Here is a 137,225-nt window from a genome sequence, read left to right on the forward strand (position 1 = left end):
AATTTATGATAAACCGTTTTCAATTGTAGAATGCCTGATGCATTGTTAATTGTTTTGAACTTAATCAATCCATTGACATTGAAAGCATATCTTTTATTTCATATCAATTTTATATATGAAATTTTAAACTCGTTTTTTCATTTATGATTTAAAATTAATCAAAACGTGCACAAATACTAATTAATTCTATTTTTTTTAAATTATTTTTAAATAAATAATGATTAAATAGGTAATAGTTGATATAGTTGATACCATTTTAATCTGTTTATAAAATCATAAAATTTGTAATGCATTAGTATCAATAACAAGTTGATCAAGTTCAAATTTATTTTTAGATTTTATCTATCCATCTCCGTCTTCCAAAATCTATAGACTGTAACTAAAATATTAAATTTTCAAATGTTTTTTCTTAGAAAATTTATAAATTTTAAAAATTTCTTTTTACTACTGTATCAATGCCAATGGATCAATGATTTATTTTTAAAAAAAATTTCATCTTATTCAAGAAATATTTATATTATAATCGGGAAAAATATTCTCAGACATTATAAATGACTGGAAAGGAGTTAACTTTCTGAGGAGAGACTAACTAATACTGTTCTATAGCACCAATTTCAGTGTTGATTTGTTCGTTTGTATTGAAAGCTCAATTTACACACCACAGATAATATGTACAGTATGTAAAACTTAAATCTCTAAATATACTAAATTTTGACTATATATATGTATATATATTATTTTAAAATCATAATTTATATTTATAATCTTGTAATTGAAACGGGCAGATATAAAGAGCAATTCTACAATAATAATTTGTTTATTAGTAAAATTTGTGATTCTAGAAAGAAAGTAGAAAAGGATCTGTTATGAATTATTTAGAAAAGCACTGTCCAAGATTCTTGTGGAAAAATTCCTGTTAAGTTAATACAGTTGCTTTTTAATGCTAGTTTGAAGGTAAGGAATTACACGCTTTATTTATTTTTAATTATAGTATATGAATATAGATGAGGTATGTAGATGATAATATTACATATTAAAGGAACGATTGAATAATTCATTTTTATAATTTGAAGAAATTTAAAAAAAATTACATGTGCTAAAAATATCTTTTAGTTTTTGATTTGCAATATTTCAAATTAAAATATTTTGACTAGAAATGAATACCAAAAATAGTTATAATAGTTTGAGCAAATATATGAGAAACTATGAAATTGGCAATTGAAAGAACACCTTTATGAAAGCAAATAAAAATCTGTTCCTTGGTCCGCATGAAAGACGTAATCATTGACTTCTTGAATTTCCTCATATATGACGAGTGATTTTAAATATTGTACAGTTTATTGATATTGATGGGATAATCAATGGCTTAAACGTTATCACCCAAATTATCTAGCATTATTCGATGTGTAAGATGACTATCAGCTTGACGAGAAGTGAAACTGAATTGAACACCGAAATCTATGTACAGAACTGATATGCAAAGTAGAAAGAAAGAACAAATATGTTAGAAATGAAAAAATGCACTCAGATCACGTACTGTTTTCTGGGCTTGAGTACAATATGTTTTTGTTTATTTGGACGAATCCATAAAGTCGGTTTCTTTGAGTCATTTGCTTATCGCTGTATATATCCTAAAAGGAATATACGGTATACAATTAAACACTGAAACACATTTAAAAATACGAATATCAATAGTGGTTGTCCTATTATATATTTTAGAATGAACAAACCTGAATAATAATAATTCATCTAAGATTTTTTGAAAAAGAAAGAAGGAAATTTCGATTTTCTTGTTGGAGGTGGAGCCATCAGCATCGGCATCTGGTTATTGTTTGTTATATGGATCTAGAAAGATAATATCATTAAGAAGACAATTAAGTTTTTTATGTCAAAACAAGTAATTTAGAAAAATCTTTAATAGAAGATAATTTAGATAAAAAAATAGAGAAAAAATAGTTTTTCATACTGTGCAAGCAGGCTGCATCCATGGCTCACCATCTATTTGCATTGGAAATCTTTTTTTCGTCCTTAAAATAATTTTTTATTTAAAAATTTGCAAATAACTATATTTTAATACTTATACTATTTCTTACCTAATAACTACAGAAGAACATTGGGCTAGACGACGTCCCGATGCCCTTAAACCAGCTTTTACTTGACCAACATGCATACAGTTTTCTAATCCAATCACCTCTATAAGTTTATCTCCTATGTCTACATACATGGAATAAAATAAATATGAGATAAAGTTTTAGATAAATTATTTAATTTTCTATACATGTGTGGTCATACCTTGTACAGCTGCACTCAAGTCTACAGTATTATATCTGTTGTTTGAACTATTTCTATCCTTCTTTTTCCTTTTAGATTTCGATCTTTTTCTGTGACTTGCACTGTCTCCCCATAGATTGGAACCACCGTAAATACTTGGAATGTTTAGAACAGCAATCCCTTGCAAAGAAGGTCCATTACCCAAATCTAATGAAACTCCGTCGCACTATATGAGAAAACGTAAATGAAAATAATTATCAATTGTATTTTGTAAGACAAATCATTTTTAGAAGATAGAACGTTAATTATCTTTGCGATTGCTCACGCCGATTCATTCTATAACTAATTTATTTAGTCTAAATTAAAAAGATTTCATCATTTGTTAATTATCACTTTTGTTCTTAACAGAAAATAATTAATTTATCTAATATACAGGTAATAAAATTATATAGGAAAAACCAAAAATAGAAAATTTATAGCATAGAATAAACAAAAATAAATAGAATTCATAAATAAATCCGAAGTGAAATATAGCATAGAAAAGTGCATTTTTTGTTTGTATTCACTTCCAACTTTAATAGAAAACTTGTAAGATTATCAATCATCATCCTGTTGTAAAGAAAAATATTTTGATTTATTACAGAATTAATAGAGAAATATTTATGATGCACTTTAACAATATACTACCGGAATACATCAGAATAAATAATTAAAATTTCTGGTGATGTGTCTAATTATATTCCATATATTAAATTGAAAACTAAATATAAAAAATATGACTCACTGAAAAAAATATATATTTACATTTCAACACTTATTGATTTTTAATTATATTTAAATTAGATTCTGAAGAAATATTATTTATAAAATAATTATTATTAAATATATCAACAAATTAGTTTGAATTTTTTTTTATTTAAAAGAATTTTTCTAAAGTGAAATCGAATTAAAATTTTAAATTATTGAACCGAAATAATAAAATAAATATTAAAATACCATAAGGTCGACATCTTCGTGTAAATTTTTGCACGTCGCAAAAAATGTTTCTGACGTTGCAAATTCAAAATACCACATTTTATTCTTCATCCTTAAATAAAAATTTTTGAAATACTTTTGTTTAAATGAGTTTTGAAAATATAATTTTAAAATAATTGCGTTAATTGAAATTTTTATCTTTTCAACTGCAATTTTAAAACAATATTGTAAAACCTTAATTTAAAAATTTTTTAATCATATCAAAATTTAATAAAAATGAAAATGACATAATCTTAATAAAATAAAAAAAAAATTTATTTAAAATTATATTTATATTTTATATAAACTTACATACAATACTCAAAGCATTTGTATATTAATTTTAATCGATTTTTACTATCTAAACTATCAAATAGTTAGCATGTATACCATCGCTAAATATTTATCTAAGACCATAAGACCATTGATGACTTTAGTGCATTATATTTGCCCTTTTCTTTTTCTTTCTTGTCTAAGCATATGAAAATATTTACAGTACGTTTTTCTCAATAAATTTGATGTGACATATATCATATTGTTTTCTTATCTTCACAATAAAATAAAAATCTTTACAACTGTTTTATATATGTATAACTAGTAATTACAAGCATATAAATATATTTATTATTTTCTAAACTTTTACAGATGCTGTTTTAGCATAAATAAATTATTTTACAGTATCAAAACGTTTAATTATTTAATAAACAGGAAATCATATAAATCACATTTATAACATCAGTTTACCATTATTTACAAACATTATAAAATCTATTATATAAAAGCTACAAAATTCCTGTAAAAGAAATTGCAAGATTTGACATAAAAATTTCTTACGTTAAATTTGAATTTACTTTTGTCAATAATTTATAATTTTGTAATAATATTATATCTTAAACTCTAATTTTGAGTCGAGGAATACATCAAATCATTGCAGTAACTTTGTAAACTATATAAAATTTAACAGGGATAATTAATAGAGAGATATTTATGATGCACTTTAACAAATAGTAAAAAGTAAAAACAAAATGTAAATTTTTTTAGATAAGTATAACATTTGCATTATTGCATTTAAGATGGTCTTGATGGCTTTGGTTCATTCAACTTACATTTTTGCTTTTTTACCAATATATGTATTCATGTATTAACTTTAAGCAAAATTCTTATGTGTGTTACATAATATATAAGATTTACACCTTACAAACCGTGTAAATTTTTCAATTGCTTTTCTATGATAACATTATAACGGACAAATTATAACCTATCTTCCGTTTAAATTAAAATTATTATTTATAAACAGTGGATTAAAGTTTTCCAATGACATAATTACGAAACGTAACACCTATATTTCCGCCTACATACATTTCGAATTTCTATTTTAAATTTGAAAATAGTGATTCAAAATAAATTTACAGTATATTAATTTTGAAAATAAATTTATTTTAATTTATGATTATAAAAATTTATTTTGAGAATTTTAGTTTTATATTCAAATCTCTTTTTAAAAAATTCCATAAATTTAATAGTTACGACTGAAAGTCTTCTTATACAGAATCATTAAAAAATAACAAGCGTGTATAACTTTATATATAGCAGCATTTAATATTTTAATAAAGGTGTATCTGCATAAAATTTATGAAGCAAGTTGAACAGATTTTTGGATATTCATCGGACGGATACAGAACATCAGCTCGTTCTTTCTCCATGTATTTTCTTGAATGGAAATTCAGGGAATGCCCTGAATTTCCATGAAGACAACAACCATCTATTGCTTTGAAATTTCTGTGATCCAACATTACAGCTAACTCCTCTGATTAAATTTACATTAATTTACCACTAACACACACTCCTCGTTCAATTAAGATAGAGAATCGTTGATTGAGGGATTCCTCAATGTCTGTATCTTGCTCAACGCTTTCGTTTTTGGATGTTTCTTATTGTCATTTCTGCATTGTAAGCAGACTATACTGCTTACTTGACTGTGTGTGTGTTTACTGATTGAATTGCAAATGACTTTACTCAGTAGTAAACTCTATGTCATACGTCATAAGCATTCTCGATTAAACGGTATGATGTCTCAAATAACTGAAACGAATTCTGCCATTTTCTTGAGATGTTTTTTTTTTTTACTTTGTGTCAAAAATAAACAGTTTCGTCGATTTACCGGTGGCCGTATTAACCGGAATTCACTGTATATTAAGGTTATTTTCATTAAATATTTTTAAAAAAGGATGATAAAACAACGTTATGTTGTAAATCGAAATTTATAGATGTATACTAGTTGAAGTTTAGCTTTCATTATTTTTCAGTATTTTATGAACAAACATGCCCTGCAACAAAATAATGCAATATTGCAACAAAATAAATAATTCATTTTTTGTAAGTATTTTATGTAGAAAATAAAATAAACAAATTTTTAATTTCGTAACAAGAAAAAAGCAGCATATTCTATTTTTAAAACTGCATTTAAAAAATATAATTTGGAAATAGTTGTAATCCACATAAAATAATTTTCCATAAATTCGAACTTATTTATAAAACATGTTAAAATTTATGCAGCATTTGGAAATGAATGATTTTGAGATGATTTGGATAGAATTTAGAATGATTTGAATGAAAAAATGTATATTTTATTAATTCTAAATGCTGTAAGAATAATTTTTAACTATAAATACTCCAACCCATTAATTTCACATTTATAGCGAAGGATTTCGATCTCACAAATGGTATATTTTATTACTTTTTAACACACATCTCAATGCAAATGAAAGCTTTTAATAGAAAAGTAGATAATAAAGATGATAAATGTTATAGCTGAATTATTTATTTTTTCCCAAGTAATCCAAATAAATATTATAACCTCTATTAGCATATTTATACTCGTATTTGCTATCACTCTAATTATTAACAGTATCACTTTGCATTTTTTAATATAACAAATATTGAATTTCAAAACTTTATATTTAACACAAAATAAGTCTGATAGCATTGTTCGTAGGTGCAAATAGACAATCGGAAATTAAACGGCTGAATAAAGAAGAAATACCAGAGAGTGTTGATTACATCCGGGGAAAATGGATTGTGGTCGTTTTCTTTTCGTTCAAAATGACTTATGATTGTTCTTTGTCATTACAGTAATAATTCTGGGTTTAATAAATAATGAAATGTGGCTATTTTTCTCACGTATGAGATATTTATACGTAATCTCATAGACCACACAAGAATCCCATAAATTCAAAATCAGCTAAACTTATACTGTGGTCATTTTTCCCTATTTCTGTCAAGAATTTACAAAGTCCCTACGAATCAGTTAATTTCATATATCATAAATTGTATTTTAAAAATAGCTCATTTCCAGCCAAATCGTAAATATTTTACAAAATATAAAATTCTATTATTGTTTAGTTCTTACGGTTGAAGATAAACATCAATATTTCTTATTGTAAAGAATAACTTTTGAATACTTGCAAAATTGTAAATGTAAGATATATATTTTTATTTTAATTAATTTCGATTTCTCACACTTTATAAAATCTCAGAATATCGTTTATAATTAAATATTTTAATTAAACATTTAACTGTCATGAATAAACTAAGAAAAACGCTCATATCAAATGGCTAAATGTAATGTTATTTTTTATGCTGTGTACACATTGTCTAAAATTATTTTTTAATTTTCTTGCTTGCATCTCATGATCAATTTTTAATCTGAAATTTTTATTTTACTTTCCCGGAATTTTTATAAAGCAAAACCATTTTTCAACTGACAAATTCACTATTTTGTTCAAACGACGTTCAGCATAAAAAAACGTGTTTTGTCAGTATTTTATGATGTATGGATTTTGCAAGTCTGGGAATTCCCCGAGTGGACATCCATTACGCAAACAAAAATTTTTCTCTTCAATTTCCAATTCACTAAATCCAGTAATAATGAAAACATAAATATTCTTTTTCTGTAATCAGTTTATCAATAAGACGATCACGTTATTTGCAATGTAAGTAATATTTTTAAATTCAATAATGTCAAAGCGTGAGATGCATTATATTTTTCATATATACTTGCATCTCACTTTAAAAAAAGTTAATAATATAAAATGAATTTAGATTATGTTATTAATAAAATTGATAACCGTGATCTTCTTACTGATAAACTGATTCCAGAATAAGAATATTTATATTTTCATTATTACTGGATTTAGTCAATTGGAAATTGAAGAGAAAAATGCACACAAAATTACATTTATTGTTTTAGATTAAATATTACGCATCTAAATAATTGCATTATAAAACAACACACCAAAAAAGTTCTAAATTAAATGAATGTGACCTGAAAAAGTAATAAATAACAAATGTGATAGATTTGCGATTTTTATTAAGCATTTTACATTATTAACAATTATAATATATATTATTTATATAAAAGCCTATACCTTATATATCTTGAATAATTTTCTAATATATTTTAAATTTATATGTATCGTAATATTTTTTTTAACATTTTAAGTTCAATTTCTTCTTGCTACATTAATTTCATTATTTATAAGAATTATCTATTAAGTTCTTGAATAAGATAACATTAAATTGTTTAAATTGCTTTAAAATAAGTACATTTATTTTCGAAAATAGTTTGATTTATTAAATAAGAAACTACGACTACATTAATTATAAATCCTGTAAACAATATTTGCCCATCAAAATCAGAGATGCATAAACATTTATGCTTGAAGTGAGATTTGAATTCGTAAACATAATTTAACTGTTTAAATACCAAATAAACGATTATATATGGTATATATTAAATATCCATCAAATCATTGTATCAGATTATAAAATTTAATATAATATTTTTCGAAATATATATAATATTTTACTTGAAATTCCTAAACGTTAACGAAAAGGTGGTGTAAATAGGAGAAATTCTACAAAAAAAAAGATAAAATCTTTGTATAAATTAAAAACTTTTTTACAGGTTAAAGCTTTGTAAATATCGTTTAACAATGTCGACAGTGCCAGCAATTAAGTTGAGTGGGAAGAATATATTGAGAAGATAATCATTTATCTTGTACTAAAGATACGATTAACATGGCATCGGGTAATTTGGACAATATTAATAAATATTTAATTTGAAAGTAGAGTCTAATATTGTTAATGCAACTGTATTTTCCTTAACTACAAACAGTAAAGCTACAAAATGGGCGTATTAAACATCCAATTTCTTATAGCTTGCAAAGAAACCCTGATATTTCTATTTTCTGAAATCTCAATAGAATGTGTTTAACAATATATTTAAAAAGAATGTGTTGAAGCAGTGAAAATAATATTTTGGGTATCTGGGAAAAGCAAACAATGGTTTTAGTACAAGAAACATAAAGTCGTTTTACATTACATTTACGTTTATCAACTATTAGGCTTATTAGTTTTTTTCTAATTGGATGTAATTAGTTTTTCTTTCAGAATCTACAAAATACAAAGATAAGTGGCAGACTATCTTTATTGTAGTCCGTAACAAGTTTTTGATATCGATTCGAGTTCATTTTCATATCCTGCTCTAAATTTGTGTTAGAATTTTACTGTATTCCATTACAGTGTATATTAAATAAAGTAACAATACATATGCAGGGTGATTCTAAATATGTGTGAAAAAATTATAGGGATGATTCTTCGAATAATTTCAACCGTAAATGTGCATATGAACATATGTTCACAACGGCATGAAAATGACTACCGCAGCTATAATACAGGATTTTATCCTCCACCGCATTGATTGATTTGCGCGTTCACAAATACCAGAGGTGTGTGTCAAATTATTTCCAGGATGTGACGATGCTATTTTGTAATTCGTCAACATTTTCAATGGGGCCACATATTAAACATCTCGTAGCTATGAAACTATGCCGTTTTTAAAATATGCATTTTTATAGTTGAAATTATTCGAAGAATCAGCCCCCTTAAATTTTTCACATGCATTTAGAATTACCCTGTATATATGATACAGATTTTACAATTTGTAGTTTTTTCTTTCTATATTTAAACTGGACCCAAATTTTGAATGAATAGTAAAAATCACTCTATTACTTAATTATAGGTATTAAGAAAAAAAAAAAAAAACTATCTTCCTGTAAGCATCTGTATAATTTCACGTTATTACATATTTTTCATTATAGATATTTGCAATTAATATCATAGTATTGGTAAGTTAATAAATCAGTTAATAACATTGAAATATTCTATCATAATATCAAATTGTATTTTTCTTTGTTTTTATTTCATTTTTTATTTGTCAATAGTTCTGATGAAAGTCATATTTGATTTATTTCTTTATTTGTTTAAAATAGTAACTCAAAAATTTTTCTGATTGTTTTATATAATCACTAGATAACTGCAACTTATAATTATTATAAATATAACTGATTATAGATTTTAAAAAGATACATTAAACAGTTCAATTCAATTACATTCTCAAACATATTCTTTTTAACATCTGTGTTAAAAAGAAATGATTTCGTTTTAGTGTTGTATGCAGTAAATATTCTCTAATTACAAATTGTTTGCATTATTCTAATAAAACGCTTGCGGCAATTCCAACAATAAATGAGGATATTAACTAAATATGTGTCATTTTTGCAGAGTTTATTAATATATATGACATATCATATAAATACAGAAGTGTGTATTTATGGAAGATTAAACCGATTTGATAAGAAAATTAATAAATGTATTTAAATGTAAAATACTATAAAATATAACTTTGTAAACAGATTCTCAATTATATATTAAAAAGCTTCGCTTCTTGCCTCTATTACTAATTTAAAAAAAAAAAAGTTAATTATGAACCAGGCTTATTATACTCCTAACGATTTAATTAACTCTTTCCAAAATGAATTGTTGAATAATTTTGCTCTTGATAGTATACCAAGACCAAAAACATTCATAATTGCGATTGAAAAAGTGAAAAGAATTGATACAAAAGGTTTTAAAACAATCCAAAATGATAACAAAAATTAAGAAATGGAAATTATGCTAGCATAGCGTACAGATGTGGTAGAGACAGAAGAAAATAAAATAACCACAACCATAAAGAAGTCAAAAAGGACTATTCCCAAGGGTTTTTCCTGGACTTGTATAATAGTATTGTAGTGTTTCAGACCTAGACATAACTTATAATTCTAATAATAATTTGTAATTACTATACTTCTAAGGTAAATAGTAATGTCATATGTTTTTGTGTAGGCCTATATACTGTCTATTTGGACCTCGTTCATTAATAAGACTTATAGTTTCTGATTAGTAGAAAGAGATTTTAGTCAAAACAAAATATCTTTATTTTCACCACGTAGACCGTATATACACAGAAAAGTGCAACAACAAGGACATAGAGGAAAAAAGAAATATAATGTCATATGTAAAGATGTTTTTTTTTTTTTTTTTTTTTTAAACTCTTTCCGCCCTGTGGGCACTAAGAGGGCCTCTTTTAGTAGGCCCATTATGGGTTCGGCCAGGCCCACAATGGGGCGACCGGGTGGTGAGGGACGGGGCCCGACATATCCGAACGGACCACCCCCCGAAAAATTCCTGGGGATTTTCGACCCGTTCGGATTCGATCCCGGGTCCCCCAGAGCGGTAGGCTGCCACCTTGACCGCTCGGCCATCCGGCCGCTAATATGTAAGATGTTGGCGATAGTCAGCATAGGCTCTGTTTTTGATGTTATCTAATTGAAAAGGCCTAGTAAGGCCGAAATGCATTTTGAAAAAGTTAATTAAATACTCTAAGAGTATAATAAGCGTGGTTCATTAGTTATAATTAACTACAGTAAAGCATCGATTATCCGACCCCCGATCAACCGTCACATCGGTTAACCGACTGCATTCTAGTCGGCAAATTCAAATGTCCGCTAGTGATGTGCGCTACAATATTTGGCTATGTCTTGGCTACTTTAATATTATTTTTGTTAAATTTTTGCGTGTTTTAGCTGGCAACACTGGCTCGACCATGAAAGGTTGCCAGTATTTAAACGAGGCTGAATTTTTCTATTTTCTTTATTTTTGTATTTATTTTGTGCAAACTAAAGAAATAATTTTTAACGATGCAATAGCGACGATTATTATTTTAAAAAAAATTTGTTAGGCTTAACATCGATGAAAGTTCAACGCGAAGAAGGTTAATAGAGATATACCAGTAGAGCGTCGTTTATCCGAATCAATTGGGGACTGGGGTTGTTTGGATAACTGGCTTTTCGGATAACCGATTATGTACGAAAAAATATATTAACCTATCTGATGTTGAAATATTTCTCCGTTGCGTGTCGCTTCGTGTTGAATTTTCGTCGATTTTAAGCCTAACGAAAATTTTTATAATAATAATCGACGCTATTGTATCGTTAAAAAATATTTCTTTATTTTGTACAAATGAAATAAATACATTGAAAAATATAAAAACAAAAAATTATACTTTAGAAGTAAATCTAGTATCAAAAACGTTCGATTCAGCACGACACAGTCCGACTGGAACTCTTTCGGATAACCGGTTTTCGGATAAACGAGGTTCTACTGTACTAATATACTATACTAATAATGTATTTTTTCATACTTATTCGTTATCCGTTTTTTCAGTTATCCGACCAACCCCAGTTCCCAATTGAGTCGAATAATCGATGCTCTACTGTATGTTTTTTGTAAACGCTTCAATTATATTGGAAAAAAATTAAATATTCCATATTTTCGATTATTGAATATAAGAGGTGTTCAATAAATAACCAGCCAACATAACAGCTGAAATAGAAACAATTTATTTCAACAATAATTACCCTGATTGTTAAGACACTAATCTCATTGTGATACCAGCCGAGTTATGCCCCGTTCGAAGAAGGTAACAGGACACTAGCGGAGCCAATGTCGGAGAGCACCTTGCACTTCAGTGTCCGAGAAAAATCGTCTGCCTTTAAGTGTCCTTTGAGTTCCCTAAAAACATGGAAGTCGCAGGGTGACAGGTCAGGACTATAGGGAGGGTGCTTGAGTACCTCTCAACAAAACTGCTGTATCAGGTCCTTTGTCGTGTTGCTGTGTGAAGACGCGCATTGTCATGCCCCATTCTTGAGTTTTCCTGGACGCCTGCGTTGAATTTGTCTGCGCAATGCGAGCAAGGTGTTGCAGTATGATGTTACATTGATAGTGCATACACTGAACAAGCAGAGGCTCTGGTGGTCAAAAAACAGAATGAGCATCACCTTCCCTGCCGATGGCTACACGCTCTTTCTCTTTTTGGGTAGAGGTTTCCACTGCATGCTGGCATGCAAGGCTCCGGATCGTAACGGAAACATCATGTCTCATCTCCCGTCACAATAAGATGAAGAAAACCATTACCATGCAAAGCGAAACGCGTCAGATGCTGTAATGACAAGCTCATCTGGTTACTGGTCTGTTCTTCAATGAGTGAGTGTGACACCCACTGTGCACGCACCTTCCTAAAATGCAACGTTTTGTTCACAACACTATGCACAGTACCGACGCTCAGGTGCAATGTCACGGACCATTATCTGTCTGTTCGCTAGCATCAAGCCTTCCACCATTTGCACATTTTGCGATGTGGCTGCATGCTCCGGACGCCCCGGTTGTTGGTCATCCTTCACGCTTGAATGTCCTTTCCGAAATTTTTTTGGCCCAGACCTGGGTAAGACTTAGGGTGTATGGACCATGCGCCTGATGCATTCGCTGATGAATTGCAGTGGGTCCGCAACTTTCCGCAACAAGGAACCTAATTACTCCACTTTGAAGGCTTCCATTGTCCAACAAAATTACTCGAACAAATGACTGAGGCTACGGATGTTCGCCTTATATATGGGTGTCACTTTGGTGTATTGCGCATTCGCATGCAAATTTTCTACTTAGAGCTGTGCTCATCGACTGGTTATTTATTGAATACACCTTATAATATAATGATACCACAACGAAAGCTGAATTATCAAGAAATGAATCATTTACGCACACGAAATTATTTGAATTTGCTATATACTGGAACAGGTGAATAAATTTCAATACTTAGGAACTCAGCTAACAGAAAAAATGAAATCGATGAAGAAATTAAGGCAAGAGTGACAGCAGGAAATAGAAGCTATTTTACTTTAAGACGAATTCTAACATCTAAAGAAATATCAAGATGCAGTAAGATTAGAATTTATAAAACTATTATAAGACCGGTAATCATGTATGGCTCCGCGGCCTGGACACTGACAAGCAAGCAGGAAGAGCAGTTGAGACGATTTGAGAGGAAGATTTTGAGAAGAATATATGGGCCAGTACAAGAGAGAGGAGAGTGGAGAATAAGAGGTAATAAAGAACTTGAAGATTTATATGAAAATTCTGATATTGTGACAGAAATCAAAAGAGGGAGATTTCGATGGATTGGGCATTTGGAAAGAATGGACTCGGAGAGAAATGTGTCTCAAGTGTATAGAGAAAGACCAGAGGGAGAAGGGGGAGAGGGAGACCACGAAAAAGGTGGGATGAGGATGTAGAAGATGATTTGAGAAGGATGGGTGTGAGCTGCTGGAGAAGGAAGGCTCAAAATAGAGCGGAATGGGTGAAAATCCTGGATGAAGCCAAGGTCCCACAAGGATTATGAGGGCCGGAGAGAAGAAGAAGAAGAAGAATATTGTAGTTATTTTTCTTTCAAGAAGTTAGCAAATACCAATACTTGAAAACTAATTTAAATATTTATTCGAAAAAAGAAGTACTATCACTAAACTAATATTAATTAATTTTTAAATATACAAGATGTAATTCAACTCAGAGTCAATATTTTAGGCAACTAGGTTCAAAACTAAGTCTGAAATCTTCTATAAAAACTGATTTTGAGATGTGGCCTGCCTGTGCCATTTTCAAATTTCCCGCCAAAGTACTAACACTAGAGTTGGCAACTTCTTACTTCTGTCAAGTGATTGAGTTAAATAAATGTTTTCGAAATAGGCTCTACTGTAATAAATGTAAACAAAGTCTTATACACTTTAAGATTTTGCATTATCCATCCGTTTTAGAGTTAAAACAATAGTTGCAACTCAAGTTTTCCAATGTAAATTTATATTGAATAACATTTCGATTTTTTACAAACTTAAACTGAATAATTTACAAGAACTGCTCAAAATGTCTTATTCGGATGAGGACGCATAATCGAATACAATGACCAGCGACTCGCAGACATCGATTAGCACGTATTCAGAGAAATAATTTTCAATATTTAAAATAAAAAGCTTTAGTTTGTACGTATTGGTAACATAGGAATAGAAAACAAACGGCGGTATCTTTTTGACGGGAAGTTTAAAATTGGTTATCGATATGACTTTTTGGCAGGCACATCTCAAAAACGGATCGGATTTTGAAAAAAGCTTTATATGGGATTTTAAGCTTACTTTTCACCTAGAATCAATCTCTAAAATATTGGCATCGAGTTCAGTTACACTTTGTATTGCATTACGAAGAAAATAGATAGGCTATTAGGCCTACTCTACTTTATTTTAACAAATTTTAGAAGGCTATTCTATTTGTTAAAACAAATTAACCTTATACATGTACAGTCAAACCTGTTTTTGTGCGGTCTTTTTCTGCGCGATTTTTATTTGTGCGATTTGTTTTGTGCGATTTTTTTTGTGCGGTATATGAAAATTTTCAAATTGGAACATAATTGACTCCTGTAAAATTTTTTAAAACTCTATTGGATGTTTTCTATGACATCAGCAGGTTTTTTCATTTTTTATTCAGTAAAATTTTTTTCTCATACGTTTATTTCGGTCCCCTCTTATTTTAATAGCATAAAAACCATAAATATTATGTTATATTTGAACAGATGCGGTAAGTTAGCTCCCCTCCAGCTTTAGACTGCAGGTGTGAAATTTCACGCCTTGTTAAATGAAATAACACTTCCTGCAGCTATATTTATCAAATAAAATCATTATTTAACGATTATTTTTAACTTTTTAATGCTAGATTCGTATTTAAGTGGAAATAATTAATTAATATAAAAATTAAAATTCTTAGAGAATTTTTTTCCCCATTAGGTGTTGCAGAAAAAGGCCCAAGGAGTTAAAAAAGCAATTCCTAGTTATTTCGTACGGTTTCGAGTTATTTTCTACGTGAGACTTTTTTATGCGGTCCCTATTCACCGCATAAAAAATATTTTTTTAATTGTGTTGCGAAAACTATTTTTTATAGCCACTCGTGAAGTTTCGCGCGATTTTTTTTAATGCATTTTCTTTTATGCGGTCCCTATCCCCCGCATAAAAACAGGTTTGACTGTATATTTGATAGTGATTAATTAATAATCCATCATGTTTTATAGGTTACCAATGTTTGAGAAACACTCCATTCACACATATTCTCTCAATCAAATTCAATGAAAGTCTTTTATTTATTCAAGAATTTAAAAAAAACTTTAGCTTATTTAAAGCAATTTTTATGATCTTTGTCATTTATATAAGTAAACAAATGAATAAAGAGCTATTATTTAAATTTTTCTATTTGTTTATGCATTGTACTGATGCTAAGAATGTAATATTTAAAAAAAATTATTATATTTTATTGACTTATTTGAGGAATGCTATTATTTATATTTGCAGCGTGTATTTTGCTTAATTTGTGGCCATTTTTATTTATTTAACTTTCATTTATAGCTGCATTCATTATTAAAATTGCTAATTGCATTATTTAAATTCATTGCATCCTTCAATGATACAATCAATTAAATAAAAGTATGCACAACAAAAGAAAATAGTTGCCCAGTTTTATAAATTGTTTAATTTATTTTAAAAAAATCTATTATTCTTTTGTAATGTTTTCAATTTATTTAATGTTTCCATCAATTTCATTCAAGAACCTAAAACGAACTTAATAAAATACAATTTACGTATTATTTCATTATAATTAAACTTTAAAATTGCAAAATATTTCATCTTTCACCGTCAAAATAATATAATAGAATTTAAATAATCTTTTGATGAAGAAGATAATAAAACACATAAAATTTAACTATGGATAAATCTAAAAATAAAAATTAATTCTTTTTACCTCTATGTCCTTACTCTTTATAAATTTCTGTTTGTATCCTTGTCTACTTGAACCTTGTTTAGTAATAAAGGTAATAATAAAGATATTTTATTTTGACTTTTTGACTAAGATCTCCTCTATTTGCGAATTGGAAACCACACCAGTATAATAAGTCCTATTACTAAACAAGGTCCAAGCAGACAAGGATATAAAACAGAAATCTATAAATAAGGATGTTATATAATGCCAAAATTGCATTGTTTCCTGATTGTATAACAATCAAAATATGAGATAACAAGAAATATAAATTATAGATAATAGCAAAATTTCATCATAAACAGGTTTCAAATATACAGAAATTTTTAGTTCAAGGTATTAAAATTTATAGGATTAAAAATGTATTAAAAAATCTATTAACTTAGAATTTTTCGAAACAATCTTCATATTATTTAAAGAATTTTTGAACGGTGTAGAGATTATAATAAAGAATATACAAGAACATCTGCTGCCGGATATTAATTGAACAACGAGTACTATAATTAACGACAGAAAAATAAGTTACTTCATGAATTTGAACAGATTAAATAGAATTTTGTAGATTATAAAACATTAACTTCTATTTCTGTTAGGTAAATATGAGTATAAAAAACAAAATAATAAATCTTAATGTGTTAATAAAATAATTTCTTTTATGATGATCTTAAACATTTTCATACTTTAATTTATTTCGAAAGGAAACTAAACTCGAATACTAACTCGATCTGCAAGTTTTGTGTTATATATATTTTATAATATGAATAAAACGAAAAGATTCCATAAACAGTCCGGCTATAAATAAATATACATTTAAATTAAAATATTAATATCGCCAATGGAATATACTATTTTAAAAATTTCAAAAAAATCCGTTCATTCAACTTTTCTATAATATAAATTTAAATTGTAAGCTTATTCATTAATATGAATTAGAAAACTTGTGAAAATTTTGATTTTAATGCAAACAAATTAAGAACGACATTGATTATATTTTATATTATACTCAGCTTAATATTTTTTTTCTATTCCATATTATGGAAAAGCTGAATTTAATGACTAATTATAATGTTTTTGACATACTGTACTGAATATTTGAAAAACGTTATTCTCAAGAAGTCGGCTTGAGGATAATGTTTTTCATTCGGCTTTTACAGAATCAGGATAATATTAAAGTAAATATAATTTTAATATCTGGTATTATAAACTAATAAATTATTTCCTTTATACTTAAAAATTTACACAAATATGATATATAGTTGATAACTCTAAGTGGAAGGAAAGGATAGAGAGGAATTTGCAAGTTAACGAAATTATCATTACTTTAATATTTTCAATGCTGTGATACAAACAATAAGTTAGATTTAAACTGCTATATTTTTTATTAGTTCATAGGTTTGTCCACATACAAAATAAAATATTAATTAATACTATTTATGAAAGAAGTTTGTCGTACGAGCATGACGTCAATGATTTACGATTTCCCACTTGACAATACCGAGGTTGAGACTGAAGTTTTAAACGCGAAAACGCGTACGTCGGACGTTTAGGGCCGCTTTTCTGTAAGACTAGAAGTTTGACAATGGTGTTTGGAAAGTCAGTGAAATCATGCTCAACATTCCAAACGCCATTGTCAAACTTCTAGGCTTGCAGGAAAGCGGCGCTGAACGTCCGACGTACAAGTTTTCGCGTTTAAAACTTCGGCCTCAATCTTGCTATTATCTTAGATATGCTTGGTCGATTCAAAAACATCTTGAGTGAATTACCTGGTAAAGCGGGTCTAATAAAAACCAATGATAGTTTGTTTGAAATGGAACGGCTGTGACATTTGTATAGCCTACTTATTCAGGAACAAGGGTGAAACAAGGGGCGCGTTACCAGGCATCGCGCTCCTTGTTTCACATTTGACTAACTTCTAGAAATCTCCTTTGAAAATTTAAAACAAGATAATTTGGTCTGTTAATTCACGTTTAGAAACAAATATGTTACTTCAAGCGTGAAATGCCCTTAAAATTTTTTTTAACATTTTTGTCGTGACTTTGTAAGCACTAACATCCCAATTAAATTTGTATATTTTTTCAAGTATAGGGCTATTTAATTAAATGTTTGATTTGAAGATTGTCTTAATGTGGGTTTAATGAGACCACTTGAAAATGTAACAAAAGAGACATGAAGTAAATTCATTAGAATCCTATAGTTCGAGTTATCAAATATTCTTTCGTAACAGTTTTGTTTTAGAAACACAAAATGCATTAATTTAAATTGAAGCTAAAATAAAATTCGATCTAGGGAGAATCAACCATACAATGTAAATGACTACAAGAAAGAATATTGTATCAATACAAAATGACAAAAATTCATTAAAAAGTTTGTATTTACCACAGGATGGATACAAGTTAGGATGCACCTATCCGTCTATTTATTGTAAATATACACGGATATTTTGAGTGATAGAAACGATTCTTATTCAGCACTGTGCTTTTAAATAAATACGAAGTATATATACAACATTTCTTATTTTAAAGATGTTAATTGAACTTGTGTAAACTAACTCTTGTAATAATTTTATTCATTTAAACTGCAGTACTTGTTAAGTTTTTAAAATTAAGGCATCGAATGAAACTAATACCAGTACATAGTAGAACATACTTACACAAGAAAAATTTGTTTTAATTTATCTGAATAAGATGCATTTACATATATAGGCATATTAATTTATAAAATATGTAACAATTTAATAAAGTAAAATACCTGCTATTAAACTTTTCAGGATGTTTTTCTCTTTCTAAATGAAACTTGATAGCAATAGAAGCATCCTGCAATAAACAATTCCTAATCAGAGATAAAAATAATTGAAGATAATTAAATTTTATTCTGTTATTTAATTTTAATTAAGAAGTTGAACTTTCTATACTGTTAAAAATTTATTTTATTTACAGATTTAAATAAAAATACAACTATTGATAATTAAAATGTTTACGATTTCTTCAAATCAATGTTAGAAATTTGATCATTTGTAAAAAAAAAAAAAAAATGTAATTAATATTTAATTCGCAAAATTTTAATTTTGAACATGATTTTCATTGACAGGCTGAAAATAATTTTAAAAAACGAATAAATTAAACCAAATTAAATTTATACATTTAGACTTCGATTTAGCGCTAGCATTTGTTTTCCCTGGAATTGGCATTAAATCGAGTGTGGCACTAAGATGGAAAAACTTCAAACAATACAAATTATATATAAAGTAATGAAGTCTTTCAGTTTAAGAGTTTAAAAATCGTCGAATTTGATGAGAACAATGACATTTAAAAAAATGCAAACTCGTAAAGTACTGTACATGTTATTAATTCACAATACTGACTGAAGGGTTAATATATGTGGGAAAGATAATTTCACGAGTATTCTTTAGCGCTTTACGAGGGTGTCACTATTTATGAAAGCGCTATTTCGAAGTTTGACAGTATTTATTTATTTTATCAATATTGTTTAATTGAAATATTTTATTGCAAAATGTCAAAACTAACCACTCCAACAGAGAAATAATTATTGAAAATGGTACAAGGAATAGGGTCTCCTCTAACATCGATATTGTTAACAGTATTAATATCTATTTTCCATCTATCTAACATGGCAGGCACTGACTTTTCTACTTGTTTTAGGATTTTGTGAAGGCTTTCATTTTCGTATCCTAAAAATAATGATATAAATTAAAAGAAATTAATATCTATGCTTTTAAAAATATATAACAAAAATTATCGTCTTTAGTATATTTTTTGCTTATCAACTTAATGTATTTTAATTTAAACTTAATATTATTCATTTCTGACCTGGTCCCCATCGCAAGCATCTGGCAAGATCATTTCCTGTACCGAGAGGCAAAATGGCGACTGGAGGTGGAGCAGCAAAATTCATTTTATCTACAAAAATGTTTTAATTTGATCAATTTTTTTTCATAAATGTTAATTTTACATATCAAATATTCCTTACCAATAGTATCTAAAACCCAACCTACAGTACCATCTCCTCCACAGCAAAGGACGCGAAAATTTGAAATATCTTTATAAAACTGCAACCTAAATATATATATAAAGATATATAATATAAATATAAAATAAATATCAAAATAATTAAATGTTTAAGAGAATTTTAAAAAAAGCCATAATCACCCCTGCATGGGGCCACCTTTGGTCACATTATATACTTGTCGGGGATTGAGGAGATATTGTAATTTTCTAAATATCCTGCAATAAAATTAATAATAATATGAACTTACACAAAATACAATAATTTTTAACTTATATTGGTTTACGTAATTTCTAAACAAATTAGAAAGAATAATACGAATAATTATAAAAATAATCACGACAAAATTTCTGCATTTTTATCGGATAGAAAACAGGTTAAAATAATTATTATGTTAATAATAATGTTTAATTAGCATATTAATAACAAACACGAAAAAATATCTAACTAAACAAGTTAGATTTGAATAGATTAACAATACGATAGTGAAGTTTGACAAGAATTTTATTAAAATTTTCATACAAAATATTGTCACGCCTCATCAAAGTTTCTTAATTTTAATTTTTAAATACTTTTAAAAGGAATAATTCATGAAGTAATTGTAGTAATTTAAATTTTAATCGTTCTTCCAATTTTATATAGTTTCTTTTTTATTTATAAAATTCATAACTTTACATACCAAATTTTTATCTTAATTATTATTCATTACAATATTCCAAATAATATTTCGTTTACTTATTCTCAAGGAATATTTGTTTAATATTCCTGTATTTTGGAAGTTACAACAATCCATTAACATAATTTCCTACAACTATTTGTTATGAATGTTGTTTACTGTGATAAGCAATTGTACGATAATGTTGTTTATAACAGAGAAGAATGTATCGAGTTAGAAAGTATGCTCATATTAACTGTCAACATGAATATAACTCATGTTTAACGTGTTCATCTGCCTATCAGATATATTTTATACAGTAATAAATAACATAAATCATCAAATAAGTTTTATGAAGAAATTTATAGCATTAAAATTTTACTTTTAAACATTTTTTTAAACATTAAATGTAAATATTTTCAGCATTTCTTTTGTTTTTATTTTTGTTTCTCTGAAATAGAAACTATTTTTATTTATCCCATTTAAAATATAGGAATTTTTAGTGAATAAGTTAGGCTGAAGTTTCGTTTATAATTTTTACAAAATGAAATTATTTATGAATTTTTATAAAATATTCATGTCGACTTCTTATAATATATATGTGAGATTATTTAATTTTACACAGTAAATTTACTTTTGATATTAATAAATAAATAGATTTATATAAAATATTCATCAAAAAATATTTTTATTTGAAAAATTATATAAATAAATAAATAAATTTTTTCTTTTCTTACTCAAACTTAAATTATTTATTAATATCTTACTATTGAAATTTAAATATTTTAATTTAAAATTTCTAATACATAATTAATATCTTTGAAATTTCAATATTAAGCAACCTGTGTAGATGAAAACATTAATATTTGCTCGTAAATATATTATATTACTGAAAAGCATCATATTATTATTTGTTTAAAAAGATGCAAAGAAATTAGAAAAAAAAATTCGAATTACTTATTATTTCCTTTTATCGATAAAAGGAAATAATAAATATAATAATGGCAATTTTTTGTTAATAAGTCATTTAAAAAAAATTGTTTTAAATATATATTTATTTTAAATTTTCTTTTCAAAACATAAAAATTTAATATTATTTTAATTCAATAATCAGGAAAAATATTATATTCTTTCATTGCTTATTTTATGCTATTTTTCATATAATAAACATTTATTAAATGGTAATATATAATATTCTTATAAAAAAATTATATAAGCTAATACATGATAGATAATGTTTAATGTTAGAACAGAAATTTAAACCAATTTACAGAATATTAATAGATTAACATATTAAACACAGTTTTAACTACAAATATGCAATTTTATGTTTTTTTTTAATTAATTTAAATCTAATTAATAAATATTATGAAGGTTTATATACTTTTTAATATTAAAAAAAATTACTGAAAGTGGAATTTTATAAATCTAAAAGTTCCAATTAATATTTTTATTGAAAGTAAAAATGTAATCAAAGAAAAATTTTAGGTTTTTATATTTATTTTTAAAATATGAACTATTTAAACTTGAATTTTAAAGTTTAGAAAACATAGCATAATCAATTTAATCTTTACAATTTCTTATAATATTAATATAATAGTTGAAGCTAGAAATAAGATAACGTTCATAAATAAATTAAATTTATTAGTTTATGCAAATTTTAGAAATTTCTAATCATTGTAAATTATTTTCAAGATATGAAACAAAAGTTTACAAGTTATTAGTTTATTTCTAAAACAAATTTGAAGTGATTATATGCACTGAATGATCGCCATTAATTAAAATAATGGCACAGTTGTGAAATTCATATATAATCTGCATTAAGTAAAATAAAGGAATAAGTAGTAATATATATACATTGTATTCTCATAATAAAGCACAAAATAACTTGATAAAAATTCTTATATGTATAAAATTAAATAGAACGAAATACAGTATGTGTATATATAAATTTTAATACAAATTAATGAAAACTTTTAAAAAAAACGAAGTTTTATACCTGAATATTTTAAATTTTTTAGAAAATTTTCACAAAATCGGTATGTATTTATTAGAATTTTACAATTTGAAACTTTTTAATAAATATATAAATTGAATTTTTCCATCATATTTCATTAAAGTTAATTTTTATCAAAATTTTTGACAAGTTTCGATGAAGTTATATCCCGAAGCGATACATGATAAAATGAGTATTTAAAATTGGAAAATAATAAACTTTTAATTAATAAACCACACATTATACAGTATTTTAAAAATTGATATCAACAAAATTTAGGACGAGCTTGCATTAGTATGAATGGATTAAAAAAAAAAAAAAAACTAGAAATCCGACTTTAAATTAGAACTTCTAATATCATTACTTTTTATAAATTTTAAATATCATTAAGATAAATGACAATGTGTTGAACATTATAACTGAGCTTCATTTTTCTTTCTGTTTTATATGAGCGTGATTCGGTCAACATTAGTGAGGGATTCAAACTCAATGTTGCCGTTTCCAAATTACGTAAATATATACATAGATCTGCATACAAATGTACATGTGCGCAGATCTATATGTATAATTACTGATATAAACTGAAATAACACAAACCCCATCTCAAGGCTTAGATGTTCCTCAGATATTTTTGTATTATGCAAGAAGTTCCAAAATAGCAAATTTTTGTTAATCAACTGTCGTAAAGTCCGTTAAGTGAAGTTCCTCTAGATATTTCGTCAGCCAAGGGATATGGCACTCAAATTCGTACAACTTTTTTGCTTTTGTTTCACAGTCGTGTTATCTCAATTGTTAAATCTCAGTATTTATTCAGTTTTTCTTGCTCTTTTTCAACATTTCTTCAATATCCTAGGATGACAAAGTCATTTAAATAAATCTTTTCTTTTTTAGCTTCTGTGAGGTCAGGTGTATTGTGATCCACGCGTTTCTCAGTTTGTAGTTTAAAAAAGCGAATGATCTTGTTTCAATCACATTATGTTCATACCAATATCTTGCTACTTTGATGCTGTACTTTTTGTACAGAAACCAGTGTATCATTTGGGCAATCTTATTTTGCCTCTTTTAGTATTTATATAAATATATAGTAAGCAGATTTATGTATATATTTACGTAATTTAAAAATGTCAACATTTAACTACAAATACTGTTATTACGGTTTAGTTTAATAGAATTATACTGTTATTATAATATAGCCTAAATATATGATTAAATTTTTATTAATATTTATTTCATAAATTCACACTAAAATTTTATTACAATGATGATTTTTAAATCTAGTAACAAATGAATCATATCAAGATTGGGAGTTTTTAAATATATTTTTAAAAAATTAAGAAATTCTCTTCAGAATTTAGAATTTTTATGTTCACACTGTATAATTTATGTAGGGAAAATATTATTTTCAAATAATGGGAATAGAAAACGGTCCTAAAGTATATTATGTTAATCAAAGTATTTAATAATTAGTTTAATTAGTGTGCATTTATCAATTGTGAAATTAAGTGAGAATTTCAGATGTGTTTTGCAAATTCATAAACTTTAAACATTACAAAGTTATGTAACCTTTTATACGTACTAAATATTCTGAAAGAGTGTTTCTCCGCTAATTCTTTGCAGATATTGCAGATATAATTATCCAGACTCGTAATTTATTTGAAGAAATAAATGGAAAATTTATCTGAGCATCATATTTTCATAAAATGATTATATTTTTAATATTATTAAAATATTAATACGATATATATTAAATATATATTATATTATTATATATAATACAGTAAACCTCCGCTAACTCGGACTTTCGTAAATCGGACAACATTCACCCCCAGTCAGTTCGAGTAAAAATTTTTAATACAGTTTCCAGTGAAAATATTGTAAATAACATATTTTGCCGCCATTTGGCATCATCTACAATGTAGTCCAGTTATATCGTTGTGGATTTATTGTATTTACAATATTAATATATGTAACATCTGTTTGAAATCTTATTAAGATATAGTAAATATATTTATTACGAAACATAAATGTGAATTTTATAAGGAAAATCCATAAAAATTGTTGACAGAATCTTTCGTGGCATCTGTTTTGGGTTACTCATTCCTTTTAAAAATTGTTCCGATGCTTGAAAATGCCCTTCAGCAAAATTTATGCTTATCACTAAAGAATCCAGCAGGAGAAGGAGTAATAATTAAACAACAACAATAATTAAACAAATCTTGACTTCATAATCATTTCAAAATATAGACGTTTAATAAAAATAATTTAATAAATAGAATATATGTATAAGATTCTCTTGTTCTCAATGGTTTTATCATATGATAAGTCATGCATTTCTCTTCTGTTCCATTTAATTTATTGAATACTTAATGAATTTGAAATAATTAATAATCTGCATAATTTTTAATAAAATAATATCAAGTATCATTAAAAGCTACTATAATTAAAACTTTAAATATAATTTCGAATTAATTCGATAATTATTATAAAGTGATTTAATATACGTTATATTCGTATTGGATAATATGCGGAAATACAATATGTGACATTACAAATCATAATAATTATTATAATAAATATAATTATTTATATAATTATATTTATTTATTAATAAATAAAACCTAAATTCAAAAAGTCATATATATTCTATTAAAATTAAATATGATTAGTATAAAAATTTTTAAGGTTCTTTTTTCTTAAAAACTGTGTTAAAACCATGCTTTTCGGTAACTTTTAAAAATATTTTTATGAAAAGGCCATTAAAAATATAAATTTCAATAAATTAATTTTTAAAAAATTTACAGCATAAATAAAAATTGCAATTTGTTAACGTCTCACAATAAGTGCTAAAATTCTTTTTAATATTCCATTGGAATAGCTATTAAAAAAGTTTCTATCTAAAAACACGTTATTATTTTTAAAAATTTATTTACTAAAATTAGACTGTTTCTTGGCAATAAAATATTTTATAATTTGTGTCTAGTTTTTATTGATATTTTTATTATTTTATTTTATATTAATATCATTATAAAATAGTGTTACAACATATAAAATGATCATTATCCTTAACTTTTTCTATTTTATTGTCAGCTTGAGTTATTTTATAATTTATGTTTTATATAATAAATGCAAAAGAAATTCTTACTCTTACGGAAATCTTTCCAACAAATTAAATTGTTAAAAAATTCTATCTATTAAAATGTTTCAAACTGTTTTTCAGATCGTAAATTTTTCGGGAAGTTATAGATGATGAAATGAAACTACAACCGAAACATTGTAATAAAGTTCTCAAATTATTATAAAAATAAGATTTTTTATTAAAGATAAAAGTCGACGAATATAAAAATTTTGAAATAAATAATTCAAAAACCACTATTACAACTAGAAAAGTCGATTTTGTAATATTTTATATTTTAAGTCTTAATTAATGCAAACAAATATATGTACGTAAATATTGTAAAAAAAAAGAATTATTTTATTTAAAATTTCTTATTGAAATATCAATAAAAATATAAAAATTATATATACAGTAAATTTCATTTTTTTATAAATAAAAATTTAAAAGTTTAATTTCTTAATAGTAAATGATAATTTTAAATCTTAGGAAAAAAATCCAGCAACGAGTTGCGTAACTTTCCCGACAAAAAAATTTAAAATTGTAGTAGCGCCATCTGTTATGATATTTTATTAACAACTTATTACAGTTGAACCTATTTATTTCGAATCTCACGGGAAAGAGGAAATAATTCGAGATAGACAGGTTTCGAGATATAGACGTAAACAGTAATAGCTTTAACTGGAAGTATGGTATTTTATTAATACAATAGTATAACAGGTGTATACTGTACTTAGTATACACCTGTATTAGGTATAAATAAAATTCGTTTTTGACAAACCTAAAAAAAAAAATAGTTCGTCAACAGTTTTGATGCCAAACTTTCTTCAACCAATAAGATGCAAATTAAATTCGTAGCCAGAGAAAAACAGCATTAATTGCAACTATGTACCATAATGCTAGAGGTTTTATCAACTGCAATTTATGCTATTAAAATGTAGTCGCTGAGCTTTGAATTTGTAATTGACACTTTAGTCCATAATTTGGGATATAGAGGTTTTGAGAGAAAATTATTCGAGATAAACATGGAAAAAATATATGAATTAAGACTGAAAATGCAGAGGAAAAAATAAATTTCGAGATAAAAAGATTTTCCAGATAAACATATTTGATATAGATAGGTTCAATTGTATTATAATATATGAAAAAGCTTAATTTTTAAGCTAGAGATGAGTTTTATATTAAAAAAAATTATAAATGCTAACGAGCAATTATTTATTGTGACGTCGTCACACTGCCGGACTGCAATATTTAATCATATTATTTTTTTAAATTTAATTTAAAATATATGCTCTCCACCTCAAATTAGTAGTGTCTTGTCCCAGTACATCATACTTATCCGTTATCAATGGAATCGTGCCGGTCATCTACATAACTCCTTACAGGGGAAAATATTTGAATTGAAATAACGTGACTTTCGCTTCGATTCGTATCGAACGTCATATACAGTTGATCGGGACCTCCTGCCCTACGCTTTCTAAAATTCGTCTCGGATTTCATCTATCTAATTCTGTTCTCGAGGTTAAGGAAAGACAGCAACGGACAAACGGACGACAGTGGGAATTTATACGTCTACAGTTTTTTTCAAATTGCAGCCCAATAACGAGTAAAATCTTCATTAAGCCCGACCCCACTCGAGGTACGACACACGACTCCCTCTATCTCCCCATCTTCTCAACCTTCATCAAAATTTAATAGCATCAATCCCCCTAATACATAAACCTCTGCAAATTTAGAAATAAAAATCCTGGTTTTTTTGCATTTCTCGTCCTTTCAAGGTTCCTTCAGTCCAAAAATTTAAAAATCTTGGATGCTCATTTCTTTGACCGATCGCCATACTTGACCTCTGTTATATACAGCAGCCGGGAAAGTAAAAATTAATAGAGAGGTTGCGCCGAAGTTTTCAACGCGAAAACGTGTACGCTGGACGTTCAATGTCGCCTTCCTGTAAGCCTAGAAGTTTGACAATGGCGTTTGCAACGCGGAGCATGATTCCGCTGACGTTCCAAACGTTATTGTCAAACTTCTAGGCTTACAGGAAGGCGACGTTGAACGTCCGACGTACACGTTTTCGCGATGAAAACGTCGGCCGCAACATCTCTAATCTATATCAAATTCTGCAAGAACGATGAAATAAAATATTAAAAAATTCGCTATTTTCTATTCATAATGGAATTTTTCGTATGAAATAAAATAAAGAAAATAATTATTATAAAAGAGAATTTATATAAGTAATGTGTTATTTGCAATAGAATTTTGTTCTAGATAAATATCTGAAAGGTTAAACGATTCCTTTAAAGAATATAAATAAATAAAAAGTAGGGCGTAATAATGAAACGAATTAAAATAACATTCGTATGACTAGTGGATGATAATGTGTTGATAGATAAATAAATTTATTTAAATTTTAATATAATTTTATAAATTTTATTCAAATGTTTTTTAATAACAGATTAATTATAATTTCAATATCTAATTTTAATTTTAATATTTATTTAAAAATTAAAAGACTCTATATATGAAACACTCCAGTTTATAAAATTACAGATTATTACAGATTCGTAACTTATTGCAAAGTTAGCATCTTAAGATAAAATAAATTATATGTAACTTCTCAACTGAAATTACAAAATATTTAAAAAGAAAGAGCTTTTTAAGAAATATGAATTTAATTTATTTAACATTTTTGAAGCGTTTTAGTTTTATCTTCAGAATATATTTTGAATTTATTCCAAAAATTCGGCAATTTTCTTTAAAGAAAACATTAAAATTCCTATTTTAAAAATTATTTCTTTTTAAAATTTATTTAATTAAAGACCGAATAGCGCCGAGGCGATTAAGCCTTAGACTATCGCTCTGACGTTATCCGGGATTAAATTTCTGCTAGCAATCGCAGAATTTTTTTATGGGCGGTCAGTTGAACCCCGCTCCTCAGCTGCCTGATTAGACCCTCTTTGGTCGTAGAAAGGGCACTGCAGTACCCACAGGGAACACAACCATAAATGAATGGAAAAAAATAGTTCTGAGCCGAATAGGTTAAAAATATAAAATACTATTAGCTGTGTTATCTTTATTTTGAAGTAAATCTCAGCTAATAAAATTCATATAAAATATATAATTTTTTTGCTGTTTGAAAGATATCAAAGTGCAATAAACTAATTACATTAGTACGCGAAGAAGTAAAAGTTAGAGTATTTGAAAAAAGTAAACTATAATAGTTTTCTGAAAGGGATACTAAGCTACAGAAGTCGTACATAAAGTTAAAAAATAACTATGCTCCTGCAGAATTTCCACAAAATTGTAAGCTTAAATAATAAAACACATCTATATTATTTTATACACATTATCTATAGAAATTGTCAGATGTTCTATAGAAATTAATTCGGAATTTTATATATTAAACAAAATAAATAAGTCGTTTCTCGTTTGATTTTTTTAAAAATATTGTTTATTAAACAAATGTTAAAAAGTTTTGCAACTTTTCCAATTTTTAAGTCAATATATAGTTTTGAATTTTTTATATTCATTGTTATTCTGTAAAGGAATCTATTTAAAATATTCTGAAAGGAGTATTTTGATTATATATACTACTTTCAAAGACTTTTGTTGTAAGAAAATCGATTATATATTTTTTTTTTGTTTCTTTTGTTGGATTGAAAATCACTTGCCGCGTTATTTTTCTTCTCTTTTAATTCCCCCTGTAAAATTTGATGCTACTTATTGAATTTGACAATAAATTGCTAAAATAAAATGATTTGTAGTAAACGAATAATCGAAGATTTATGAGAAATGTATTTTTAATAACATTAATTTATATAGATCTATAAAAATAAGATAAAAGTCTTGAAATGCAATAAAAATTATATAACGTAATTGATCCTCTTATACAACTTAAGTTTTTTTAATCACACAATGTTTATTATCGTAATTAATCTATTAATATCTTATAATCACAAGCCTTGCGTACATTATTAAAACATTATATATTTAATTAACTACAAAAGGTTTTACCTCATCCCTTGTCTTCCTCCACTCTTCGGATTGATTAGCACGAGAAGAGGATGTGTTCCAGGTAAAGGAGTGATTTGGAATGATACCGGTGATACCTACATGTATAAGAATTTGAACAAATTAATATATAAAATATAGATATTATTACATTTAATTTAAAATCAAAAAGACGTATATAAAAAATTTTGTCACGTATAAATCATATCCAAGAGGAAAACGTGCTTTTCTTAACCGAATTCCTATTATATTCTAGTCAGATCTATATTTTTGATTTTATAAATTCGATACAATGTTAAAATCAGCACATTCTATAACTTTTCTATTGATTTTTTTTCCTAAACAGAAAATATTTATAACCGAAAATTTTTTTTAAAAACAGAAAAAATTATATAATTACACCTGACGTTTACTAATCGAATTAGATTTTTTAGAAATAAAGAAAATTATATTTATACATTTTTCGATATTTGATTAATATTAAATTTAATTATAACTTATAATTTAAAATTGAAATAATAGTAATAATAATAATTACAAACCACGTTATGTCCTCCTTCATTTGGAGCAACAGAATCAGTTCGAGATAAATTCTTTTTCTGCCCTGCAGATACACTTCTTTGACGTTCCTGAATTTTTATTATGAGAAAACAAAAGTAAAATTTTATAAGAGTAAAACTCGTGCAGAATATTTATAGAAATAAACTCACTAAAACAGTTGGGCAAATTGATATAGGAGGAAGAATGTGGTCTCTGTGCTCTCCTAAAGTACATTCGGGCTTGACTTGTGAGGCACAATGATTGTGAAGCTGAAAGTATGTTGACAGTTTTCAAATATAAATTTTTAATACAGTTTTCAGTGAAAATATTGTAAACAACAATATTTTACCGTCATTTGGCACCATCTACAATGTAGTCCAGTTATACCGTTGTAGGATTTAATCGGTTTCTTGCATTTACTACATTTACCAGTGCAATTACCTTCTGTCCAATGATGTGACATCGTCTATGTTAGAAGTAAAAATAAAAAAACATTTATTAGTTATTTAATAATTATATCCGTATTATATATATATATATAAGTATTAGGTATTTACTTGTGATGTTTTCTTAGATTTAACATAAGTAGCTATACAAGAAGCGGGTGCTCTTTGAACACATCTTTCGTGAACCGTATATTTGCAAACTATTAAAAAAAAATAAATGCGTGCAATATTAATCTTTAAATAGTATAAAATTATTTTTGCTTTATTTAAATTATTATATAATCATAATTAAACATTAGAAAATAAATATTTTATACTTACATACACAACAAAGTCCTTTTTTTCCTAAACCGACTAGCATATTGAGACATAAATTACAGTAAGCAGGCCTATTGAAATGCTTCAATCTCCAAACATGATTACCGTCGTCTTTCACATTCTAGTTAAATTTTAATATAATGTTGATCATATAAAATATTTTTGTAGTACAATAACAATTACATAATTTTATCTTTCTAATTACACTATATTGATATTAAATTTTTCCCCGGGAGATTTCTGGAAAAGATCTTTTGGTCATATAGTCCCTTTTGGTATATAATTGTATAACATATAATTAATGTCAATATAGCCATATCTACATCTATAATTATATGTGCAAATGAATCTTATAGTTATACTTAATAAGATTTATTATCGATTTCCTCATAATTCGCCTAAAAAGATTCTTGAATTTAGATTATTTATCTATTAGTTTTAACAAAAACAACATAAGACTTACAGCATCTAATCCCAGGAGAACAAGAAGAGGTATAGTCGTTAATCCTCCTCTTTTCCATTCGTCCATAGAAACTGTTCCGTCAGCATCGTAGTCTATCTCGACCATCATATCTTGTAAGATCTAAATCAATTTATCATAATTACTTAACAGAACAAATAAGTCAGATATAAAATAACTCTTAAGCGATTAAAATAGTTCAAATATATATCTTACTGGTTTTAACTCGGTGACGTCCCACCCAAGATATTCAGCCACACTCATCATTTGATTAACAATGCAATCCATCTCCTACAAGAAAAATGTTTCTGGTAAGATCTTATAAAAATAAATTAGCTTTATTAGAGATAACATTAACGTTCCAAAGTTAAATTTAACATTTTGTTGTAATAACCGTGGGTCGTTGTTTACATTACATTTATCTTAATTTAAGTAATAATGAAACCTGAAATATATTGCTTTTTCTATTAAATGGAATTTCTTGCTTTAAAAGTTTTGTAATTAAATTTTCCCCATTACAATAACTCTCTTAAATTCTTTTATGCAGTTTCTGAAACTCGATTTTTGTAGAAGAAAATTGCTCTTAAGAAAAACTTTACTTAATAGGAATGATCTCAAATGGAAAATGCATCTTCTTAATGTCAATCGTTAAAGTAATATAATGATTGAAGAGCTCTTTTTGTAATAATATAAATATATTAAATAAAATCTGCATTAAAGTATATTTTTCTTTCGTATTTTTATGTAATAAGTTAATATATTTTTATTTATTTATTGGATGGTTTAACCTGTAATTTAAAACTTAATTTTCATAATTAACGAAGTAACTTGAAACTTATTTAAAGATAAATTCAATAAACTTCATTATTTAAATATAATTAAAATAACATCAACAACATTTTTCTAATATTTAATTTATATAATTTATTTTTCGTTGGATTTAATTTTAATTGCTTATATCTTATCTTACAATAAATAAATACGTTTTACCCAAAATAAATACGTTTTATGTTAATTTTTTTATAAATTAAATTTTTAAGGTTTATTGAAAAATAACAATTAAAATGATTTCTTTTTTACATCAATAATTGATTATTATTTAAGTTTGAAACACTATCGGAAACCTTTCACGTCGTCAATGTCTAAGACGATCTCTTATGATACACGGATGCCATCGAAGATCATCAAAGAATTAGATATTATTTTGAAGGTAAAATATGAGCAAAGTAACAAAATATACGGATATAACTTCTAAAACAATTGAAAGAAAAAATAAGAAGAGAAGTTTTAAAAGTTTTGTGAAAAATTTATGGAAGAATTATACTAAAGGTGCAATCGATTATTCTAATTCTTCTCATTCCATAAAGACAAATAAGAGAAAATATAGCATTTCCAGTAATAGTTCCTACGAAAGTTTTAACTATAATAAAAACAATTATATTTATGAAAATATAAATCTCCAGAGACTGCAAAATTTAAACAAAGGTAAACTTATATACAAAATTATTTTAAATAGCATGACCTTGCTTATATGAGATATTTTCGATGTTTTTTGTTATTGTGATTTTCAAATATAATCCTTAATGATTTCCTTTATTGGAGTCTTCGATTAAAAAATTAAACTTTATATGACTTTAATTATTATTTAATTATATTTCTGGCATTAAAAATCATCTAATTAATTATTGTTTTTTTTAAATAACTTTATCATAAATAGCAATAAACTAGAATTTTTTTTTACTTTTTAAACATTTTAATAAATAAAAATATTATTAAGCATCTAACTTGATATTCTACAAATTTATATGATAAAATATTAATAGATATTAATTAAAATTCCCTAAAACAAATTTAAGTATAATATAATCTGGATCATGTTATTTAAAATATGTTTTAAATATTTGAAACTGAAATAAACTGGATAATTTATAATTGTTTAGATAATTATGGAAGAAAAAAACATTTTACAGAACAATTAAGTTCAATATCTGTCCAAAGCATAAATAAAATAAGTTTAGATAAAGAGTATATAATGCAAAAATTTCTAAAAAATCATTCAAATATCTATTCAGAGTTAAACACTTTTTCAATCTCCAATAAAATCAATAATAAAGAAATCAATGAATTATTTTACTTTAAAAATTATCAAAATACCATTCCTAGTTTTGGTCAGAAAAGAGATGTGAAGCAAGCCTTACAAGAAATATTACAACATGAATCTATACAGTTAGCCTCTAAAAATCAAATACGTCGAAAATTAATTAACGACTTAATAGAAATTTTGACAAAACTTTTCTTGAAGACAAACAGAAGTTATAATGAAAAAGATAAAATCGAAGAAGGCATATTATTTACAAACATTGAAGATTATGACGGAGATGCTACAACATCAAAATGTATAGAAACAAATAAGACACGCAACTTATCTCGAATAAGTTATACGTGTTCAGAAACTTCGGAACAGACTAAAGAGAGTGAAGAAATAAACTATGAAAATTTTATTAAATTTTTAAAATATTCGAAAAGTTCCGATAAGTTATCTATAACTAATTCATCGAAAAAAAGTTCAGGAAAATCAGTAAAAGAATTGTATTGTCGAAATATAGAACAGAACAAATTCACGAAGTTTGATGAAAGTAGCAATGAATCAGAAAAACATGAAGTAAAAATAAGCAATAATTTTATTAACAGTGAAGAATTATTAAATGTGAATAATTATCATTCAAACAACAGAAAAATTTCAATTGAGAAACATGCAGCCTCTATAATATCTAAACCAGAAATTGAATCAGTTCTTTCTATTTCCTCATCTTTTCAACCACATGAGATAATAACATTGGATAATCAGATTTTAATAATTCAGCCTTATACAGGCAATATCATAAAAGAAGTAAATAAAACTATTTCAGCAACGGATGCGCCTTCAATAAGAAGAACAAATAAAAATAAATTGAACAAATCTTCGTTTAATAATAAACTAATCGAGAATCAAACAAATAAATTTCAGTTAATATCAGAAACCGGATTTTATCATCATATTACAGATTTAAAAGACTCAGAAACAGAAAATTTAGAAATGGCTCTAAAAGTGACAGAGTATTCACCAAAAGTGAAAGAAGAGTCATTGGTGATTTCAAATCCTCCCGAATTGATGCAATCAAATACAAAAATTTTGGAAGAGCCATTGAGAATAATATTAAAATCGATTATTTTTGTACCTCCCGTATCGCGTCATCCGTATCAAAATTTTTTTATTGAAGAAATTACCCAACACCTTCTTCCTATAGTCAAAGTGAATTCTTCAATTGTAATAGAGCCTTCAGCGCATAATCATATGATCATAGTTTCATCGGAGTGCTCTCCTGCATCTATAACTATATCTTTGGTTTGTTGTATAAGACCGAAAGAGATCATTCATATATTTTCACAAGCTAGACAGAAGTTCGAGACATCTCAAAATTATAGAAATTTATTTTTGTTTCGCCACAGTTCTAGAACTCTTCCTCCGTTGATACATTTTTCGACTTTAGTTCGAACTGATCCAAACAGTATTAGAGTACTTTCGTCAACGTCTAATAATCAACTTTTATCGAGCTGTAAATCTAGCCCCTCAATAAATAAACAATCGCCAAAAGAAAAGGTTCACGAAGAAAAAACTTCTGAATTAAAAATCGATGTAATTTCGTTTTACGATCAGACAGAAGAAAGATTCGTGAAGGATTCTTCCATCTTTAACGAAAAAAAGAAAAGAGAAAATAAAAACCAGGATTCGAGAGAGCCTAATCGACATAAACGAGCGTATCTGATTTTAGAGAAGCCAAAGAAACACATTAGAAAATCTTCTCAAGTTATTTCTGAAATTCTTACAAAAAATTCAATCCAGGAAATCCCAAGAGAAGAAACTTCAAGGATTTCTATTTCAATAGATGAAATGAACAATTATTCATCAAAATCTATCGAAATTTATAAAAAATCATCTAAAGAAAGTAGCAAATGGAATAAAATAAAAGCTAAGTATCAAAGATATAAAAAAGTATTTGAAGAACGAAAGAAACACAAAAATGTGCAAAAAAGAATATCAAAGAATAAAATATCTTCCGAAAGCATTTCGAAAATCTTCCATAAACCCATTTTTGAACATCTACTATTCAAAATTTTTTAATTACATCAAGATTTACTCTTAAATAAACATTTTAAAAAATCAGGTTTAAGTTAAGTAAATCTGTAATATTTAAACATGACAAATGTTAAAATTTATGCTTATCGTAAAGCAAACTTACACAATTTAAAATATAACAAAAAATTATTATACGTTATTTACAATAAACAGCTTTAGAATTTAATTCATACGAAATATTATTAATGCAATTTTACTATTTTAAAATTACAATGTATATCAAATTATAAGAATGAAAACAATGTATAAGCCTATGGATTTAATGGTCCGAATAGTTTCCGTGCCATTGATTTTCGTATCAATGTGTCTATTCACTTTGTGTATAGACACATTGTTTCGTGTTATTCTTATTGAAAACTGCATGAACGAGATAACAAGTAAAAAAAATTTTAATATTTAAATGGAGGTCGATTATCTACGATATTTTATTTTTTCGTTGCTCTTCATTTTTGGAGTTTCGCCCAATTCTTTACCAGTTATTAAAGTTGAAAATAAAGTTATTTCTTCAAATAATATTTATAAACTAACACATTTAGAGTTGAAATTATTTACGAAAACACACTTTAATATACTGTATATTTACAGAAAAACAATAAAGAAAACGAAAATGAAGCGGTAATCTATAAGTTCTCTATTTGTTGCTTTTTTTAATTTTATAAAAGGAAATTTTAATATATAGAATGGGAGAAATTAATGAGACGTAATAGAAAATGAAAGAAGATATGCCGACGTTAAGAAAAAAGAAAAACTTACGTTACTGTCGAGGTAGCCATTTCCATCGGTATCATATAGACGAAACATAACTGAAATTTATATTGGAATTCATCAAAAATAAAACATGTAATTCTATTTAATAAATATATACAGTTAAGCAAATAGTTGGAAAAAATACGTGTAAAAAAACTGTTAAAATTCTCCTGCTTGCGACTTTTTTTTCGTATGAATGCATTTAATGGCAGTTGGAATAAGACGTGACTTTTAACGAAATTCTATTCACGACTTGGAATATCTTTTGAACAATTAGAAAGATCAGCAACTTACATTCCAACTTATCTTCGGGCCTCCCTCCTTCCAGCAATGATAAGTAGCAGACGATATCCTTGAGAGGAACGCGAAGGGAGAGAACATCGATGTGGCTGCTGGCCTTCCTTGGAGGCTTCAGATCAACTGAAACGTAAAGTTTCGAAGTCGTAAATATCATTTTGTTTTATGATTAGTTTTTATATTCAATTTCTTTTAATTAATTACGAGTTGTGGCCGAAAAATCACAATAGGATTTTTGGTTAATGTTACCTATGGTAGCGAACATGGCGGCTCGTCTCTGAAACAGTGGGGACGCACGTTCTAACCTAACCTAACCTATTCTAATAAATTACCATAATTATTGCCAACCAAATTATTAGAATAGGTTAGGTTAGGTTAAAACGTGCGTCCCCACTGTTTCAGAGACGAGCCGCCATGTTCGCTACCATAGGTAACATTAACCGGATTGGTTATCCCTTTATTTTTTTTTTTTTCTGAATAATTTAAATTCTTGTTTCCACCTCAAAAAATAAGCCAAATTCTCTTACATGCATTTTTCACTTTTGTTTTCAATTGTTAGAATATAAATTAAATATTAAATTATCAAGATCAAGTAATTTATTCGAAACACCTATTTTTATATGCTTAAAATTAATCTGCTAAATTATAAAATTCAGTATAAGAAAATTTATATGTATTCAAAACACAAAAATTCCAAAATCTAAGGTTAAATTCAATTGATATTTTCGCTTTTTTAAAACATAAGAATTTTTTTTATGAAATTAAAAACTCGCGAAATTACAAACATCGTACAAGATTTCTGCGACAAAAATTCATCTTTGACGTAAAGTTAAATCAAAGCAGACTGAAAAATCGATTTTTGTAAATATATATTTTAAAAATAAACACGTTACTTGGGCTATATTAATGACTATTATCAGTACGAGTATATACCGCAATATATTACATCTAAGGTAATGCTTTCTATAAATTTCCATAATTAGAAACTTATAATTTCTATTAAAAGAATAAACAATTATTTAAGTTTATTTTAGTGATGTTTTTCTCGCTAAATAAATTCAAAATACCAATGAGAAAGCAAAAGAAAAAAAAAAAAAAAAACATAATCGAGTTAACGAAGAAATATTATAAAACAATCGAATTTACAATTAGATTATTAATCTTTTCTCTGTTTTATTTTATTTTGTCAAAATTTTTTTCTTGAAAATAATAGTTAAAGCATAAGTTTTAAAGTAAATTTCTAAAAAAAAATAAAATAAAACAAAGCTGTTTTTCTATTCCTAAACAATCAATATAAGGATGAAGAGACATCTCTAGAGGCGATAAACTGACATTAGCCTTAACAGTATTTATCTGTATTAGTTAGTTGTCAGAGCAACGTTTGTCATTATCACGTCAGAAGCGAAAGCAATGCAGAAGAGGCATTAACTTAGAGTTGCAAAGTCATTTATTCGGTAAATGTCGAACATGTGTTTTTCTTCGCTTCTATTTTCGACGTTATTTACATTTGATAGAATGAGAAGTGATTTGCGGCGTTGTTTCTGATACTAGTAAATTATTTTATGGAATTAGACGAGGTGCATTACGTTATGCTTTAAAATGTTTACATTTTATGAACAGTTTTAAGTTGTTTTTTTTTTAATCGATAAATAATTAATTTTTATCTTAAATTAAATTCTTTCTTTGTTGATTTTCTAGTTCATCGAAACGGAAAGTTAAATATAAATTTGATGATAAAACAAAATGATAACCGTGTTAATTAATTTAGAACTTCTTAGTATTAAAGTACAAGTGAATAATTTTAAACTTTACGTATTGAAAGTCAGTTTTTGAATCTGATTGATTCATATAACCTGCAAGGAATCAAATAATATTTAAGAAATTAATGATTACATTAAATAAAATTATATTTTAATTATGTTAAAACTGTTAAATTAAACTGTTAAAACAAATTTAAAAAATTAGAATAAAATCAATTTTTGTTGTTATAAAATGAAGATTTGATGATTTATTTTGATCATGAGATTATACAAGTTTGACAAATGAGATCTAAGAGATGCAGGATTACACTTGTTTTTTGTCTTTATAATAGGATTAATAGATTTCTCATAGGTTCTAATGAGGACAGATTTCTTTTGAACCAGCGCAACAATAAATTTTATTCTATTTCAATGTAAGTTGTGTTTATTTTCGTTTTAATTTATTTTGAAAGGAATCGAAACCTTCCTTTCTCTTTTTATATTGCAATCGAGAGCTTAATCAAAAAGTTTCTATTTAATAAATAAAATTTTAGATTAAAAAGAAAACAATTTTATATTTTCATAGGCATTTAATTCTATATTACCAAAAATAAAAACCTAAATAAACGGTTCGATGTCCAAACCGGTTGGACAACGTCCTACCGATCAGAGGGAGCCGGAATCGAATCTAGTCGGTCAGAAAAAACCCTTGCAATTTTTCTGGGGTATACATAACATTTTAACGCCCCTTAAATTGCTTTTCATATAATAAATTTGGACTTTCATACATCTTCAGACGATAGAAAAAAAAATTAAAATTATCGCGTGTGGCACTTTTGGCCAGTTTTTGGTTTCTGTAACATTAAAATCATGTGTGAAAATTAATTTTTATTGTTTGTTTTCTGTTTAACTTATGGCTTTAATGTATTAAATAATGTTTTATCCATTGTAATGCATCCATGTAAAAAATTGAAACGTCTCTACTCAATAAGATATATTTAAAAATGTTTCTTTTTTTAGCTCTCTAGAAACGGAACTTCCATTACTCCCTTTATATAATATTTCAATTTTTAAAATTCATACGATTTCTCTAATCAATTTTAAATACAAATTCTGAACACATTCAATAATTTGTATATAATTATTTTTCGTTTTAAAGCAAAATGATCTCTGTTTATATCTTCGTAACTCTGAATAAAATAAATGAAATTAGACAAAACTCAAAATTATGTACAATCAAACTTCGGTAACGCCACCATTTGTTCATCTCTGAAATTGGCATTAAATCTAGTGTGGATCAAGACTGAACTATTGATACATCATTATACTAGTATATTGTAATAAAGTTTGTAAAGATGTTTGAAACTCAAACTCCTTTACATACTTCAAACTTCTACTATATGATTTGGTAATAATAATGTTTGGAAATGCAAAATCGTGCTGCATTTACTAATTGTTTAATATTTGTGGAGAAGATCCATTTACCAGAATTCATTGGCGCTTTACCAGGATGGCTCTGTGTAGAAGGATGCTACATCGATATTTGACTGAAATTTGACACGTTCTTTCTGATAATGAACTTTACAAATTAGACAAGTTTCAGTTTATTTTTGATGCTTAATTTCGCTTGTTCATGAATAATTCTTAAAACGGAAACAATAAATTTTCATTTTTTAAAAAGAAATAATTAAAATTCTATATTTCATTTTTAAAAAGATCTACTAGAGCAGTGGTCCCCAACCCTATGCCCGCGGGCACCATGGCGCCCGCCAATCGTTTCACGTGTGCCCGCCACTGTGCGACCACGATAAAAATAAAAATATTTCGGTTTTCAATAAAATGCTATGTAAAAGTTTTTTCACTTTGAATGATTAACCATTCAAAAGTAGAAATGGCGTCCAACACAGATGAAAGCACAAAGCGAAATGCGACTGATCTGTTTTTCCCCTCCGCCAAACCTGCACCAATTCAACTTCCCATAGTTGAAATGAAGTAAAACGGTCCGTTCTGAATACCGTAAAATCAAAGTAGGGAAACGTGTAGGGCCCGTAAGTTGGAGTTACCTAGAAATCTCTGCAGTCGTTAACTAAAAAAAAAAAAGAAAAAAAGAAAAGGTCAACAGCCACCCGTGTGTCAGAAGTAATCTCCGCCACGATATCTCTCGTACCATGTAGAAATATTCCTCGGTGACACCACGATATCCGCACCGGGTGTCACCCATGCTAATGTCACATAATATAAGATTTGTTTACTAGCAACTTATTTAAACGGGGCCCCAATTTAAATTTTGTCTAGGGCCCGCTAGAGGCTTAATCCAGCGCTGTTAACTATGTGCAAATATAAATACCTTGAAAAAATAAATGGTGCCCGTCGTCCAGCCGGTATTCTAGAATGTGCTCTTAGGTACAAAAAGGTTGGTGACCCCTGTACTAGAGAATACATTTTTATTTATTTTATATTATTTTTGTTTCATTTTTTATGAATTCCATGATTTTTGACAATAAACTTATTATTTTTTTGACACCAAATTTAATCAAATATTTTGATCATTATGATATAAATAAAAGTTTGAGTATTTTTCTTTTAAATATACCCTCTCAATGTTATTCAAACGATCGTTTTAATCAAACTTAACAATAAAATTAGTGAATCCATTGTTGTTCAATATTAATTTCAATGAAAATTATATATAACATTGAATAAATCAGAATCAATAATATTTATGTATTTATTGATAGTTTATCATAATTTTAATATTAAATTTAGTAGGACGAGGGGTTGAGGCGTTAGCAAATCGCTCTGGAGGCACCCGGGATCTAAACCAGGCGGTCAAAAAACAGGAATTTTTGGGAACTCTATCAGGCCTCATCATTCGGTCGTCACACCGTGGGCCTGCAAAAAAGCCCTCTTAGTGCACACAGGACAGAAAAAACAAACATATGTAAAATACGTATTTTAACTGAAAGATTTTACTATTTACAACTAATTATTAATTACAAGAACAATTAAGCTATTCAGTTTTTTTTATTTTTACATTTTAAAAATTAGCATTAGACTTACAACTTAGAATAATAATTAATTACACATACATACTCAAAACTATTGATACAAACTGTAAATTTAAAAAAAAGCGTAACAAAATATATTTTTGAGTAAATCTTGTTACATTTATCATTCATTTTTTTAAAGTAAATCAACAAGTCGTTTGTCTTCATAAATAGATAATTTAATATATTTTTTTTTATGTGATGACACAACTGATATTTCAGAACAAGAAAATTGGCGAATACAAATTAAGAAATCTTAGACGTCTTTTATCATCTCTATATCATGAATATTTTCATGCAGCTTAAATATCTTAAGTCCATTTGTTCTTTTAAAAGCCGCAAAGATTTTAAGTTGTTAAACACAGTTAGAGAATGACAGCTTTGACACTTCTAGATTTTAATGGCAATTACAGTTAATACCCGAGCATAAATGATGCTGTGAAATATTGAGAGATTTAAATTTGAAATTACAAAATGTCAGAAAGACGAAATGGATACGTCAGCAAAAATTATCGATGAATAATACTTGATTTCCATTCATGAAGAAATTTTCAAAGTTAAAAATTTGCTAGATTTTTAAAACTTATATTCAAGTTTTTAAGTAAAAATATTCAAACAAAACATGGTTAATTTGTTAATTTTCTATTATATATACACACACACACACACATATATATATATATATATATTTGATATAAATAATTTTTATAGCCTACTATATTTATAAGGTTGGACGCATCAATAAAAATAATAATAATAACCATATTAAGGATTACTTGGTATACAGAAATGTGAAAAAAAACATGTGCAATGATAGATTATGTATTTTTATTAGTACTAATGTAATAACTAAGTACGTAAGTCTACTTTATTGATGTTTTTGAGCTTATAGAGCAAAAGTTAGCGAAACTGTGAGACGAAACCCAAAGAAGGTTTCTCAAAAAAAAAAAAAAAAAAAAAAATATATATATATATATATAATATATATATAATATATAATATATATATATATATATATATAAATAAATGCGTATATATATATATATATATATATATATATATATACGCATTTATTTATTTTGAATACCGATTATTTAAAGAAAATAAAGTGATACACGAAGTTTCATGTTATTGCGAAAGTGAACGAACGAAATACAAAATACACGAAATACAACGAAATACATATAACTTTTCCAATTAATAATACTGTAATCGCACTCAGCTGTAGTGTTCAGTAATTAACAATACGGTGTGTTTCGAACGCTGTCAACGAGCATAGGTAGCCAGATTGGACGATAAGTGTTTGGTTGGTGTGATTAAAGTCGAAAATTACCAATTAGCGACTTAGTTTATTTACAGAAAAAATAATTGTTCATATTGCTTTATTTCTGCTAACATACGAGTAGAAACAGTTTTTTATTTATTCGTGAGTCGAGAAGGGACCGTGAATTTTGAAATTGTTCTGAAGGAGAGGCGATTTACAGTTTGCATATCTCTGATATAGCTACACAATAATCCTTGCCTTTACTATGTTTATAAATAAAAAAGATATAAAGATACATTCATCAACAATTTCGTTAGTAAATATAAACATGATCATGCAAAATTGAATTAAAACGTTATTTGGAGCTTACCACTGTGTATTAGAGTAGAACTATTCGATTTTCTTGATGAATTTCGAGATACTTGACTGTTATTTGGAGAGGAATCCAAAGATTTATCTCCATAATTATGAGTAACGGTGACAATCGGATGAATAGTAGCACTTCCTGTGAAAATATAATTACTTCGAACTTAATTAAATGTAACGTAATGATTAAATTACGTAGATTATTTATTATTTGATATATTCATAAATATTTTAAGATAGAATTGAGGGATTTATAATAATTAATAACTGTTTATTGATTATTGATCTGCGAATTTTAAAATAACGCGGATAGCTTCTATTCATTGTTAAAGATTACAATAACATTAGTAAACAAGATGTTTGAAAGAGATAAAAGACGAATTTCAATGCTATTGAACTTCATCCTTTTGTTGCTGAATTTCAATCAAATTATTAAGTTTCGGTTGTTGTTGAAATGATTAGTTTAATTCATCAATGTTAATTATTAATTTATAATCGAATTCATGCTGTTAAAAATTGGATTTATAAATATTTTTCTTTGTTAATTTAGAAAATCAATATATCGAGTACGAATTTTAAGAAAGTTTTTAAATTTAATTATAAAAATATTAATTAAAATTAAAGTTTAGAACAATAAATTAAACTTTTTTAAAATTTATATTTCTTTAAGCGAAAAGTATAAGGTTGATAGAAGTTTTGCGACTTCAATCTTTAGAATTTTATTCAGATATAATATATAAATTTGGTTACTTGCTATGAATAAAAGAAGTTTTAAACACAAATAACATGCTTTTTTAATGTTAAATTATGTAATTTATTCGAACTGATTATTTAACATTTTAATAATTTAATTAATTTTTCATTATTTGAAGTCCAATATTTAAATATATTTATAAAATGCAAAATTTTCAAGTATTTGTTTGTTTATTTTATCATTAACATTGAAATAATTACGTACCAGCTCTCCCTCTAGAGGTGCTATCACTATCGCTTCTGTGATGACCTAAATTCTGGAATTTCTCCGTCAAACCATGTAACTTTTCTGCTAAACTATAATGTTTTTCTTCTTTTGTCTCTAAATGTATTTCTTTAGCTAGATCGGGCATTGATCCTGTGTGAGGAGTAAGTGGAGCACACGCAGTCGTTGATGTTACAGCTGCTATCTGTTAACAGAAGTATAATTTTCTAAAATGTACCAAACAAAAATCTATTTTTATAAATTATAATTACTCTGTAGAATTAATTTTCAAAAGACTAAATATTGATATTGATGCTTATGCATGAAGTGTTCACAGAAGTTTACAAATGTCTTAATGAATCATGAGATCAGTACATTTATAATCCTACTCGTAAATTATAGTTTAATTACATAACAAATTGTGTTATTATTAAAATATAAAGAATGAAATTTGAAGATATATCTTCGCATATTTTGCTTTATCAATAGTAGATTTTTGAAAGGAAAAAACATTCCAGGAAAACTTAACTATGCCATAATAGCAAGTAAGTGGCTGCAATATGGCATGTTCGGATCTTCTAGATACATTAAGATGTAATCATTACTAGGAGAGAACAGAGAATATAATCAAATACCACTTAGTTGAGTGAGAAGCTTTTTGGGATGAAGTCTTATTGGATTCATAATACTTGAACTTTTCTATATTAATGAAATTCTGAAGTATTTTGGGAATTATTTTTAAAAAAAAGTTAATCAAATAATATTTAACTTCAGAAATATTCACTGTATTTTATTAATAAATTAACTAAATTTTAAATATGGGTGGTTGGTTATATAATTTTTGGACACAGAAGCTACAAAAGCAATGTTTTGACATAGCAAAACATTGCTTTTGTAGCTTCAAACATAGTACTTTTGTAGTCAAAACATAGTAATGTTAAAGTAATGATTTATTCATTTATATCTACCAAGTAAAAAGTTACAAACTATTTTCTTAAGAAAATTGAAAAACCACTTTTCATGATTATGCCAGAAGATTTTTATTGATTTATACGAGTTAAGAATTCCATCCTCAGTTTTCAAATGTCAAAGTTTCTTTAAAATAATTTAGAAAAATGCATAACAATGTGACACTAATAATTGACGATGACAGATAAATTAAAAGTCAAAGAAAATTTAATGCTATTCTTTAAAACTATTTAAAATGTTTCAAATCTATCGATAGCTTAATTTATGAAATGCGAAGATATTTTAGTTACTTTTAATAAAGTGAAAATATTTTTAAAAATTGATTTACTTTTAACATTCGACCATCAACTACTGTCGTCTGTTGCACTGGTTTCTTGACAAATGACAGGAAAAGACGTTTCACAAGCTCTCTGGGTGTCTCCATCTCCAGATAAGTATCCATAAATACCTGAAATCCCTCGTAATCGATATCCTATCAAGAGATTGAGAAACTACTTTAAATTTGATCTAAAAATACACTGTTTATATAATTATTTAAAAGATTGAATTTTCGTGATCATAATAAAAAAAAATATTTTAAAAAATACAACTTGCCCCTTCTGGATTGTATTTAGATAGAACTCCATGTTCTTTGAATTCGTTTAAAACATCACTCAATTTCTTTGAAGAGTCTAAAATGATAAAAATAAAAAAAGTGACGAGGAAGAATTGGAATGGAAAAAACGCGTTACTATAGCAACTGGATGTTACCTAAGATTACGTGTTACTATATTGGACCCTAGAGAACAAGTCGATAAGATACGTGGTCACTACGGTTACAGTTATTGTCCCAGGATACCAAAGATTTAGGTATGTTAGACACGATAAAAATAAATATTTAGAAGTGATTTCTGTCTAAATGAAAGAAATCACAATTTTCTACATACTGACGCATCAAGTTTTCTACATTATTTTCATTTACATAGTTAAAAAGATCTAACGAGCTACACGTGTTTAATATTTAAAACTCGCTTAATTTAAAAGAAAATTTTCTTGAATTAACTCATATTTGATGATATTGTATACTAATTTTTAACAAAATATAACATTAACATAAACTATTATAATATATTTTAATTTATATAAAAATCGCTTTAATTTTTAATTGGACTTATTTGAGTTAAAAATTCAGTTTTTATTGTTCATTAAGTCTTAATTATTATTATAATATTTAGTGAGTACAAATATAAATTTAATATTATGTAAAGTATACGAGACAGATAGGTACAGTAAAATGTGTACAACTGTATTAAAGCCTACTTTTAATTAAATCAGTTTTTAATAAGTAAACACGTATTAATTTTAATTAAGGTACGAAATTAGAAATTAAATTTTTGAATAAGAAAAAAATCATTTAAAAAACCTGAATGATATTTAACTACATTAATAAACATATATTTAAAAAATTATGAGCTGATATAAAGTTTCAAAATTACAATAAAATCCATCACGCCAATAAAAAAAAATTTTAGCAGTTGGTAAATAATTTTTTTCTCTCCTATCTTAAATTCTCTAAAAATGCGATAAGTGTACGGCTTTTTTATTTATTTATTTATTTTTTCTAAGACATCGTAACGCGTTCTGGCCAATTTAAGATGCCGATTTAAGAAAATTTTGTGGTTTATCTTGAATTTTTATTATCGCCTCCCTACTGAGTTTATATTTTAGAAAATTTTATAGGCTGAACGCATGAAGAATAAAGGTAATTTCGACAATTTTGGATAAACAAATAAGTTCAGATTAAATATGAAATTTGGATATTAAAGATAGAGAACGTGACCGAAATTAAATGGCATTTTTGGAAAGAGAATAGAAATAAAAAGGTATCTTAATTTAGTGAGATAAAAAATTTACTAAATTTTAGATTTTATTTCAGTAAAATTTTTAATAAAAATATTTTAAATAAAATTTTAATAAACTTAAAAATATTTCAACCATTAAATTAGTGAAAAACAGATTAAATTTTCAATTAATTTCTTTAGTAAAAAAGTTGAAAATTGTTAAACAAAAATATTTACATATTTTTACAGCGATATTAGAAACTTGCTGAACAAATATTTACAATGTTTTTAAATTAGTTTATTGTGTATAGTAGCTTGTATATATTCAATTATATATATACGTATATGTTTTATTTTAAATAGCTATATTCCTCTACTTAATTTAAATTGCTTTATTGTTAAAAATACGTGAACTCAGTTTAAATTTGCATAATCCATTACAATTGTTTTACAGCATTTGTTTCATTTTGAAAGCTTAATTGCGGTTATAAAAAAGTTTTATAAAAGTACAAAGTGAAGTGAAATTCGTATAAAACTGTTGTGTATTTTTGGAATTTTTATATTCATTACTAACTATAAAATTTTATATTTTTTAGGAAATTTTTTCTATTGTTATACATTATTTTTGGTCGATCTGACATAACAAGTTTACAAATTTCATTTTTATGCTGATTTTTAAATTACTCTTCAACATTTATGTTTTACTCTTTCAATGAAAATTTAAATTTACATGTTTACTATCATTTTCTTAATAAATATTAATGTATTTTTTATTTTATCAATTTTTAACTTGCAGTAATTTTATTCATATTGATAATATGACCTATAACACCCAGTATTAAAAGCCAATAATTGTAAACATAATTATTCAGTCTTTATATGTTCAAAATAAATTCATATTTCATGGAATCCTAAAAAACATTATTTTTGCATTCGCCATGTTGTAAGACACGCGTTAAGATCAACAACAATACAATATAATTTACTAGTGACTATGTTATGCGTTACACATAAACTAGAAATGTTTTACACATTTACTAGCAAAATTTTTCATATTGTATTCTTGATTCAAAAAAAAAAAAAAAATTGATGTTAATTCGACCAAAAGTAGTGTTTGACCTACTCCTGAATGAGAGGATGGTAATCAGTATCATAGCATTTTCTCAAGCGTGTCGAAATAAATAAAGAACTAACTGTTAATGTTACCCTAGGTGCCAATATGGCGGCTCGTCTCTGATTCCAGCAAGGAAACAGTGTGACGCACGTTCTAACCTAACCTATTCTAATAATTTGGTTGCTAATAATTATGGTAATTTATTAGAATAGGTTAGGTTAGGTTAGGTTAGAACGTGCGTCACACTGTTTCCTTGCTGGAATCAGAGACAAGCCGCCATCTTGGCACCTAAGGTAACATTAACCGAACTAACTAACTAACTTTCTTCTTTATATGTTAGATTATTAGCATTGTAAACAATAAATATTACTTATTAGATTATTAAACGTACAGAAATTAATTACATAACAATCTTTACACAAAAAAATTAACATTACACATCTTAATGTATAACGTATATATCGTGTTACTCATTAAAATCAATTAGAAAAAATAAATTACTAATTTCATGGTTTTTAAAGTCAAAAAGTATATAGCTTTTAATAATAGACATCAAATTTGAATAAATTTACATTAATTTATATATCATAACTATGTTTTACTATTAATATGTTTTCATAATAATTCTCAAGTAATAATTATTTAAATGATAGCCCTAATTATATATAATTAAATACAAACATAATTGAATGTATAATTTTTCAGTTTTTTAACGATTATTTATTAATTTAGAATTAATTTTAAAAATATTTAGTTAAAGTAATCACAATTAAAATAATTAGATTATTTTAAAATATTTAAATATATATTTTTTCTAATAAGAAAAACGAAAAAAAATTCTAAAAATGAAAACTTGGATTAATTACCTATTTGTTTTGTCAATTATTTTATAAACATTTTGTTTTTATGGCAAAGAAACAAATTTTTTTTTTATTTCTAAAATTATGTTAAGCCGAAAATTCTTTTTGTGTAATTTTTATTCTGTTTATCAGATTTTATTTTATTTTGCTTATTATTAAAGTTTTCTAATTATTTACGAGACAATTCGTGTTTATTAAATAACGTACTACAGGTCAATGCCAATTTTATCTTGTAAATAAATTGCAGCAACACCATAGGACACTGAACACCGTGCCATTTTCTTTACACGCTGTTCAAAGGATTAGTTTACATATTACTGAAAAGAAATTTTGCTCTGCTTAATATCTCAAGATAATAAACTCGACAAATTTGATAGCCCACATATGATAGATTAAATTCTCAATTAACCGTGCTTTGATTATATGATTTTATCAAGCAAAAAATTGTATTTTTAATTGAATTTTTAAATGAATTTTCGTACTACATGATGATATTTTTTTTTTTTTCTAGTTTGAAATCTGTAAAATTCAGTTTTATTATAATATTTAGTAAGTTTATAATTTGAAGTTTTTGAAAGACTTCTTATATTATTATTATTTTTTAAATGGTTTACTTTCTATAAACAAAGAAGTCCGTTTCTCTGCTCTTGATATCTCGGAACAAGCTTTCTGAGGACCGAAAACAGAAATTGGTTGAACTTCTTTAAGAAAAAAAAGTTGTTTAATATTTAATTTTTAAATAATATTTATGAAATATTCAGCGAATAAAAAACAATAAATTATAAAATAACACGTTTAATTGACTAATATAATAGCTAAAAATTTGCAATAATAAGTAATTAAGTGTCGCGATTTATTTTTTAAATAGTAAAAACAATTTTATAATAAAATTTTTAATTAAATTTGATATAATATTTACTTTACTTTATAACTCGTAGAATTAATTATAAAAATGTCATTTTATACAAAAATAAAAATTATATAGCCTATTAATTATGCATTTAAGACAAAAATAAAGTTAAAGTACAGTACATTTTTAAAAGTGGACTGAACAATGTTGGAAACAATACAGAAATAGAAACAGAAATATTTTGAAGTATTCTGAAGGTCTGTTGTAACGTTTTTGTATTGTCTCCAATATTGTACATTTCAGCCGGATGGCCGAATAGTTAAGGATTTGATCTTGGTTCTCCAGAGCTCTGGTTGATCCGAGATTAAATCCCGACGGAACAAAAAACCCCAGGAAATTTTCAGGGATAGTCCGTCCGGATATATTGAGCTCCCTCCCTCGCACATTGTGGGCCTGGCCGAACCCATAATGGGCTTTCTAAAAAAGATCCGTTTATTGCCTACAGGGCGGAGAGTTAAAAATATGTATATATTTTAACACTTTCCATTCTGATATAGCCACAGATAAGCTATATATTGTACAGTTTAAATATATTTCGTTCTGATTTTTTATTCTTATTTTACAAATTAAATTTTATTTTTGAGTTAAGTTTTATTATAATTGGATTAAATTTCTATTCCGAAATCTCTCGTTTCCTATTACGAAAGACTCATTAAAAACTCTACTTTTACGTTATAAATATGCCAAACTCAATGAATCGAAGATCAGAGGAAGACCCAACTGGATTTATAAACGTAAATAATTAATAAAGAAATACAATAAAAATTAACTATTTACGTAAATGTAAGCGTATAATTGAAATACTTAAGAAATCGTACAACATGATTAAAAAATAGAGAAACTCAAATTACCGTGAATGTACTGTACAATAAGAGTAGAATATGAATGATCAACCTTTTAGGTATATCAAGTTAAATTATATTTTTAAAGAAAGAAAAGACCGTTTAAGAAAACTACACTTGCAAATTGAAAATGTAAAAATATATTTTTTAAAAGGTATATTTCATATAAAAAATACAATGTTTTCATCAGATCATGCACCAGCAGAACGAGTTTTCATCATTATTTTGAAAATATCTACTCAGAAACAAACAGAAAATTATTAAATTGAAGGGAAAACTATAAATTTCGTTTAAGTTTATATAAAATTTATATTAGTTTTATCATTTTTTTTTATTATTTTTAAATCATTTATTCAATTTTTTTCCTCAATGTTTTATATGAATTTTTGCTTAATTTTAAATTCATACGTCATTTTTATAAATTTAAAACTTTTCTTTTTGGTTTCTTGGTTTTTTTCATGTATTATTGATGTAATTGAGCTTTTTTCTGTTTACTTTCAGTAATGTTTTTAATTATTTCGAGTGATAGCATTAGAAGTAGTCAGTGGAATAATGCCAACTATAAATAGTAATTGAAAGTAATGTAACAATAAAAGTTATTTACGGGAGAGATATTTTTAGCGTAATAAAATTAAAAACGTTATAAATAGAAAGCAAGAAATAAATATTTCAACAATGACTTTTTTCTAACATTTTCTACGTTAAGTTATTCATAGTAAATTTAATTAAATTTACTGTGAATTATTTTAATAAATTTCAAAAGAACTTCTTTTAACACCGATAAAATCTTGGAATGATCTTAATCTTAGATGAAAAGGGAAAGAAATTATTAAGAATACAACAGTTTTTACAACAGTTTTCCACCAAATAAAAAAATATATATCGAAATTAAAACGAAAATGATAATTATAATGATGACTCGAGCAGCCGAGTGGATAAAAACCACCCGAATACTGATATGAATTCGCGAGTAACCAACGGGCTAGCCACGTGGAGATTTACTTCTTAACTAGGGGCCTATTTCCCATAGAAACTGGCCCCTGGTTAGTTGTTATACACGTTGATTCCTGGACGCACTCTCTGTGGCAAATGGCTCAAGTGTTGCCTTGCCTTATACCATCAATCCAATCCAATCATAAGGATGACTAGATGATGGAATCGAAATAGATGAAGATGGCAATATATCTCTTATCAATCATCGTTTAGACAACCGAAATATTTTCATTGCAATTTTGTTAATTTTTATATTCTATATTTGACGGAATATAATCTATGTGTAGACTTATAGGTTATAAAAATGAGGTAGGCGTATATCCGTAGCTTTTTAAAATTTAGTTTTGTGTATCCAAGTTTTAATGTTAGATATTTGTTTATGTTTCTTCTGTTTAGTAACATATTTTAAACCACTATCTATAAAATCACGTGATTAGCTTAGAAGTCCGCATGCTTATTTATCGAATAGGTCTTAAAAGAACAAAAATTTGTAAGCACAAATTCTATCACTCGACAAAAATTGTTAAGAAATATATTATTGAAAAATAAATAAATTTGAATTTTTAAATTATGTTATTGCTTTACTTTCTCTATAATAACGTGAGGTTGTACAAGAAAAATATAAAGTTTCTATAAAAATTTCGTGTCGATTTTTGACAGAAAAAATACATATTTTTTGAAATGCCTTAATACAATTTTTCTAGCTGTTGGGAATTGTTTATCTTTGTCCTTCTGGCAGTTAACGACACCTTATGACTCAAAAATAACTTAATATAAAGACTTTTATAACCGTATTGTAACTCTGTTTTCTCTTTAAATGATTCAAATCAGAAAACTCCATCGCAACGAATCATAAGTTGATATAAAAATTTTATGAGTAAAATTCGTTAGTTTCATACTATTAACATGTATAGATTTTTCAGAATAGACTAAAAACTACGAGCAAATATTTATTGTGACGTCGTCTCAATGCCGGGTTGCAATTTTTAATTTATTTAATTTAAAATATATGCTTTCTATCTCAAAATGGTAGTGGCTTGCCCCTGTACATCATACTTCTCCTCTTAGCAATAGAGTCGTGGCCTGTCATCTAGCTAACTCCTTTCAGGGAATAATTTTGAATTGAAATAACATGACTTTCAATTTTCACCGTAAGTTCATATATACTTAATCGGGCTTCTTGTTCCTAATCTTTTCATATCTGATCTAACCTTTCATCTATCTAACTCCGTTCTCGCGATTAAGGAAAGACAGACAAACTGACAGACGGACGACATTGAGAATCTATAGGTTTACAAGTTTTTAGGATTAAAGGAATAATGCATTAATTATTTTTATGATAATATAAAAAGAAACGTTGCTTTTTGCGGTGCATGGCATCGTTCAAGTTGGTTTACACAAAAAAAAACGATATTTTGAAACATTGGCATATTTGCTGTTGCATCGAGGTTCTGCACGATTGAGTTTCGATATATCGGTTAAACATCAATATATTTGTTCAATGTTAGTCTTTAATTGATATTTTAATTAATTGGCTTGATAAATCTACTTAATGATCTAACAATAGTATAATTGTTAACGATAACGATCTAATCTATTGATTAACTTAATTTAAGCATTTTTCTTATTCTGGAAATAAATTTGATCATAAATTAAAGTCTTGTAAGATAAGATTAAATAAGAAAACGTTCATAATTTTTTAATAATTTAAAAAATAAACAAAACTGTAACCCGTGTAAAGAAAACGGGAAGAGTTTAATTCTTTTTATTCGTGAGTTTCTTCAGAAGCAATTAAACAGCATTCTAAAATAATATAGAATATAATCTACACAGTATTTACATTCTCTTCTACGCTATTATTTTATCGGATATTTTATTTATGCTTTTTATGTTAATTGTTTAGTTACATAAACTTATAAAGAATTTTATATATTTTAAAAATACTGTATAACTATATTCGTTATTATTTTTGGCATTAAGCAAAGATGTGAAACATTACTTTTTAAATGGAAATTTTCATGCTAATCCTATCAAAGTTTTCAAATTTAAAAATATTTGAAAGTCTATAAAAATTAAAGATGTTTGAGATCCTATTTAAAACATTACAGCATGGATTTTTTTTTAATTGTAAACTTCTTGCTTCTTCTAAATTAGTGCTAAAAAGACACAATTTTTGATATGTTCGTAAAACATGGGAAGCAAACATCTTATTGGATTGTCTATTGACTTTTTGTTAACCTGTTATTTGAAAATTATAATGAAAATTTACAGGAAAACTTGATGCCATTAATGTTGTTTAGTATGCTCTTTGACTCTCTGTGAATTGTTTTATAATTTTTACACACTTCATTAGTATAAATTTTTATTTATATTAATGAAAGTTTTAGCCACATTTTATTAAAATGTTTAGAACCAAAAATAATCTTTTAGTTGATCAGAGAAGAATGGAAACCTCGATGTAACGAATTCTATCATCATAAAGGACTTGGATTCGAATCGATCCAGATTTACTACACTTCATGCATGCTTTGGATGGAAACATCATTTGTTCATTTATATTACTTGCTCACAGGCAGTCTTAAGCTAAATGATCAAAACATTAAAAGCAGTGACTATGATTATTAAGCAATTTGTGCTAATAAACTCTCGAAAGAACAAAAAGTTAGTTAATAAATAAGGTAAATATTGTGCGGATTAATTAAATAAAATTATGTTTGTATTAAAAACAGCAAAACTAAACGAAATAAATCGCGAATTTGATTATTCATTTTTAAGCATACTGTAAAAATTTTTGTTTTAAAATAATTAATCTTAAAGTAATTAATAAATAAGACTATTTTTATAATTTTATTTCCCATCGAAAAGAATGCTAAGATAAAGATGGGGAAAAATATTTAATTTTTATTTGTAGTTACAGTAATAATAAATTAATTTAATTTATAATACATTTAGTGGAGATAATTGAATTAAAGGTATAACTAATTACCAATTTAAAAAAAAAAGAATGAAATCTGTTTTCTTTCATATATACTTCGATTTAAAAGATGGCTCGTTTATTATTTACATCAGGAATTAGTTTGTTTAGAATGTCGTTTAAATATTAATAAGTAAACTCTAGAGAATTTTCAAAAAATTTAATTATAAATTTATGTATTTTCGATACTTAAAATTTATAGAAAAATGTTAAATATGAATATAAAATATTATATATTCTAAAATATATTTTTCTTTAATTTAAAAATGAAAGCACAGGACAAACATTTGTTAGTATTATTAACATAAAATATTCATAAAGAGAAATAAGTTCGAAAATGTTTTCTGATATTTCATAATCGTCTTCGGCGAAATAAAATAGAAAAATAAATGTTAAGTTATGAAAAATATTTAATGCATGAAGAAAAATTGACGTATAAAAATTTTAAGATATGTGAAGGAATTTTTTAAAAAAATTACTTCATGTCTTTCATATAGTTTTTATATTTTTATTATTATTTTAAAAAAAACTCTTAATTACTACTGATACAAAAAATGATCATTTCAAATTGTTTACACTTTTTATACGTATAAAACTGTATAAATGAAAATTATAAGAATATTTAGTAAACAATTTTTTATTTCGCAGAATCGTCAAAAACGAATTAAATTTCTTGGATCGAAATTAAAAACGAATAATTTTTTGTTTGTTAAAATATTAAAACCGTTCGCATTTTCCGCAAATTACAAGTTAATCAGCAACCCTTTAAACCGTCTAGACTAGTTTTTCATACTTAAATTAAATAATACATTCTTTGTTCTGTTTAAATATTAAAAATTTTCTATAAATGTGTCATTTCTACTTATTAATTCTATTTTTCTTCTATTCTTCTTTAAGACAAGGCTAACAACTAATTAATTATTAATTGTACTTTAATTCTTATTAACTATTTCGTTATAAATAAAGTCTAGCGATTGCAGAATTATTTATTTATTTATTAAAATTTTACTTACATAATTTAGTTTTTACTTTTAAATAAATTATATTTGTTTACAACATTTTAAAAATTGGGTTAGAAAAAGATATAAGAAGCTGAAAAATAGTACTGATGTGCAATTCGACGCATTAATCATACTGATATCAACATAATTCTAAAACTTAAGTTAGAATAAAATATCTTCGATTTCTTATCTTTTTTTAAAGAGAAAAATTGTCATGAATAATTCAAATTTATAATGCTTAAAATCTTATAGTGTCGATAATTTTAAAAAGATACTTGGAAATGTTTTATGCTTAAAGACTGAATTTTTTAAACGTTAAACAGTTAAAATTTACAAGTTTAAGAATTATTTAAAAGAATTTTTAACTATGTAATTTACATCTAAAATATATATATTTAAATTCTTTCATTCCTATTTTAGTTCGAAAATATGATATACAGCATCATGGAAAGGAGCAGTTTGTTTTACAAATACCTGTCACTTATATCAAGAAAAAATAAATACCGGTAAGAGAAGCATTTTAACATTCTTTCTTCTCAAAATAACCTCTTTTAGTATTTATAAATCTTAAAAAATAGTTTAGTTTTGGGATTTATGAAATCCCTTTATGGACGCCATTATGTATGACATGCATCTAAATTTAAAAATGTGACGTTTTAGAAACATTTTATACAAACATGTGTATATATATAGGCCTCTACTATTACTGTAATGGAAGATTTAGAAGAAAAATTACTAAAATTTTACAAAATTAGACTTGTTCTTCAAGTTTATATATATATCGGTTACTTAAACATGAAATCAACTGTTCATTATAATATATTCATCTAAAAGTCTTTTTCTTTTATTAAAAGTTTATTTCATAAATTGTTTTAAAATTTAACGTATTTAAATAAGAATATAAAATATTAATTTTTATCATAAATAATAATGTATATATTATCATGAAAAATTTTTAAGATATGGAAATATTCTTGTATAATACTTTTCAAGTAGAGAACGAGAAGACTTCGACCAGTTTCAAATTTTCATATGTTTAGAATTAAAGAGAAGCTTTTAATCTTTATAAATATTTAAAATATTAATCTAAACTTTTATAATTATATACGTATATAAATATCAGTTATACACTAGACAATTAATTATACAGTAATTATACAAGTGCTAATAGATATTATTATTTTCAAGTAACCAGATGCTAAGAATTCTGTCGCTAAAATATAAAAAGTATAAAACCGCAATTGAATTTTTTTATATGGTTAATAAAATTTGGTAACTTTTGAGTGAGTAGGTGTTGTTGAATAAATATTAAATTTAATTATTAAAGATGAGCAGCGCTAGTGGATGGCAAGATGATGAATTCCAGTTAAGATAGCTTTCTTGGGATTTTTTCCAGGAAATTATCCATTATCATTTCCAGTAAGATTCTAGGATGATGATGAAAATTGGAATGTAAATTAATTCGTCATCTATCTTACAAGTTTTTTTACTTTTATATTATATATTCGCTTAAATAAATCATCTTTAAAACAACAGATAGAAGCGGCTATGATGAAGCGAAATAATCTTGACTAAAGCTGGTAACAGTTATTAATATGATTGAGTTGATATCATCAATTATAGCGAATTGAACGATAACAAAACAAACAAGAATAACTTTTCTAATAATACAAATCAAACACATCTCTATGTGTGAAGTTGATTTTTCCTTCCCATGATTAAATCAAGAAATGTCAAAGGTTATGAAAAATAGGTCACAGAATTTTATTCTTATATTAGTTAGTAAATACTCGATAACTGATAGTAAAACGATGCAAATGAGTTTCACAACTAAAAGTTGTTTGCATTTCTTTATTTTCTTGCAATTTTAATGGGGTAAATTTTACAGATAGAATTATCACATCTGAAAATCGTTTACTTCAGACTAGAAATCAGCATTTAAGCCGAGCTCGTTAGTAACATTTAAAGATAAATCTAAATTGATCAAAATTTTTAAATTAAAAATAAATAAATAAAACATATACAAAAAATAATTATTTAAGCTATTTTAACTTAATTTTAGTGCTAATTAATAATAATTAATTTACTTATTATTACCAGCAAATGTTTTTCTCGTTACATTTGGTTCCAGACTTTCTTGTATCAAAAGCTATTTGGCCAAACATTTATAGAATAACGACGAGAAATACGTTATTTTTTAGGTATGTTTTCACCTTTTTAATAAATAATATTTGTTTATATTTTAAAATATCTGAAAATATATTTATTATAACCCAGTATAAAGTTGATTACATGCGTGTAATATGAAAACTATTTACTGTAAATTATTTTGATTATTTACAATTTTATGAAATGTATGTAATAAATAAACACAAATTTACCTTTATTAATTATAAATGTAATGAAGAAAATTACATTTATATAGTTATATTACATTAGTATGATTATCGCTTCTGCGATAACAATCTATTGATTATCCTAGAAATGAATCTACGCGATGCGCTGAATTGGAATATTTTGTAGCAATTTTTCAATTCTGTCCATCGATCATCATTCAAAAAAGGGAAAAGAAATCAATGCAAGACGAAAATAAAAGTTGCGGTTTCATTCATTTTCAATATTTTTTTTTTCTTTTTTTTTAAGAAAAGAATCTACTCTATATCGGATTTTAAAGTATCATAAGAAAGTTACGTTTTTATACAATTCTTAAAGATTGATAACTCTCAAGAATAACTAGAAACAATTCAAAACTTGTTTCATTATTTTCTTATTGATTCGCGAATAAAAGATTTCTTTCCGATTCATTAATATCCGGATTTTTATATCTGTATAATAAATACATAAAAATTAACTTTAATCAGTTAATTTAATATTGTTTATTATTATATCAAAATTAATACAGTCAAACCTGTGAACAACGGCCACCGTTGTTCACAGGTTGTTCGAAGGCGATTGTTGTTTGGAAGTTATTTTGTATGAATTTTTTTGAAAGTTCCTAAAAAAATGGCCACTATTCGGAGGAAGCCGTTGTTGGGAGATTGTTGTTGTTTGAGGTTCGACTGTATTAATTATTTTTTATTTAAAGTAACCGGTTTAATTGTTCATTACAACAATACAAAGATTTCGTTTCTGTTTATTTCTGAACTATAAATTTTATGCTTTCGAATAGAATTAACAAGAAACGAATAAGTTATTAGAAAAAACAATTTAAATATTTAATTAGAATATCTGCTTTAAGGAAATAATCGCCGGGTAAAAATAATAAAATTTCATTAATTATTCACTAATCTGATTAAATATTTTTAAAACGAGAATATATTATTATTATTTCTTTACTAAAATTGTTGATTTGATAAAATAGCATTTTTCGGCATTTTTAGCTAATAATTGGTATGCGGAACGTGTCTGAAAGGGGACGATTATTTAGTTGGAAACTATTAGTTAAATAATCTTTAAAGTACAAAAATAATTTAAATTTTAAGATATTTAATTTCATACTCACATTGGATGTAATCTTGAAGTTGCTCAAATTCTGCTGGAGAAAGTTTTTCCCATTTAAGGGTCATGACGAAAGTCAAGATCAAGGGTCACACATTGGTCTTCGTTCCGAAAAGAGGTCACCGAAAAATTGCCTCCAAACGGTGGCATCCGGACCGAAGGTGCACTCTCATCTATTCATTAAAAATAAATATTGTTATATTAATTTAATTATTTTTGCTGAAAACTATAATTTTAATTTAAAACAGCTATTACTTTTAATCAAGTTTTTTAATACAATTAGTAAAGAAATATAAATGATCTTAGGAAATATTTATAAGCTTTTTTTCCGCTTGGAATTTTATAACTGATTATAAAAAAATTTTAGTAATTAATTTTCGTCTTAATCATATTACATTACGACAATTTTATTCGCCTTATAGAACTTATAAATTTCACTTGAAAATCGTATTTTTATATACCCCATTAATTATCTTTTTATATATTATGAATCCTTTATTATTACTTTTTAATTAAGTAATTGTATTTCCAACTCTATATTTTTCGAAAAAGAGAACAAAGGGCTATTCATTTTCTTCAGATGTTTATCAATTCGTGTGAACGATATCTCGCAATTTACTGAATTAATTAAAATTTTCATGAATGTTTTTGTAACTATAAGTAAGATACTACCAATGGCCGAGTATATAAAACCATTGATCATTGGTAGTCGCGGGTTCGCGCCCGGGACTGGCCGCTTAGAGTTTTCCTGATTTATTCACGCGTCTAATATTTAAATAGCGATCAATTTCCTGTAGAAAGTTCTCTCTCGAGACACCCCCTTGGCAGATCGTCCTTGTGTTGCGTTACCGCATCCCACTAAACCAAATCAAACTAGGTATCAATCGTTCCCGTTTCTGACATTATTTTGATAATGAAAATTATCAGATTATAATTTAAAACTGTGTGTAGAGAATTATATATAATGAATCTGGGCGCAGCTAACTATATTCTTTAGGTAATGCTATTTACATACATCTAGAAGTAATCTTGACGTGAACGGAGATTAATTGCTAGAAACAAAATTTAGTAGGATCGATAGCAAAATTTTGTTTTTTAAATATATATATATATATTCTATAACAAATATTTTGAGATCAGTTTCTTAAAGGAAATAAAACTTCTTACGTTTTCCCCTCCGGCTACTTCACTGTCTCTATGTAATATGTTTTAGAGAGTTGCTTGTGAAATATCTGAAATTACAATCTGATGATCTACTAATTCGTGTCCTTCTCTGAAAGTTTGACGAATTTTTATATGATACTAGATGCGTGTTGAAAATATAAAATAACTAATCAAGTATTTATAGAAAGAACTTTAAATTAATTATTTGTTTTTTGAATTCATTTATACTTTATTTTTAGTTGTTTCCAGCAAAGTTATTAAAATATACCGCCAATTATTAAAATAATAATAATGTAGTATAATTTAAAATTGATTTAGTCAGCCATTTTTAAAATATGGCGTTCGATTGAATTTTATAAATTCATTTAGTATGCATAAGTATTAAATGAAATAAAATATTTTAAAACAAAATTTAAATCTTATACATATTAAAGTACAGATCGGATTTTTTCAAAAAAATATTCTTAATATATTCTTAGGTCTTTTAATAATTGCTTATAATTAAATATATAGTATTAACTTTTTGTTGATGTATCAAATCACTAGAGTAATAATTTCACTTTTCTCTTTTATATATATCAAACAGTAATTAAATTACACATTGTCTTACGAATCAAAATGATGAATTTTTAAAGATTTATTTATATTTAAGACAAGACGAAGCCACGTCATTGAGTATACAATTTTATAAATATTATAACGTCCCTCGCGGGATATAGAACATAGCATTTTCATCTCTAGAGAGGAAGAACTGGGAGTCGAACCGAACTTCTTATTATGGTCTATTTACAATGAATTTGATACTGTACAAAACAGATTAGAATATTAGCGACTATACAAAATATTACTGTATCTTGAAAAATAAAATTCAATATTTTAATCTTATAATAAAAAATATAAAAGAATTTCGAAAATTCTGAGACAGCAATTGGCAATGGCATATATAAATTCGCTTCTCTTCTCTTCTCTCTACGCTTTTTTATAATACAAGTAAAAAATATCTGAAAATAATTATAAAACAAAAAAATACAGGTAAACATGCGCTACGCATAAATAATTTTCTTTTAATTTGAGAAAAATCGAATATAAGAGGACAGCCTGCTTGAAAAATTGAATTTAGTTTAAAAAAATGGAACTAGATAGAGTTTGTAATACATTTTAAAAATTTATCGATTTTTAAGAAAATCTAAAACTGGATAATTTTTCCATATCTGTGATGTCACATTTATCGGTGATATCGGCAACTACGCTTTCTAAATAGATTATTTGCGATTACTTAAATCGTGTTATAGATATAAAATTATGTTAACTTGAAACGTGAAAACTGAAATTTATATTGGATACATAAGGAAATTATAGAAAAGAAATAAATGATATATTTTATAAAAAATATTTTATTTATAACTAACTTTTTATAAATTATATCTACAAAAATAATACATATAGTGTTAATTAGCACAGCCAATTTTATGAGAGATTTTCAATAGAGAATCTATCAAGCGATAAGTAATGATTTATAGTATATTAATTTCAAAATTTATAATTTTATTTTTAATAAGAACTTTTGTATTATAGTATTATGTCTTTTTTGTTATAGATGAATCATTATGCATGCAGTCACAATATTGGTGTTTATAGTATCTAAGACTTATCTTTGTACCTTCGTATTCTAAATTTGCTAACTTGTAGTCCTTTCCAACCACTTGTATTAGCCCCCCGTAACAGAGAACTTGTTCTCTTTTTGTAATACTAATCTGTATTGTATTGTTTTATAATAATATTATTAATAATAATAAATATAAAAATTAGGAATTTTTGAAAATTATAGTATTATTATTAATATATTAAAACGGTTGTATTAATATTTACAAAGTACCAAAGACGATTACCTCCTAACAACAGTCATTTATAAACAGCGGCCATTTTTTCAGGAATTTCTTAAAACAAAAATGCATACAAAGTGACTTTCATATAACTGCCATTCTTTGTTTTTTCCGGTGGCCTTTGATATTTCACTGTATTTATGTAATGTTATTACGCTACAATATTAAACATACTGCATCATTTTCGATTAATTAATTGAACGATGAATTATATCAAAAACGATATTTAACTATATTAATCATTTATTAATTATATTAAAGGTGTAAAAGTCGTATTTATAATATTTTAGATTAAGTGTATTTGCTATAGGGCAAAACTTTTTAGACGAAATAATAACAAATAAATTGTCTATAACTAACATCTTGTCAATAAACATTTGAGCAGAGAAATGTGTTGATTATACTGTTAATTAGTAAATCAAATATTATACGTTAGACAATAATAATATAAAAATCAACATGAAATACTATCTGCTGCATTCTATAAGGCAAAAGTGATGAGTCAGTTTGATTGACATCCTGTGTTTGTGTGTGTCATCTCGAAGGAACAATGTGTCTAGCATCGTGTTACAGTAAAACCAGCATCAATCACTCTCTTCACTTACTTGATATCCAGAGATCAAGTTCTTCAGAGAATAAAAATGGAAACTGTCGAAAATTTAACATAAATATTTTTATCTCCTAACATAAAACTAGTATGATATATATTTACAAATATTTCTTTATTTTTTACATCTAAAATTTTCAAAATTTAACAGACTCTTCAGAACTTCGCTTAAATATGCCGTAAATTGTACTGGTAAACGAAATAAAAATAGGAAAAACAGCTTCGAATCTAGCTTTATTTTGGACGAGATCCCAGAAACATCAATGATAAAGTATATTTGACAGAATAAATGTATATTTTTAAGCCGACATTTTATTTAAATCTTAAAAAGTTACCGACTTTGCTTATATATTATATCTGAAAAAATCAATTTTTTAGTGTATAAATTTAAATTACATAATAGTTACAAGGAAGTAATGTGTTAATAAATATTCATATGCTATTAAAATTTTCAAATCTAAAATCGATATTATGGAAATTTAACAAAAAAAATCTTCTTCGAGTTAATGCCCTCACTTTAATGTCGGTTTCGTTTAGAAACTTATAAATGTTATTTAATTATATTATTTATTGTCAAAAATATTTAAAATTATTTATTTGTTTCGAAATATCTAAGTTTTATGACTCTTTTATAATTCTTTATAAAGTTTTGTTTTTAATGTATTACTGTGTAATATTCGGACTTTTTTTTATTACAAATATAATAAAATTAACATTTCAAAATGAAGAATAAATCTATTTCAAATAATAAATTAATTCATAAATATATTTTAAATTAAATTGTTATACTTTAAATTAGATTTGGTTAAATGCAAACTTTAATTTAAATGAAATTACATGCAACAGTAGTTTGTGCATCTTTTAATATTTTTAATGTTTAAATTTTAAAATATTTATTTTGCATTTATTCATTTTATAATTCTAATAATTATTTTATAAAGAATCCTGCATTTCAGCTGAGAATATTAAATTACTGTAAGTCCTGTAAATAAATACAATTTCTATTATGGAGATCATTGCATGTCTATATACTGTATGTTGTTTATATATAAGATATATAGAAACAGGGCTTATTTTATAATAATTTACATAAAGTATACTCGCAAAAACAACTCAAAAATAATTACTTTTTAGAAAAATGAGAATGTTGTATTAAGATAAACTTTTAGATGTGAAATATTTCAAAAAATTTTCATAATATTTTTGAAATTATCTGAATAAATTTACATTTTTATTATATATATATACAAAATCACATAATTTTATTGATAAGAAATATATAAAACAAAATTATAAAACTAGTAAATATAAATATAAAGAATCGTACGGAATTTGATTATTTTCTTGTTGCTTAAAAACTCATGTCATGAAATTCTCATAGGAGAATATATCTTCAATTCGAATAAATATGTGTGTGCTATGTGATAAACATCTGTTTTATGTAGTGAATATATACATATATATTTATATATATTTCAATGTGTTAATCCTCTTTCCAAATTGAAATTACTAAGAAGGATCACTTGGGAGGAAGAATGGCAGAATATGATTCAATTGCAAAGAGTTCGTATCTTTCCGACTGAAGCAAAACATCTTTCAATCTGAAACTTGAAGCGTATAATTATAATAATTTTGTGATTATTGATATTCTTCGCAATGACCTCAAAATAATTATTCCATATTTGATAATGATCAGTAGAAGTTTTTGGAAATGCATCTAAAATTCTTAGATATAATATTAATTCTAAACATATTGTAGAACAGTTTTTCACAAAACTTTCGTTATTTATTTTTATAAAAACGACGATATAAATCGGTTTGATATTCGGAAAGAATATCCACAAATTCTCTTATTTGAGTGTTTCTTCAGCAGATACTTATGAATTTTCCAAACATTTTTCTATTATTCCCTAAAAATATCTCTTATTCTCTTCTTGCAATGCTAAAAACCAAATTCAATAATAGATTAAATGGGTAATGTTAATTACTTCTGTCAACATTAAGTGAACCATTATTGCACATTTTACATTAAAATATGTGTAGTAAAAAATAACATTTATATATTTTTTTATAAAAAATATGAATCATCTTATGTAACTTACATCATACCATAGAATCTTATAATACATTATATCGAAAGTCTGAATTTTTCAATTTGCACGATGTTTTAAACTGTATTAAAAATTTCAAAAAACCAAAGAATAAACAAAATACACAGTTAACGCCCATTAATTTTATTTATTTTCGATTAAACAATTAAACTGTCAAATATTAAATATCTAAGCATATTAAGGCATTCGATTCTTCGTATTGCTAACACAACATTGTGTTAACGTGATTAATTATTATTATTAATAATAGTAATTATGTGCTTTATTTATTCGTTGTGACATCTAATTACATTGAGAGTACTCTCATGAATACAATATATGATTATCTAAATATTCATTATAGCAAGTCGGAAAGATGATTCATTTATGTTTTGATTGTTAAGTGCTTCTCTTCTTTTATGTATATTATCGTTTAATCACGTCTTAAGTTTTATTTTGATTTCTTTTGGAATGTTTATCAAAAGGATATATTCACATAAAATTCACGCCTTTATCGTGCGTGGAATAAATGAAACGTTAATTGAATTGTGTTATCAGTTTTCAGTTTAAATATTATAATTTCGAAATAATGAATTAATTTATTATTAAAATAATTATCAAACCGAAAATTTTATGGTAAATATTAAATTCGTTGTAAAGATTTAGAATTGTGCTTCTGTGAAGAAGAATTGATAAAACGAGGTGAAAAAAAGATTTTCGTTCAATTTTCTGATGATACGTTAACGGAAAGTCTATAATAGTATTTTATTTTCTTGGTTAAAATTGATTACTGGAGATTCTGTAATTAATTTTCAGTTTAAAAAACAAAAGATAAATTTTTGAAAAGTTCAGAAATTATAACAATTAATACAGAAAACATCATTTTAAAAAATTCAAAAGCTACACAAACATTGGAAAGAACGTTATATAATTCAGGTTTTTTATTTGTAATGAAAATTATTAAATACCTGTTACTTGAATGTATATAGGGCAAACATTACACCAGGTTATATCTCGCTTCTGCTACGTAATAACTAAATACAATTGCAGCAAAGTCTCATTCAGTTTCACCACTCATTTTTGATGGTATCCAGCCGCTTTCCCTTTAGTATTTTAACTGGATAAAAATCCTTTGTTCTGATTTAGAGATGCTCTTCGACTTTACAATTTAAACTATGCCATTATCTTTTATAGGACCCGAGATAGGATTCACCTCTATTGGAAAGGGGCGCATGGCATCCAAGCCAACGGAAAGCCCACTACCGATTACCTATACTCCAGTGCAATTGCATTTAATTATTGTGTAGCAAAAGAGAGATATAGTCTGGTCAATGTTTGTGACTACACCCTGTATAAATATAATCAAAATTAACTGTAAATTTACATCTATATGTCAATATTTATGTGATGTGTTCACTACAAACTGTTATTGTAGTAATAAATGCATTAAATCAATTAATCCTTAACTGTTATATACGTTTCATTAAATAACAAACATTGATATGATTATCTACATTGCATTTTATGTCAGATAATAGCGACTGTTGATACTATAAAAGAAGAAAAGTTGATAAAGTGGAAATAATTAAATAATATATGTAAAATAATTGCAAATATAATAATAAATTTCTTAAATAAGTAAAAAATTTACCATAGCGTACTGTACAAATGAAACAAATATAATTATATGAAAAATGCAACATATTTTTGTTTTATTTAAATATTTTAAAATCGAGTTAAATTTTTTTTCTGCGTTTAAAAAGTTTAGTTATTTCATATTTACATACGAAATCGATCTTTCATTCGATAGTTATTTATAGTTTGCGAATGGATTTTTAATAAGATATCCAAACAGGGTTCAAGATAATCGTTTTATATTTCACAATTTTCAAAATTTAAAACAAAAATGCAGAAAAATAATACGACGTGATAAAAATTTTTTATCGACTTTTCTTTAATAATTTTTTATCGCACAAGAAGATAGAATTACGCGTGTCTTTAACACTGAGCATTTTTTTTTTTTTAATACTTCACAGGCACAATATCTTAAATTCACGATTTTTCACGGGTAATTCATTTCCTTTAGGATCCTTCTTCCTTTCTTCTTCTTTATCCTGTAATCTGCTTTCTAGCTGAACAATTTTCTCCCGTCCGAAATTAACGAGGATTACCGCTTTTGCTTACTCGTCATGATATCCCCAGGAAATCACTTTTATTTGTTTCTCTTTAAATAATCTGTAATCCTCTTCGATTTTGTCAAATGATGCTTTATTGGTGTTTGATTGTTCAATGTTTATCTCCTTTGATCGACGGAAACTTTTTTCTTCAATTCATAAAACTAAGCTTTTTATTGACGAAACTTTTCATAAATTTAGTAAAAAATACTTTTAACTTTTTAAGTTTCAAGCGAAATTCTAAAATATTTTCGAAAATATTAGAAATTTATAGAAAAGTATTACAAATCATACTATTCGTCGGCCGGATGGCCGAGTAGTTAACGTGTCAGCTTACCGCAATGAAGGACCCGAAAACGAAACTGAACGTATAGAAAAAAACTCCAGGAATTTTTCGGGGATGGTCCCTCCCGCAATAAGGAAGGGGACCCGATGTCGTACCCGTTCCTTTCGACGGGACAGACCACTTAAAAGTAATGAAAATATTTTCATTACTTAAAACGAACTAACAATTTATAAATTCAGTACAAAAGGAACATTTATTAAGAACATTTTTTGAAGTTTAAACCATACGTTTTGTTAATGCAGACATTTACGGGCATCTTCATAGCTTTATAGCACTGATCTAGTCAATTGATCGGGTCGTCTTTCAGGTTCACTTTATTATAACTTATACATCACCACAATCTGTTCTTTCTCTCACAAACTACATTAAGTGATTATTGATTAAACGTATTTTAATAAAAATTTATCAACTACTATGCGTTGTATAATGTTAAAAAGCATATTACAGGAAAAAAAACAGTTATTTTTTTATTGGCTTACTTGCTTATGATTAAATTAGTTAAGTTACAAAACAACACCTTTTATGATAAATAATATGAAAGATTATGAGATTGATTCATTAGATATGAAATTAAAATATCTTATGTAGGCCTACATTTGTATATATTAATTTATAAAAAGTTAAAAAATATATTGAAATAAATTTTAAGAAACTGTAAACACATTATAAATGCAAATTAAAATAAATTTTTAAATAATCCAAATATCTGATTTAATTTACTTTATATCTATTAATTGAAATCGATTTTAAACAATCTTTTAAATCGCATTTAACAAAATCAGCTTAATCGTGTTTTTAACTTTCTTAAGTAAATTTTTAACGTTATTTTTTAAAAATACTTTTGGTTTATTCAGTATAAAAATTGTTATTTGAAATAATTAGACTATTAATAATTTATGTTTATCATTGGTTGCATTTTGAATTAAAATTGAATATTCATATGAAAAAAATACTTTAATTTTTATTACATTCAGGCATAAATGCAAAACTTATTACTCTAAAAATTTATTTATTTTTTAAAATAATTTTATTATTTTTAACATGATTCGTTTTTTATGTCACCAAAACATTATTTTATTATAAGATTTATTAAAAATTTGTTATTTTAGAGTAATTGATAAAAATTTAATCTAATTTGCTTTCTAAATTAAACTTAATTATTATTTCAAATCTAATTTGAAGCGAATTTAAATTTTTTTATAAATGTAATTAAATTTAAGGTGATCGAGGTTTATATAAGTGAACGTAAATATCGGCATTAAAAAATAGAAATAAAAAATTGTATAGCGTCTGGAGTTAGGTATAGAATAAATAGGAATCTGATCGATTGGTTTACATATAGGCAACGTGACCTTGTGGTTGTTTATTCACCAAAATTTACACAGAAGCCGAGTTGAAATGTTGGTAAAACTTCCCTCAGGCATCAGAATGGTCCAGCTGAAAGCTTTCTAGATCGCCTGGATTGGTTGGTTTCTAAAGAGATTGGTGATCAAATAAACATACGGTTACAGAATTTTCTGATGCGTTTTAAAAGTTTTTCGTAGTGGACATTTAAAAATTTTATTTGTAGCACGTTTCCTATAAAGTAAATATTTTATTACTACAGTAGACTTTTATAGCTGGAGAGAAATTCCTATGCTTAGCTATATTCATCAATTTTCTTAAAAACAGATTTTTATATGCAATAATATAGCATTTCTGATAAGTTTTCTTCCTAACTACCAAACTAAAATTGCTATTAAGTAGAGTATAAAAATCTGGTCACATTTATACTTGAAATTAAAGAATTTACAGCTTCCAAATAAAAAAAAATTAACATAAATAAATAACATTCAGAAGGCATTCTTTTTTTTTCTTCTGGTATTTATATTTACATTGCGCACATTTATTCATTAAAAAGCTTTTAATCACTTAAGCAGATAAATCAAAAAGATATTTAATTCGTTTTATTATTTACTTAAATTAAATTTTCTTATTACTTAAATTTCCTACAGGAAACTTTAAAGACATTATTTATATAAAAGCTAAAGTTAAAAGTTTCAAAGAATTTCTTTAATTTTGTATTATATCTAAAATACTAATTCTCTATTGATATATTTTGCTTTTCGATGTTTTTAGAAACGTAAATAAAAGAGGAATTAACGAAATTATAAAACTGTACAATTAAAAACAATTGCGACTATTCGCACATAATCCTCGATCGATACAGACAGCCAACTTACAGATGCAACTAAAATAAAACTCAAATCTATAGAAGTTCCAAAGACAATTCCAAACAAAGGACAACAGTGTAAAGTTAATATAAGTTCCCTCAAATGATAAGCAGTTTTATTTCATGCGTATCTTTCCTTGTCTTCGTTAAGTCAATATCAACATACGATTTTGTATCCATTCTGTCAAAGTCTGGAATGAAATAAATAAATAAAAAATAAGCTATTCAAATATCGTAGATTCGGGAGGAAAAAATAGACTTAAAAGAAAATTAATAACGATCAATCCGTATTGTATTGCTCGAATTCGATGATTTGAAGGAGTACCAAGAGAAGCAGATATTCAATTTAGACTTCTTCCAGCAAGAAAGGGCAATAAACTTTTACAACGCCCTCCAGTAAATGTCAGTCAGAATCGACACAATGCAATCAAGAGACAAGCCCTTTTGTATCGCAAACATAAAAAAGGACATTCTCTGCTGTGATAGAGACTCAAAAAGTTTCCAGAAACCTAATATATATATCCAGTTCAACATTCTCGGTATTGCAAACATGTCTAAAGAATAGAGTTGGATTGAATGCAACCAAGACGTACACAAAATTTTGTTTACAGAATCGAATAATTGAATCACGGACTAATTAGTGTAATGTATTGTTATCTTACTTTAAATATTCGAAATTCGGGATATAAAATTATTATTTTTTTATCTTAATTTTTATGACGAGAACAACAAAATAGTTTTATCATATCTCTCATTTGCACTTTATCTCAAAGTAAAGCAATTGATTTTGCCTGAGGTGAATTCTAATCTAAAATAGTAGATTCCATGTTTGTTAAAATCGGATCACATCAAAAGTAACATCGCTTTTATCTGATAAATTGGAATTTTGGAGAAAAAATTGACGTCTTTCATACTTCTATATATATAATATTAGATGATTAAATAATCTTGCTGACTTCTGAGTTTGAAAGATTTGTTGTAACTAGAATAGAATTTTTTATTGCTCTTATCAAACGCTTCAGAATGCCAGAGTTTGCGCTTTTATATACTATTTTTGTTCTTACATTGCAATAGTTGTTGTTGTATAAGACAAGTTAATTTAACTAATCTTTAATATTTAAAGTCATAAATTTTTTTTATTAATAAAACATGATTAAGAAAAATTTAAATGACGTATAACAATAGATTAATTTGATCTATTTTAAGATTTTTCCTATTAATATCATTATAATAAACTTTATTCATTTACTTATGATATGCGTTTATAACGCTTCGTAATGATTAATAATTTTAGATTTTAGTATATACTATTTAATTACAAATTATAATATAATGCATGCTTTATATTATACAGTTACTATTTTTAATGGAATCTTCCCTTTCGTTCATATTTTTTATATTTTTATAACAAAAATAGTTATAAATTTGCTTTCTCTAATGGTAATTTTATAAAAATATATTAAAGGATATTTGACAAAGTAAACTAAATTTTAAATGTAACTATTATGAAGCTGATTATGAAGCATAATTAATTGATTACATGAACATGAATACTAAATATACTAACAGTTACATGTATAATTCAATTTAATTTGTAAGTATCCTTTAACACCTATCTATTAATCCAAAATATGTATGACTTTTTTTTTAAATTCAACAGATATTAATTTCGGGTTTAGATAATTTTACTTGGATAAATTTTGTAGAAAATTTTACAAAATTTAATAATAGTAAGAATATTGTTAGAAAGAATTTGATTTTTTACTTTAAATCTTTCTTTTCCAAACTAACTTTTTATCAGTAAGCGAGCAGTCAATCATCTGAATATATTAATGGAATATTTTTTTTTTATTTTTTAAACTGATTTTTGAAGTAATTGAAACCATTTCAAAAATCACATATTTACATATTCGAATTTTTTAAAATAAATTTACACGAAATAATCATTTTATATTTAATAAATCTTAAATTTGAATTAAAATTTGACGAAAATTAATTTTACTAAAATCTAAAAGTAATACCGATAATGTAGTTTCTAAATAAATAAATGAAATATGAAAGAAATAAATAATTATTATAATAAATGAAAACTATTATTCAGAGGAATGTTATTTTTAGAAGTAACAATCATTCGAAATCTCAGTGTGACTTCTAAAGTGTATTTATAGGATTATCTTTAATTATTCATAGTTCCAGCAAAGTAAAACCATATAAAATCAAATTATAGAAAACTAAACTCTGTAAGCTTATAATATATTAAAAACAAAGTTTTTCTAACTTTTATATATTACATTTTAATAAAATAAAACTTGGATTAACTTATACATTATATATCTATAAGCAACTTTTGATTTTGAATTAATAATACTAAAGTAAATTAGTAGTATTTATTATTTTTTTATTTTGTGCAAAATTTACAGAGAAAATAATTATATAATAATATAATTTTTATAATATAATAACACATTCATAAATATTATATAATGTAGATTTAAGAGGTGGTTTTATTTTATTACTTATCGCATACGATTTTATTTTCTCGTATTATTTTCGAATTTTGTCCTTTTTTTATATCATTCGAGTGGCTGATATGAAAGCAATATAAAATTTTCTTCACAAAAATATTTATTTTACGTACGATGAAAATCTGTGTGAAAAATTTCATTCAAATTTACAAAATATAATTAAATTAAATATGATTTTCATTTTATATTGCAAAATATTGTGATAATTTGAATGCTTTAAAATATTGTAGTTTAATATTTTTTAATAATGCAGTAATTGCAAGGAAAGTTGAATCTACCAGGACTTACTGATACTTAAAATTAGCAAAAATATTGTAATTTACATGATATTCGAGTCATAAATATGTAACTTAATTTCTATAGAAATTGAACTGAAGTTATTATAACTTATTGATATTAATGATAATAAACGACGTATAAAATTATTTTATATCGTACATTCTTGTAGTTATCATAGATTCACTTTAAATTCCTTTATTTACTATTAAACAATATTTGATAATATGTTCTACTTACTGTACTAATTCTTATCATTATAAAGCCCGAATTTCCTGGTGTAATTTGCATTAATGTTCAAACGGCCGAAAGAAAACCAAAAAAGAGAGAAAAAATATATAAACTTTTTATAATGTCTGACTAGGAAGCATTGTTCACTCGAGTAAATACATGTTACAACAATGTTTATTGTTGTGGTAAAAGTATACACTTATAAAATGTGTCTTCTTTATTTCGTCCTTCATCTTCGATAAAAAAAAATAATATTTTGTCTCTACAACTGAAAAATATAACAGACGTTCTCGTGTACTCTTTCAATAAATAAAATAAATAATTCTATATCGTAGAAGTGAAACAATGGCTACGATTGGAATCCAATATCTTCGAATGGCAAATATCTCTGACAATGTAAACGTTGCAAATTGTAATTAGACTTTTAGCTTTCTTCTTGTAGCTCTTCCGATATAACATGAATCAATTTATCTAATGAAAGACTTATAAAAAATCGATAATTTATTTGCGCATGTTAACCTGTTACTGATGAATGATTATTTCTACAGTTTATGAATCTCTGTATGATGAATTCTCCGTGTTGTCGGAATTAAACTAAATGGCTCTAAAGGATTCCTTTAACAGCATCTTCCGGAATTAGTACAAAAGGAAGTTGATAGAAAATAGCTAAGACGTTTTTCTCATCATGCTGAAGTAACAAATCTATTCATTTCCAGCTTTAATGCCTCTTTACTTCCTTTCCAAAGCGTTGTTGAATCCGGATAGGAAAACTATCTGTATTATCTGTTGGAATTAATTTTCTTATAATAAATGAAATTAAGAAAGAAATAATTTACGTAACTATGCAATATTATAGGCAATATAATCTGTTAGACTTCTAAGATTGTCTGTAAGACTTAATATTCTAATAAAAGAGTTCTTTTCTTCATTTTTTTTAATGTTATAATATTAATAAAAGGGATATATTTCAAGAACACGAAAATAAAAATTTAAATTTTTAGAATTATTCTTTTAAATGCTATAATAGAATTCGTATGCCAAGCGTTTCTTTAAGCTTTTGTGAATATCGTGATCGATTTCTTTTGGGTTAATAGCAATTTTCTGGAATCAATTTAACCGTTTTCACTATTCATAAGATACAAGCTTAGTTCAATGATAGGTTATGACATTACACTCACTTTATTAGCTTGATGTAATAATTTACTATTGAGAGATGATCTAAATGTTTTATGGGTGTGTAAAGCCGCTAAATCGATCTCAGAGAATTGTAAATCTATAAAAATTATCGTTTAAGCTGCTTTGTTAAAAATTAATTAGTACGCTTTTATTATCACACAGCCACATTACCAAACCTACATATAGGCTTATTTATGTCTTCATCTTTAGATTTAGTGTTAATTTACATTTAATTTTTATTCAAATATAAATATCTTATATAGGCTAAAATTGAGTGAGAACCCTATAGTTTTTATCAACACATATAACTTGTTTAACTTTATTTTTCAGAAGAAATAAATATATAACGCATATACAGCCAAGAATTATCTTTTAATAAAAGTAAACAAAGTTAAATAGAAACTCGATGTAACAGAGTGGTAGCAACGAAATGATACTTGTCCATTTTGGGCATCTATCCCGTACCTCCGGGAGAGTCGCCAAATGCTTAAGGATAAGATGCCTACTTTATTTAACATTTAATTTAATCAACATTTTGTACTTTTTGCATTTTTCACAGACATTAAACTCTGTAATATACAGTGTATATGTTTCATGAGTTCATTTTTTGCACATCGCTCATCGAATCTAATCGGCTTTACTTGTCTCGATTTTGTGACTTAATTACAAGTTTTGTGATAAACAAGTTTTTTTTTCATTTTGGGTACCTAACATTGAATATAATCCAAGAGCTCGTTCTGCTAATTACTGTTTTTAAGTCTTCTGGGAAGAATACGATACAGAATGTTAAACTCTTTGTTTGATTGATAGTAATGTATACGACTATTTGTAATGTTTCAGCTGGAAGAACTGTCCTTTTCGACCCATTTTCCTCTATTATCACGAGTTTCCTTCTTTTGTATTCAGTAGGCATCTAAAATTAATAAATTTAATTGAGTTCATAACAAAATATTTCAGAAAAAATATGCATCTCTTCCTTAAATCTACTAGGCATCTCACCCAAACCATACGGAAAAGATGCCTATTTGTCTTACACTAAAATTATTAGGAGGACTTCTGGCTTCGACTACAACACAACCAATTAATCATACTTTCACGCGAAACAGAAATATCACATAGGCATATTGTAATTTCGGAACCTTTCGTATAAACGTGAATGTCGCAAAAAGTTTATACGGCGATGATAAACATAAACATATTTTTAACGAAAATATCAGAAAAACAACCATTTGAAAAATAATGATACACAAAAACGTTAAATGACTTGTTCTACTGAGTATTATTTGAATAAACTGCCTCTATGCGTTACTCCTGACTAGGCAACTCACCTGATCTTATCCTACACTGTACGTTAACATTACTTATTAATATTTTCTTAAAATTTTATATTTATTTTTAGAACTTGAATGTTTTGTTTTAGTTTCTTTAGACTTATTTACATTACCTGATTAAAAAACAGGAAAAAAGGAATTTTTTATGATTAGATAAACGAGCTAATAACAATAATTATTATTCAGTTTGTTTGTTACATGATTGTTCTTGAAGAAACAAAATTATAATAAGAGTAATTGTTATACTGTATGCTATAAAAGGCAATTTAATAGCAGCACTTGCGTAATCCCGAGAGATCCTCAGAGATCTTACTGAATATTTAATTTATGTGCTCGACTCCTAGTCAAGTACTCATTCAATACATATCTCGAGTATTTATTGGGAATTAATCTTTCGATTTTGCCAATTGCCAGAGCAGACATATTAACAAATTAATATGGGATGTGAAATGTATGAGATGAATTAATAAAATTTAATTCCAAAAATAAGAAAGAGTGTAGTTTTAATATCTTATTGGCTTACAATTAAATTAAATTACATCTATTCATTTTAATTTTTAAGCATTGGAAAAAAATCTTTACCAAAGTGAAATTAATTTTTGATTTTTTAATAAATCAATATTTCTCTTTTAATTTAATATTGCTTATTAAAGTAAAACTTTTATAAATAAATCATATTTGTTGTATGTTTCAATTTCATTTATATAATCAAAACTTCTCTACTGTTAGAAATAAGCTATAATTAAACAGGGTTATTTTGTTAGAATGTATATTTAAATATTTGACATTGTCCAAGTTTGAACAATTCGAAAATAAATAAATCCTTTAACAAATTAAATTTTAATATTTATTATATTACAAAATGAAAGAATATCAAAATAATATAATTTATCGACATATTTTAAAATATCTCACATCCATTCATGTGTATTTTTAGTGTCTAATCGATATTTATAATTTTCCTATTAAAAATTTTAATTAAGATAAAAATCATGCATTTAAAATTTTATTTGATTCTGAATAAATGATTCTGAATTTTCAGTAATGTTGATAGAAAAGATTTTAGATAAAAATAATGTTAAATATAATTAATTTTGAATGTTACTTGTACAGTAGACGAGTATACCTGCATAGTGCATATATTTGTGCCTTGTTTATTGTTAACTTGTTCACTTCCTTTTTATTATATTTATTGCATATTTACTCACTTTTTTACTGATATCTGACGCAATTTAATCAGGTAATTTCTTATTCCAAAAATTGTGTAATAGAAATTATTCTGAAAGGAGACATACTATATACATCATTTTAAATATAGTCTCTTGTAAAATATGTAATACAGAAATGTTTATTTATGTTTCAAAAAACAATTCTTTGAAACATAAATAGAAAAAACTTCAACTTTTCTAAAATATAATTAACATCTTAAACATTTAATATCCATTTCATGTTATTATTATATATAAGATTGCAATAACTAAAACCAGCACTAAATAAACCCACTTCATTTCATAGCATTTGTTAAGGAGCTTATTAAAGTTAATTCTAAGTACAAGGTGTTTAAGTTCGCAGCATCGTATTCTAACTTAGAGGCCAATCACCTATTCTATAAAAAGTATCGATTTAGCAGCTGTGGAAAATTTATTTCCTGCACAAATAAAGAAAGATATTAATGCCTCTACCATCTGGATGGCATGCACAGCATGATAGCAATATCGAAGTTCTCTACGTCATCGTTTGACAGATAAAACAGGCAATGCTTCTTAAAAGACATAAAAAAGAAGAACAGAAATGCACCACGTACTAGATCATTTTTGATATTTATTCCTCTATTTATATTTATATTATAATTTTAAATTGATCTATAATATTTTCCAATTCCAATTATATTTTAAATAATAATAATAATTAATTGTTGCATCTTTTCTGTGATAATATAACAATGTATAATATAAAAAAATAGGAAAAAAAATTAAATATATTCACGTATACAAGTATATCAATTGTCAAGCTGTAGGAATGATAAGATCTTAGATACACTGTATAATATTACGTTTACAGTATTATATCTGAGATCTTATCGTTTCTAAATCTTGACCATTAGTATATTTTACGATGAAATTTTATATTAAGATATTGAAAATGTTTCAAAATAGTCGTATGTGAAATTTCCAATTAGTTAAAAAACTGACAATAAAAGTAAATGTATAAAATTTGTATCAAAATTTAAAAAATAAATTATAATAAAATGAAATATTAAAACTCTTTTTTTATTAAACTTTTAATAACTTTTATTAAATTAATACTTGTTAAATGTTTTTATCAAATTTTCAAAATTAAATCGAAGTCGATTTTGAAAATACTAAAATTACATAAAGTATTTCATCAATTTTCAAAATATTTAATTATTGTTTACTGTTTCGAAAATATAAATGATGAATTACCAGTTTCTGGAATATTCTGAAAGTAAAAATACACAAGTGATTTAAAATCTTTCATTAATTACTTTACTTAAGTAAGTGATTATAGTTTTAGTGATTAACAACTTAAGGGAAAAGAATTACTTACTTCAACACGTAGAATATGGATTGATGAATTTAAGTTGAAGTAAATAGTAACAAAAAATTTCTTTTCATAATAATAATTTTTTAAAATTTCATTTTGCTTTCTATATTTTTTTTTTATTACACTACTTCGAATTAATCATTATTATTCACAAAAGAGTAATATTTAAAAAGAGAAATGTACTTTATATTGAAAATAGATCGTAGTAAACTATTAATCATCACTACTACTAGAAGCAATTTATAAAATTTATATTACTTTTTCATACAATTGTATATTTTTAAAATATTTCCAGATTGTTTAGACTGAATCTAAAGTTAAATGCTTAATGAGCAGTTATTTATTGTAACGTCGTCACAATGCCGGGCTGCAAGTTTTAATCATATTTTTAATTTATTTAATTTAAAATATATGCTCTCCACTTTAAATTAGTAGTGGATTGTCCCTGTACATCATACTTTTTTCTTTAATAGAGCAGTCATCTATTAACTGTTTTCAATTTTTGATTTAAAATAACATGACTTTCGGTTCGTGTCGGAGGTTTATATGTATATAATTAATTGGAGCCTTCTGCCCCTAAGGTTTTCATATCTGGTCTCGTCCTTCATCTACCTAACTCCGTTCTCAAGATTAAGGAAAGACAGACAGACAGTAGGAATTTATAGGGTCTACAATTTTTTCAATCTGCCGCCCAATAGAATTAAATACTATAATTAAACTAAAAATTACAATGAACTTTTCCCAAACTTTAATTTTCATTTGAAAATGTAAATGATTTAAAAATTTACAAATAATTTGTAATTTTGTATTTTTTTATTAGTCAGAGCTTTCATATCACTTTTAATTAACCACTGATGAGTGAGTGAAGTATGTGCTCGAATGCTGTTAAGGACATGAAAAAAAATTTAAAAGATAAAAATGAATTTCGTATTCTAATATTTATATTTTAGTTCGTGAAAATATAAATTTTAGTAATGTCATTGATCACTTTACGGACATTAAAACACAGAAAATAATTTTATAAATGAAATAATATTTCAATAAATGAATTATAAAGTAAATAAAAAATAAATACATTGTATTATTTTAATTGTTTGCTACGAGCGCATAAAACTGTAAACACATTACTGTATTTACGGTTTTATGCGCCCAAATTTAATAATTTAACAATTCGATTTTAAAATATCCATCCAGAATTTTAATATTCATTTAGAGTGAGAATAAAGTTTTAACTTCTATCAATTCATTTTGATACTGAAACAGCGAATTAAGTTATTTAAATATTTTTCATTCTTTCTAATCATGATATAGATTATAGCAATTAAAAACTAGATTGAAACTAAAGAATATATCATTTTTACTGAAAAGAACGTTACCTTTTAAACAGTTTCATAATTTGTAACGTTGAAGCTTTCTAAATATTGATATTAACAGTTAGTTTTTCTGCATTGGATCATATAATATTATGAGAGAATATCTCACAATCGATCATTATTTTATATTGCTCGACTTCACATTTGCTCTTTATTACTTATATATATATGAACGAATGTACTCGTCAAAATTTTTCATCTTGTCAGCTATAAAACTAATAAAAATAATACAAAACAATTTTTAAATCTTTAATTTTTATTGTTTTTATACAGTTACACTTCATAAATACGGATTTATAAACTTTAATTTTTAATAAACCTTTATTATTATTACATTAAATAACATAATAAAAATTATCTATGCTATATGAATATGCAATAGATTTTGTGTTTATGCTTTAAACAATAGAGGATTAAAAGAAGTTTCCATAAATATAAAAATAAACATGTGTAGTCTGCATATTGTCTTATCGAATTAGTCAGTTGCTCATCGAAGTATATATTATTATCTGAAAATGTCACTTGAATAAGAAACAGGCAGTAGTTTCTGATAGGCAGAAGTATTTAATTAAAATGACATTGAAAATTTTCAAATATCAATATTTAAATTGTAAATAGACACCTAAAAATTTTATTGTTTTATAAGAGTTTTCATATCTTTACATAAGAATAGATCAAGCATATTATAAAACGTTACAAAGACGTAATTCCATTTATTTAAATGTTACATTAAGATTTAATTTTTAATGTTATAATATTGTTCTTAAAAATTCATTGATTAAAATTTAGTAGAGTTGATTAAAATTTTAAGAGTGAAGTTTAGGATTATCTAAAGACCCATCTAGATATTATTGTTGGTTAGAACGTTATTAAAACTAAAACTTGGCTCGAAAATTGCCTAGATGTTCCCTAAAGTACAATTAACTTGAAGAATATTTTGATTAAATTTATAAATATTTTAAATTATAAAATATATATGGACTACAATAGAATCAAGAATTGTTGTATCAAATGTCATTTAAATGTTTTATAATTTAATTTAGTTTAGAATATATTACAACTTATAAGTGAGCATATTATAACATGCATTATATAACATTATTTATCCATTTATATACAAATATATAAGCCACCTATGTAGACAATGTATTTAAATAAATATGTAGTGATATAAAATCTAAAATTATTATTTATTTACAATCTTCGAGTTTCTATAAATCAGTAAAATTATTTAAAGAATATAATCGAAAAATTTCGATATATATGACATAAAAGCATTTCTTCTTCTTTTTTTTTACTATTAAAAATCCAATTATTTTCAAGAATTTCTTTATTTAAATATTATTCCAAACGAATAAACTACAGATGTAATTATTTGAATTCTTAATAGTGGCTGGATTTGATTGTAAATAAATATAAAAAAAATAAATATTTTAATTTATAAATATTTTTTAATGGAAAGAAACCTTAAATTTTACTACCTTTATTAAACAAAATAGAAAAATAAAAAGGCAAGGGTGTTAACTTGCTATGTGTTATATAATAAATATAAAATCATATTAACAATTTTGTGAATTTGCAATGAATTTAAATCTTTTTAAAAATATTCAAAACATTTAAAACATTTAGGAAAGGAAAGAAAATTTTAATTAATAAAATAAATAGAATCTTTTATTCGTTCATAAAAATATTTTCAAAATTATATAATATAAGATTTAAATATTTTTATAAAGAAACGAAAAAGTAAATATTATATCTTATTATGTTAAGGACAATTATCAAATAAAAATAACTTACAGCAAAAAAACCTTTAATAAACAGTAAATTTGGAAAATGATAAAATGATAAAAAAAACAAATAAAATGTATAAATTATATATTGTTTATAGTTATATATAACGTTTATATATATATATACATATCTTGATATACAGGGTAAAGTCTTTTATATTGTACTAGCAAGTACAGTAAATTGTACCACACGCATAGCTGATAAACTACTTGAATTGTTTTTCAGCTAGAAGAAATATGAATAAGTTTTGACAAACCAATAATAGTGACGCATGTTTACCAAGAAGATGGATTTCACGGCAAATCCACAGTTTGTTTGACGTTTTTATGAAGTAAAAATTTTGTTGATAAAATATAAAAGTAAATCAGTTTCCGAAGGCACTAAATGCTTAAAAATATTATGCAGAACAATTTTAATTAAAATTTAAATACAACAAAATTAACACATTTTACGCTGGGTATATTCATCGTAATAAAATGTACCGGTATAAATTATGAGAAGTCGCCATATTTTCTTTCACCATTCATTTCTTATTGATAGAGGAAGTGAATTTCAAATATTGTTGCACTGAATTATTACCATAGAAGTTGTGTTATACTGTATTCTTGATTCACAATTTACACATACGTGTAAACAGACAGAGGCATATTATTCTTGCTTTTACAATCTCATTAAGTTCATTTTTTCCCTCTGTAAACGAAGATAAAACAGGCTAATGTTAAGTTTAAGTTATCTTTCAATTAAAACTACATTGAAAATACATTGTACTGCAAAAACTTTCCTTTTTTTTATTTTGTACTAGAGCAATAGTTTTGGATGTATTTTGTATTCTCCTCCAGATAAGAGAGATTTCCTATATATCTTAAAAAAAGCATGTATTGAAACGTCAACTTTCTTAATAGTACAGTTTATAATATGGCAAGCACAATTATACATAATTATGAATTGTAGGCCTATCATTTCGCATCTCCACACGTATTTCAACTTGTATTTTGAACCGTACTACACTGGTATTTTAAATTGATCATGTTTATGCCGAAAACACTGGGGTACAATCTAAAACCATTAGATTTGGTTTATCTATCACAATTTCCATCAAATTTTGAAAAAAATGCTCAAAGTGGTACGATTTATGAGACTTTACCCTATATATCAAGTAAGAACGATATTCAATTTAATATTTTATTGTAACATACATGTTTACATTCTTGTTACCGCGTAGCATAACCAAGATAAAAGACAATTACAAATTATGTTAGATGTACAGTACCATACAGCATGACATGAAATAAAAAGAAACAAAGTAATAATAATAACAACAATCATAAAGTGATAATAACAATTAAAAGCGCATGCTTTAGCGGCAATTAATACAATAGAGTGATTAATAATTACGTGTAATTGCGTGAAAAATTAAGTACACAGCTAAAGTAAAGCATATAAAAATACAAATACAAACACGAACTCAAATACAAGACAAAATAATACGATATTATAAAATTTAAAGATAATAGATTTTTTTTGGCAGATAGACTATGTTCATCTGCGTTAGAGATTGAGCCAAGTCAAGCTACGGCCAAATCATTTTTGCCTATTCTTCCATAGGTAGGAATTTCGTGTAATATCCCAACGTAATTATCGTAGGAATTGTTAAAGGTCCATATTAAATTTGAGCCTGGATCCTTTACGGAGACAAGATAATACCTTGTCTCGTTTATCCGACCTACTTAAAAGCTTTGATATATTGAATGACAAATATCTATGTAATAGAAATAGGAAGAGAAATTAAAAGAGATAAAATAATTTTCATACATTTTTATTTTTTCAATTAACTTATAATTACGAGATTTGTTTCGTGTTAGATATTTATCTCGTGTTTGGATTCTACGAAATTAGAATTTTTATTTTAGAAATTTATACTTTTATCCAATAAAATTTTATTATAAATGTTTTTAAAGGAATTATCTGCAACAATATATATAAAACAGAATCAATAGAGGAAAAAATAGTTAAATGACAAACAACCTCTTGCTTAGTTCTGGAAATTCTATTTATGGTCTTTTGTGTCATTCGACGAGAAAAATCTGATCGAATTCAAACCTTATCTCTATTGAAACTGAATATCTGAGATTGTAAACGTTTATCAGATCAAGTTTTGATTCGATCGGATGTAAAACCCATAAAACACTATAGTGATCGATACGTCGATTAAATCGTGTTCCATCACTACATTAATATCAAATTTTGGTTGTTTTTTTCTTACTATAAAATAACACTACATTAACACAATTCTATTATTATACGAAAACAGATTTGCTTATTTGACTATCCGATGCAAGTTCTGGAAAATAATTAACTTATCTTTTTCATCCTCTAATGTTTCCATTAAACCATTTTACATCGTTGAATAAATTGATTTGCATTTGAATCATTTGATAAAATTAAATTTCGTTATCAATAGTATCAATTATTTTCGGCTGTTTGTCTGAAATGAATTTAAAATCTGGAAAATATTAGTACAAATTCAGTCGAGTAAAAAAGCCTATATCTCTTCGACAACAATTCATTTTCTGACATCAAGAACATTCATAAATTCTCAAATGGAGCGGATTGATTAAACGACTTTCTAATATATTACATTTGAAGTTGTTTTTAATCAAGTGACGTTGATGTGAAATGATTATAAAAGATATTTAATCTTTCATAAAAACAGAAAAATACAATATTGAATTTCTTTGTTAGAACTAAAAGATTATGATTTATTTAAATGAGTTTTAAAACTTTAATTTTTAATTGTTTTCTTACTATTATTCTGTAATTTTTAAAGATTATAATTTAAATTACTGTTAACCGAAGAGAAATTTATCTTAATTTTATAAGAAATTTGATTAATAAATCTACTGTTAACAAACGAATTTGTTTATAATTATTCTTAGGAAGTTGTAGTAAAGCGAAAAAAATTTAATAAATATAGACAATCATTCACAATTCAAATTAATTAAACATTCATTAGAACATATTCTATTTAAATTAAAAATAATTAGTCGAAAATGTAATTTCGTTAGAGAAAATTAACTGGAAAAATAAAAATTGATGCACAATTTTAATGCCTATATCGCTTAGTTAATTCTTATCGCATGCTTTAACGATTTATTCTGAACGGTTTCAAAGAAATTCGTAATTATTTTTCACTTTTATAGCAAATATTTTTAAAATTACATACTTAAACTATATTAAAAAACTGTTTGAAACGCATTAAACTATGATAAAGTTTGTAAACAACTAACTTATCTGGCTTAATTTTTATTTAATTTATAAAATTTGTTTCAATTAACGTGGGCAATATAATGAAGATTTTATGCATTCGGTTTTCAAAATTAGTACTTTAGAAAATATTTTTCTTCATACAAATTATATTTATGAAGTAATTAAGCTACAGCTGTTACACGAATGTTCTTCTTAGGTAATTACTTAGAAAATTAAGAAAATCTAACATAAAACTAATAAACGAAAAGTAAAGCAATGGAATATGTTTTTATTTTCATTTATTTAATAAATGATTGTTAGTTAAAAGTTTAAGATTTTTCTTTCATTTAATAGAAACTTATTAACCTTTTATATTTGAAATTAAAATAAGTCAAGGACAAGCAGGAAAAAATATATATAAATAAATGAAAATTCATTTTAGTATTTTTTGAAAAATTACTGTTCTACTTTCGAGACAATAATTCCAAGATAAATGTTAGCTTTTTAGTAAATTGCAGTAAAGTTATCGTGGAAAAAAGAAAGAATTTAATTGTGACAAATGAAAAGAAGAGAATTGCTAATTTAACTTTTTGCATTAAAGTAATTTATTTATTTTAGAATTTTTAATATTTACTCTTACTTTCACACATTAACAAAAACTTAGTTTTTATTTAAATAAATAAAATTTTATTTACTTAATCATAAGATTAGTTTGAAAAGGAATTCCTTTCGAATATAAAATTAATTTTAAAAAATCTAGAAAATAGCTTATGTACAAAGGATTTTAATTAATTTTTCTTTTTATTATTCTTAAACTTGTATCCAAATTATAATTTTCGAAATATTTCGAATGTTAGAAACATTTGAAGAATAAAAACTAGTGTTTATAATTGTGAACGCTCTGTATTAAATAGAAATTACTTTTCCTAGAATAAACAAATTAGTAGACAATATTACATATTTACTGGCAGACAAACGACAGGCAAACAAAATTAGAAACGTGAGAGTTGTACAAATGTAGAGGAAGGTATATATTGCGAGAAATCTTCCTGATAAGAATAAAATAAACGTTTTGTTTCGTATATAGGAATTCTGCGATAGATGTTAAAATATAAATAAATGGTATTTGTTAAATCTCACATAACTCATTTGAGTCCATCCGTTTGGATGTCACTAGAATCGCACTCAAGTTACGACATGCTCTTAAATGTGTCTCTCACTGACCCTGTGGCCATCACACCCGTGCTGTTTGGGTTAGATGGCCAATGCAATAATTTTTTGTTGCCACACGTGTATTCTTCTTTACTTATGTTGTTGTATGTGTTGTGTAATAGAAATTTACTCTGCCTAAATACATTTCAATCACACAACACATGTTAAGATCAAGAATAATTTTTTTTTTCAGATTTAACAAACACCATTTATTTATGCTTTAAAAACTTATGACCATCTATCCTGGAATTACTATATCGATTCCTACAGAGTAGCTGATGATTTCTCCTTTTATTTCTGCTTTCAAAGCATCGTATAAAGCGCGAAAAATTCTCTTTCAAATATCAGTTTTCAATGAAAACGACTCTTGTTCACAAAAAGATGGCGGCTATCCTACAGTGAAACGTCCCTTATTCTTTGTTCAAATATGTTTTTCCCACTATTTTTTTTTTTCAAAATGTCTATTGTCCAAAAGATTTGCTTTGAAAACGTTCTTTGTCCAATCTAATTTCTTTAATTATTCTGTAATGTTGCATAAGCAAATAAAAATGATTTTTTTTTTCATTTTCGAAAAAGTAGTCGTGAGATATTTTGAAAATAATCTTCAATTATAATATAATTAACAAATTTAATATTTTAATTTAAAAAAGTTAAAATGTTATATTAATAAACATCAATAGTACTTTTTGTATAAAAATTCAAAAGAAGAAGCAAAATTTCTGTCTTTAATTACATAAGTAAAAATAATCTATATTAACAGGCTACTAGCTTATTAACTTTATTTATAAACCAATATTCTGTGAACTGCGATCATTTAATTATAATCATTATTAATAATTAGCATCTTATTAATTTATTTATAAGCTAGAAATTATTAATAACTGGTAATTATATAATTAATGATTGCTTATAAAAAGTTAATTAATTGCAACTATCTAAACAAAAATACAATTAAAGTATTAAAATCATAATCAAATTCATTTCGATTGACGTATGCGATAGAAATTATATTACATAATATTGTGATTTTAGTTAAAATTAATATCATTAATATTTTATAATTTTAAATTTAAAATCTTATTAATTATTTATTATTAATAAAATTAAATTGTTTTATTTTCATTATATAAAAGCAGGCAGATACTTCCTCTACGAATATCTAAAATGATAATTATTATAATTTATATTTAAATGAAGTATAATGTGTTAATATGGATTAATACATTGTTAAAATTGCTAAATTATAGCAAAATGTGACGTCGTCTCAATGCCGGGCTGCAATTTCTAATCATATTTTTAATTTATTTAATTTAAAATATATGCTCTCCACCTTAAATTAGTAGTGGCTTGCGCCTGTATATCATACTTTTCCTTTAACAATAGAGTCCTGTCGGTTTTCTATCTAACACCTTTCAGGGGAAAATTTTTGAATTGAAATAACATGACTTCTTTTTTGCATCGGAAGTTCGTATATAGTTAATTGATCCTAAAGTTTTCACATCTAGTTTCATTTTTCATCTATCTAACTCCGTTATCGAGATTAAGGAAAGACGGACGGACGGACGACAGTGAGAATTTATAGGTCTACAATTTTTTGAAATCGGCCCAATAACTTAAGAAAAATTTTTAAATTATAAATATATAAGTTTTATTATTTTCATTAATAATTAGTATTGGCTTATTAATCTTAATTACTGGTGCGTTATCATATGATTGTCTGTTTTTGTGACACTAAACACTTGTTGTCTCTTTACATTGCAGTTTATAATCAATAAATCCCAAAGATATTTTATATGTTTATAATATTTAACAAGAAATTTTATTAAAATTAAAAATAAATATTACAGGTATTGCAATACTTTTATCTGATGTTAATTGACAATTTTGCGATAATTTTTAATTATAAAAATAATAACTCGTAAATAATATTCGAATAAAATTAACAACTATAATGTATGATAAAAGTTATAAGAATGCTGAGTTAAGCTTACATATAACAATCATTCAATTTATATTTTATTTACGAAGAGATAAGAATTTATGAGTAATATATTTTATATTGCGTAAATACATTAACAATTTACAAGTATAGGATATATATGAAATAGAATATTTGTCTGTTCTCTATACATTTCGATCTGTACCAAATTTTTCATAGTTATTCTCTTGGACCCTGCAGAAAATACAGGTTAATATGTAACGTGGATATAGGCTACCCTCCTTTCCCAATTTCATTCTCTTGACATTTCGCGATAAACATAATAATGGTAGGCTAAAATAACCAAGGTTTTAATATGATTTTCATTTTTAATATATGTCTTTATTTATTATCAACAAATCTGATGCCAGCAAAATGTAATCATTACCATTTAGAATAAACTGTTAAATATGAAAAAAAAAAAAATTTCTCTGCAATGTTTCTCCTGTAATAATTATTTATTGTAATTCAATTAATTATTTTTATTTTATCGTTAAAAATTAAATTTTATTTCTTGGTTATAACGATTTAAGATATGATACTACGTTTTTGCTATAATTCTACATACAGTATTATAGTCGAGATAAAATACTGTGAAAACTAAAATAATAGTAAATAATTACGAACTGAACGCAGATTAGTAAAAATTTAATATAAAACATTAATTAAGATAAGAATATTATAAATGATAATCTTATTTTATATTTTCAAGTTTATTTCAAATAAATTGTAATATTAAATTAAATAATTACTTAATTACTCTTTTATTTTATAAACTAAAATGTAGTAAATAATTAACAGTTGTTAAGTTTTTTACACGAGATAAATAACAGAATAAAATGTTAGTAGTTTTATAATTTTATATGAATTTTGCAGTTTGCAAGCACTAGAATAAAATATTGCCTATATAATAAAATGACTCGGATGATTCATTGCCTGTAATTTACAAATATTCTGAATACCAAATGCGGAAGTTTTATGTTATAAAATAACAAACACTGGTATGGACAAGTACAGTAAATGCATTTTATTTTTTCCTTAAAATAGTTTATTTACTATATTTTGACCTTACCCTGCAGCAATTCTCATATTGCCATTTTGAAAAGGGCAAAGTGGAAAGTGAAGGCTTTTCAGTTACATGTATATATATAGATACACACACGCATATTACAATGAATATATATAATAAATATTTGCAATACGTAATGCAAATATAACTGGAATCATAAGAAATTTCTCTCATATAGAGCATAATCGATCACCTTCAGTTACAGAATACGATTAGTTTTTCATGTCTAACTACATTTAAATCTTATTTTTAAAATATTTAAAAACAATATTTCTAATTGATACTCCCACATACAATCTATAATAAAATCTCAGTAATAAATTTAATATTTGAAGAACTTTTAAGAATTCTATCTATAAATTATAATGAATAAAGATTTCATTTTTATTTATAAAATAATTATATTTTAATGAAATATATTAATTAAATATATATTCTAATACGCTACATATCGCTATCTAATTAATATTATTTGCAAGTTGTAAATAAAAAAAACTAATCTTAATTACTAATGAAATATTATATTTAAATATATATTAATTGATTTAGAATTTCAAAAATTTAAATCTACTCTAACTTATGTAACGTGTTTAAAATTCAATTTAAAACTTTTTTGATAAAATGTAAGACAATTTTAATATATATATATATATATATTAAAATATAAACTATATAAATATATTAAAAGTTATCAATCAAAACATCGAGTCTATAAATAGCTTTTAAAGGCGTGAAGAAAAATCTATAATGGAAAAATTCTTTATATTTTTCTTTATATAATTGTCTTGGCAATGTACATCAATTGGTTACATCAAGAGGAAAAAATATCATATTTGTTCACACTAACTCTTATCTTGTTTGTCTTAATGCTTAGAAGTGGAGAGAAAAGGAAATCAATCGGAAAAAGCTAAAGACTACAAATCGACAAAAATTCATGGAAAAAATCGATTGGAAAATAAAACATTAGAATTTTATAATCTGATGTAAACTTTTATACAAAATGACCAATTGAATTCGAGATCAATAGAAATTTTGATGGGAAAATTACATAATATTTATTAAAATAAAAGAAAACAGTTTAATAAATTTAAATTGTAAAGCTGTTTAAATCTAGAAAGAAACAGTATGGTTACGAATTTCTTAAAATTATATAAGTATGTATATATATGAATATGTATGTGTGTGTTTTAGTAAAAACTGCATATAAATAATGGCGTATATTTTTTTATAAAGTTAATAATACGTTTGAAGGATTCCTGTAAATATTTGTTTTCTTGAAATTTGAAAAGAATCCTGTAGTTTGTCTAGACGTATTAAAAAAGAAGAGATAAAATATTGTAAATAATGAATAATGCAGCATATACTACAGAATGCTATTCCTGAAGGATTGGATAAAACTAAAAAAATGCAAAAGCTATTTTAATAATATTAATAGTTTACAAAAAAATTTGTAAAAACACAAGCAGTTGAATTTGGTAAATAAAATTTCTATTAATGATGTTAATATTTTTAAGTATTTAGTTTTATATCGTAGTAATGTAATTCTGCTAAATTTTTATTTCTCTAGAAAATATTTTAGAAAATTCTATGACTTCTTTCGTTACTTCTTGAAATGTTTTTACAAGTTAATATTTGATTTGTCGTATTTAAATACAGCAGAGAAAAACGATGTCAACTCCCTTTATATATACAGTTTTTATACGATAAAAATGGAAAGTGAAAGTTCTTGACAAGAATCCATTTGTAACAGATGATATTTAGAACATTATACAAATTATAAATTAATAATATATGTAAAATAATCTCCGGCATTGATTTTAATTTTTTTTATATCCAACAATATCTAAATGATGAGAAGAAGTATAAATGAATAGTCGAAAACTTTTAACTCAGATTCATTTAAAAGCATAAAAAAAGCTGATGACTGGAAGAAGAAACTCTTGAAAAATGATGTTTAGTTAAAGTAATTGAAATGCGATGCCGTGCATTGAGATTAGTTTGTTTGTGAACTGTAAAAGGCTTTGGGGAAAGTGAATGTAAAATTAATTACATCAAAGCAAAGAAAGAATTGCTGTATGATGCTGAAAGACATTGAAGGGCTGACAATGACGTGGAAGAAAAGCGGAAATGATCTATAAATTACGTGGAAAACAGCTATTGAGTTGTGGTACAACAATAGACGAATTGTTTTATCTTATTTTTGCTAGTAAAGAAATATTGAAAAGTAATATTCTCCTATGAATATAGTGTATAGAATTAGGTAGGTAGGACATTAGAGACATTGTTAATGAAAAATTGCAATAACAATAGATAAATTTTAAAAAATGAAAATAAACTTATTTTATGAAATGATTCTAAATATTTGAAAGACGAAACAATAAAATAACCTATTAAATTACTTTAATATAAATTAATGTATAATATGCTATTTTCGAAACATTATTTTGAGATATTTACATTTTATTGAAGATATCTTTATGCTGTACAAATAAAATCGTTTTTATACGATTCCAACTGATGATATTGCTTATTCTTTGCTGCATTGAGAGATAATTACTTTTAGGAAATTTCATATAAGTATTACTGCTATCTAATGAGAAAATATTTTTAAGAATAAGTAGTAGACTATATGATCAGTCTTTAATTTAGAAGAAATAAACTTAAATAACGATGTAAAATAGATATTTCTCACGATAAGAAGATAACAAATAAGTTACATTACGTATTGGCTATGTATCGAGTTTCTGATTACACGAGAGAGTTTCACTTAATTAAATTGGCTGTAAAACAAAATACCTTCTTGTCAATAATCAATTAAATTAAATTAGTAATTTGATTAGTTTTTTTTTAACTTATCGATTTTAGTCAAAATAATTTAATTTATCATTTAAAATTGACATTTGAATAGAAAATTACAATAATAGCATTTAGATTACCATAATCAATATTTATTAAAATGATTTTAGTATATTTTTTCTGAACTATAAATGAGAATTTTTTAATTAGCTCGACTTTTTATCTCGAATGAAAACAAAAAATAATAATAATAATAATAAAATAATTGGATGGTGCGGTGATGGATGTCGCCACCCCGCGGATATTGTTGTTTTTTTTGTTTTTTTTTTTTTTTTGTTATGTTCTCACATTTATGTTTTGTAAATTTATTACTGTTTGACTGCTCGATAATTTACTTTTAACTAATTTTTATACATTTTCTACAACTGAAACCACTGTTAAATTATTAATAAATGGGTCTCATAACTATCGTGAGAAAAGGCGAGAACGAGAACCGGTATGGTGACTGTTTGTTATAACAAATTTTGTCGTGTCTTTTTTAGCAGAAACGAGAAGCATAAACACAACGATCATTTATTACATAACATAATTTTGGTCCATCGAGGCGGATTAAGTCCGATAAGAAAAAATCGCAATCATTTTCTGTGAGGAACGTCTTTTCAAGAAACTTTTTGATGCAGTGCGTTAAGCCTAACCTCGTGGATATTGCGTTGGTTGGAATATCGAGCAAAGTTCAGTCCAACTTTAGCAAGTGAGTAGAAAGTTTCTATCGTCTCAGGTTTCGTTCAGTAAACGTAATCGTACTAGTTTAATACAGTATATCGCAAGTTAGTATTCATCATGGACATCTCGCAACAAAAAAGGAATCGTAAGGTTATTAAACAAAGCATAACAAGATATTATAATTTTGCCTTTAGTAGTGAAGCTCAAAATGCAACTATTCATATTCTTAGCACAAGAATCACGTCATTAGACGATACGTGGAAAGAGTATCTTAATATAAGTAACAATATAATCATGTATGGTACAGATGAATAATCAACAGCTCAAGAAAAAAAATTGTGAAGAAGTAGAGGAAAAATATATTCAAGTAGGATCCAAATTATCATCATTAATCGACGAAAAGGCGCCAATAACAGACAGACATCAACACAAGCATCACCACGACAGTCGAATGCATCATTTGAAGGGCAGGCAAACTCCGCGTCGATAAAATTGCCAAAAATTGAACTACCAACATTTGACGGAGATTATTTAGAATGGATCAAGTTCAAAGACTTATTTTCAGCAATAGTGCATAACAATACAACTTTAACAAACGCGCAAAAACTTCATTACCTTAAATCAGTTTTAAAGGGAGAAGCTGAACAACTCCTACACTCCATTGAAGTCAGTGATGGCAATTATACAGAAACATGGAAGATACTGCAAGATAGATATGAAAATGAACCGACAGACTATTAACAGTCATCTTAAGGCCACTTTTCAACAGCCACGTGCAAGGACTGATTCGGAGAATGAAATCAAAAGACTACTGGACACTACTGTAAAACACGTCAGAGCATTAAGCAGTGTTAAAATTGCCGACAAATCATTGGGATCACAGTTTGGTTTATACGTTAAGCAACAAACTCGATGATGAAACAAGAAGACAGTGGGAATTGAAGGCTACAACGACTACATTCCCTACATTCAATGAGTTGAAGCAATTTCTAGAGCAGAGATATCGTGCTCTAGAGATTTCTGTGAGCAATATGTTGAAACAAAGAACACAACAAAACATAGGAAAACTGTCATCTACACGAAGCTCATAGCGTGACCGTTTTAAGTTGCCCAGTTTGCAAGGAGGCGCATCATGTTTTTTATTGTCCAGCGTTCCAGAAACAGAACGTAAAAACTCGTAAGGTCACTATCAAGAATGCTGGACTGTTTTAACTGTTTTAAGGATAATCACTCGGTGAAAACTGTAAATCTACAGCTACATGCAAGCATTATTATAAGAAACATAACACCATGCTACATGAAGACGAATCTCCCGCTCTAGTTACAGCATCAAACGCAGCATCATTTTGTATAACAGCGAATTGCAACACCAGTGAAGTGATTCTTACACACCATGCATCTGAAACTCGACAAAAAACTGTCTTGTTAGTGACGGCAGTAGTTAATGTGATTGACTCGTTTGGAACCAAACATCAAGCCAGACTACTACTAGATAATGGATCACAGTCATCATTTGTTAGAGAGGCGTTTGTGCAAAGAACAAGATTGCTGCGAGGAACTGGAAAATTAATAGTTGTAGGTCTGGGTCAAACAGATTCTTGAGTTACGAAGGGTATAGTGAAGCTACAACTTCAGTCGATATATGGCCAGTTCTCTTTACAAATTAACGCATTCGTATTGCCGAAGCTTACAGGTATTCTTCCAGCAGTAAATGTTAACATTTCGGACTGGAAGCATATTAAAAATATAGATCTAGCAGACTCAGCATTCAACAAGCCTCGTGAAATAGACATTCTGTTAGAGGCAGATTATTATCACGATGTCTTAACATCCACTCCAATAATGAAGGAGATAAACTGTCCTTATTTACAGCTCACAAGGTTTGGATGCAGAGCCGGATCATCGCATAGACAAATGAGACAAATGTCTAGGACCCGGTCAAACTGTCTATTTTGAAAATATTTGTAAATAAGATTAATTTTTTAAAACTATATTGGCTTTTATTTAAATTATCTTTTTCATTATTCAATTTACTTTTCATGGATAAAATATTATATTATTTAAATATTAACGAAAAAGGTAAATTAAACAATTAATTTTTTAAGGTAATATTTTTATTGTATAACAACTTTTGTTAGACATTTAATAAAATAAATTTCAATTTTTTAAAATTTATAAACAAACTGTTCAAACTTTTCTAGAAAAGCTAAAATTTATTGTTGTATATTAAATATTTTTTATAATAAAAATTTAAGATTTGTTTTAGTTTTTCACATTATTTAGTTTTGTTTTATTTATTGTTTTATATTTTTTGTGTGTTCTATTTCTTGTGGGAGAGGGAGGGGGCCCGGTAAGAATAAAATGTCTAGGGCCCAAAAGTGGGTTAATCCGGCCCTGTTTGGATGGGTAGTGTCTGGTCCTGTGGGCCAGCAACTTGAAGACAAGGTGATGTGTAACTTTGTTATGTGTAACACAGATAAAACAATTTTATCTGTGGGAAATCGAAGTAGAAACCACACAAAAATGTCAGCAGAAGGAACAAAATGTGAAGAACATTTTCAAAAAAATCATCGAAGATAAGAAATTGGACGCTATTCAGTCTCATTTCCCTTTAGGGAAGAAAGACCAACGTTAGGAGACTCCAAGCAAATGGCATTTCGTCGGCTTTGGGCATTGAAAAGAAGGCTAAAAAAGGATTCGTACATTCGTACTCAATAGAATGATTTCGTGAATGAGTAAGAAAATAAACACCACATGTCTGAAGTTGAACCAACTACTGAAGAGTGTTACTATATACCTCATCATTGCGTCATACGAGAAAGCAGCGAAACCACGAAGCTCCGTGTGGTTTAGACTTTACGATGAGGAACTAACTTGGAAGGTAAATACAATCAATTATTATGATGGTGACGAAGAAAGAAAGAAGACAGCGGTCGCTTTCACAGGCAAAACTGATACTGAAGATCCTTTGAATATAAGAAAGTCATCTTCATGGTTAAAACTTCAACGCATCCTTGCTTATTGCAGAAGATTTATCAACAACCGTAAGAAAGGAAAGAAATATAGATAAATAGGACAGTTAACTCCAACAGAAACAAAACATTCTGCGATCTTCATTGTTCGACATGTACTGTACAGCAGGTTTGCTTTAGAGATGTTTTTGAAGCAATTAAAACAACTCAAAACACAGATTACGCGCACTCGCACTGTTTGTTGGTGAGCAGTGCTGTCTTCGAGTTGGAGGCAGACTGCAGAATGCAAATATTAGTTTTGATGCAAGAGATCCACTACTGTTCCAGAGAAACACCACCTCACGAAAATCATCATGCAATATTTTCACAAGTTGCTGCTTCATCCGAACATTAATCTCTTGATAGCTCAAATTCGACAACTGTTCTGGATTCCGCATACTCGAACTTCAGTAAAGAGGTATACTAAAGATTGTATGGCTTGTTTTCGAGACCGAGCTTCGAAAGAAAGTCAACAAATGGGTGTCCTTCCACAGTATTGTATCCAGCAACTGCGACCTTTTTCGAAGGTTGGAATAGATTACGCAGGACCATTTCCTATTAAGGTGTCACATGGAAGAAGAACAAAACACTGGAAATCATATTTAGCGTTATTTATCTGCATGGCTACAAAGGCAGTCCGTCTTGAGGTCGTAAGTGACTTGACAACTGCAGCTTTTATAGCAGCTTTGAGAAGGTTTAGTTCAAGAAGAGGTAAGCCCGCTGATATATTTAATGGCAATGGCACCAACTTTATCGGTGCTAACAATGACCTTTGGGAGTAACTTCAAGTTTTGAATAAAGACAGTACTAAATAGGAAGTTATTTTAACTAGTTGTAATCAAGGTATAAGCTGGCACTTTGTTCCACCTCACTTCCCCACATTTTGGCGGATTATGGGAACCAAATATCAAATCTGCTAAGAAACATATGACACGAATCATAGGCAATCAAATTCTTACTTATGAAGAATTAACCACCGTATTTTATCAAATTGAAGCTTGTTTGAATTCGCGACCTCTGACACCAATCAGTGAAGATCCAAATGAACTAGCAGCATTAACTCCAGCGCACTTTCTTCTTGGAGAAGCCCTAACTTCTTTACAAGAACCTGATCTTCAGCATATTAAGCAGAATCGATTATCCCGATGGCAGTTACTCCAGCGCATATATCGACTGTAGTTTGCCAGCGCAACGTTGGCATTTGGGAAGTACCGGAGCCAACTACAAAATAGACCAAAATGGGTAGAAAAGAAACCTACAGTACAATGATTTAGTTCTTGTCAAAGAAAAGAATATACCACCTATAAAGTGGATTTTGGCCAGAATTATAAGAACCCACCCTGGCAAGGACGGACGTGTCAGAGTCGTCGACATAAAAACGAAGAACAGAATATTTACTCGAAACATCAATTAGCTATGGAGATTGCCTGAAAACTCAAGTAATCTTGAAATCTAGGGATTTCACGGTAGGCGGGATGGATGGTGCGGTGATGGACGTCACCACCCCGCGGATATTGTGTTTTTATTTTTTTTCTTTCTTTTTTTTGTTATTTTCTCACATTTATGTTTTGTAAATTTATTACTGTTTGACTGCTCGATAATTCAATTTTAATTATTTTTTATACATTTTCTACAACCACTGTTAAATTATTAATAAATGGGTGAGAACTAACTCTCGTGAGAAAAGGCGAGAACGTGAACTAATATGGTGACCGTTAGTTAAGGCAAATTTTGTCGTGTCTTTTTTAGCAGAAGCGAGAAGCATAAACACAACGATCATTTATTACATAACAATAATCGATACGATATATTTTTCCTCTCATTCCAGATAAAAGCACAAAAATTTCCCATTTTCGTACGACTTTTATGAAATTATTAAAATCGCAAGTTATAAACCAGTCAAAAATTCATTATTAAATTGCATTTCTTTGTCTCTTTCGGGTGAAATTTACTAGTTGAGTGCTATATGAAACAGGGAACGTGTCTATTAAAAGTTTCGCTCTTGGAAGATCTTTTATAGTCTTCTGTCCAAAATAATTTGACTTTATCGACTTTGAGATAACTAGAGACATTAACTAGCTCTTTTTGGATTCATTAAACGCTTTATGGCTGAATATTGTCATAAGTGGTGTAGAGGAGAAGATGATTAATTGGATACGCCTGGAGCGCCTATAAAGAAGCTTCCGTTGACACTTAAGGGAGAACCTTTTCAGCATCAGGACATTTTCAATCGTGTAATATATATATATTTTTTTTAATAAGTTCTGCACTTTTCGTTTGATTATAAGTTTATCTTTATCATGTAGATGAAGTTTACGAGTTAATTCGTATCATTAAGTTGTGAAGATTCTCGTAAAAGTTTAATCCGTATAATTATGGATTCGATCTATAAAAACATTTTCATGTATTTCAGTAGTACAAGAAACAAAGTCTATAAAGTAACTATGGATTTTTTTTTCTTTTACTAAAGTCGAAATTTGAAAATATTATTTTATTAAATTTAACAGTATTAAAACTGATTGGATGTCTTTTTATAATCTTTTATCCAATATTTTTTTCGGATTCTATGGGATTAGACTTTTTAAACATCGATACTAAAATTTTTTATAGCTTGCTTTTGTCAAAAACATATTATTTACGTTAGGATCTTCAAGAATAGGTAGGCGAAAAAATGAAAATTTAAAAAATGTACAGTAGCTTCAACAGAATGATTTTGTATTTTAATATATTAAAAATAGATTAAATAAACCCTTTAGAAGCAATTTGATTAATTAAAATTATATTTATTTTTTCATCTAAACGTTCGCTTTGTATTTGAAAGTTTGCATTAGATTTTCCCGCTATGCTTAAAAACGGCGAGCACTTTTTCAATTTAGTCGCTTCTTCAAAATTCGTCTAATTCAAACACTTTAGTTTTTATAAATAAATGTTTTTAATATTCTACAACAATATTAATATTGCTATTTTCTGAGATTTTAACAAGATAATTTGAAAAAAAAACATTTTCAGGTATAATAATACGAAAAGATAAATTTCTTTTACTTATATATCAAGTCGGAGGAGATCGACTGTTTGTCTCTTAACAAGACGCGACTGTATCATATAGGATAACAATACAGAAGGTGGCCTGCAGGAAGTGTAAAACGATCGATTAAAATATCGTCCGGTGTTCATCTTACCGCAGTAATGGCGTCATACGATCGTATCATGTATTACTTGTCAAAGGGAACTAGATTACAATCTGCGTAACTTTATCTTACATTTCGTTGATGATGTATTTGTGACGTATTTCCCATATCTTCTTACAAAAATGCATTAACATCGTATAGTTTACTCTAACTTTTTACTTATTTCTCACAAGTATTCCAGTAAGTTAATGCAAAGTCGATGACGGGGAAAATATTAATGTGGCATTTTTTTCCCTTCTCTACTCATTAAGTTTTCGACATGTTGTTATTTCAAATTAATTTATTTTTCTCCTTTACGATCTTTCGAAAACTTTTCGTAGATTTGTAAAGAGCGTCGGAGGAGAATGTTTTTCTAACATTGACAAACATTACCGGACTCATCAAGCTTCATTGCTTTTATTTGTCAAGTCTGATGTCTCGATAACATCGCTTAAGTAAATATCTAAAAACAAAATTTTTAATTTTGATGAATATCTAACTGACGACGTCACCTTGACAACTTCATTTGAAAACCTGCATTTTTATAAGATTATCCTTGCATAATTAATTTTAATGTTTAATGATTAATGTTTATTATAAATGTTTCGCTGCTGATTTTCTAAAATGATTATGAATTTGGTGAATTATATGACTTATATCAAAATATTGTTAATTGTAAATGCTGCAGTGCATCGATTTCATTGGCAATATAAGAGAAAGAAAACAAAATACAAGGATGATTCAGAAGTCTCCATACGTGTGAAAAATAGTCTCTTAATTTACAAAAGGTGTTTTGTGTAGGCAATATTGCATTGATAACATTTACCGAAGCTCCTCTTAAACTCGCTTTAATATATTCATCTCGAACGCATTCTTTTAGGTAACACGAGCTTTGTATCTTTGTACCCCATGGTCTTTAAGTGCTCCAGAAAAAATTCAAGTGAGATGAAATCTGGGGACCTCGGAGATCAATTCAGTTCCCTATGCGTGAAGACTTTTGAAGAGCTTTAAAGTTCTAGACCGGGGTGGGCAACCTTTATAAGTGTGCGTGCCAAAATCGCCAAATCTATCATGCAAAATGTTCTCACTTGTCGACTGAAATTTTTGGGAGCGTATTATTAACTTGGTTTCTTTTAATTGTTGAGAGAATTTTTTTAAATAATCTTTTTGATTTAAAAACCTAATAAATTATTTACGAAATACGAAAAAAAATATATGTATATAAAGGATGCTGGATATTTATTTTTTAAGGTGAGCTCTGAATTACATACCGGAAAATGAAAACATTTGATTCAGAAAGGATCCAGAGAGTAGAACAGAAGTGGGTGGACATTTGGCACGCGTGCCAAGTGTCGCCCACTTCTGTTCTAGACTCTGGATCCTTTCTGAATTAAATGTTTCATAATTTAGGACTATTCTAAAAAATTATAAATGCATTATTTAAAAACATCGAATTATTTAGCAAAAAATAATTGTTTGGCATTTGTTATTCAACGATGTTATAACGATTTTATTTGTCCACAGGAACACAATACATAAGTTTGTACATCATTACCATAATTTTAAAACTAAGAACAGATATTTAAATTAAAATCTTGATATTACTTTCTATATAAAAAATTATATATACTCTTCCATATGTAACTATTCAAGTAAAAAGTAAAAGTATCAGCTTTAACTATTATGCATTTCTATCAATTTCTGTATAAAGCTCTACAGCTAACTTATTAGCATAATATTTAATAATGAAGTTATGATAATCGCACAGAACGTACTTACGAATGTATTGGCATTGACGTTTTACGGTCTTTATACGATTTTACTTCAATTCATGTTATCAGGAAGGCAAAATGTGGGTTTCAAATATTAACTATCGTTCTGTAGCTAAACTATAGTCTATCTCTTCAATAGTCGGTTGTGATTAATACCTTATTTCAGAAAATACACAAAGGAGCAATCGAAAAAGGATGATCACAGAGATTTAAACGTCCACACTCAAAAGAAATAAATATTGCTCAGCTGATGAGATAGTGACTTTATGGAAGCTATTTTCTTCATATTGTGATTTTTGAGTAAATTTTGAAGATGTCGAAATTCGACAGACGGTCATAGATTAACTTTAACTATCTGACTAAGTAGAATGCGATTGGTTGGATATATCTCCCTCTCCAATAACGCATCTCCTATTTCTAGATTCCTTTAAACTAGGCGAAGTTATCAGTCGAAAACATTTCATTTTTGAGGATTTAACTACCTAAAATCTGTCGAATGATAGATTAAAAATGATGACATTTAGATAGAATTCTATTTTTGTAAAAAAAAGAGAACATTACGACATATCCCAGTGATAAAATCCATTCAAATCTTTGATACGTTTTTAATTTTTCGTTCATAATCTAAACGAAATGAATGGATAATAATATATTAAATGTCACATTATAATCAAAGGAATTTCAAATTTGCTCATAAATTTCAATTCAAATTTATTACTGAAGGAAATGAACATTCATAAATGCAACTAATATCATTTTTCAATCTAAAATTAGATATCAAAATATCAAAGGTGGAATTATCTCTCCTTCATATATAAAGATTACTTCAAAGAGACCATATTTATCGATTTTTATGGATTAAAGATAAATAGTAGCTTTATTATATAATGTTTCTGGATACAAAAACAATTTCAAATATAATATATCTTTAGATAAAAAGTTATTGCATCGTTTGTTATAAATAAGATATAATTTATATTAACGATAATGACCAACAGAGCGTCACGTCGCAACGAGTTGGTTGGTCATGGTCTATGAAAGTGTTGCTGCCTTTCAAAATAAATAAACAATATAATTTTTAATTTAAATAAATTGAAATTATTGAAAATTCGAAGATAATTTATTAAGAATTTGAAATAAATATTATAGAATTTTATACCATTCTACATAAACTAAAATGGCATTAATATCATTGGCATTCTTTATAAGCAAATAGGCGCAATAACTTAAGCTTATTTTACATTTTTATTTAATTTAGATAAAATTCTTAAGTATATATTATTAAAATATTTTACTCAAACAAATAAAAATTCTTAAAATATTTATTAAATTATAGATTATTTCAGAAGCAACGTAAATAATTTTTTCTTTATTCTATCGAATTCGATCGAATTTCTTCATCATGTAGCCTTACTGTAAATGGTGTCCTGTACGATGGACACACAAATCAAGCAGCGGGCTATGAAAATAAGAATCGATTTTATTTTCAGTAATTTATTTATTTTTTGTAGGAGTTTCGCTATTTTTAGAAACAACTAAAAATACCCAACTGATGGCATTTCTGTTAAGCATCACTTATTCTATATTTACTACAATAATAAATTATTTTTATAAATCGAATTGAACCTAATTTCGTTATAAAGTTAACAAGTAGAAATAATTAATATATAATTAAATTTTAAAACGAATTTTTAAGTGAAATATTTTCTTTTTAGACTTTTAAAATTGGAAAAAGAAAATAAATGATCCGATATGATCTCTGCCAATAAATTTAAGCGACAATCAAGAAATATTGCCTTAATAATGCTTCATCTCACGTTTAAAATAAATAGTTTATTGTGAACTTTCACCAATTTTAATCTTATCTATAATCAATTTATCTTCGTACCTCGATGAAGAGATTTATAAAAATAATAATTGAATGAAAATATAAATATATTTTAAAGAAAATAATGCCCCATAAAATGGTATTTAAGATAAAATATGATATATTTAAAATACAGATAAATGTTTATTGCCTGAGACAGCGACATTTTTAATAAAAATTGCTAATACCTCACATGTTTCTAAATAAATTATTAAAAATTACATCACATCAGTAAAAGGGGAAAAAAATTGATTAGATCCTCGAGAATTTTAATATAAATTTAAAATTTCTGAAGTAATAAAGCATTAAATTAAATAAATAAAAATGCATAATAAAAAAATAAATTTAATAAAATATATCTAATTTTATTTTATTTTTTAAATAAAAAATAACAAAAAAATTAAATTTATCGTATTTAAATATTCATATTTATTATTCTTGATGATTAAAAATTTAAATTCTTTATTTAAATAATAATAATTAAAAATGTATGATTACGTACCAAAAAAAAATTAAAATTAAAGTATTAATATTAATATTATTGATTTTAGAATCATAATGATGAAATGTGTTTTAAAAATAGTTTTAATTTGATCGTATAAAATAGTCATAATTAAAATTTAATGTAAAAATGATGAAATAATAAAATATAAATAATTTATATTGATAATTCTAATATCTAATTAAATTTTGATTAACTTAATTAAGATTTATTTTAATTAAGTTTTTAATATTTTTATTTAATTTATATGAAAAACTTATGTAGAATTTTATATAAGACATTTTTTTTTCATTATTTTTTCCATAACCTAATTCTTTATTATAGCTGAGTTCTGTAACAGAAAAGAAGTAAAAAATTGTATAAAAAATTTTAATTTTTACTTCATCTAAAATACATTTCTATTTTTAAATTTTTTATGATTATTTTTATTTTTTCTTGAAGTTCAATCAATCTAAAATTGGACTGAAATATGTTTTTCCCCCCTTTAACCATTGAAATGTATGTTTTGTGTTTATATTTTTAATTACTAATATATTTTTATGGTTAATTAGTTTATTTTCCCTAATCGAAAACATCTGCCTTTATCCCATTTATCCTATTCAAAAGTAAATTATTTTAAATGCTTTCTATTTTAGGCATTTCCTAAATTAGTAAGTCATTTGCTGATTGAAACGAAAATGCAAATCTCTTGTCTAGTTAATTCCGAGCGCTCTATAATAATTTACTCATTTCTTTAATGAGCGGATAGTAGAAAATGTCATTATTAATCGATCTTCAAAGTCAATCACAACTTTCTGTTTCATGTATGACTTCAAAGCAAATGACATAATTTTGAAACTCCGTAAAAAATATATATATTATAATTAAGTTTAATTATTATAATTATCGTAATTAAATATAAAGAAAAAGCTAATTAATATAATATTTTAATTTAAATGAATGTAAATTATCAATTAGTGAATTGTTTTCAAACTGATAACTAAATTAATTAGTGCATTTATGAAATTCTTGGATTAAAATGCTTGTTTGCTCTAATTGAAATATTAATTAAGAATAAATTCTGAATGGAGATTGAAAGTATTCGTGACTTAAAGTTCATTTTTAAAAGTTTAACTTCTTGTCAACTTGCCACACTTTTTCGTTCTCATATTAGTCACAGGTACAGTTTTTTCTCCTCTTAAAGACATTAAAAATATCTAATGTTTTTTTTTAAATAATCTTAACATGATTTTTTTTTCATTCGGTTAAACAATAAAATTGATTTGTTAACTAGTTCTTAAACTTTTGTAAGGATTTGTGAGCCGATGTGTGATTATCTGTAGAGTTAACAGAACACTAAAATAATTTATTGAGAAAATACTTTGTATTTAACGATTGTTAAACACAAGAAAAGGTAGAAAAAACTTAACATAGATTTCATTTAAAGTTTTCAACCATTAATTAATCTTCAACAGAATTTAGCAATTCAAATCAGTCTAGAATACGGAAGCAACGAGAAACGGTTCATCGACCTCTCAATGAAGCTAGTAAATTTACTATAATTTCTTTAAATATTGTGGAAGCGAGGAAAAAATAATAAAACTTTCTTAAATTATATAATTTGATTAGACAAGAAATTTTTTATTAATTAATTCTTTGGTATGGAAATTTTTATTCCATTTGTTTCTTTCTTACAATGTTTGAGAATAAATTAATTACGTTATTTGTTTTATTATCGATAGTTCGTACGTAAATATATTATAAATTAAGTAATTTTTTTGTATTCAGGAATTTATATAGAAAATATTTCGAATAATTTCTATAAAAAATACAAATATTTAATTTTTGTATATATTTCAAGACCTTTGGAAACTAGTTTAAAAAATAAATAAAAATTGTCAAGTGTATAAAGCCTATATAAAGTTTTAAAAACGTGCTCTTTTTGTTTATACGACTTTAACCTTATTCTTAAATAGAAACCCGTATTTACGGCTTTCTATTTATGATCAAAATCGGTCAAAGAATATAAGAATTAAAATGTTTTTACTAAAAATGTAACGCGTATTCAAAATAATCTTTTTTAAAAATCTTATTTATTATTAAATATAAAATAAAATAATAAAGTTATATAAATTGTTTTTGTCTTATCCAAATCTTTAAATTAAGCTCTTACTAAAAATATACAGCTTCATTAAAATTTATTAATTCATTTTAACAAATTTGACTGAACTAAAGTTCAGCAAAGAATTTCAGTTATTCAAAAACTTTTTTAAAATATTATTTGCTAGTTTTGTTGTATGTTAAACAAGAGTTTCAGGATTAATCTTCCATTTTTGAAATTTTTAATTGTTATTACATGGTTTTAAGTACTTTATAAACGATTTAATAATATACCTTCGTAAGCACTAGTGTTTCCGAAACTATTCATGTTAGTTACAAAGCTCTACAATAATTACTGTCTATAAAATATTTTACGATTTATAATATAAATAAATTTAAATACATGCTTAAATCAACAGTTTATATGAAATAATAAGGAAAATAATAACTTTTCTCTGTTATTCTTATACAATCGATGCCAAATATAACAACGTAATTTGCATTAATGTTTTATTTTCACAAATTTCTTGATATTATATTCTAGAATATACTATAATTAAAAATTTCTCTAGAATAAAAGAAACACTTCAAAAAATATATAAAACAGTGACTTCATAATTTGCTTATTTCAAGCATTTCAATAATATAACAATCACACGTGGAGTCGACCTTTATTTTGAGGCCCTTTCCCGCCTCGATATGTAAAACCTATTAAAATCGTTCTTCTAGAGGCAACACAATATAAAATATATGACTGATAAAATATTCAAGACGAATATTCAGTTTAAAGAATTTAATAGGATAGAAGAAATTCGAAAAAGAAAGTAAAATACAGGAAAAAAAAAAAAAAGTCTATATATACTTATATATTGTATCATATAAAAGAGTATCTTGTCTTCATAATTTGTCATTTTCACACACCATTAAGGCACTTTTATGTATATATTTTTTAGAATGTTTCTTCTATCCTAGTAAATTCTTAATTGTATATTCTTCCTGGATATTTTATCAAGTCTAGAAGACGTTTATTTTATTTCAAAAAATTTATTAAAATGTAATCAACAAAATTTATATCTTGAATTCAACTTTAATAAGCACTTTACGTTAAAATGAAATAAACAATACTTTATGATAACTTATTTTTTGTCATAAAAATCGTAGAAAAAAATTGGAAATAAAAAAATTAAGAAGAAAACATAACATTGTTTCAATTTTAATTAAATTATTTAACATGTTTATAAACAGAAACCGAACAACAATCAAAAATTAATCAATGTACCACGATATTTTTATTTTATTATATGAAACTAATTCAGTAAAAAGCTTATTTACTTTATATTAATTCAAATAATACTTAGATACACAGCTGTTAATTTTTTAGTATTTATTATTACTAACTTTGTTCTTTTAATTTAATTCTTATATAGAATATATATAGTATATATATATATATATATATATATTATTGCTGTAACGTCTTTAATTTATATTGTAACTCTTCTGTTACAAGGAAAAGCATCAATTATAATATCAATTTATAAGAACTTTATATTTATTTTTTAATATTGTAATTAGAGAATATTTAAAAAATCCTCACCATGATATAAAAATCAAATGTTCTACTTAAGTAGATAAGTACAGTTTTAAGAACTAAATAAATTTACTCTTGAATAATGTAAAATAAATGTAAAATAATGCAAAATAATGTAAAATATTCAATAAGCGCTTTATGTTAAATATTTTATTAGAAAAAATTTTAAAATTTCTTTCCGAATCAGATAAAAGAAATGAATATTTCTGCTGCATTTTATTTTCCTTTGACGTTATCAATGATCTAATAGCTCGTTTCGCCTACGAGTCTTAAAATCTGATTATAGCTTAGCAATTCAGTTATAACGGTGATTTTCTACCGATAATATTGCTAGACTAATGTACTTCAGCTTATTACCTAAGTCTAAAATTATCCACGGTTATGAACTACATTTGCGTAGGTGCATATTTTTATCATGTAAAGTTTAAGATATTTTTCTTGTTGTTGTGATCATTCTTTGATATAAAGGGGGAAAATTTTTGGCTTAAAATAACAATATATTATACGGAGTGGCATAATTGAAAGCATTATTACACGCAGAGAAAAATATGACCTTTAACTCCTAATAAGATAAAACCAATATTTCGTGTAAGAAAGTCGTTTGTGTAAAGATTTAAAAATACATGGCTCAGCTTTAAATTGAAATTTCTACGTGATATTAAGTAAATTTCGTGCACTTACACAGACGGTTTATTTTAAAACTTGAAAAACTATATGTAGAGCGGATGAAGTACGTGGACAATGGATGTTTAAGAAGTATACAAAATAACTAAATATCAGTAGTTTCAATCTAACTTGTAAGTGCTTTGTAACAAACCACTTATACTTGAAAGCTACTGCTCATTTTTTGATGCAAAATGACATAGCTTAAGTGGTTCTGCAGGTGGCCATTTATAATTCTCTGCGTGTTTTTCTTGTTATATTCCATTAGCATGTAAATATTATAGCGATTTTCTATAAAAAAATTTGTAATTACTACATTTTTGTAACTTGTTAAAAAATTAAAATTAAATGATGATAATTCCCGACTCCAATCGTTTTTGATTGTAGTTCATTATCTTAAGTTAGTTACGGTCAAAAACATTATCAAACACCCGTAAATTGAAAGTAATGCAACGTTCGACGTATTAAGTATTCAATTTAATTAGAGAAAATTAAATTTAGACCTTCGAATATTTTAAATTTATGTCTAAATTAGTACGAAACATTGGCCTTATTTAGATAACATTTATTTTGGCAATATTCTCATCGTCTGAAATATTCTATAGCTAATGCCATCTGTTAACCAAACTGTACAATTTATTAGTCGTATAAAAAAGTACACGTGTTAAATGGGACTTCATTTACATAAATTGAATATAAGATAATTATTTCTGTTGAATTAAAAAGAAAAAACTTTATTATTTTTTTTATTTCACCAAGAGATTTTAATGCAATTATTTTACGAAATGATTCACTTGACTAAACCAATATTCATGATATCTTCTTTTTAGACTGGAGTATACATTTAAACAATATTTATTTTTATGTAAAAATATGATTTTTATTCTTTGAAATAGATGGAAAAATTATAAATTAAAGCTGAGGAGTTGAATGAATAGTTCAACATGTAATGCATACGTGAACAAGATTCAACATTTCAACAAATAATAAGCCTGTCTATAATGTGTCGGTAACAATACAGATTAGACGTGTTTCAGATATTATGCCAACTTTATCCTCGGATCTGATGGCTAACACAAACAAAACATAAATATTAATGATTAACTGACAACATTCCAAAAGAAAATAATATTTATACATGCAAGAGTTGCTTCAAATTACTGCATTCTCTGTAGTTTGTTAACTGTTTTTATCTCTTCAAAGCTGTTTTATATCAAAATTAAAAAAGGAAATTAATAAAAAATTAAGTTTAAAAAATAAAATAAAATTTATAATTTATAATTTAATAAATTTTATATTATTAAATAATAATAAATTACATAGAATTATAACTCATAAATTTTATTTTATTTGTTAATTTAATTTTATATTAATTTTGTTAACTTATATTTGAACATTATTTTGTGTGATTACGAAGATGGTTTTAAAAATTTATCGCATTTATAATTCATACATGAAACAATTTAAAGTCAAAATAATTAAGGAGCTGAGGATTTTTACCTGGGCCCTAAGAAAATTTAGGATCTATAGCACGGGCGTCCTCTAGGGAGCGAAAAGGTTATCCTTTGCTCCCTTAGAAAAGTCCCAGCAGACCTTGATCCGTAGTGGTTCCTACACCTATGAATTAATGTTATTTTTACTAACAAAAATAAAATTTCTAAGACTGCTTTTTTATTAATAAAGAAACATTTTATACATTTCGTTTGTTCAAAAATACAAAACAAAAAACAAAATAGCAAAAGGTTCCGCTCTACCTGTGAGTCCCATATAAGCTCTCGTCGGCCCTGTGAACGACGATAGCATTTTGACAATATTCCTATATTAAATTGTATCAAAATTTTGTATTTTTCTACACTAGTTAAATTCATAACCAGCGGACAGACATTAGTTGATTCTAATAAAGGCTCAGGGAGACTGAGGAAATCGAGGCATAAGATTTTGTTAGTCTGTATCACAAGGGCCGTTAGAGAAAACTTAGATCTCTTTTTAAATTGATACTTCAATCTTTAGGCTACTAAATTATATACGACATTTAAAAATGTAACCTGCTTTTCCACAAAATATTAAAAAAAAACATGACAACTATGCAGTGTCGGGTATTCACCTGTGGCGCGAGGTAATATTGGACAATACTTAGGCAATGACAAGCAGCTAAAAAATGGCTAAAATTTTCTAAAGGGAATAAAGAGATAAAATATAACTTATTCACATATTTATTAAAAATTTAAATACAGACCAATAGATTCATCAATGTATAAAAAAGGGAAATGAACACCTCATATATTGTCATACAATTTTGGGTTACCATGGTCAGCAGCGATTCTAACCCAAAATTGTAGAGTATTATAAGAAATACAGAGTTAATATGTTACAGTGAATGTGATCTATTTCCAGTGAATGTAAACCTTCATTAAAGTAATTAGTGAATGTGAAACAAATCGTTCATTTTAAAATAATAAATCTACATTCACTAATAATTATATACTATCTCTAGTATGTTTGTTTGTTTTATTAAGAGTTATGACATTAGAAAGCGCTTAAAGTGCCATTTTTCTTGCATTTACACTTCATAGTCTGGTATTTCAAAGTGCAAGAACATTTATAAAAGCCTTGTCCTGTACTGCAAGATTGGGCAGATGTAATCTTCCTTAAAAGTAACAGTTTTGCCTGAGGAACTTCACATTCGGCGATCAATTTTTCGGAGCAAACCGAAAATTGAGATCTCGTGAACGGTGTAGCACAGATTCACTGATTACTTTAGAGAAAGTGTACATTCACTGACCACCCGCTTTCACTGTATAAAACTGTCGGTGATTGCTTCGAGAAATTGACTTTATTTTTATGGATGACGAAATAAAGTCGAGTAGCGAGCAGAATTTGTGTTCGAATACCGAATTGTTCGAGTACCGAGATACTGCCGTCTTTCGTTCGTCATTTTACGAATGATTGCTTACTTACAATTTAAAAAAGAAGTTTAATAGCACTTATCTATGTTTAAATAAACTTTTTTGTTTTTATATTATCTACTTGGATCTTGTTTATTAATAGGACTGGTGTAGTTTCTGATTAGCAAGGAGAGGATATCTTAGTCAAAAGATAAAACAAAATATCTTTATTTTCACCTTATGTTTAGATAAACTTTACTAAATACGAAGATTAATCTATAAAAAGAAAACACAGTGACAGTCTTAAGGACTAAAGTCTGAAAAGCAACGACAACTACACCTGGTTAATAGGAAAGTTAGTGCAATTTTTTCTTCCCTGTCCTTTCGGTTTTCATTGAAGTAAACCTGATGAAAAGCACAAAATAATTTGAAAATTTCAATGTTCTAAAATCTATGAGCAAATTTAAGACGACACGCGTGCCTACGTGCTTACTTGAATAAAAAATATATCGAATAACGAAGTTTACATGTAAAAATCGTGAAATTTTGTACGGAGAATTTCCAAAACCGTGTTAGAGCGAAACCGTGTTGTACGAGGGATACCAGTAATTCTTTGCTTAAAACCAGCGCCATCGAAAGCTACCAAGCTTTCAATGGGGCCTTTGTTTGTTTTTTAAAATGAAATACGTAGAATATTTCTTTACTAATAAATAGTAGTTTCAAAGATTTTATTTTTTATTAGTAAAAGTATCATTAATTTATAGAAGTAGAAACCACTACTGCCTCTAAATTTTCTTCGGGCCGAGAAAAATCCCACTTCCTTTCCATTCGGCGGTTCCGCTTCGAACAATTTAATGCTATATTTAATCATAAATCACGTTAATGTTACTATCTGTAATTAAACATGTTTGGAATAAAGATAATTAAGTTAATATGTTACTAAAATAAGTAAATTTAACAATTATTAATATTGTATATTGGTTCATTTTATATTGTTATGGGGTATTAATGTAGTTCTCTGGAAAAATTCCAAGGATTTTGTAAACAAATAAATAAATTAAAAAATTATACTAAAGAGTCTAATTTCTTTGCCAAATGGTTTATAATATATCAAAGATATATTTTATTTTATTTTATTTTTTTAAATAGTAATATTTGACTGATTTTTATTTGAAACATGGGTTGGTGGTGAATGACAAAAAGAACGATTACGATAAAACAGGTTATGATGAATGAGTTGGAAACATTGCCAAAGCAGTTAAAAACATAGACCTATGATTACATGTGCACCTTTTAAGAAAAAGAAACGTATCATTTATTAAAATTAAATCATATGTTAGAAGAACAATAGTTTAACATTTTAAGTAAATATATAAAATTAATTTATTAAATATTCAAGAGCCTGTACTTATAAAAACAATATAATCTTACCATCTAATTCATTTATAGAATGGAAGCGATAAAGATTTAATACTGATAGAATAAGCGTGTAATATTAGATTTCGCGTATGTTCTATCTCAAACTATATTAAATTACTTGTGTTTGTGACTGAGACGACGACATTGAAAGAATATTAAAATGTAGAATAAGTATATTATTTTAAATTTAGACAGAGACATTGGGGTAACCTGAGATTGGAAACTTAATTCCCGTTATGTGGCACTGGTATTGTGACGTGTACCAAATTTCGGATCCAGTACAGTGTTGACATTGAAGCAGCTAATAAATTTTTTTATTTATAGGCCTACGCCTTATTTATGAATGAAAATTTAAAAAAATTCTTATTGAAGACAAAATTTTAGTAAGGACAATGAATATTTAAACCTCGGACCTTCTTAGTTAAACTATTTAACTAAGAAGAATGAAATATTTGCAGAAGGGAAAAGTATGTATGATTTATCACTGTTTTTAAATTTTTGGAATGGACATATCTTCTTATGTGTCGTGCTATTTTTAAATATATTTATATATAAATTTTATACATTTTATTTAATTATTTGTATCATGTTTTTATGTTCTTTTCATCACATTATTTTTATTTGTTTGAGAGTTGTGTAATTGTTTTTATTGTTATCTTTTTTGGGGCAGTAATCTCTAATCTGCAAAATCTTTACCGAATGTATTCAATTAATAATAGTAAATAGAATAAAAATAATTCTTAAAGAGACAAGTTTAGTTTAATTATAAAAAAATGTATAAAACAGCCATAATTTTAAATATTACATTTCTAATCTTATAGTATTGGTACAGTACATTCATCTTAATAATTATACAAATAATTGAAGATTCTATTATATAAATTAAGCAGTTATTATGAATAAAACTATTTTTAATGAATTTTATATCTATTTATAACTTTTTACTAAAATATAAAGCAGTTATTTTTATTTTATGAAGTTGAACCATGCCCTTTTAAACTTCCATATTTCATTTCAAAACTATTTATTATCGTAAGATTTCACGATTTAAATATAAATCGATCCAGACGTTTGCTTTAAATTATTAAATTTTTTAAAATCTAGACATTTCAATGAATGATTTACAGCAAATTGACGTTAAGAGCAAAAATATTTAATTTTATTTAATTGCAATGAGATTACAGATGCTTAGAAAACGTGTCTACATAGCTATAAGCTTATTTTAATTTGTTTCAAAATCTTATTAATTTTTATAGAATAAAATTAATACGATTTATAACGATACTTTTGCCAAATGAAGATATTTTCTTAGTGATGAAAGCTTTAAAATGGTGAAGTAAAAAAGAGCTAGTTGTAAATAATTCATAAGATAATAAAAATAATATTTATTAGTAAAGAAATGATTATTAAATATCACTTTATATAACCTTTATTAGTTGGTGCTTCGAGGATAAATGAAGTCGAACTTGTGAGTTTCTATTAGAGGACATTCTTTATAATGACAGTGGATGCTTTATCCGGATACAGATTGCTCTTGTGATTTGCAAAAAATGGGAAATCCTTTCATATATAGATATAAGATTTATTTATCTTAAATCCGATATGGTGAGATTTATTATGTTTAAGATTGTTTTGCAAACTCTGAAGTGAGACACCAAAAAGAACAGGAAGAAATCTGTCTACTACAGTTATAACAGAAACAGATATCAATCTAAATAATGACTGTGAAACAGTAAAAGATTGAATACTTAGTCATTTAAAATATATTTTTATTTTAATTCTTTTATATATTATTTAATTTTTTAATCGAGAAACGTGACTTTTATTCTAAGTCAGGTTTATAAATGCTACCTTTAGGAAAATGATTAAATTTGTGTACAGATACATACAAAAAGCACTGATAGAAATTCTCGAAAAGTTTATATTTAATAATTGGATAATTAAAATATTTAGTGAATGTTTCTAAAAACATTTTAATTAAGTTAAAATTTTGAATTTGTAATTATAAACAATATAATTACATTCAAGCAATTACTAAGACATTCTTTCTGTTTTAAAAGAAAAAAACAAAAAATTATCTGACATTTAGCGCAATGTTTCTACCTGAAAGTATCTTAAAATAGATTCTTAATGACATTCGTCTAATTTTTACCAAAACATCTAATTTAGATACCTAGAAATTCGTATTTGTAAACAGAGAATTATAAAGTTTAAATCAGATAAAAGTTTTATTGATTAATGAAATTAAAATTTTAAAATAATTTTTATTAATTATTTAATTATTTCAATTCATAGTAATAGATATCATATTAATTTTTATGCAAAAAGCTATTTTTATTCATTGTAAATACTTCAATATTTATATAAATAATTAATTATACGTTAATATCTAATAACTACATTCAAAAATATGATCTTGGATATTTTAAAGCAGAAATAAAATCTTTTATTGGAAGAATATTTCAATAAAATATAATTAATGTTTAAACATTGAATTTATAATCAAGATTACAATAAAAAATTTTTAAATTATATTTAAAAAATAAATTGGATATAATTTAATAGTTGATTAAAAATTCAAAATGTGTATATTATTTTTTTATAATTTCTTATAGTAAAAAACCTATATAATAAATTATACTTTAATATAAGATATTTACGTTTTTATACAAACTATTTTAATAAATTGAGAGTTTTTATAAATAAATTAAAAAATCTCCATGATTTAATCTAATTTATATTTTTATCATTAAGTATAATATTTAAAATTTTAAAAATATAATCAAACTTTATTAACATAATTAACATTTTTTAATAATAAGACAGAGCCAGTACAAACTGCAATAAGATCATACATATTTTTCTATTTCTTATAACGAGTAAAGTCTTAAAAATTATATTATACGTACAACTTTGTATTTTTGGTTTTTAAACTTCTTAAAAATCTAAAATCTATAGACTTATACGAGACGAATGAACCGTATTAGTTTGTTTATTTTCGAAAATAATTGGAACAAAATCGAAAAATTATTCCTTTATTTAAATTCTAAAATATACTATTAAAGTATATTTGTGTAAAGGAAAGTAATTTCTCTTCTCTAAATATTAACTTTAAACTAGACAGTCATTCCCTTTTCTTTATCAGTTTGGTATGCAATAACGTGTCACACGTGGTAATTTCATGACATATTTTCTTATATAAAGTCCTTTCCAAAATTTAAAATGTGAACTTTAATCAGAATTAATTAATATAAAAAGTTATTTTAATAATTAAACTCAATTAATTCTAATAAAATATTTTAATATAAATGTTTAGTACGACGTCGACACTCTGTACACTTTAAAGTACACTTAATGCTAATGATTCATTTTTAAAACTTGATCAATATATCTCTTACGTTATTAATAAATTTCTTTTAAATATATAAATAAATTGAATAAATTAATTTAATTTTATTTGAGGAAACAAGACGAGATATACGAATATAGCCGATCAATTCATACATATCAAATATAATTATGGATGAATATATTAAACTTAAAATAACTTAAACATTAAATTCCCTGCATATAAATTGTTTATTATAATTGAATTATAATAAATTCATTTTCTATTATAAAGTTTTAAAAATCAAAATTGACAATCGCAAAATTTCATAAAGTTTATTTTAGAAAATGATTTTTAAAACACTTTTAAAATTATATTCTAAAGTATCTTTTTTTAAAAAAAGGTTGATAGCACTTGATAAATCATCCTATCGGTTCTGAGAGGAGTTTCTCCACTCAATTTATTTCTGTCTATCATTGTTGGAAACATCGTCGTCACTCGAACACACTTACAGGTGGTTGTAGTTATATTCTGGTCTAAGTGACCCATCTAAACTCTATTTATCAAAATTTGCACACTTCAAAATATTTTTTTAATAATTCGATAAGTACAGTACACCAATATGTGATCAATAGTTAAATACTTCTTACACAATGCTTAAGTTTATGGTAAGTTCTTCCCTGTATACGAAATAACTTATATACGTGCGTGGTGTGTATGTAATTAACAATCGATATTTTGAATTAATTGGAATGCTCTTCAAATAGATTAGTTAGAATTAATTGATGAGAAATGGTTGTAAAATAAGCTTTGAAACTTTATCGATACGTTTATAATATATTTTACATAAATTAATTATATAAGAAGCGTTAAGTATATACCTAAAAGCATGTTTACCGAACTTACCTGATTGTTGTCTTATTGTTATTTATAAATGTCCATACAGAGATGGTAGAGTGAAAATATCTTTGGTACAGTACATTTGCTTTATTTATTATTTATACATCTCAACGACCGACATACTTTTATTGTCTTGTAACGTATAAATGTATATATATATGTATTTATTAATAAACACCACAGCTGTATAACAAGTACGTAAGATACCTTTACGACTTGTATATCACGTTCCGACACATTAAAACAGCATATGGAATATAAAGGCCTTTACACACGCAATACTTATGAAAAAAATAATTAAATATACACTGAGAAGATAAATTTAAACAAAGATGAAGAATTTTAAAGAACTTTTTCAATACTCGATTATTTATTTTAATTTTATCCAAGTTAACTAAAACATTTAAGCGAGTTATATACACGTTTAACTTAAGCTATTTCAAGGGGAAAAAAGTCAGCTGTTGGAGGTTCCACATAATCAGGTACGAATGGCTGACAACAGGTGCGATGAAAGATAAGAACTGGTACTCACCTATTGAATTTAAATTCCGGTTAAGGAAAGTTCTAGATGCTAATATTCCTGCCAGATAAGTAGAGCTATCATCAAAAAATCGGACGAAAATAACAAGGAAAGAAAATATATCCCAGATGCGAGGAGATATGATCCTGGAAGAAGAGATGCCGGCAGTCTTTGCTATCAACTGAGGTCGGAGAGAAGGGGGAGCATGCACAGTCACATGCGCGCGCAGCCTCCTGACTCAATCCGTCTCTACTGGAAGCAGTCAAGAGAAAGAATGTAGTAGTGAAGGGACGAATCGGACACTTTCGAAAGGAGGAGCTCCGATAAATGGCTAATTGAAGCAATTTTATAGAAAAATGACCCAAATTATTTTTAGCTGGGACGAACGTAAGAAAACAAAATGCATCACAACAATCTCTTCTCTTTACAGGCGTACAGTTCGATAATAACACCGTGCAGAAAACAACAAAATACAGAAATGCCAAAGGTTAGAATGCTGAATATCAACGACAAAACATCAGATTTAAAACAACTATGGACTTTATTGATTAAAAATAATCGATTGACAAGAGGTTAGAATGTTATTACTTTCTAAAAATGGTTTACTGCTTTATATTCCGCGTAATATACCATACGATATTGCTCTGGAAAATTACGCATGCACCATGTTACCTTATGGAAATTTAATATCAGTTTCAGGGACGCTATTCATAAATATCGAAGCGACATTAATTATGTATTTGTCGTTTCCGTTTCCAACATTAAAATCGACATGAATTGTTTATTTAAACGTTATTGTCGCTTAAAACAAGCAATAAAGCTATAAAAGATAACATCCAGCGATGATTAATGATTGCTAAAACAAATAATAAACTTATAAAGACTGGGAATTATTGAACAGAACTAATATTTTCTAAATGAATACATTTTAAAATGCCGTATGATAGATGTAGCTAATGTTATGACCTTGGCCATGACCCAATAAAGGTTCGTCTACTCGGTATCGTTTTTACAACAGAAAGATTGTATTCGTTGGCAACATAAATATCATTTGTTCTGTTTCAGAAAGGATAACTGTGAAGATAACTTATTAGCGAGCAAATTATAAGAGGAATCGTGTTACGCGTAATGAAAATTGAAGAGAAGGAACTGAGTGATTGATTGAATAAATTCAACATATATCTCTATAAATGCAAAATCAATACATTATATTTATTTTTATACAATTGCATAAAATACAATAAAATATTTAGATCTATTTATATATATATATATATAGTTTTTCTAGAAATGATTTTAAAGATGATTTCCCCCAATTTTCTGTAAAAATTGTTGTTTCCTAACAACTACTATTTTATAACTTTTGTCATCTCTATTTTCCCATTTCGGTTAATAGAAGACACATAAAAACTATTTTACCTTTTAAATTGAACAATTCCTCTTACATATTCAAACACGTTTTATGTATTCTGTTTCTATTTTACTGTCGACAGAGTCATCCATCTTCTTCAAACTATATAAACTTAATCTATTCTTTTATTTGAATCGCTGATATCTTCCGAAGATATTTTAGAATATTTACAGAACAAAAAACATATTTTATTGCCATTTTGCTACTTTAAAAATGAAATTGGTTTCCGAAAATGGCCAAGAGACGACATTTATAGATATTCGAGTAATATTTTAAATGGAATACATAATTCGAAGATGGATGCATTCTTATAATATATTTTTATACCAAAGGAATGCAGGATTTTAATGAGTTTAACTTCTTTTTCTGCATTTATATTAAACACATTTAGGAAGGAAATTATAAAATGAAACCAGATGGAAAATTTTTAACGTTCTTCAAACGACTACGAAGCTCTATTACTTTCTGTAATAGAATCAAGCTAATTAGCTTATTAAATTTCTTTTCCAACCTTGTTATCACTGCTGTATTACGTTATCATTAAATCGTTTCAACAAACTTCCTTCTTATACTTTAATCAATTAACTGTTCAGAAAAAAATCTCTCTTTCTCTAAAATTATTTTAATTTATTAATCTACATAACTATACACAATTCTTCAACATTCAGTTTTATGTCTACAGTATGATAAGCGTTGATAGAATTAATTTTTTCTATAGATTAAAATATTCAAAAAAAAATCATTTTATTTGTTTAATTTAATTCTAGGCAATTTAAATACAATTTGGAATAATTAAACAGAAGAATAATTAGTTAATCATTAGAATTGACTAACTTAATGATTCAATTGTAAACTTAGTACAAGATTAAAAGCAGATAATAAGAAAATAGTCCCAGTATGATTATGAAGAACGTCTGGGAATATCTCACAAGGCATGTTTAATTGAATAACATAGAACAATGAAGGATTTGTATTGGTAATATGATGAAATATTGTGTAAATACAAAGCTTTACTTCAAATAAGAAACGGAATTAAAATATTAAGTCACTAAATAAAGTTAAGGTAATTAAAATTATAAATTTTTTAATTAAAAAAGTTACTAAAATATTTTAAACGTGGAATATAACAAAGACGTTATTTATACTTAAAAATTGAAAATTTGCACTTGAAAATATAATTAAGATAATTGAAAATACTCTTTGACAAAATACTGTAGATGTATATATTTATATGTATCTAAATATATATATATATAAAGAAATTAAATAAAAATACGAAGTTCGTCATCTTACCCCAGGCCTGGATAACTTGATCAACCTATTGAAGTGACGTGATGATTGCAGAAAATAGCATGTTTTCTCGATAAATTTATTGCTGACAAAAGTCATATATAAATTCACGTGTGTTAAGGGAACATGATTCGAATAAAATAACACGACTAAACACATTTTATCGATAGTTTTTAAAATTGAAGTTGTAGTTCTCGACACTTCTTCCTTTATTTGTTATAGATATTGATGATATATACCAATAAGTTGATATCGTCAGCTCGTAAAAATGAAACATAAGGTGTTGTCATCTTTACCAATTTTTCTCTATAGATTTATATTTAAAAATTTTATTTGTCAACCGTCGCGAAGGAAATTAGGTTTTAAAAAATGAACGGAACGATTACTTAAAGCACAATAGATTATAACTGACCGAAAAGTTGTAAAAATGTCAAAAAGAAAAATATATTTAATGATATGAAATCAGAAATGACGAATGGTTTAAATAAATGCTTGTAAATTAAAACACAAAGAAATTAGTAAAATATAAAAACAGTTTATTGGTACTATACCTTACTAAATATTAAATGCAGACTCGATGTAAAAAGGATAAAATATATTTTAAAAATAACTCTTATGAACGTGAGTGACATTCTGCAATATATATATAAAGTATTATAAATTGAAGTGTTTTCTTTAACAATAATTAGTTACAACTAAAAACTTGAACATGAAAAAAACAAAAACAAATAAAGTCTGTTTCCAAAAAATCTTATTAAATCGTCTATGCGCTACTGAAATATATTTTAAATCTTAATTATTATGTATTATATATTATATCTATTTTAATCTATATAGATCTACATGAATTTAAAAAGACACATATACGTAATTCCACATATTTCATCTATATATATTTGTATCTATATTATTTTAAAATCTATTTTGATGTTAATTTTTCAGAGGGACACTTATTTTCAATTCATATTATTTGTTTTTATTATTTCATTTTATCTTTACAAGTTTCCATATATTATATTTACTAATGATTTATCCTACAGATATTATCTTCAGCATAATCATTAGTCATAATTATTTGTTAAAACAATTAGTATCTGTTCAGTTATTGATAAAATGTTAATCTTATTATTTATTCGTATAATTAATCTAATACTTATTGATGAAAATTGATTATAAATCATTATCATTTTTAAGTGCTAATAATTTATAATCAATTAAAAAGTATATCAGAAAAACTTGATTATTATATAAACTTAAATATTATAAACATAACTTATACGTAATTCTGTATCAATAAAATCCAGATTTTATTCATTTTTAATAAGAATTTAATTAAAAGAAAAAAAATTAAATAACAAGATAATTAATATATTAATTATAAAATTTAAATTAAAAATGATATCAAATGAATTTTATAAAATATTTCTAATTAATTTTCGGTAATTATTATTTCTAAGAAAGAGCGAAACTGCGATACATGATATAATTTACAATAAAATTAAAATAACGAAATCTTTATCCTTCTAACATTTATTTCCTTCCAGAAAAATTTTTCTAGAATTTCAAATATGTAAAATTTCACATTCCAACAAATTTAATTTAAGAAACTTTATTGATGATAATAATAATTAAAAAAATTATATTTTAAGTTTTTGATCTAGAAAGGTGGAAAGAAGAAGAAAAACTCTTAGATGATATTAAAGAAAATTCTTCCATCCGGATACGGAAAGATGCAATAAATTTCGCTTATAGCACGAATTATTGGAATTTATATCTAAAAATTACTTGGAATAGATTACTATAAATATAATTAAAATGAAAACTTAGTCTGCATTTTTTAAATTAAGTTTGTTCTTATATATATATATATATATATTGGTTTTATGATCGGTAATAGAATTTACAATGATAATATAAAGTGCTTAATATCATTAAAACGAAATTAATTTTATCAAACAACCGTTTTTTTTTTGCATTTGTATTTTAATGCGTAACTTTATTTGTTTTATTATTTAATTATGATTAAATTTTATAAAAATAATGTGGATCACGCGGAGATCGGGTCGTTAATGCCGTTATTATCAGGTTAATTATCTTAAAATTCCAGTTTGGTTCATTATTTATTTTTTGGTAATTGTATATCGTTGATTAAAATCCGCAAAAACATTTCATAGTTTAACACTTTTCAAGTTTTTTATCGATTCGAATTTATAAGCGGAAGGATTCAATCGATTTTATTTTGTGTAAAACATTAGTAATAGTTAACGATAAAATTATGCGTTTCTAGTTTTATCAAAATTTTTAAAATATTATCTAAAGGAGTTTGTGGAAAAATTATAATTTCTAGTTCTACATCGAAAATCTTCACTTGAGTAGTAAATTGCTTGCCCGAGGCTCAAAATCCTTGCTACCTTGTTACTTTCTCCTATCTAGATCTTTATTGCTGTTATTAAAGGTTTCCCTTATTCTTGAACATTTTTTTGAATTATCTTTTTTTTATAAACAAAAACTTAAAAATGCGTTACAAAAATATGTACATACACTACTATAAAATACAATATATTTAGATAAACACCTGCTAAAATCTCATACTAAAATGATTTTTATCTATTTATCCTTCTTCTAAAATACATTATAAAAAAATACAGTAAATAGTGCATTAATTGAATATACTATTTACTGTTTTTTAGAATAAAATTCTCAACTATGTTTACTTTATCGCTAGTAATAAATTTTTTTCTTAAATATATATAAAAAGAATGGTTTTATGATACATTAAGCATCATATCCTGCGGAAACAAAGGTAATTTTTACTTGTTTTTATGGCTACATTTATGGCCATCTACTAGACATAAAATTACAGTAGTAACTAAAATATTTAAGGTATATTTCAATTATTAAGATTCTTAGATATTAATAATTTGATAAATTGTATGCAAGTAGCATTTATAGATAAGCATTAAATTACAAAAATTAAAGCTACAAAAGTGTAAAAGTTATAATAATTTTACAACACTTAAAAATAAAAAGTCTTAATTCAAAAAATAAATAGTAATTTATTTAAAGTGATTCTCAATAAACAAACTTTTATTGAGTTTGAAAGTATAAAAATCAATTTTGTAATTTAAGATTTCGTCCCTTTTTTTCTTTTTCCTTTCTTAAATTTTTTTTGAAAATTGATGGAGGTTATTTTTCATTTTATCGGAAGAACAAACCATTTTGGTTGGTTAGGCAGGAGAATTCATCTTTATCACTCCGTACCTACATTAATAATGTTGAGAATTTCAAAGATCAAGATTCATTTGAATTTAAAGTACATAAATCTTTTCACCTTTGAATTTATTTCCAAATGATACATTCTATTTTCTACATTTAAAATTTTTCTCTAGTTTTAAGAAATGACATTGATCCTTCCGTATTAATCTTTAAGACGTTGAGTTTATCTAACATTTATTGAAAATTTAATGCGATTTCATTAATTTTTTAATGTTGACAATGACAAATCTTATATTTCGAATTATTAATATTAATTCTTCCTTTCAAACTTGAACTTTTAACCAATACAATAAACATTAAATTTAAATTTTTATGAAATTTATGTATTAGATTTTAATTATTATTGTCACATTTTTTAAAATAGTATATAAATAATTTATTTGAAAGTGAGAAAAAATTCAACAAATAAAATTGCCATGACATTTGGCCATTGCATTTGTACACAAAATGAAAAAAAATATATCAATAAGAGATTAAACCGAAAATAGATAAGGATGATTTGTTAAATTAAAAACAGGTGTATCTGCTCTAATAAAATAAAATTATCAAAATATCAAAATAAAATTTAAAAAAAAACCATAAGTTTACCGAACATAATTTTTTCTACAATTTGAATATTTTGTTAGATATAAGTTGAAGTTAATATTGAAATTTGATATATGTTAATTAATACTTCAGCAATCCATTATCGTAAAAATCAACTATTATCTCAACAAATAATCGTCAAAATCGTTCCGGTTCATGGCTTATATATATGAAAAGAAATTTATATTCTTTTGTACTTCCTTTGTATCTTCTGTCATTGCCAAAAGTAAAGTAAAAAATAATAATTTATTATTGTTTTTAATATTTATTAATTCGAAAAACATGGTTCATCTTGCTTCTGTCTAGAAAAATTATATAAAATAAACAGCTTAGGAGAAAAATTTACAGAGTGAATAATAATTAATTCATATTAATTCCATCAATTTTGCAATGCATACGTAATTTTCTTTAAAATATAATTATACAGTAGAGCGTCGATAAGTGGAACGTCGGTAAGTGGAATGGCCGGAAAGTGGAACGATCTTCAGTCGGACTGTGTCGTGCTGAATCGAATGTTTTTGATACTAAATTTACTTCTAAAGTATAATTTTCATGTTTTTTATATTTTTTAATATATTTATTTTGTTTGTACAAAATGCAGAAATAATTTTTAACGATACGATAGCCTCGATGATTATTATAAAAATTTTCGTTAGGCTTAAAATCGACGAAAATTCAACACGAAGCGACACGCAACGGAGAAAAATTCAACAGGAAGCGATACGCAACGGAGAAAAATTTGAACATCGGACAGGTTAATGTATTTTTTCGTACAAAGTCGGAAACTGGAACAAATCATTAACTGGAAGGACCCCAGTCCCCAATTGGTTCCACTTATCGACGCTCTACTGTAGTTTATTTTAAAAAGGTTTAAATCAATTTTTTAAATGATATAAATATTTAACCCGCATGCTATAGCAATAATTCATTTATAAGTTTTCATACCTGGAAAATTTTATAATGGTTAGTATGAAATACAAAGTGAAGAACCATTAATAAATTGAATAATGTCAAGTATCTGATTAAACTCGAACAATTATTTTTTGAGATGAAGTAAAAGTAACTGAATTTATCAATTATATTTGTATTGAATCAGTTAATAATTGTTATTGTTATATAAAAAAATTGAGATTTTTCTGTATCAGCTACTCACTAAAGGTCATTACATGTTGTGGCATTCAGCCAAAGAATGTCAACTGATAAGAAGTCAGCATCTTCTTTTGTCGTTGTCCGAAAATAGGTCTAATTGCTGTAGTCAGTCAATTGTTGAATGACCAATCTAAATTTTCTTCTGCTGATGTACAATAAAAATATATTTCTTTCTTAGTTAAGCACTTAAAACTTAATAATTATACTTTATTCTAGAAACAAACGATTGCCGGCTTTGTTCTTTCTTGAAAAATAAATGTGTTTAGACTTTTTTCATGTCGAAATTAATCGCTTTTGTGGAAAATAATCATAAATATGGTTATCTTAAGGAGGGAAAAAACATGCAACGTTTTATTACAAAATACGAGCGAATATTATTCAATATTTGATAAGAAAAATTAGGTTAGAGGAATATTTTTATTATAAAATCAGCAAGTAAAGTTGAATAAATAATGGTAGATCGAAGACGAAATGGCGTCAAAGCTAATCTCGCGGATACTTCATCAATGTTTACGTTCAATAAAAGACAAAGTTTGTAAAGCTTTGTAAACTATCACACAGAAAAATCTAGAACTAACAGAAAATGATTGTTTACAAAAAATGTTCTTTTATAAAATAAGTTACCTGAAACTTTCATCATTAGTGATTAACAAATGGTAATCTCTAACCAATTCCATCATCTCTAAAGCCTTAATATGTATTCATGTCACTGGAATTGTTGACTCGACATTATCGTGAATACAATTGCATTTGAATATCCATGACAAGAAGATTTGGGATAGGAAACAAAATCAACAAAATATACATAATAATTCTCATTGATAGAATTGAAATAGAAGCTCTCCTGATTGAAACGCCAAATATAATATTTATGATTTGACTTTATAACTATAGTAAGAAGGTTGACGTTCAAACCCACAAACATATTTATGCTTACAGGAAAAATTTCTAAGGGATATAAAATATGAATGTCAGAACTACAACATGTATGATGTCAATAAATCGAAAATGTGCGAAGATTGAAAAAAATGGAGACGAGATATCTTCGTCGATAATGGTATATCAGCTGATTTCTTTTTTCTTTTCTTATTTTTCTGTGTAGACAAAATGATATGCCATAGAAACTATTTAAAAATAATTCGAATAAAAAATTTAATTTTGAGAATTATTTGATGATTTTTTAAATAAAAATTTGAAACTAATTCCTATTTAATGAGGCAAGAGATAATTTTATGTAAATTATCCGTTAACTTAATGAACCTAAGTCTATTTAAACTGACAGAATTTAATGTAAAATTCATTAATAAATAAGTATTCCTAGTATTATAAAAATGTATTTCATAAAGTGATGCATGTATTTTAAGAGAATTGGTTTTTTATTATTGGAATTAATTAATATAAGTTCAAGAATAAAAGTAAGTGAATTTCTAGGAAGTTTTGTTACTACATTATATTAGAAATTTTATTGTTCTTAATCATATTATTATTAATTATCAAGGAGTAATCCCTTGATAATTAATAATAATAGTAGTGTGACAATATATAATATTATATTATATATTGTCACACTACTATTTTCAAATATTAGTGTAATATTACGGATAAAAACAATAAAAATACAGTCATTGTAATTCTAATTGGGTAAGATGACGAATAAATTTTAAAGTAATTGTGAGGTGTTAAACAATTCTAAAGCCATTATTACGTGCATTTTAGCTAGTGATTAGTCGACTTGTTAATTATATAAATCAGATTAATTTCATTTACCGTATTTTACGGACTATAAGACGCATTTTTTTCTTCGAAAAATTGCCTCCAAAATTCAGGTGCGTCTTATAGTCCGTAGCATCTTATATGTATTTTATATGTATTAAAAAAAAAACAATGTTTAAAAATTAAAGTGCGTCTTATAGTCCGTAAAATACGGTATGTTATAATTGCTTTACTTTCAACTTACGTATATATTTTTTACATAAAGAATGTTATTTCAAGTACAGATTTTCAACTTATTTGTATAAATCCGTAAAGCTGAATAATTTTGAAAATACTGCCTGACATTAAACTCAATATTGGTATTTTATTTACGCATACTTGGTTTTATCACTGTAATGATTTAACAAATATTCTACCATTAAGATATTTTAACACACCCAAACATATATATACAGTAATATTTACTTAGGTTTTAGTTAGCATCCAATCCATGCTAAAGCATTAAAATATTGGATTAATTAAGGGATTCTATATGTGTTATATGTATTACTACGCTTTTCCCTTTCGAATATAGCAATAAAATGCAATTAAATTAATTATTTCTTTAAAATTTTGTTGAAAATTCTGTAAATATTAATAAAATTAGAGATTTTATGTGAATATATTATGTAAACACTTTAATGACAGAAAATTTTTCTACGGTATTTATAATATCTTTTATAAAAGATGACGTAAAATAGTTCCATTCTCTATAATAATATATATTAAATACAATAAATGCCGTTATTAAACAATATATAATAACCTTTAATATGAATTAAAATTTATTTTTCTATACTTTATTTATTTCTGTGATTCCAGTTAAATGAAAAACTATAAATGGATAATATAAAAAATGTAATTTTATAATATTTTTTTATGATTTAATAAACAGTAAATAATTTTTTATGTAGTTCGTAAGTAATTCGATAAAAAAAAATAATACGAGATATATTAAAATGGAATACGAAGATTCGCATTGAGCCCTTTTTAAAAATTAAATAACACGTAATAATAAGCAATAAAGTAATTTTCTGTATCACGATTTATAACGATTATATAAGGTATTAAATATTTTATTGATATAAATTATTGGTAAAACCGAGGTATTTGAATTTTTTAATACAAGCATCGGTATATAAAATTCTTTTTATAAAATGAATTACAATCAGAGCTCCTAAAAATATATTTGGCATTTAACAATATAAAAAGTGCTTAGATTATATTTTGAAGGAGAATTATTTCTTTAATGATAGAAAGTAAATAATTTATTTCTATTTTTCAACATAAATTACACAAAAAAATAATTATTAAATGTTTAGGAATTAGTTTAAATAATATTAAATACGGTACAAATTTTGATATTTAAAAATTCTTAGAAAGTGATTTATGTAGGCATAAATCATTTTCTTGCTGGAAATTTTAAGTTACGATTATGGTTATGTGCTTCGTTTATTTCTGATTGAAATGATTTCTACGTAGGTTTACATTATTCAAGCTGTTTATCGATAGTCATTAAAAGATTCGAATGTCAATAAAACTCCTGCATAGCTGTAGATAATTTCGATTTATTGACAATCGTAAGTAAAGATAGTCGTTAATTCGAAGATCCATATTTGCTGCTCTTTATTAATATTCAAATGAAGTGACGTAAATCATAGACTTAAATTGTCAAAAACAAACCGAAGAATTTTAATATGTTGCAATTATTTTAGATTTTTACGTCGTAAATTTTAATAATTATTTATGTTAGAACATTAAACTATTTAAAATTACTCTAGATAAAAATTTATTAAAATTAAAGGGGAAAAACGGAATATTAAACTGTAAAACTGAAAAAATATATATATTAATTTTTATAGAAAACGGTATATTTTTTTAATTAAAATTTCTTTTTATTCTTTAAATTTTTTTTTATGTTTTTTTATAATATGTGTAATTTTTGTAACAATTTTAAATTAAATGCATAAAAAAGTGATTAAAATATCGGAATTCCTATTATTAAATAAGAGATTTAACTAATAAAACAAAAAATAATTTGGTTACAAAATAATAATTTGAAAATAATTTAGCATTTAATGTACAAAGGATAAAGTGGAATAGTGCATCCATTGGTCACGTGAAAAGTCAAAGGCGTGTTATCGATCAACATCGACCTTTCAGCAGCGATTATGCATTGGACGAAAACTAACCTTGGGTCAATTTCTCGGTAAATAAGGCGGATAACTGAACACATATCACGATGAATTATTTCTCGGTTTCTCTAGAATTTGATTATAGATGACATCACAATTTCATCAGCAGTTCTTTCTCTGTGTTTGGATAGAATTTTATGGCATAAATGTAAATGGATATCAAACAAAACACTAAAAGATATATTTAAATGGCTCATTTTTAAAGAAACAAGTAGATCCTTAAATTCATCACATAGTCAAACTGGTGCTAAAAATAATTTTTTGATAGATGCTATCAATTATTTTATTCGTTCATTACAATTTATTGAAAAAAGTTTACTTTTTTTATTTAGAGAATTGCTTGTGATCTTTAATACAATTGACAAACCTCATTTATTTGATAGAATGAAGAGACATTTAGAAACAGCAATGAATAATAATGAGAAACGTCTTTTTCTTATCTACAGTTGGCTTTGGAGGAGGATTTTCCTAACAACGGATAGAAAAAGGAAAAATAACTCAAAATTTTTATTAATTTTATGCTTATCAGGCTTAATACAGAACTGATTTTAATTAGATAACTTTTTAAAATGTATCTTAAGTTTTTATTACATTACTTAAAATATTAAGAATAATTATCGTCGTTATGATATCGAATTGATATTCTCGGTTTATTGCTATTGTAGGCTAGTTATTTTAATTTTAATTTAATATTAATATTATGGATGGCCTATACGAAATAAATTACTACTTCTCTCATGCATTCTCGGTCTAACGCAAGAATAACAATTTAATTATGTCGAAAGAACGAAGAAAACGAAGACTTACAAATAATCGGAAATTTTGTTCTAATATTCCTGTTATCAGTCTATTATAAAAATTGCACGTAGAAAAATTTGAATACATTTTTAATTTAATTCACTTCGTTCAAACTCGCTTAAATATTTAGATTTTATTTTGAACTTTTTGGCAATTGTCACTGGGTTTTACTGTAATAAAACTAAAGCACCGTTGATATACAGTGAAACTTCCCTTTGTGCATATCTCTCATTTAAAATCAGCAGAAAAATTTCCCAAAAGTTTTCCATTGACTTAAATGGGACATAGACATCTATTTTTGTAACTACCTCTGAATTGTTTCCATCTCCAATATGTTACCATATGTTCTTTGGTCCCTTACAACTCCGCCTCCGATATGTGACCATTTGCTTGGTCTAGGCATTCGAACGCAATTTTCTTTTTACCAAATGGAGCTGTTTTCTTGGTTTTATTTTCAGATAGTGGCAGATTAAAGTTTTTCGAGGCTTATAGGCATAGAAGATTGGGAGCCCCTTTACATAATTTTACATGATAACCTATTAATGTCTAATGTAGCTATAGAATTACTGTATTTATAAATTATGATACACAATTACAACAGTAAAATTGCTTTACTTTTTTCTACATTTCGAGCTCCAAACTCAGGCCTCTAGGTGCTTCTCAGGCTTAGTGGACAATCCAGCACTGTCTTCAGGAATGCTATCCTGATTATCACTAACCAATGAAATGTAAATTTTCTACAATAATATGAGGATTTAGGTGGCTAGCAACTTTTTTGACGACTTGCATTTGTTAACAGAACTGTAAAGAACTACTAATTTCAGAAAAAAATTCTTTAATAATTAACGTTTGATCTTATTCAAAAGTCTTCATCAGGATACATTACTTCGAATATCAAAGACTCTCACAGAACGCCCACGGAAACTTTCTGTGATTGATTTCATTTGCTAACTTAAGCTATTAATAACAGTCTAAATTTTTTTTTTTTTTTTGGACAAAACTAACTTTATCATTAGCAAACAACTATTGAAACTTATTCATTAGTTTACTTGCTTAAGATATACTAGTGTTTGTAAGTTGTTGCAAATTCTATAATACTGTAGGTTGAAATAAAGGTTATAAATGAGTATGCTTTGTGTCTACTTCCCATATGTGACCACTTTTGATTTATAACCCAGAGACTAGTTACAAATGAGGGTTTTGCTGTGCCTTTATAAAACTGAAATTTTATTCAAATACATTTAAAATTCTAAGATTTCTATCTAAAATTGTTGGCATATTTCGACATAATGAAACAAAACACATCACTTAGTAGATCTTGATATTTTGCACACACAGAACGAAATATTTTCAAAAAATATTGAAATTTCTGTTAACGTAAAGAATTGTAGCGCTATTATCTGTAAGAAAGAATATCATATGGAATTGAAATTTCGAGAAAGATTTCTTTTGAAAATTGAAATGCTGTATGAATTTTGAATTGAATCACAACTGACTGATAAAGAACACAAACAAAAGACCGCAAATAAAATGAATAAAACAAACTAAAATATATAGAAAAATATTTTCTATGTCAAATTATCCAGCAATATAACATATTTTTGTATATGAGAGAGACATATTTCAGTATATTGATTCAATACAGTATTAAGCAAACAAATAAAAAGTATATTTATATTGAAAATATACAATATATTTTATGAACATGCTGAGAAAGAGAAAATAAAAATATATATTTTTATCTTTTATACATGACATATTTTCTTAATATACCATTTATAAAAGATAAAAATAAAACTTCTTCTTAAATAACTTTTCCAGAAAAAAATATTTTAAAGGTATTTTTATCTAGTACGTAGGATAGCAAGATTTATGAGATTTATAACGCGATGTTCTTGAAAATAAATTTTTATAGTCAAAATATGAATACTTATAGAATATTCATATACAAAATTCTTTATCAGAAATTTTATATATAAAAATCAATAAATTGGGAAATTATTAAAATAATAATATCATCTATTCGATTCTTATGTATTTCACTTATTTTAAATACACATTTTAACATTGATGTATGAGAATAATATTATTTGTTATATGCATTTTATTAAGGATAATTCATATTGAATTCGTTTTATACACTTAATTTACAGTTAGATATTTTTGGTAATTAAAACAAACATATAAGTTAGAATAATAATCTAGGGTATTAATGCGAATAACTTAGTGTTTAATGACGGAAAAATAATTTTTTTAGCTTTTATTTTAAGATTTATGTTATACAAATTAATAACAGAAAAATATTTATTACGAAATTTACAATGTTGAGAAATTCTAATAATTCATTTTTCTTTTATCTTTTATAATTTATAATGAGAGATAAGAGGAAATTAGTAATTACATTATTTCCTCATTTTACGAAATGTTCAATCGAATGTTCATAATTTAGAAAAGACCAAATTTAACACTAATTAGTTAATTAACATTAAGACATTGTTCCGATAAAATGAATTTTTCAACTAATAATTTTGATATTAATTACTATAATACTTTTGTATAATTGCGTAAGGAATTTTGTTTTATTTTCTAACAATTAATAACTTTTCTCGATTAAAAATGTAACACGATCTTTTCTGAACAAATTTATAAAGTTTGAAGATATGAATTTTATCAGAATAATTGTTGGTAAATGCAAAAGTATTTGCTATACTTTTCAACTTTATAAATTCATTATAAAAGACGGCCTGATGGTCGTTGCGGTTAAAGCGTGAGTCTATCTTTCGGGGGGATCCAGGATCGAATCGGGAAATAAAAAAACTCTAAGGAATTTTTCGATAGGGGCACGTAGCCGAATTATCAATGAGTATGGAAAAATACGACTATCTTAAAATGCTCACAGGATGGAAAAAATAAAACATTTATATATCATAAAACTTTTTATAATTTGATGAAAATTTCAGGATTGAAAAATGGTTTAACAAAAAATAATGGTAATTTAAACATTTAAACGTCATTAATTATTAAAATAACAACTTAACTATTGACTTTATTTGATATAAATTCTTAAATTCATATCAAATTTTACTTTTATTGATATTAACCTAATTCACATTATAACATTTTTATTATGAAAACAAACTAAGTTGATAATAGCTTTTAACTATTATCTATATAAGGTAATTAAAGATAAATCTTTTGTATTAAAAATTGTTCTTATAAAAATTACTTCCATTTATAACTATTTGAAACTAAGTTAAAATAAATGTTTTATGAAATGTTATAAAATTATTATTTTGGATTTAGTTACATTTATACTAGTAAAGAGACTAATGTAGATTTTTTTTGTATATTTATACATATAACAAGTGTTACGCTAGTTTTCTGTGTTAATGAAAATTATTATAACTAAACATTTAAATTATTTGATTATATTTTTAATTTATATATTTATTTACTTTTGACTCTTCCCCGCCCTGTGAGCATTAAGGGGGCCTTTTCTCCCTATATTTATCGTGGGTTCAGCCAGACTCAAAGTAGAAACGGCTGGGTAGTGGTAACGGAACTATACGTATGCACAATAGATTATGTCCCAAAAAGTACCTGAAATTCGATCCAGGGTTCCCCAGAACAGTCTTTGATGCATTAAACGTCTCTGCCATCTTTATTTTATTTTAAAAGTATTCACTCTCAAAATTGTATAATCTTTTTTTTTCAAAATTTGTATTTGGCCCACCAGTGGCGAAGCGGTTCCGTTCCCTGAACACTGGGAGTTCGGTCGTGGGTTCACGCCTCGCCCGGACGAGCTTGCCACATTGAGTTTTCCGGATTTTCTCCATGTCTGTAACGCGCGAATATGGGCCAGTTATCCTTAAAAAGACCTCCCAGAAGGCATCCTCCCTAGGCAGATTGCCCAAGTGTTGCATTGCAACAAAACAAACAAACAAAATTTGTATTTACTTATTTGATTGCAATATTATTAAATGGTTTTAAAATACATTCATTTCTACATTAAATTATGAATTAAATCATTTGTAATGGATATTGGATTTTTAAAATTTTTTATTTTAATATGTTTTTAATAAAACAGAAAAATAATGATGGAAAGAATTGAATACTATAAAAAAAAATAATGAAGTTTTCGATATATTTTTTCTAAAGCCAGCGTATTTTCATTAAACCAGACATTTTACTATTTCTCTAAGCAACGAAATGAAATATCTACTAATTTATCTGTAAGTTCCAATGATATGACACTTCAGAAAGTTCTGCAATGATATCTATGAAAAGGCTTAGGCAAAGACTTCCGATTCTTTGACAGCAACCTATAATGAATAGAACTACCCTAAAAGAACTTGGAAGTTAAGAACGCCATTAACACAGAAAAACAAACTGCAGAAAACATGGAGACAAAAGAATTGATAAGCTTATTAAGAGGCTGCCAAAAAACATGGAAAAACCTTTAAAAAAACAAATTTTGATATTTACATTAAAAAGATTAATACATTTAGTTAATTATTTGTACTATAATTACTGTTTTATAAGTTAAAACAGGTTTTATTAATAAATTTATAAATAAAACTTTTAGCTGATTGGACACAATGAGCGTTTTCCTTTTGGATGGCTTCAAATTCGAATCTAGAGTGAACTCTTTAATGCCTCGTAAGTAATTTGCATCAGAACAAATTAAATTATTAATTAATTAAACTACATTCCTTATCCATACGGATCATTGAAATAAGTATAAGTCATAAGAGAATAAGAGAAGTTAAGGATAATAAAAATTGACCCAATCTATTCAGATCAGTGTATCTGAAAATACCTAATTTAACTTTAAAATATTTTATGAAATTTTAACGAAAAGAAATAGAAAAAAATTTAGTGCAATAGCTTTTTACTCCAACTTCTTTTCAATTGAGAAGAAAAAAGGATATTAATGCAATGGAAAAAAAAAAGAAGAGCAAACATTAAAATGAATAGATTTATATTATTTATTCATAATATAAATCTATTAATTTTTTAAAATTCCTTTTAAGATTTTTATTCAATTGTTACATCATGTATAATGTAAAAAATTAATGCATTTTATGGCTTTTGAAAGATAAAAAATACTAAATTACAATAAATGATATTAGTATTATAAATCTGGAGAAGACAATCAATTCTGGAAATAATAACAATTTTTATTTAAATACCGAAGGTAAAATGTGAAAAAAACAAAGATAGATTGATTAAACTATGTTCAAAAACTTTATCCCCATTTCATAGTCACAAACTATAGTCATGCCTCAGTTTAGTGCCAGCATTTATTCGCCTGTAAATCGAGCATTAAATCGAGTGTGGCGTAAATTGAAGAACCTCATTAAATATTCATTGGCGCTTTGCGAGGGAGACATTATTTTTTTTCTTTGGATTATTTTTGCCTGGTGGCCATCAGTGGCCGAGTGAATAAAACCATTGAACATTTATAGTTGTCGAGGTTTCGCGCCTGACCAATAGACTGGCTACGTGGAATTTTTCAGGTTTTCTTTACCTGCTTAATGCTTAAATAGGGGCAATTTCCCCATAGAAAGTCCTTCTGGGGGCAAATCGTCCATGTGTTGTGTTGCATTGTCTTATTGCATCAATTCTTTCTTTTTGCCTTGTGAGAACTAAGAGGGTTTTTTCAGGCCCGTAGTGGGTTCGATTAGACCCACAATGAGGCGGCTGAGTGGTGCGGAGCGGGACCTAGCATATCATCAACAGATAACCCCCGAAAAATTCCAGGGAATGGCTTGCCCGGATTTTGATTCCTAGTTTTTCAGAGTAGTAGGCAGACTTCTTAATACTTCTTAACCGCCTCGGTTATCCGGCCATGAGTGGAAACAATTTAGGAGGATGCTATACCGTGGCCAAAATAAGTTACTTTTAAAAAATTACGCTCGTATTTTAATTATCTTCAGTAAGAGTGACTGGAATTTAAAATGGTTACCATTTTTCAAAGTAGGCCCATGAATTATTTTATCTGATATTGTGACGATCCTATTCAAAATGTACTGGTATTTTAAAAAAGTAAATTTATTTAAAACAAAATATCAGAAATATATACCGGATGATCATAATTAAAGTATTTCGATTCAGTGCTGAAGGAATATGTAGCAGTCCAAACACAACCAAATCTATATGTTGACATTTCGGTACATGCCAAACAGATTTCCGCGGGGGAGAAATATTTAGTTACAAAACTCACCACTGCAGAACTTGTAATGCTGCATGTTGCAAAAAAATATTTAGCATATGTATAATGCATAAATGCTAGGCCAATTTCTAAGTATAAAACTACCTACGGCATGTGAAATACCATTTGTATTTCTTCGTATCAGCAACAATGGTAATGTCCGTGCCTGATCGCTCCTTTCTTCTGAAGCTGTTTAATGAAAACAATGTTGAGAGTGCTCATCGCGTTATGACACATTAAGAAATTGAGCCTTTTAACTGCTCTCAGCGTCATAAATCTCATAGTGGCAAGTTTTCGAAATGAAATTTTTCAGCGGAAATATGTTTTTCACGTCCCGAAAAGCCAGCATGCAAAATTTAGTGAAATTTGGCTACATATCCTTCTAGACAGCATTAAATAGGGGTAATTTTAAACTTTGCCTGCATTGTACACTGATGTATGTTTACAAATTAAAGTTCGAAAAATTAACATGTCGTGAGAACGCTAACAGTAAAAATAATGTTATTTTAGAATGGTTTTGTGAAAAAGTGTTAGCTTGATTATAAACCTAACTGCAAAAAACAACATCATCAGAAATTTATGTATAATTGAAATCATTTTAATTTATTTTTTCCTCGATTTTAGAAAGAAATTTTGATTTAGGAGGTTTGCATTGATTATTATATTATTAGGTGATACCACTTTGTAGGTAGGGAGTTTGTTTATAAAAAGTCAATATAATGAAAAGAATGGCAAATACATTTATTCTTTATTTTGTACATTTTTGTATTAGTTTTGTGTATTTTTAAAGTAATATAAAGTAAATGAAAAGTATAAATAATATTTTTATGCGTGTCAAAGCTATCTTCCGGGTGAAGGAATCATAAAGAAATTTCGTTCAAATAAGATATGCACAATATTAATAAATATAACGTATATATTCATTTATTTATGAATTTAAATATCGTATAAAGAATTCAAATAAATGCACATTTCAAAATGTGAAATAAAATTAAATTTACAAAACTATAAATTTAAATAGTCTTCTGTAATATGAAAAAGATAAATAGCGTAAAATATTTGAACAAAGACTAATGGGCAGTAAAGAATTTGCTACTTACAAACATTATTTTGTATAATTATCAATTAAGAAAATACAGATAAGCAGAGAATTGCACCTTACAAAAATTACATTGTTTATTATTATTGAACATTAATAAATATAATTTCCGAATAATTATAATGTTCACATATCTTTTATCCTTTTTTTGTAACTTATATTATATATATTGTCTATAGAGAATTTAAAAATTATTTAAAATATTTTTGATTTACATTTTTATTATAATCATTGTACACGATTTTTAATTACTGTATTAACATTATTACATTAATCTGTTCATTTTATGGATTAATAATAAAATAAGCTGTCAAACCGTCTCTGATTTAAAATGTATCGATTATTCGGCTTTCTTTTCATAGGAATTTAATTTTTTTTTTAAAATTCTGGTGTAATAGTTGACAAGTACGGTATTTTAAAGAAATGTCATTATTGATCACACATGTTTGCACAGTTACCTGTGCATGTTTATTTTAATATCCTGTCGATATGTTTATATAATTCAACATCTCTTCACCATATTATATTATTAACAGTTATATCTGTAGTCAAGTGAAAAAGTAACGTTGAATACATAAATTTATATTTAAATATATTTGACATTATACATAATAATAATAAATATAGTATATGCATATATACAAATTCACTGAAAAATTAAAAATGATAAAATTTGCATATTTTCCCTTGATAATAAGAAACAGATTTTTTTTGTTTGCTTTTTATCATAGTCAATATTGATAATAATCACATGATAATCAATAATGTTGTTCATTTATCCAATTCGAATTTTAAACAATCCAGAATGCTGAAACATGCTGTATTTAATATTGATACCGAGAACATAGTTTAAACAAATTAGTACATTATGTCTATATTTCGTAAAGTACAGTACATTGACAGTATGAAACTTGAATAGCAGTTAAACTAAACAATGTTTATTTATTTATTTAACGAATATTGTAAAACACATTCTCCTTTCTGAATGCTATTTATCGTTGTTTATATGTCCTTTGAAGAAGAGAAATTAAAAACAAAATAGCTTCAAATTTTATTCTAAAGTTACGATAATTACATAAACAATTTTATTGTATTTAAGATTCAACTTGTTACAAGGGGGATAGAAGAGTTTCATCTAGTTATTAAATAAACTAGTTATAAAAATAATTTTTATAACTGATTTAAATTGTAAGTAAAGCTTGTAGTAAATTATTTTTACAATTAATGTTTTAAAATTTTCTGTAATTACTGTGAGTTTTCATAATAAAAATTAAAAAAAAACAAAATACAATTTAAAGCAAATTGTCTTCTTTACATCCTTCTTGTGTGTTTTTTTTAATTATTATTTTACGAATAAAATATCTAAACGTCGTCTTTTAAATTTTAAAAATATGCTAATACAGTTTAAATTATTTAGAGTTTATAATTAATAAACTGTAAATAATTTAAATATTAATATTACATAATGAAATATCTCGTTAAGCTGAAACCATATCCTAC

The 137,225-nt window shown here is 25.9% G+C and overlaps 2 protein-coding genes across 2 annotated transcripts; one reads left to right on the forward strand and one right to left on the reverse strand.

Annotated features, from left to right (window-relative positions):
* Window positions 1-279: 279 nt before the first annotated feature.
* Window positions 280-116,396, reverse strand: LOC136979045 (diacylglycerol kinase beta-like). The gene is made up of 27 exons (XM_067274938.1): window positions 115,969-116,396; window positions 59,489-59,657; window positions 46,067-46,143; window positions 45,801-45,944; window positions 44,504-44,708; window positions 43,550-43,684; window positions 37,127-37,252; window positions 36,839-36,888; window positions 32,125-32,199; window positions 31,912-32,031; window positions 31,452-31,569; window positions 31,242-31,330; window positions 31,034-31,150; window positions 30,855-30,953; window positions 30,687-30,773; window positions 30,148-30,242; window positions 20,517-20,591; window positions 20,338-20,423; window positions 20,178-20,267; window positions 19,875-20,038; window positions 19,099-19,163; window positions 3,268-3,358; window positions 2,293-2,497; window positions 2,094-2,214; window positions 1,967-2,027; window positions 1,731-1,845; window positions 280-1,631 (listed from the first exon to the last, which is right to left on the reverse strand). The coding sequence occupies exons 2-26, from the start codon at window positions 59,550-59,552 to the stop codon at window positions 1,750-1,752; spliced, it is 2,655 nt and encodes an 884-aa protein (XP_067131039.1). The 5' UTR covers window positions 59,553-59,657; window positions 115,969-116,396; the 3' UTR covers window positions 280-1,631; window positions 1,731-1,749.
* LOC136979046 (putative autophagy-related protein 11) lies at window positions 33,013-36,080 on the forward strand. Its single transcript, XM_067274939.1, has 2 exons — window positions 33,013-33,393; window positions 33,849-36,080. Exons 1-2 carry the CDS (start codon window positions 33,126-33,128, stop codon window positions 36,068-36,070), a joined length of 2,490 nt encoding a protein of 829 aa, XP_067131040.1. The 5' UTR covers window positions 33,013-33,125; the 3' UTR covers window positions 36,071-36,080.
* Window positions 116,397-137,225: the final 20,829 nt, after the last annotated feature.

Source organism: Centruroides vittatus, unplaced genomic scaffold (genome assembly GCF_030686945.1).
Source record: "Centruroides vittatus isolate TY-2023 unplaced genomic scaffold, ASM3068694v2 contig_575, whole genome shotgun sequence".
Classification (NCBI taxonomy): domain Eukaryota; kingdom Metazoa; phylum Arthropoda; class Arachnida; order Scorpiones; family Buthidae; genus Centruroides; species Centruroides vittatus.

Excerpts from the sequence above, each read along its gene's own strand:
- LOC136979046 (XM_067274939.1), top strand. The coding sequence starts at position 33,126 with ATGAGCAAAGTAACAAAATATACGGATATAACTTCTAAAACAATTGAA. Across the intron at positions 33,394-33,848 it reads ACTGCAAAATTTAAACAAAG|ATAATTATGGAAGAAAAAAA; the intron begins GTAAACTTATAT and ends ATAATTGTTTAG.
- LOC136979045 (XM_067274938.1), bottom strand. The coding sequence starts at position 59,552 with ATGACCCTTAAATGGGAAAAACTTTCTCCAGCAGAATTTGAGCAACTT. Across the intron at positions 2,498-3,267 it reads ACGAAGATGTCGACCTTATG|TGCGACGGAGTTTCATTAGA; the intron begins GTATTTTAATAT and ends TTTCTCATATAG. Across the intron at positions 1,846-1,966 it reads GGATGCAGCCTGCTTGCACA|ATCCATATAACAAACAATAA; the intron begins GTATGAAAAACT and ends TTATCTTTCTAG.